The 140,728-nt window shown below is 37.8% G+C and overlaps 2 protein-coding genes and 1 long non-coding RNA gene across 10 annotated transcripts; all 3 read left to right on the forward strand.

Annotated features, from left to right (window-relative positions):
* Nucleotides 1-1,741: 1,741 nt before the first annotated feature.
* On the forward strand, nt 1,742-5,704 carry LOC145778610 (uncharacterized). 2 transcript variants are annotated; one of them, XR_014290448.1, is made up of 4 exons: nt 1,742-1,904; nt 2,615-2,786; nt 3,176-3,385; nt 3,723-5,704. It is a non-coding gene; the product is annotated as an uncharacterized LOC145778610 (long non-coding RNA). The 2 variants fall into 2 exon arrangements; XR_014290449.1 differs by having other exon boundaries at nt 2,615-2,757.
* An 11,661-nt stretch (nt 5,705-17,365) lies between these two features.
* Nucleotides 17,366-112,834, forward strand: LOC145771420 (spermatogenesis-associated protein 7-like). 3 transcript variants are annotated; one of them, XM_082583174.1, is made up of 7 exons: nt 17,366-18,690; nt 46,619-46,708; nt 62,583-62,698; nt 78,373-78,890; nt 108,491-108,595; nt 110,323-110,451; nt 110,956-112,834. In XM_082583174.1, exons 1-7 carry the CDS (start codon nt 18,627-18,629, stop codon nt 111,803-111,805), a joined length of 1,872 nt encoding a protein of 623 aa, XP_082439300.1. In that variant the 5' UTR covers nt 17,366-18,626; the 3' UTR covers nt 111,806-112,834. The 3 variants fall into 3 exon arrangements, with proteins under 3 accessions (XP_082439300.1, XP_082439301.1, XP_082439302.1); XM_082583175.1 differs by lacking the exons at nt 17,366-18,690; nt 46,619-46,708; nt 62,583-62,698; nt 78,373-78,890 and adding an exon at nt 106,152-107,099; XM_082583176.1 differs by lacking the exons at nt 17,366-18,690; nt 46,619-46,708; nt 62,583-62,698; nt 78,373-78,890 and adding an exon at nt 106,152-107,099 and having other exon boundaries at nt 108,494-108,595.
* Nucleotides 112,835-124,117: 11,283 nt separating this feature from the next.
* Nucleotides 124,118-133,533, forward strand: LOC145773932 (uncharacterized). Of its 5 annotated transcripts, none has more exons than XM_082585064.1 (9): nt 124,118-125,740; nt 125,996-126,115; nt 126,265-126,408; nt 127,334-127,432; nt 127,518-127,571; nt 128,093-128,161; nt 128,332-128,435; nt 131,659-131,762; nt 132,247-132,386. In XM_082585064.1, exons 2-8 carry the CDS (start codon nt 126,079-126,081, stop codon nt 131,671-131,673), a joined length of 522 nt encoding a protein of 173 aa, XP_082441190.1. In that variant the 5' UTR covers nt 124,118-125,740; nt 125,996-126,078; the 3' UTR covers nt 131,674-131,762; nt 132,247-132,386. The 5 variants fall into 5 exon arrangements, with proteins under 5 accessions (XP_082441190.1, XP_082441195.1, XP_082441207.1 ...); XM_082585069.1 differs by having other exon boundaries at nt 126,280-126,408; XM_082585081.1 differs by lacking the exons at nt 128,332-128,435; nt 131,659-131,762 and adding an exon at nt 133,322-133,426 and having other exon boundaries at nt 132,247-132,406.
* Nucleotides 133,534-140,728: the final 7,195 nt, after the last annotated feature.

Below are 140,728 nucleotides of genomic sequence, written 5' to 3' on the forward strand. Positions count from 1 at the left end.
CTCAAATAATGGATTATAGCGCTTTCTGGAAACACTTTTAGGATAATATTTGTATGAAATTTATTAGCAGATAAACAGCTATTAACTTATTAAAGGTAGCTCTTACACACGAACGGGCAAAATCTGCGGATCAAATTAGAGAGCACCAAAAACTCAGCTACACAAAAACATAACAGAGTAAGCCATTCTGAAATTGCTTCCACAAATTAGGCTAGTTAAAAGAAACGTAAATCGAGTAAATTTTGCGCGATTTACGATTTGCAAAATTTATTGGTGTCTTTCTGTGTGTCTAAATCTAAAACAAGTCCTTGTGGTGTTTATAGCCAGATGTCTTGGAAAACGTTATAAATTTCTACAAATTTTATTATATTTTCAACAAAGCGCTCAACTTCGGAATTCAAGCTTTGAAAATTTGGGGGGCCATGGCCCCTTTCGCCCCCCCCCTCCTGGCCACGCCTATGGTCTACACTCTACAGTATGGCTGTACGTGTACGACGTACGTCTATTCATAGTAGGCTACATTTCATACTGCATAGAACGCTGAAAATTGTTTCAAAAAATTTCGGGGGGGGCAAATGCCCCCAATGCCCCCCCCTGGTTGCGGGCTTGCGGGTACTTCCACACTAATCAGCGCAACTTAGTTCAAGTTTTACGTCACAATGTCTAGGTTTGATTTCCGAGTAATATTGATAAGGCAAGGTTGGTTACAAAATTAGATTAGCCTATACGAGTTCAGTAGGCTATTAGCCTATCAGACGAAGGCTAATGCGGGGTTCACACTGACAAGCATAAGCGCAAATCATAAAGCGTGTCAAAAAAACGATGGTTCACACTGAAAAAAAAGTGTTCACACTGAGAGCGTGAAGCGTGACCGAATCGCGCCACCGGTTTGGAGATCTCGATTTCAAGCGTGAAAACAGAAGTTGAATTATTTCAACTTTTCCCTTTCGCGCTTGACATGAGAACTCGATCTGTTCGACTTTCGAGTCGAGGTTTGGAAGAGGTCGGCTGATTGTACTCGCTTAGGCTATAGTTTGTCAGCAGTTTTGGCTCTGTAGATATTTTGTAACACATTATTATCAGCAGTCAGTTCAAATTCTAGCCAGCAGCAAGATGTAATTGATTTAACATACCGTACTGGCATTTAAAGATCAAAGCCTAGGAAAAAATACTAGGCCTATAATATTGCTGTAACATAAACCAGGGTCAGATCATCAGATCTCACTAGAATACTTAAGTGAGACTAAATAGTTGACAAATAATTCCAAATTTACAGAAAAACCAGATTGTTTTTGTTTTAAAACTAATCAAAGATACCGTAAGTTAACCTTTTTTTTCCAAACAACCTCATTGCAAAAAGATCAATAAGGCTAATACAGTTTACAACTTTATACGGTATATAATTGGCAAATAAATGAAAGCGTAGTTCAGGTTTAGATGCATTATACTGAATTAGAATATGTAGGCTACAGTATTGTACGTAGGCTATGCTGTTTTATTAGCCCTAAATCTATGAAGGCCGAGTGGCTATATTTGACTTGGCCTGCTACAATACAGGGCAGTACCGTACCGGTATAACACAATGTACCGGTATTCGATATAGGCTAGGTCTATGATTTAAAAGTAAAATTTAGTATGGTACCTACTTTAACAAACAAACCTACCGTAAGTCATGACGTAGACTAGGCTATGTCAATGGTATATGATCAAGTGGTATTAATTTTTTTATATTGCAGTTAATATTGCTTCAATTAAAAAATAAAACATACAATTAAATAAAAAACTGGTAGAACTTAAAATGTTGCTGCTCTGTAAGATGAAAAGCATAATAGGTACAAAGATAGGAACTAGGAAGTTGAAGAAAAAGCTACGGAAAGAAATGAAAAAAGATATAGGCCATCCGGGTAATTATTAATTTATATTCTGACTTAAAAAATATTAAATAATGATTGATAACAAAACAACTTACGGTAGTTAGAAAACGTTGCTGAAATAGTAAAAAAACGTTTCTGCTGTTGCTGATGTCAGTGAGCTGAAGAGAAATCTAGTTCTAGTGTGAAAACATGTATTGTTCATATTTTTGTAAACTGTAATGTTTTGGTTTTTCACTGTGTGTTTTACTGCTTTTGTGTCATCATACTAATCTCAGGTGTACGACTGTACGTAATGCTTATTTACAGGGTAGCAACGGAGCTATCTAAACAAACTTTGTGTTGCTTTATTTACGTATTTGATGATCAGGGATGTTGATGATGAATAAACACATGGGTTGAAATTAGCAATACGAAGTAAAGGCGTGGCTATATTTACAGCACTAGTGTTACCAGATAAGAAATTTTTCCATAATTTAGTAAAGTTTAAAGTAGTTGAAGACAAAAACTTGTGATTTATGAGATTTTGAAATCTTGGGCAAAACTCTTAGCTTAAACCTATCCTTGGCAACACTTTTTACAAAACAATGCTTTTTGATTGCAACCATGGTTACATATAACCACTTCGAATAAGTACTGTTACTGTAAGCTCACAGATACTACAACTATGTTGTGAGTGAGGATTTTAGTTTCTAAAATGATGATATGGGACAAAATAATTAATACCATACCTAAAATTACAGAAATTGAAAAGTTGTTTGTGTAAGTCCTGTGCAGATAAGTCTTTTAAATGGATATTTTTCACAAAACTTGCACAAGAAAGATCACAACAGCTTTGTTGGAAATGCTTTCAATTTCTTGCTTTTAATGGAAGAATCTTCACAAAGTATGAAGTAGAGATTGTGGTTATACTTAGTGAGTGACTTTATAGTATTGTTTCAACAATGTCACTGTGAAGCTGAATATATGTATTGCAATGACAATTACTCTTAAGTGTAAGCGCATGAGCTATATGAATGCAAAATCTGATTGTGGTCGAGCTGTGGGTTACCTTCAAAACAAAACTTTTCCTTTATATATATATACATGTTATGTTACCAAATATAGTTATTACTATCTAAACCCTTGACAGCCTGTTTCACCTAAAGGAGGATCATCAGAATGTCCTTATTCTCTTTCGATTGAATAGAATCTCTTCTTGTTACTAAATATATTAATTATTGTGGAGATTCATCTGCTAAAATTAAGAAATTTCATGCTTAAAATTAGTAAAAGTTAATTACAAATGCTTATTTTATGTGCAGCTGTAGAACTGAAAGACCCGGATGACAAGTTCAGTGAGACTGTGAGAGCATAAATTTGTAACGACTTTCTGTCTTAAAGCATAAATTTCTTTGAAGACTTCACTGAGGGGTAATTATTACCTAGAATCAGAAAATGCAAGGTGATGATGTGACAGTCCTGCTGGGGGTATTTAAGAAAGACCAAAAAGTTCACACAAAAATGAAATACAAGTAAGAAAAAGAAAATTTTTGTCTTGTCTGATAAGCGGATAATGCAAGTAACATCAGGACATGAAAAAGCATTGCATTGTAAGAACTATAACAGATGTCGAGCTAATTGTGTCTCTTGTCCTTGATATTAAATATCTTCAAATTAGGTATGTAAGATGTATGCTTGCTTTTCAATATATATATATTGTACAAACGTTTACATCCAAGGTCGACCAAGCATGTTATTTATATATTTTTATTTAAGTGTTGAAGGTTTTTGACATAAATCAAGGAACTTCAGTACTTTTCTGTGGTTCTTTTTTATGCGGCCTGCATCATAACTTATATTTTTTTTCAGGAATGTTTGCTCTCCATGTTAAAAGAAAACTCGTCAGCAATAGGGATAGCACTGTCTACTGCTACATACAATACAGATGAAGAAGCATTGTTTGGTCAATTGATTAACCACGCCAAACTTTGAATTAGACAAACACGCCTCTGATATGTGCATGTCACACAGTGTTTAGTATGTATGCACCATTCAACAGAAAAGCACATAAGTGTGATTTAACTTGTCTTGTCTGATTTTTTAATATTTGTGTTAATCACATAAAGTTTGCAGGTGATATTTGTTACTCTTCCCCCAGTTTACATGGTCTCAAACAAATATCTTCTAAACTACTGTGTCGGTTAATCGGTTATGCCTCCAGACATGGCATTGCTTGTAATTGTAAAAAATCTTTTGGTTGTTATTTTCTCAACATTTCAAACTTTCTTGAATCACACTCGCTTGAGCCTGAGAAATTTCTCTTTGTTGGGTCGGTTAAGTGTTTAGGTGTGTATACAATATACATGTAACTGTTTGTCTAATGAACTGGATATTTTGCGGCAAATGCTCTCACTTTGCTGCATTGCCAACAAATGAAATTCGCTATTTTATAAATGTTCAACGACTGTTAACCATACTCTGTTTTACTCATACTGTACGTCTTTTTATGCTTTGTAACTGTTGCATAAATATCGTCTTTTTTGTTTTAATCGTTTACGAGTATAGCTTATAATGATTAGTTTAGAACGCTAGATAATCTGTCACGATATGTGAGCGCACGTGAAAATCAAATTAATTGTGTTTTTCTTCTTGATCAAGTGATCACCCTGCTTGCCATCAGTTTGTTGCAAATTGCAATGTGACTGGTTTGAAAAGTGATAAAAGATTGGAGGGGAGTTTGGCACTAAAATTGTATTGTATGTATTGTAGTAATTTGAAGTAAGCCTTGGCTTAGACAATATGGTTTGCACTGACGTTATTCAGTTCATTTGAGATTATTTGAACACTGTAAAGAAGCTATTATATGCAACCCAGACAGCCACTCTATTTGGCCAAAATCGTACCCAATCTGGTAAAGATTTGGACCAGATAAAGTGGCTGTCTGGGAGGGCTGTGGAGTCTTCCGAAAAATATGCGACTCCTCGTTTTATAACTAGCCAACTCCGGCTTCAGAGTTTCCATTTTTTTTATAATTTTTATCGTTTTCCATTTTTGTAAAATTTAATTTCATCAAAGTTATGATCGAAATTGATACAGCGACTTTTACAAATTTAACAAAAACAAGCACTTCTGTTTTCGGGTGAAGTTTTAGACCCAAATACGGCGAACAAGAAATTATATTCTTTTAAAAAGAGTCTAAACAAAAATTTTGTTTTTCGTTATTTTAATTTGTATCAAGTCGGAGTGAGCCTTTTAAATTACTCCATTCCGGACACGCCAAAATTCCTCCGATTCCACAGCCCTGGTTTCATTACATACGTTGTTCTGTATATTGTTTGCAATTATTTGAATTTGTATATCTAGTTTACTTTGATATGTGTGGCTGATAAAGTGCTTATTGTCTGCAAATGTGTGGACTGTGCATTCACAATGATCTATGGACTTACATATATGCACTGTACCGTCATTTTCATGCTTATACCAGATTAGCTTATTTCTTGCTATAGTAATCGTTCGTTGTGTTACTTGGTTCAATCAGTGTTTAGACTTAGAACGTTTACTGCCACTGGTATGATTGATATCACTTATCATTAGTATGAATATTTCTAGTCGTTAGAGTAGAGTAAGTTTAAGATGATTGGTGTAGGTTCTTTTTCAAAGGATTCAATATTGCAGTGTATGTTCAGGTCTTGGTTTCATCATATGCCTCAGCCTTATGCTAGGCCTATTTGCCCATTGTAGATACGAATGTTAGCTACACCATCTGCGGCTTGATTTTTCGTTTTTTTACGTTGTAGTTATCGTCAATTTTCGTTTTCCTCAACTTCGAAGCCTTATTACAATATACTGGTACACCGTAGTTGCTTGCTTTGGTACATCCGTGCTTGGTTTGGTAGTTTTTAGAGCAAAGAATTAAGAGCCCGACGCGTGTAGCTGTAGCCTATATTGCCAGTCTTATATGACTGTTGATGTTTGCAGAGCATCTGATGTCAGCCACAGCCTGTACTTTTTGGACAGTTGTGATGCGGAGATATGTTAAGGCAAGACCGTCTTGGTTAAGGGCAAACCATAAAAGTTGTAAGAGAAGCGGGGAAGTTAACACAAGATTCCAAATGAAATTTCACAAATGGGCCACTTGAATTACAACCAATTGTATTTTCCAACATCGCTGAAATAAAAGTAACCTGCGCTTGCAATTTGTTTTTATTCTGACCATATAAGTTAATATATGGCAAACATAGCAGAGGTCCAAAAAAGGGTAGAAGCGACAAAGCGGAGCTGACACGTTTTGTCAAGAAAGCAGATCATCTAAGGTACCTACTACTACTCATTCTAAACTACGGTAACGATGGAAGCATTCCTCCATTATGTCACAAGATTTTGTTCTCCCAGGACCCAGGTCATCCCTTCTTTGAAATATGGGTGCACCAACCATCTAAATGTTTTGTGAAAAATTTATTAAAAATACCGTAGGCTACCGTCTTCAGTTTGTTTTGTTGGTTAATCAGCCAGGAAGTGAAGTAGGCCTACTTGTAAAGAACAATAAACAAACTATTTTTAAAGTAGCCTAGGTCTATGCCAGAAGAAAAACTTCATTGTTATTTGCAAGTAGTCTTGCATAGGCTACTTTTCAAAAAAAAATACCAAGTTTTCTTGTTGACGAAGCATCCGAGCGGATTAAAATGCAATGTCGGGCTTTGTTATAACTTTGAAAGTTTGTCAACGGATATATGAACAAGCTTACTCACTCATCAATGGCTTCCACACGCTTAACGTCTTATTTCTATGGAAACCAATGTGAACATGTCAGCGCAAATCATAAAGCCGAAACACGCCAGACATGAAAACACGCCCACCCGCTATATGCTAAATGCTAGACAAGCTCAGTGTGAACCCCGCATTAATTGTTGGCCAATGAGTTAAGAACCACTGGTTCACACAGTTAGCATTCGTTCTATGATTTTCGTCCTTTATTCTTTCGATCCTGATAATAAGCAATCAAGCATGTCAGTTGCTCTTAGTAAGTTGTTATCGGTGGGCCTATTTTTTTGGTGGGCCTGGGGCTGCAGCCCCATCAGCTCCCGCCTTAATCCGGCCCTGATGACAATAAGCAGGGCCTGATTAAAGCTCATGGGGGCTCGAGGCACAGCTAAGTGTAGGGGCCCCTATTGGCAATTGCTTTCGATGCAGAGCAGGAGTGCTCAACTATTACTGCAAAATCGTTACACAATTTGAAATTGTTGTTTAAAAATAACAAGTGTGCACACACTAGCAAAACAACTTTCACTACCTCCGCCTACGATAGGGGGAAAGTGCTATAAAGTGGAACGGCTGATTATTTGGACCACTGCTGTTTTTTCAATAATTGAAGTAAATAATTTCATGGTTTGTGAACAGCTTGAATTAACCTTTCCTACTGACCTAGTTTTTACCAGGGTTGCCAGGTTGGCTTGTTTGGGGCCAACTTTCAGAAATCTGGCTCTTTTTGAAGCTGTTTGGCCCCCAAATTTTTGGTTGGCCCGTTGGCTCTTTGTTGGCTCTTTTTGAGCAGGCTGAGAAATATTGCCTAGATTTTTCTGTAAAGCTTCAGCAATATGGAAATTAAAACGTATTGTTTTGGCAACTTTTGACTTTCTGATTTTTCATCCTGTTTTCTTTTCATACGCGGCTCTGACCGAGTCTGACATCAGCGTGACGTTTTTCTAGTGAGTTGAAGGATTGCCAGGTTGGCCTTTTTGGGGCCAATTTCAGAAATTTGACCTTTTGAAAGCCAGTTAGCTCTCCAATTTTGGTTTGGCTTATTGGCCCTTTTTGAAAACCAGTTAGTTCCTTAAATTTTAGTTTAGCCCTTTAGCTTTTTTTGGACCTTGTTTGGCCGTTTTCAAAGTGTTATTATTATTGTGTTTGTTGGACTTGATCCAGGAAAACTAGGATGCCAAAGAAGTAGAAAGCAGGATATGAGAGCGGTAGGAAATACAATAGTACGGTAACTGGGGAAAAACTTACCACAGACATTGTGTATGCTGTGAACTCGAATTGGAGGATGATTCAATTTATTTTTCTTTGTCGGAAAACAACAGCAATGATAAAGTTACAAATAGTGAACAGGAACAAAACCAACAAAAGGAAAAGGTGGAAAAACTACAAAAGTTTAAAACGTGCATGCAATGCAAATTTAAAGGTTACGTACACGAAAGTAAATTAAGCACGGCCACCAAACCTAACAGTTTAAAGTAGATGAATTAGTTGGAAGAACCAGTTGGCTCCACATACGTACCTAAAGCAACTGGAGGTGTGCCAGTTGATGAAACCATGCGGGGACGACTGAACTTTATAACCAATATAAAAAAGAAAAATCAACAACATGAGCATTTAAGAATAAACAATGAACATAAGGCATATTATTACATATTATTTTCATATTTATTTACATGTTTATTTAACTGAGTAGATAACTTGCTCGGTGGAATTTATAGGGATTCTCTGCATGCCTTTTTGTAAATTGTTTATTTGTTATTGTTGTGTCTCTCCAGAAGCATGATCTTGCATGCTGTACGGTATGTTACCTATGTTTCAGTGCTGCAATGTCTGTGCTACTTCTGGAAATAACGTTAAACTGGCTGATTGATTCCTATTTCAGACAATAATGTTTGTCGATTTTCCTTATTTTTGTGTACACAGTAACTGTTTACTAAGGTATTACTTTAATTATTTTGTTTACAGGTGAAATATGTGGCTATATTGCTAAGAATGTGTTGCTAATTCAGTGAAATTGCTTCTTAGTACTTGAAAATTGAGTTGGCCCTATTTTGGCCCCTTGTTTTAGAAGTTGGCTTTTTTTGGGCCCTTTTTGAATGTACAGTTGGCCCCTTGCCAAATTTACATCTGGTAACCCTGGTTTTTACTGTTTTAGATTCAAAGGATTGAGCTGGTTCTTTGTTGTTACTAGAGGTTTTGTGTTTTGGGGGTTTGCAATGTTATTTTGCTGGTCCAAACTATTGAGAATTTTTCAAATATTTCTGCAGTTACAAAAGATTATACAAAAGTAATCTGCAGGAGAGGCATTACTAATGACTATCTGCCAAAATCTTGAAGAAATGTCCACTGTTTAATTCTAAATGACACCAAGCAGCATAAGATTATGCTAACTGTAATATGGACCACCAGCCACCTAACTGTTTGGTAATATGGACCAGTGGCCTAGTTTATGGTCAATTGGTAGAAATTTGTTTCTTAGTAATGAAGACAGGCATAGAAATGAAGTTCCATGAGATATATGCATTTTTTTCAAACTTTCTAGAGTGCATCATAAAATATATTTGTAACTTGCTTTCTTATAGTGATAAAAGCTGCAACCAGTAATTTACATAATCACTTCATGATGTCATAAACAATTTGATTAAATTCTGACATGTCAAAGCATGGAAATTGGATTTAAAATGGATTTAAATTCAGTAAATGGATTTAAAAAAGCAGGAATTTACTGAATTTATTCCTCTTGTATTTGATGAAAGTGATTTTCACTCAGCTGAAGTTACTGACAAGCCTCATGAAGTAGACACATCTCCAAACAATGTATCACCGCTGATAATTGATGATCAAGATATGTCTACTCAAGATGCAATTTCTCGAAACATTTCACCTTTGTCACAAGATGTGGTAAACATTGAGAAAGTGGCAAAAAATTCTATCATGTCAACAGAATTAAATGCTGGAATTTTAGCTGATGCACCGTATGAAGCAATCTCACAAGCACCAGGACCATCGTCATTGAGTGTTAAGAACTTACAACCTTGTTCAGTTAGCATTTCATGCAGGGTATCTGTCGAGGACATAAGCCCACTTCCAAAGCAAGTTACGAAGGGAACAAAACGTAGAAAAACTACAAAGGCTACTGTGCTGACAGGTACGCCACACAAACATAAAATCAAGTTCACAGAAAAAGCTAAACCAGCAAAACAAGTGAGAAAAGTCTTAACCTTTAAGTTTTCAAAAAAGAGAGTTAGTCCAAGCAATGCTGCTTCTGCATGCACTTGTCTTGTGTGTGACGAGTCCACTGATGAGGATTGGATTCAGTGTTGTCAGTGCAAGAAATTGGCCCATGAAAGTTGTGCTGATATATCAAATGCTCATTTTTACTATTGTGACAACTGTGCCAACGATCAATGATTTGAAACTTGTTCGAGATGACTATCATGAACGTTTCAGACTATTTTTTTATTTATTGAGTGTTTGTGTTCTATTTCATGCCTTTGAAGTTTGACTTCCTTGATATATTTACTTTCACATGGCAACGGTCCATATTACAGTATGGTGGTCCATTTTATGAAACAGGGTGGTTCATTTTAGAAACTGGGTTGATAATATGGACTACTATATAAAAAAAATAATAATGTAGTTTTCTTTGTTTGTGTTATGTTTTTTTGATTGGAATTATTTTTGCAAACCAACTAGCCTCTAACTAATTAAATAAAGTTAGTTGCACCCCAATGTTGTGGATCTTTTTAAAAATATTAAGATTTTTCATTAGGTGGTCCAAATTATAGTACTTTCCCTACTAATGTAAAAAAATGGGGGCCCCCAAAACCAGGTGGCCTGTGCCTCGTGTGCCTCATGGTTAATCGGGCCCTGACAATAAGACATGACAATTCAATTAAAAAGTGTTAAAATATAGGCTCCGCCAGCAAATAATTGCCTGTTGAGCCCTTGGTTGAAAGATTTGACAATGCCTCGTGAATCTTGATGTCGAACTTGAACAAACACTTACGATTCGTTATGAACAATCTGAAAGACTCCATTGAGGGTTTATTGTTAGTAGCCTACACGATTGACAGTTTTTAATATGATCTTTAAAAGCCACTGAGACTATAGCTTTTTTGGGTGTAGAAATTAAGATAAATGGTTAAGATTAAGATATTATGATAAAATTAAGATAAATGATTAAGATAAATCGGGATTAAAACAATTGCTGCGCGGAAACAATCAGCCACCCCCACTAGTGGGGAACAAACCGACGATGGATTATGATGATGATGGTAGGCTAATGGATTTGATACTTGGGTCTGGCGTAAACCTACAAATACTAATCTTTTTCTAAATTTCAGCGCTGTTTGCCTGTCAAATTACACATCTGCTTTAATCAAGTTCCTTATTTCGCGAGCTTGAGACATTTACTCGAACAATGACTGTTTCAACCGTGATACTTAATTTGTCTGCCGGGATAGCTACTCAGATCGGACACGTTTTCCGCCGTCATCAAAATCGACTTCTGACCTATTTCTTCCCTTGAAAAGATCGAGATAAATTTTGAAATGTTTGTGGCAACTCCAATCAACCACTTTGGCTCTGTTGTATTTTTTTCTCGATCTTTTTAGTGGACGAAATCGGGGGACAAGGTGTTCAGGGGACGAAATTGGTTGCACCCCTAATATCCATCATCATCAATCAATCAAGTTTATTTTCTGCATAGCTCCACATTCATTTTCAAAGAGCACGTTTTAACGTTCGCGTTTTGTTGCTTCTACCTTTTTCTTGACCCTAGCTATGTTGACGTGTATTGTTTTGATATGATGGTCAGAAATAAAAAAACAACTGAACTGAAAGTACACATCAGGAGATATAACAAATAGCTTTTTTTATATGGAAACTACACCATAGAGGCACTGAAAAAACCATGCAGTTATCTATTTATCTAAGTCAAGGTGCCCCCACATGGGATGTTTTACTGGATACAATATATAATTGGATTAATAGTACAGAAAAAACAAACAAACACAAAGAAAAACAACAACAACAACAAAAAAGGAAAAAAAAGTTATCAACAACAGTAGCCTAAAGCAACAATATAATCACAAAATGACACTTAAATGGGTCAGTAACTAGTAGCCTAAATCAGTTTATCAATGCCAACAATGTAAATAATGCCGAAAATCAGCTTTAGTAATTTGAAATGAGTTGTTTTTATATTCCTTTTTGAAAGAAGAAAATGAAAACATTGTGATTTGCTTTGGGATATTATTCCACAAGGTTGCTCCAGCATATTTAATGCATTTTTTCCCAGAATTGGAATTTATTTGCTGAATATTATATATAGACTCTTTCTTAGCACTTCTGGTTGAATACTTGTGAATGTCTTAAGATTTTGTGAACATGCTTTCAAAATGATTTGGTAATATATTATGGTGGATTTTAAACATAAATTTTCCTAGTTCTAGTCGATGAATATCCTCTATCTTGAGTATATCAAACTCCTTATATTTGGGGGAAAGTTTTGTATAGTAGTCACAGTCTGGGTCACAGTCTAGTCCAGCCATCATCATTTATCGGTCATTGACCGACTTTTTAGCAAAATGTCCGAAAAAAATATAGTCAATTCGGTCAAAATGTCCGAAAAATATATAGTCAAATCGGGTGTTGCAAGGTTGAGTTTTGCTGATGAACGTTGAAAAGAGTTTTCTCAGATAAAACACGACAACGTTTCTCAGCGAAACTTAGTGTTGTAGCTCATAGGCACCTAACTATTTTTTTGGCCTTGGGGGCAAAAGCGTGTTTCATCAGCAGCAACGTAAATTCAGCAAAATGTCACGCAGATGGATGACATAATTATGTCGTCACACTAGGATTGCTTTTATTGCCACATTCGGAGTTATCGCTACGTTCGACCTACCGTTAATTATTATAAACAAAACTCGACCACTTCGGTTAAGCAAACACATGCCATGCGTTTGCGTAGGCTAGCGGTTGATGGACTGCGACTCTTTAAGCTAAGCACAACATAAAGTTTAGCAACGAATTAGATTTATTACCATGAAACAAGAGACGAAAAGGTTTACTAAAAAGTAAAAGGTATACTGTAAATGGAATGACAATGTCTTGAAAATGGAATGCAAATACTAACTTGATTATACGCTTGAAAATGTACCTGTTGAAAGTAAAGTCATTCACGTTTACATCAATTCAACAGCACGTCACCTTGAATAAATTTAAAAGTTGCTGACATTCGTAAACAGCCCTTGAAAAATAGTTACGGAGAGACGTTTGATTAAGTTTTCGACTTGACATAGCTCCCTTTTGACTACAATATCACGACTTATGACTGACCTGCTTTCAACTTCATGACTGACTTGTTTTCGCGTTGCAGATGAAACAAAAGATGCGCATATTCCCCGCCTTTGATCGGGTTTCTATGGCAACGGTCGTGTGTGCGCCATGCAGTTTGCGTTGATTATGTCGTGTGTGCGCAATGAGGTTTGAACCAGCCCTTGTTGCGTTGGGTGGTGGTTACATCGTGCCGAGACTTCAAGTTCATTTTCACAGCAAGCGATTCACTGCCGCGACAATTCACTGCAGAGGTTTCGACTTTCGAAAGCAACATCGAGTCTGTTTGCAAGCGCATAAAGCTAAACGCACGCTCCGTCTACGTAGCAAATTATATTGTTTTTGGGTGCATTCAACATCTGATGACATTGAATCGACACAAAATGGTAGATTTTTGCTATGTCGCAGGCAGCAAAATCAGTCATTTTTACATTGATTTAACGTCTGCAGATTCAACGTCTGCAGACGTTGAATCAATGTAAAAATGACAGATTTTGTCTGGTGTGGAATTGTAGCATCCTACTCGTTCTAGTGATTCGCGAAGCTGTTGCGGTTTGCTTTCAAAAAATGTTGTCCTGCTGCCGATCGCTAGTTCATCTATTGTTTTATGTATCAATACAGCATAAAAAGTTGGCGCCTATGTTGTAGCTAGTCAGGAAGTGCGAATTTTGATTTGTGTCAGCTACTTGAAAGGAAATATTTTCATCAGAAAAAATGACCGAAATAAATAAAAAATGACCGAATTTTTTCAAGTCATTTCGGACAAATGACCGAAAAGTGTCAGCGAAAAAAAAACCCAGGTCACAGTTGGCTATACTACATCTCAGTGCATTGTTTTGCAAGGTGTTTAGAATTTTAAGATTGGAAGAGTCAGCTGTGCCCCAGCTTGTGATGCCATATTGGAGATGAGTATATATATATATAAGAGCATAGTATAACATCATCAGTGTTTTTTCATCTACATAATGCTTAATCTTATACATAAGACCAATAGATTTTCGCAATTGTTTTGTCAGTTTTTCTATGTGATGTGTCCATTTCATTTTGTCATCAACTATAACACCTAAGTATTTTACATTGTCTGTGCGATCGATTTGGGCTCCATTGATAGATATTGCAAAGTTTTCATTTATATATATTATTTCCTCCTTTCTTGATTAGCATATACATAGTTTTACAATAATTCAAAGAAAGCTTGTTGTATCGAAGCCAATTATCAACTTGCAGAAGTTCTTTGTTAACATTACTTTGGAGATCATTCAGTGTATTTGCTGACATGGATAACAAGGTGTCATCTGCAAAGAGGGTGGTTTGAAAAGAAGAAGCCAAACCTTATTTTATTTATATATACAGTCGAAATCGTTTAAGCGCATAGTCAATTTGTCAAGCTTTTTTATGCGCTTAAACGGGGTCTGCTACTATTCGGTGAGTCCGATTCGGTGAGTCCGATTCGGTGAGTCTGATTCGGTGAGTTCCTAACTTCTAACCCCTAACCTTAACTCCTAACCCTAAAACGGCAATGATGATTAGGCTACGGTACCCGATAGTTTAAAAAAAAAAATTGAAAAAATCCCCCGTTAAGGGATCGGACTCACCGAATCGGACTAACCGAATCGGACTCACCGAATCGGACTCACCGAAACGGGCCATTCCGGCTTAAACGGTATATGCGCTTAACCGTTTACATTGTTTGACAGTATCATATACGTCAATACCGAACGTTTATCTAACGCAAAAGCGTGAAAACAGACCGCTGGACTTTTTCGATGAACGAAGGCATTGAGCCTTAATACGTAACCCGAAGTGTTAGGAGATTTACAGAATATTCTAGAATAGTACTGTACAACCGAATTCCAAATAACGGTACTACTTTGTTTGGCTGTTGGTCAGCGAAGTGTGACGCAGCAACAACTGTTCACGCGCGTTCCTCGTGGCTTTCGGGTAGCTGCCGTGATCACCCAACCGTAACGAATTCGCTTCAGCGAGCAAGAAAGAAAATTCACTAATCATGCGATTTAGATTTTCCTTAGTCTTGTGGTTCTACAGTTCGTACTGCGACGTAATAATACTTGTTTATGATGTAACAATCCATAAATGAAATGTGGTCTTGTGATTCATACAGCACTGTACTCAAATCATAGAAGAGAAGGCCTTTTTTCGTGCGGTTTTACTTTATTGTTTAAATCATGTCACAGGCGCTAACTGTCTGTCTTGAGGTGTTATCTTGAGCAACTTTGCTTTGCCAAAGGAAATATGCGGTTAAGTGATAAAAGTCTACAAATCTATCAAGAATTGCTAGTCGCTTAGCCGATTTATGCGATTAATCATTATGCGACTAACCGTTGCATTTTCTTCACAAGTGAATGGGAATGGTTTGGGATTATGCAATGCTATGCTCTAAAGCGATTTATGCTCTTAACCGATATGCGACTAGCCGATTTCGACTGTACTTAAAGTATTACTGATAAGTTAAAATCATGAAGTTGATTATCGTTTTTGTTGGTTTCTTTTCACTTCATTATATTTTCTTTATTAACTCATTTATATATCTTGTCTTTTCTTTGTTACTTTCAAGGCAGTGGCTATTTGACCGGCGCCGGTCTTTGAATCTGAAACACTATTTGACCGGTCATGACGTCACTATATAGGCACTTCTTTCTTTTTCTCTTTCAAAGCAAAAGACGAGAAGAGTGCATATTATATATTTCAGGAAAACTTTCGCAAGTGCTGTCGCCTATTATAGCACACAATCACTTATTGGTCGTTGGTTATTAATTCTTTGTAGCTGGTTTGAATCTTCATCCTCGGCTTACTCAGTCTGAGAATGGAGATTCAAACCAACAGCAGTTGTTTTTCAATCTCAGTGGCGAACCCTTTTTATTCAATGAAGTAGTGTGCCTGCCTCTGCACACTAGTGTGTATGAATGTGTAATTAGATTTACTGTGATGGGGTGGTGGCTGACTAGATGACTGCTTATGGTCTTTTGCTACCATCCTGATTGCACCATAATCTAACCAACAGTTGTACAATGCATTGCTTTGACAATTCCATTTACTCTGATTGTTTGTTAATATATGGCGCTGTTAAAACAAAATAAATTGACTTGACTATAAGTTATAAATTTGACAATTATATTCAACTGATTCGGTGGCGCGTAGGATACGTCTCGGGCTGGTCTTCCAGAGGGAATGAGTTCGATACTACGCGGAAGCGTTTTTTTTTTAAAATCAACTAAATTTTGACCCGAAGTGACTCAATCGTTGCGCTGCTACATTTTTTTGGTCAATTTTTAATTTGAGTAGCCTACAGCCCAATTTTTTTATGTCTTTTCAACTATGAGTAATAAAGTTAGAGTTTTTAATTTTCTTGAATTTGAGAATTTCTCTGGGTAATTTTCCGTTCGTCATAAGAGGATGTGACCGTGTTTGCCGAATGACGCATTACAGTTTTGCGTCGTTTGGCAAACACGGTCAGTCGGTCACGTCCTCTTATGACAAATGGAAAATTATCCAGAGAAATTCTCAAATTCAAGAAAATTGAAAAACTCTAACTTTATTTCTCATAGTTGAAAAGACATAAACAATTGGGCTGTAGGCTACTCAAATTAAAAATTGACCACAAAAATGCAGCAGCCTAATGATTGAGTCACTTCGGGTCAAAACTTAGTTAAAAACCCCCAAAAAAAACGCTTCCGCGTAGTATCAAACTCATTCCCTCGGGAACACCAACCCGAGACATATCCTTCGGGGTCTGCTACTATTCGGTGAGTCCGATTCGGTGAGTCCGATTTGGTGAGTCCGATTCGGTGAGTTCCTAACCTCTAACCCAGTGGTTCCCAAAGTGGGCGCCAGCGCCCCCCTGGGGGCGTTTGCGACCATAAAGGGGGCGCTGGTTACAAAGTGGGCGTTTGGGGGGCGCTGAGAGCAAATCGGGGTAGTTACAAGAAGAGGATTGCAAAGCATTTTTGTCATGTTTCGCTTCAAAGAAGTGCAAAAGAAGACGGTGACTATAAGAGCTCTGTGGCAGATATTGTGGCAATTATGTTGGCAACTTCGCTCCGCAGTAGCCTACCTCACAAGTTAGTTGAGGTCGTAACGTAACGCATGACAATTTGAAGCACTGCGGTTACGCAAATCCGATTTTACAATCCGACAATATTTTGGTCTAGCATTCGTCTTAATTTGTCTATGAAGACTGACATCAAAGCAGTGAATAAAATTAAAGCGCACGCTCTGAATACACGCTCATTCAAACGATTGTGCAATGAGAATGATGAAGCTTTTGAGCGCTTACTACTCCACACCGAAGTACGATCGCTTTCCAAGAGAAATTGCCTTGCACGATTTTATTCCCTGTTTGAAACTATCGTGGAATTTCTAAATAGTTGTGACCCTGGCCTTGCGAATGACGTCCTGGTTGTGAGAAATGATATCGCCTACTTGTCAGACATATTTTCCAATTTTAATGAATTGAAATTATCCTATCAGGGTAACGAAATAAGCTCGTGTTGTATCAGCGAAATTTAGCTAGACGAGAATTTTTCCAATTCTCAAGCTTGCATCAACTTGATACCAGTGACAAAGGCATATCTGATGTTGATATAGACGTACAGTAATCATCTTCAAGAAGTACACAAAGGCATGGGAGTTCGATTCCAGGATGTATTCCAGTTAGAAATCCATGACTGGATAATCGACCTCTTCTGTGATATTTCCGAACATGGAATTTTTGAGAAAGAACTGATAACATTGTAAAGCGATTTTGCACTCAAAACGAAGTTCAATATCTCGTATCAATCGTTCTGGCTACAGAACTAAATCAAAGAGAAATACCCTCACGTGTGGAATCGGGTCAAAGTTTTTATCATTGCCTTTCCCAGCTCATGTTTGGTGGAACGTGCTTTCAGTGCCGTGACAACGCTTCTGGATAACAAAAGAAACCGTCTTGATATAGTTAGATGGGGAGACTTAAGATTGTTCCCATCCTAATTGAAACCCGATCTCAAGAGGCTGATGGCATTGCACCAACCTCATCGGTCTCATTGGAGTTAGACTGTGATAAATGGAAAAAAAACTTTGGTTTTACTTTTTTTGTCGAAGGGGGCGTTTGATACTCTGTTCGTTGTCCAGGGGGGCGCTATTAAAAAAAAGTTTGGGAAACACTGCTCTAACCTCTAGCCCCTAACCCTAAAACGGCAATGATAATTAGGCTACGGTACCCAAAAATTTAAAAAAAAAATTGAAAAAATCCCCCGTTAAGGGATCGGACTCACCGAATCGGACTCACCGAATCGGACTCACCGAATCGGACTCACCGAATCGGACTCACCGAATCGGACTCACCGAATCGGACTCACCGAATCAGACTCACCGAATCGGACTCACCGAAACGGGCCATTCCGATCCTTCGCGCCACCGAATCAGTTGAACATAATTGTCGAATTTAGAACTTATATAGGCACTCTTCTCGTCTTTTGCTTTGAAAGAGAAAAAGAAAGAAGTGCCTATAATAGTGACGTCATGACCGGTCAAATAGTGTTTCAGATTCAAAGACCGGCGCCGGTCAAATAGCCACTGCCTACTTTCAACATGAAGGAATATTTGTTTCATTTTAACTTTCTAGATTATTAGTAGGCCTACATAGTATTGTAGAATATTTCTCAGCAGATTACAATCATGAAAGCAACAAAATTACATCCTGGTGAAACAATGAAAGGTCATATGGCATTAAACAGCAGTCGTAAGTATTTGTTTGTGGTTATTTTGTTGCAAGGTTGTGAGTAAACTATTTTAATAGGAGTGTAAGATGTTGCAGAATAATAACTCAAACTAACATTTAAGTCAGTTTGATAACCTATAAATACAGCTTATACGACACATTTTAATGAAGGATTGGTCCCTAAATCAATAAATCATGCTCTTTTTTGCAGTTTCTTAAATTATTTCAAGTGATAGTTAAAACTTAGCTAAGTGTTACCATAATAATAGATGAGTTCAAACTATTAAATCTGTTGCAGCGATTGAACTAAGTACACAGTACACTGCGAAAAAACAAAGTTTTTAACAAATGTTCACAGTAAGATTAGCTTTTTCCCTGTGCAAACTAAGCTGAATCATCACAAGATGTATATGGTGATAATCTGCTTTTATTTTAACGTTTTGTCAATCAGACATGACTGACATTTTCAGGGGGCTAGTACAGGTCGGAATGGCCCGTTTCGGTGAGTCCGATTCAGTGAGTCCGATTCGGCAAGTCCGATCCCTTAACATGGGATTTTTTAAAATTTTTTTTTAAATTATTGGTAGAGCTCGACCGATATATCGGTCAGCCGATATGTATCGGCCGATATCAGGTGTAGCCGATATAATGTATCGGCTATTTTTCGCCGATAAACATCGGCCAGCAAAAGCACACTCAAAACCAGCCATACATGCCTTTAGAACAGTGGTTCCCAACCTTTTTTGGTGTCGGGGCCGAATTTTAAACTTCAGAGTACGTATGGAGCCGCATGAAAACACTCAAGTAATTATAACGAAAATTTGAAAGCATGTACCAACGAATAGCAACACTAACAAGGAAAATAACACAAATCAATTTAATGTCCAACTTGGCATTGGCTTTGAGCTTTAACGAGTTTGTCAAAGCGAGGCGCAATTGCAGAAGATGCAGTATGCAGTAGCTGCTTGAGATGGTCATCGGTCAACCGATTACGCATAGGCGCCGACTTTTGAAAAAACCTTGGGGGGCGAAAAAGGTGATGACGTCATAACCATAACGCTATTTTTCTTAATTAAAATAGTCTTTTGATTAAGCTTACTGTCTTGTTTATACTAACACCTAGGTCGGAAGCGAATTTATTAGAACCACTGCTTGAAACGATTAGTTTTACGCATGCAGTAGCCTGCGCCTAGTAAAAAATTTTGATACTGTTAGCTCATAATTGGAACAGTTGGAAAACAAGCCGATTCATTTCCTTTTCGTGCGAGTGAATAACAACGATCAAGACAGTGAAGTTATTGAAATAAAACGCAAAAAATCATGATCTCAAGCGGAGTGGGAACCCGCTATCGGTTTTATTGACCTCGTTTTGCTAATTACTTACACTGGTCTACAAAAAAAGAATTTTTTTTTGCTCCATGAACTTTGAAGACTGATTTAGAGTAACTTTGGGGTGCTGAATCCGAATCTGACCTCAGATTTATCCTATCACGTCAGGTTTGTGAAATATGATAACAACAAATTGTTACTTTCGTCAAAAGTGGAAGATTTGGCGTTGCGTTTACCACCAACATATGCAGTGCTGTAACAAAAGGTTAGTGTTAGACGGGTCTGCTACTATTCGGCGAGTCCGATTCGGCGAGTCCGATTCGACTAGTCCGATTCGGCGAGTTCCCTATTCGGCGAGAGCCCTTTTCGGCGAGTGCCCTATTCGGCGAGTTTTTGAAATTTTTGAAAGGAAATTATCGGGTATCGTAGCCTAATTATAATTGCCGTTTTTACATCGTTTTAACGTCGCTAAACGTTGAAATCGTGCAGAAAGGAATAAAAATAAAATGTTTGAACTATTAAATTAAAATTCTTCATGTCAGTTCAGTTGTTTTTATTTCTGACCATCATATGAAAAACAATACACGTCAACATAGCAAAGGTAGAAGCGACAAAACGCGAACGTTTAAACGTGCTTGAATTCGTCATGTCAGTTCAGTTGTTTTTATTTCTGATCATGATATCAAAAACAGTACACGTCAACATAGCAAAGGTGTAGAAAAAGGTAGAAGCGACAAAACGCGAACGTTAAAACGTGCTTGTGACCAAAGTAAGTTATTGAGTTGAAAGAAATTTAGCACGGTTGCAACACTTTCAGAAAAATTTAAGATATGAAGGGAAAATAAAACAAAGAAAATGTTACAAAAATAAAATAGATCATGTTTATGTCTATAAGTTAGCCCGAGTTTACCACTAACCAACGTAACAAGGGCTGGTACAAACCGCACTGCCCACAGTCGCACAAGCGGCATAATCAACACAACAACGGACTCGCGCAAACTGCATGGCGCACACACGTCCGTTGCCATGGAAACCCGATCAAAGGCGGGGAATATGCGCAATTGCGCATCTTTTGTTTCATCTGCAACACGAAAACGGACGTATTACAGCGAATTGGAACTTGAAAGCTGGTCAGCCATAAGTTGCGATATTGTAGTGAAAAGGGAGCAATGTCAAGTCGAAAACTTAATCAAACGTCTCTCTGTAACTATTTTTCAAGGGCTGTTTACGGATGTCAGCAACTTTTAAATTTATTAAAGGTGACGTGCTGTTGAATTGATGTAAACATGAATGATTTTGCTTTCAACAGGTATATTTTCAAGCATATGATCTAGTTAGTATTTTCATTCCATTTACAGTATACCTTTTAGTAAACCTTTTCGTCTCTTGTTTCATGCTAATAAATCTAGTTCGTTGCTAAACTTTATGTTGTGCTTAGCTTAAAGAGTCGCAGTCCATCAACCGCTAGCCAACGCAGACGCATAGCATGTGTTTTGGTCGAGCTTTGTTTATAATAATTAACGGCAGGTCGAACGTAGCGATAACTCCGAGTGTGGCAATAAAAGCAATCCTAGTGTGACGACATAATTACGTCATCCATCTGCGTGACATTTCGCTGAATTTACGTTGCTGCTGATGAAACACGCTTTCGCCCCCACGGCCAAAAAAATAGTTAGGCGCCTATGATTTTAACTATTCAAAAGTACTAACTTATAGACATAAACATTATTTTTTTTCTAACATTTTCTTTGTTTTATTTTTCCTTCATATCTTAAATTTTTCTGAAGGTGATGCAACCTTGCCAAATTTCTTTCAACTCAATAACTTACTTCGGTCACAAGCACGTTTTAACGTTCGCGTTTTGTCGCTTCTACCTTTTTCTACACCTTTGCTATGTTGACGTGAATTGTTTTTGATATCATGATCAGAAATAAAAACAACTGAACTGACATGACGAATTCAAGCACGTTTTAACGTTCGCGTTTTGTCGCTTCTACCTTTGCTATGTTGACGTGTATTGTTTTTGATATGATGGTCAAAAATAAAAATAACTGAACTGACATGACGAATTCAAGCACGTTTTAACGTTCGCGTTTTGTCGCTTCTATCTTTGCTATGTTGACGTGTATTGTTTTTGATATGATGGTTAAAAATAACTGAACTGACATGACGAATTTTAATTTAATGGTTCAAACATTTTATTTTTATTCCTTTCTGCACGATTTCAACGTTTAGCGACGTTAAAACGATGTAAAAACGGCAATTGTAATTAGGCTACGGTACCCGATAATTTCCTTTTAAAAATTTCAAAAACTTGCCGAATAGGGCACTCGCCGAAAAAGGCTCTCGCCGAATAGGGAACTCGCCGAATCGGACTAGTCGAATCGGACTCGCCGAATCGGACTCGCCGAAACGGGCCATTTCGGTGTTAGACAGGCCAAAACAGCCTAAATATGGTTACTGAACAAGCATTGCCATAGGCCTGCTTAAATCTTTGTGGTTTCATGCAAAACATTGACGGGGGAGGGGGTCAATTACACTTATACAGGCCTCGAAATTCACGGCGGACATGTCCGCCGTCACAGCATGTGATGTCCGCGGGAAGTACCCTCTAGATCGGTCATATTTGTCCGCCGAGAAATATCGCAGAAACTGGCGATACAAATCGTCATTGCATAGCACGAACAACTGTTGCAAGAATATAATTTGCGCTGGGAATGCGAAATTATCGCATTCCAAGCGCGCATCTAGAAAAAGTTAATACTGTATCTCTTACCTTCCATTCAAGCAGAAAGACTTTCGAATTTTACGTTGCTTCAACGATTGATGACATTGAATCAGCGTAACAGAGGTGAATTCTTAGCTAAGATTTGATGGGAGTACCGGTACTTCTACACTAATCACGCGCAACTTAGTTCAAGTCTTATGTCACAATGTCTGGCTTTGATCTCCGAGTAATATTGATAATGCAAGGTTGGTTACAAAGTTAGATTATAAGAGTATAGGCTACTACAGCAAGATGTCGCAAAACTTAAGTTTTGGTATTACAGTAAGAAAGAAGAGGCCCAGGGAAATTTCTGAAAGTGAGAATGAGGGCGATGAACCTACTACTAGGAATTTTAGTGGTGATAGACGCATATATTAAAGGAACAACGAATGTAAGGATTAGCTCTGTCAAAGATCACAACACATCGTTTACCTCAAGCCATCAATTTCCGGTCATTAAGGCCATCGACAATATGAGTGACAAAAAAAAAAATCAAAATTAAGAGGTTGTTTGAAATCGCGAATTTTATCGCTAAAGAAGAGCTCGCATTTACGCTTTTCCCTCAACTAGCCGGTCTGGAGAAAAGACACGGAATAGATCTCGGTATCACGTATCTTAACGACAAGCAGTGATCTCGTGGAGATTGGCGCACGTCTTTGAAGATCGATGTTATTGAAGCTCTAATCATGCGCATATGTTTGAATGGCCTTGACTGCGCTGATTATAACTCCGAGCCTGCCGTGGTCTCGTGGAATACTGATACTATTTTGGAGAGGCGACCGCATCACGGAGAGGGGAAAAAATAATTGTGCTTTTTCTAATGTTTTGTTTATTCTTTTCGTCATTTTCGCTCACATGACACGCAAAAATAAACCTAAAGAAAAAAGCCTAGTGAAACTTTGCACATCAGAAAATAGTAGCGTTACGCGTTAGTGTAGAAGTTTTCCGACTCGTGCCCAGAGCATTGTGACGCAAGAAGCCACACGACCTCGTTCGGTGGAAGTTAATCAGTTATGCGGCGGATTATTTTTTTATTATTTATTTGCATCAGACACAATCATCATATTATCATCATCATCATATTTAGTAGCTACACGGCGTCAAGCGCACGTCGTTGGTCTGATAAAAGCCTTTCAGAGTGACTTCGCTGAAATTTTAAAAAACCTAAACCGTAGCTATGGTTCTCAAATGGCGAAGACTTATCAAGATAAAGGGATTAAGTATGACGATCGACGTTAAAACTGGTGTGTCCGCCGTAAGACTTAATTTGTCCGCCGAGATAGCTGCTCAGACCGGACACGTTTGTCCGCCGTCAACAAAAACGAATTTCGAGGCCTGCTTATAGCCTCCCTTTTAGCTTGTTATTACTGCCTTGTTAATAATGTTGCTTAGAAAACAAATTGGTATCAAAATTATAATTGGTAGGTGTATTTCAGCTGCTTATGCACCACATGGCCTGGATTTCTGGATCTTGCACAATGTGTATGTGCAATAAACACAATGTCAAATCTTCCTCTTTTGACAAAAGTAACAATATGCTGTTATTATATCTCACAAACCTGACGTGATAGCATAAATCTGAGGTCAGATTCGGATTCAGCACCCCAAAATTACTCCAACTCAGTTTTCAAAGTTTATAGAGCAAAAATCGTGTAGACCAGTGTTATCTTCAAAGCGTTAACAACGACGAAGTGTTTTCTCTTCTGTTTTTTATCGAATACCTTATATACTCGAGTATAAGTCGACATGTTCGCAAGTAATTTTCACCTCAAAATAACAGGGTCAACTTATACATGCAGGCCTCGAAATATCCGGCGGTCATGGCGGACATGACCTCCGGAATGACCTCGAATGTCTGCCGAAGCCGGCTCATTGGTCGGTCATAAATGACCGCCGCAAAATTCTTGACAAAAATAGAGCTGATGCAGCAAAAATATATTTTAAATTTGAATTGTAACAATTGTTTGTTTAACGCGAACAAATACAGAGCTGAAGCAATAATAGTAGGGATGTGCCAATTACAGAATTTTTGCCGATGCCGATTCTTAAATATTTGCCGATTCCGATTCTTTGGTTAAATGATTAAAGCTGCTTTTAGTTGGCGCTCTACAAGTGGTTGCGATTTTGATACAAGTTGCTGCCTTTGAAATGTCTAAAAGCGTTCACTTTGTCGCCTGCTCTGGACAACGTGATTTTTTACGGTAGTTCTTCGCTTCTTGCGCGCTACAAAGTGGTGATAGACACGTTTTATTTGTTGCGGAAATCAGTGAAAAGAGAAAAATCGCCATTGCTCACAGAGTGCAAAATCAACGTAGCTTAATGCAGTGTGCAAAATATTATCTTGTGCGGTTTGCAGTATTTTTCTCGCAGAATTCAAGAAGGTGCCTGAAACAAGAAGATAAAAAGACTAGAGTGTAAAAGAAAATGAACGCAGCGGTATTGAATATACAAAAACCTTTAAAAAAGTAACACACCAGCCTTGCATTCAAAGTGCATCAATAGGTGAAAAAAGAAAAACATCTTGTGAAGAAATTAGTATTGCTTTCGAACGCAGAGTTGCAGCCAATCTTGTTGCTTAGCAAACACATGAAGATTACCGGGTAGCTGGTTTGATTACGTTTGCGCAGTCACACGATCGTTTGTTGAACGCATTAAGCGTAATAGGCCAATACTTGGAAGTTACTTCTCTCTGCTTAGTAAATTAACATTAAGCAACTTTCAGTGACTACGAATTTTACAACGATTAAACAATAATTACAAAGAACATTTCCGCTTTTTAATATTCAAAATTAAAGGCACGTAAATTAAAATGCAATATCATCAACTTTTCTCCAGTTGCTGGAGTAAGTCTGTTCCGTTGAGGCGTAAAAATATTGCCACCTGTGCTAAAAATTCGTTCGCTTTCGATCGACGATGGTGGTGACGAAAGCAATTTATTTGCAGTTTTGCTCAGCTCAGGAAACATAGTATTATTTGCTTTCCACCAAATCATTTCTCTTCTTGCTGCGCTAAAAATGTCTGCATTAAGGTATATTCTACAGAACAAAGAAAACTCCCTAATTTTGACGAATGCCGACTAGAGCTGGGACAGCATTTGGCTGTAACATAGTCCGTTTTATGGGTTGAACAAACAATCAAGTGATTATTGCGCAAACGAGGTAATCTTTTTTCACGTGTTTACTAAGTGACAAGATTAATTCACTGCAATTCAGCGTCTGAAAAGATATAACTTGCAACTTCACACGTTGTTTTCCATTGACGCCCTTTGTTTTTTTTCTAAAAGCGTTTTGAATCTTTCAGACAGTTGTTCTCATTTTCTTTGCAGTTTATACCCCCTCGCTTTTTCTCTTAACTTGCTTTTAGTGCCTCGCATACTGCAAGCTAATAACTATTACGTAATAATCCATTTCTCTTTTAACTTCTAACCGTTGTGTAATCATTCAACATTTATATTTTATCTGGTCTGACTTTCTCTTTGAACGTTTTTCGTCATTTCAAAGAAAGAAAGTATTTTGATCTCGTGCCTACTAAACAAGAGTTTACAAAATGGCGGACAATCGTCATAATTTAGAGTTTTAGACTACCGCTCTCCGAATGCTAGTTGACGCTGATGCAGTTGTTCAAAGAAGCCGTTCTTTGATCGGTATTTCCACGCGCTCGCGCTACTTTTGATTAGGAAACTTTGATAAAGAATCGGAAAGAATCGGCAATTTTTTCCGATGCCGATTCTCCAAAAATTGCCGATACCGATTAATCGGCACATCCTTAAATAATAGTACAGGCAATTGCTTTAAAGATCACATTAAAGTGGCCTGGTTAACGAGCTGATGTCAAAAGTAGCCATTTTTACATCATTTCAATGCCTTGCAATGTTGCCTTGAAATAAAGTTGTCTGAACTTTTCGGCAGGATATATTGTATTATAATTTTAACAATGCGGATTATTGCGTTACATTGATCGTTTGTTAAAACAATTCATCACAGAGAAGCAAGTCTCAGCTGGGTTCCGCACGTGCTTAGGCGAATGTGGCGACCTTATTTACGCTGATTTCAATTGTGTTTATTGCGTCATTACATGACTGTCATTAACACACTGATTTATTTGCAAGCAAACTGCTCCAGTATACTTCAGGGTCGGTTAATTAAGCCATCAACCATTGCAGAGTTATTCTGTTGTAGAAAATCTTCTTCTACAAACACGACTGCTGTGGTGTGATTTTGTGCAAAATCTACATGCAAAAAATATGTCCGGTTGAGATATTAAATGTCCGCTGAAAGGGCCAGTCTGGTAGGACATGCTTGACCGCCGGAAAAAAGTACAAATTTCGAGGCCTGACATGGGACAAGCTGATGTCTCCAGCTCGGCAGTTTTCAAAATGAACGCATTTTTACTGCGGCAAAATCATTGCCGACGTAGATTGTAGAGTTTAAAATGGCGTCGGCGAAGTAAAAGTTTTGAATACGTTTATTTGCAGTGATTCAAACTTAATTTTCAAATTTAATGATTTTTTGTCAATTCTAAACTTTATGCACTTGTTGAGCAATATGCAAAGCTCACGAGACAAAACAGCGGAAGGAGCTCTTTTAAGAGATCAATTTTTTTATTTTTGCATGTAGGATATAATCGTTCTTATTACGCAACATTCCATAATCGTTGAAGTCGATGTCAAAGCTTAGCGGCCGCATAAAACAATGATTTCAGGTTAGCTAGGTCATAATAGCGGTAAGAGACGTCGTTAATGCAAGCAATATCTGCGACCAAGACCATTAAACACCTTTTCTTTTATCGGTTTTCGATTTAATTCTCACACATTGCGAACAAAACAATGCTTTCGGTTCTGTTGAATCATGATTGATTTCACAGCGGGAAGACCTTATTGAAAATAGCGCGTCTAATTTAGCTGGTTTACTTAATATTGCAGTGAGTAGTTACGTGACTATTCCAGCAGCGTAAGTTACTCTACCATCTACTTTGAAATTTCCTTACCTTATTATGAGAAAGTCATGCGATCAGCTGCTGTTTTGCGGGCAAGAGCAACGTAGGCTATTTTTCTCTTTCGGCATTCTTTAAGTCCGTTTAAATGATCTAACTCTCTTTCGCGAAGTGGTTTATCTTTGAAACACCACTTGTAATAACCATTTTTGTTGCCCCTCAACCATAAGTTTACGGGGGGCGCCGCCCCCCGGCCCCCCCGGAAGTCGGCGCGTATGCGATTACGATATTTATTTTTGATTCTGATCATTATGCTGAAAAGTGCTTCACATACGTAAGTTGATCCAAATACAGAGGCGTTTTTCTGGGCATTAGTTTTCAAGTTGGGATATTTTCCCTCTGGAACTCGACTCCAAAATTTAAGTAGGTCTTCACTTTGAAATAATTGTTTGAGCTTGATAGCTGACTGCATGTCTCGCAACTCCAATTGAAAATTATCAGGAGCAGTGGCCAGTGGCCACATTAACTGCAATAGGATTTGCAAACATGTTCATCATTGGCAAAAATAAATTCATTCCGTTAATGCGGCGGTTGAACTCATCAATCAAGTTAGTGATAAGTCTGCTGTATGCTTCATATGATCCATTGGTTCGATGGTCAGATAGCGTTGGGAAATGTGTTGTAACACCACTTGCAAGCTGCGTTTTCCAAAGTAGACAATGGGCCATTCTACAAGGTGTAAGATGTAAAACGAAAAGTTCACTGACAGTGCAACCTCTACGACACAACGACAGTGCAGTTTGTAAACAATTTTGACAAGTCAAAAAATAATCGCCCTAATTATTATAGCCTAAATAGATTTTTTATATTTTTTGTGGGATTTTCAGGGGTCAATGAGAGCCGCAAGAAGGCTAGCTCGGAGCCGCATGCGGCTCTAAGAGCCGCGGTTGGGAATCACTGCTTTAGAAGAAACACAAGTTGCTCAAACGTGCTTGCATAGCACGAACAATTGTTGCGAGAATATAATTTCCTGCCCATTCTAGTGCGCGCATTTAGAAAATGCTAATACCGTATCCCTTAGCTTCCATTCAAGCAGGAAAACTTTCGAGTTTTACGTTGCTTCAACGATTGATGACATTAAATCAGTGTAACAAACGTGAATTTTTCGCTAAGAATCGATGGGAGTACCAGTGTACTTCTACACTAACCACGCGCAACTTATTTCAAGTCTTACGTCACAATCGTTACAAAATTAGATCATACGAGTAGGCTATGACAGAAAAATGCAGCAAAATTTGTCAAGTTTTGGTATTACAGTAAGAAAGAAAAAACCCAGGAAAAGTTAACGTTCGCTCACATAACATTCAAAAATAAACCCAAAAAAAAAAGCCTAGTGAAACTTTGCACAGAAGAAAATACTAGCGTCATTGTAAAAAGTTTTCCGATTCGTGCCCAGAGCATTATGATGCAAGAAGCCACACGACCTTATCTCATGGAAGTTAATCAGTTATGCGGCATATTAAGCAGCGACACGGCTATTTATATATCGGCCGATATATATCGGTATCGGCCTAAAAATTTCATAAATATTGGTATCGACCTGAAAAAGTGATATCTCTCAGTCTCTGTATCTCTCAGTCTCACCCATACAACAAAATCTATCATTCTTATTCTTCCAGACAATTGTTCACCAAATCAAACGTCATATAAAACCGTTCCTGGTCTACTGAATCTTAGCGTATTACGTAATGGAATATTTCTAAAAAATGAGCAGATTGCACTACCGTTTGCAAGACCTGTAAAACATGGCAGCTGCAGCATAACTTTACATCATCGTTAAATCTTTAATTACGAGAACAGGTGTAAGCCAAACTTGAACAGGTATAAGCCAAACTTGAACAGGTGTTTGAATAGCTTATCATTGCTTATGGATTATTATGTCACAGTAGCTGCCTACGTGCGTTTGAAATATTGCAAGCTATTCTTGTCATTCTTAAAATTGTTGCTTGAAAGTTGGTCGCATATTTAACTGTTTTGCTTAGTGCTTGCCAGCTGGACGAAATTTCCGTCTTTATCCAAGTAATTTGCATTGTAGTGTCAAGTTTAGTGGTGTATCGTGTTGCACCCCAATTTCGACAGCCTTGGGGTTATTTCTACAGAAATACACTTTTTGAATAGACGTTTTCAAAAGAGTGTTTCTTTCGGTCATTGCATACAGACGAACGGATATGAACGGAATGATACGGCAAGGTTGGTTACTGAATTAGATCATACGAGTAGGCTATGACAGCAAAATGCAGCAAAATTTGTCAAGTTTTGGTATTACAGTAAGAAAGAAAAGGCCCAGGGAAAATTAACGTTCGCTCACATGACATGCAAAAATAAACCCAAAGAAAAACGCCTAGTGAAACTTTGCACAGAAGAAAATAGTAGCGTCATTATAGAAGTTGCAAAAATAAACCCCAAAAAAAGCCTGGTAAAACTTTGCACAGAAGAAAATAGTAGCGTCATTGTAGAAGTTTTCTGATCGTGCCCAGAGCATTGTGACGCAAGAAGCCACACAACCTTGTTCGGTGGAAGTTAATCAGTTATGCGGCGTATTGCAGCTACACGGCGCTTTGACTCTCCAAGCGCACCTTGTTGGTTTGATGAAAGCAGGGTTGTCTGTATTTTACTCGACCCAAAAAAACCCACTTAAAAAAACCCAAAAAAAAACCATAAAAAACCCAGAGCATCATATTTGTCCAGTTTTTATTAGAAAATTAAAAAAATGAACAAAAACACTACAAGGCACTTAAAACAAACTTTAAATTAGGACTTAAGGATGTGATTGTGAAGTAAATTTCCAAGAATAAACTGAAAATGCAGTGGATATTGTACAGTACACAAAATCAAATATATAATGCCACTTTGTGTATAGGCCTACTACATTAAAACTCATTTATGCAAGAAGGCCTTATAGTTAAACTGGTGAAAGTACTACTCTACTGTAGTCTGTATAGTGTGTATATGATGTGAAATGCAATTTAGGAGGCTATTTACCAATTACAGATTCTGGATTCTAACGCATGGCTGTTTCAGAGCATTTGCCTAAATAGCCATTGGCCACGCAATTGCTCATCTATTACTATATATAATATATATATAAATGATGAAAAATATTTAAACATGATGGCATAAATGCTCCTTCAAATCTAAAGCAAATGATGCAATAATGTGATTTCTACCACGGTAGCATCAACTTGGTATAGAAACCAGTGGATGATGCAACATCCAACTTGATCTTGAAATTAATGGATGATGCAACATTCAAGCAACAACAGCCCTAGTGCATTATTTTATTGAGTTATGCAAGCATGTACTGTGAGTGAAAGGCACTTCATTCGTAAAAAGTAGTTTTGAGGTGAAATAAGCATGAATCTACCTTTTTTTGCATCTTTTTTAAAAAACCCAATAAAACCCAAAATAACCCGGGCGGGTTGGGCTTTTTTAAAAAAACCCGGGTTTTTCTCAACCCTGGATGAAAGCCTTTGCTGAAATTTAAAAAAGCCTTCCAAACCGTAGCCATAGCTCTTAAATGGCGAAGAATTCAGACCGGACACGTTTGTCCGCCGTCAGCAAAAACGAATTTCGAGGCCTGGGAGGTTTCTTTTTTGTTTGGTGTTTTTTGTGATTAGTGTTAAGAATGATTTTTCCATTACAGCAACTAATGCATAAACTTTCTTGGACTGGTTTGTTGCCTAATAACTTTGTTGGTAACAAATTTTTCGTAGCTGATATATATCGGTATCGGCCTAAAATTTTTATAAATATCGGTATCGGCCTGAAAACGTGATATCGGTCGAGCTCTAGTTATTGGGTACCGTAGCCTAATTATCATTGCCGTTTTAGGGTTGGAGGTTAGGAACTCACCGAATCGGACTCACCGAATCGGACTCACCGAATAGTAGCAGACTCAGTACAGGTAGTGACTATCTGTCTAACATGGCAAAACTTAGGACCATGTTGCTGTAAACCAACTAAACATGCAAAATGAAATTCAACTTCTAAACAAAAATTATCGCATGCACATTTTAAAACTAGAAAAAGTAGTTAAAATGTCATCATTCAACAAGAAACTTGCTTAACAGCAGAGCGGAGAGAGTGTGAACCATGAGTCATGAAAAATCAAATTGTATATATACGCAACACTGCACAGTTTCAAATAAGCATGAAACCAATTTAAGACATCAGACAAAAACTTACAATATTTTTTTTTATAAATAATAGAAAAGAAATGCCATCATTACGATTCATTACATGGGGTTTTGAGTGATAAACCAACTTTCAGAAAACATGCGTGTTTGTTTATCACTTTCTACTTTTAGAATTGTTTCATGTTATTTGAGGCTCCGCATCTTTTAGGCGCAGGCAGTTAAACGCCTGTAAAATAGGTGCATTGTGGCGTCAGCATATTTAGGTTTGGCGTTGTCTTTTATGAGCTATTTGGTGTGTCAAATGTATCAGAAATGCTTGATTAATGATTATTAATGGTTTTTATGGTGTAAATTATACTGTATTATTTCAAATGAATCCAAATACCTATATATGATACAAGAGGCCATAACTTAAAATTGTATAAGCCACAAACTATGTCAAGGCTGAGAAGCAACTTTTTCACAGTACGTGTAGTAGCCTAGATGCTTGGAATAATTTACCACCAACAGTCATAAGTGCACTTAGCTTGAATGCATTCAAGGCAAGGCTTGACAAGCACTGGAGCAGTGATCCATTGAAATTTACCTTGAAATCATCTGATGTTATGTAAGTGACAGTACTATTGTGTATGTATTTTTTATGTATATTTGACCGTATGTTTTTCATTTTCTGCTCCCACTAATATGTCTTCTAAAAGTTTATATATGTTATCAGATGTTATTGATGGTTAGAGTTATTAGTTATGAAACTAGCTGTTAACGTAATTAACAGCAAATGTGTTATGTATATCAGAATGATGAAAAAGCACCTCGGTCCTTACAACATCAAATATTTATTATTATTATCAGGCCTCGAAACTGAAGGTGGCCATCGCGGCCATGGCCGCGATTAACCTACAAAAACCAACATTTTGTCCGCCGGGTCTCGCCCTTCCGTCGGCCGCATTTGTCCGCCATGAAGTTCCGAAAAAAATTTACGCAAACGGCCTTGCGAATTAAGTACTTTGCCACTTATAATCACAAAGATTAGAAAGCAACCAAAGCACCTGATAAATCACAATACACACTGTCTATGCTTGAATTATTATTATTGATTGACCCAGCAGGACGGTGATGTCTGACATAAGCAGGATGCAACTGACATCACAATATACTTTATTGATGCGATATATTCAGTCTTCGAAATTAGCGTCGGCAATGCGTGAATGGATCATTCAACGTTGTTAGATGTCAAATTAATGTAAAACAAACGTAAATTTCTTATTGGGCATTGTTGTTACGCAATATAACACGCCGAAAAATTAAATCGATTTGTGCTGACTCGAACGTTGAATCAACCTAAAATTAACTTACTTTTCTCCCCGTGATTTATTTAAGGTGAATTACTGTAACAGCGTGTGACGTGCGTATCTTGTTGCTCGCTTTATCGCTACTTTTGATATTATTACATCACAACAAATCAAACAGTGCGGTAGTGATAGACTACTTTAGTATATTTTTCGCTTCACGTTTTACATGTTTTAGTACAATTGTTTCGTAATAAACGTTTACAGCAATTGCCGAGGCAATTTCAACTTTTGTCGTTTGGCCTCGGCAACGTTTCTGCCGAAGTAAAAATGTGCTAATTTTGAAGACTGTACGTTGATGCGTGTCGAAGTTCCGATGGCCGCCATGTGCTTGTGATTGGCCGCCGAACAGCTTGCTTCAGTCGGACACGTTTGGCCGCCGGAAAAAAAAAGTTGTTTCGAGGCCTGATTATTATTATGCGACAATTTTTTCTCCTGTGTTACAAAGTGAATTTTGCTATGAAACATATCAGTGTGCACTGTGCAGTGCCTGACTATTTATGTAGCGTACAAGCTAGTGTTTAAACAGGTGCACGAGGTGTAAGGATGAAGGCTTTTATTAAGCAATAAATAAAATATGAAAATGCGCAATTAAACACTTAAATAATAAATTAAAACAATGAAAACTATTAATACTACAAAAACGGACTATCAATACTACACACGGAGAAAACGAAATCATTGAAGTGGCAAAGAGATTGCGCTTAGATGAACGCAAAGCTGTGAGGGACTTCGTGAATATGTAGCCTAACTACGAAAAAAGATCCCAGATTCTTCAAAATTTGATAAAGTCACTAAAATTCATTCCAATTTCATCAAGCGAGTGTGAGCGTGGATTTTCACTAACGAACCTCATACTGTACTGACATCTGACCGTGCTTCTCTACACACTGTTACTGTTTCAAGTTTACTCTTTATACGAATGGGAGGTCCTCCACTGAGAAAGTTTTCACCAGCAAATTGTGTTGGATCCTGGTTGCGCCAGGCAATTAAGACCCGTAGTCGCCAAAGTCTTATGGTTTCGAATACGATGAATGCCTTGAAAAATTATGGAACTTGTAATTTTTTGTGTTATTGTTTCACTAAAATACGAATATTTGCATTGAACAACGTTATATCATCTATAGACTATGATACTTGCTTTAGCAATGTTTTAAACACGTAGCCTACATCAGGTGTGTTGTTTCAAAGACTAATAAGGGCATATTTCTGAATCTCTTCTACGGTATTTAGCGCATTTGGAAAGTAAAAAATTAATGTTCCGGAAGCTAATCTTCTGGAAATCCACCACTGAATAGTGGTATAGTTATTACTATCTCAACCCTTGACAGCCTGTTTCAGTGTTTCACCTAAACGGATCATCAGAAGGTTTGGTAATTCCTGAAAAGATATTAAATAGCCTATTATAACTGTAATTTAATCTGCAAAAAAACCTTTAAATCTGTAATTCCTGAAAAGATATTAGATATTTATTGACAACCATAATCCAATTTGCAAAAAACAATCAGAATTACAATTACGCTACCTCCATCCGTTACCACAAAGCCTCAACTAAAATGTTCAGATTGAAACCAAGCAGATTGATGCCAACACTTGTGACATCACAAAGAAGCAAAATGCAATAACGATGAAGTAACCTGAACAGATTGAATGAAATTTATTTTTAAAAAACCTGTAAAAATCAAATGAAAATTATTTTTAAATTTATAACCTGTAAAAGTCAAATGAAAATTATTGTTAAGTTTATAACCTGTGAAAATCAAAAGGAATTTATCTTATTTTGAAGTACGGTACTTGAGTTTAAATTTGTTTCTATGATGACATTTACCCACCAGTTCCGAACGCTTGTTCAAAAGGTGGCTATTGGCCATCAGAATGGCCAGCTTTTCAGCCAAACAGAGGCCACAATTATTACGACCACCTCCACTATAAGGCCGAGCACAGCTATGGATGGACCATGTTATTTTAGGATCAACACTCTTGTCCTTAAGGTCCTAAACTGTCTTAGATAGTTCCATGCCGTTACGTTTAGACCTATCCATGAAGGAACATTTATGGTTGGAGAAACGTTTTTTAAAAGTAGTTTTACAACAACCAATGTAATCAAAAACCTTCGGGCCGTTATCAATGGTGGCTTTGTAAACAACAGCCTTCTGCGAGCATTGCCCATTCAAAGGACAATCCGGCTTCACCCTACAATTGCAACCAGGCTGAGATGGTTCATTATCAGCCTGCAATATTGATTTATTGTGGGTGGATATGATGCTTGCAACATTCGGAGTACAGCTGTAGCTCAGTTTAATAGTATTACGGTTGAATATTTTATGCAATCTATGATGGGGCGGAAAATGGACGGAAATGAGTCTGAAAAATTCAATACCAATGTTGCTATCAACCTGCAAGCTGAAAGGGGGATTAAACCATCAAATTTTTCGACTCGTTTTCCTAGATGTGCGCAAGTCAGGCCTCAAAACAACTTTTTTTTCGGCGGCCAAACGTGTCCGACTGAAGCAATCTGTTCAGCGGCCAATCACAAGCACATGGCGGCCATCGGAACTTCGACAGTCGACATGCATCAACATACAGTCTTCAAAATTAGCGCATTTTTACTTCGGCAGAAACGTTGCTGAGGCCAAACGACAAAAGTTGAAATTGCCTTGAGCGGCAATTGCTGTGAACTTTTATTATGAAACAATTGTACCAAAACGTGTAAGACGAGAAGCGAAAAATACACTAGAGTAGTCTATCACGACCGCACTGTTTGATTTGTTGTGATGTAATAACACCAAAAGTAACGATAAAGCAAACTACAAGATACGCATGTCGCACGCTTTTACAGTAATTCACGTTAAATAACTCATGGGGGGAAAAGTAAGTTAATTTTGGGTTGAATCAACGTTCGAGTCAGCACAAATCGATTTAATTTTTTGGCGGGTTATATTGCGTAACAACAATGCCCAAAAAGAAATTTACGTTTGTTTTACATTAATTCGACATCTAGCAACGTTGAATTATCATAAAATAATGTTAATTGGTCAACCAGGTACCGGTAACAAATTAATAGCTCCCTGCGAGAAGATTGTCTCGATTTACGTTTACACTAACATAATTTGGGCACAATTGGTTTGATGAAGAACTAGCTGTCAGATTCGGAATCATCAGATGCTGTATCGGAGCACGAAGTTGTCGAGTCATCACTGGAATCAGACACATCAAGAGGCTCATCGCTTGGCTGTAAATCTACACTGTCTTCGCCGTTTGCAATGAAGCTTCCACGTTTTGCGGCTTTCGTGCTTTGATGCCAATCCACACGCCTCTTTCTTTTCGTGGAGCTCCATCAGGGTGTTGACTAAAGAACAAATCTATTGCTGTGCCATAACGGCTGGGAGGAATGTCTAACCCTTACCTTACAAACGCTCGTGTGGCCTCGGCATTTTTATTGCCAACGCTAATGCGCCATACATGCATCTGCGCCGGCAATTGCCGACACTAATTTCGAAGACTGAATATATCGCATCAATAAAGTGTATTGTGATGTCACTTGCATCCTGCTTATGTCAGACATCAGCTGCCTGGTCAATCAATAATGTTAACAATTCAAGCATAGACTGTGTGTATTGTGATTTATCGGGTGCTTTGCTTTCTAATTCTTTGTGATTATAAGTGGCAAAGTACTTTATTCACAAGGCCGCTTGCGTAAAATTTTCTCGGAACTTCATGACGGACAAATGCGGCCGACAGAAGGGCGAGACCCGGCGGACAAAATGTCGGTTTTTGTAGGTTAATCGCGGTCATGGCCGCCTTCAGTTTCGAGGCCTGCAAGTTATTAGCAGGGTTATAGCAAACACTCTCAGTAAAACCACTTTTCAAAAGGGCATCATTATAAACAGATGCGATCTATTCTAATTCATTCTGGCCAAATGATGTGGCGGACAATCGTTTTGCAATCATAGTCGGGATTTGTCTCTTAATGTTAGGTGGGTGGTTGGACTGGGCAGGGATGTAAATTGGATCATTGTTGGGTTTTCAGTAAGGCCAGAATTTACCAGATAGTAAATTCAAAGTGACGTTAAGAAAGTCAGTTTCAATTAGGCCAGTTTCCACAGTAATACTTAAGCCATGTTGTTTAAATAATTGATTGACATTTTTTCTCAACTGATCAACTTTTGGGCCGGATAAATTACGCAAAATAGCCAGACCATCATCACGATACAACCCAAACATATTCAAGGAATTTTGACGAACTATGCCAAAGAAAGCAAATTTAAAGGTCGGTGGGAGAGCACTTCCTCTTGTCAAATTGACTTCAAATTTTCACAGTGTCATTTTTTCATGAATCCTCCTCAAATGAGAGGGTGTGCAAACAAAAATAAAAAGTTTTGATTTTTTTTGGCCTCCCTATTGTACTCCGAATGTTGCAAGCATCATATCCACTAGGGCAGTGGTTTCCAACCTTTTTGTTGTCACGGACCCCTTTAGACAAATTATTATTTCTGCGGACCCCTACCTAAATTTTGCCTGAAACTTAAGTAACATACTATTGACAATTGGAATAATTACCGTATGCTACTCAACTACTGTACTGTGTCATATTGCATTGCCGCTATGACTCCTGCGGCAAATATCAGGTTCAACAGTGTTACTCAAATAAGAAAATTAATGAATTGTTCAAGAAATGTCAGCAGTATTTGAATATTAAGATGACCCAAAGTGCCATGCCGAAACTTTTTCAACGTAAGCAAATTTCTTGAGAGGGCTGTTGTTACCTTTCCTGAGCTAAACGACTGAACTGTGGCTGGGGTTTTGACCATGCAACACGAATGTCATCTTCAACGTCCAGGCGATTTCGATGTTAAGTTTTTATTGTACCAACAGCTAAGAATCCTACCTCGCAATGGTAAGTGGTTATGAATGGTAACAAAACAATAATCGCTTGCTCAACCAAGAATGGGAAGGTTTGCAGTTGTGAGCACTAAAATTTTTCCACAGTTTTTGAATGAAATTCAATGCGTAATAACTCTTTTGATCTCAAATCAATTACAGTAGGTCATCTTTACTGAGATCGTCATCGTTAATGTTGTTCAAGTCAAAAAGAAAAGGATTTTGAATACGTGTTTCAACTTTGTGCGGCAGGATCTTCTAAATTAAAATAACGTTGAAATGCGATTTGCAGGGTTTCCAAGTGTGCGCAAAATTTTTCTCTTATAGAGATCAAAAGAGTACATTCTCTTTGAGTTTCATTCATCAAGATAGAAGATCTTCTAACATTGGAAAGTTAGCGTAATTACGTGCTTTCAATCTGCGTTTCAAACCGGCAACTTGGCTAAACACGCTTTCAGTTTTTCAGCTCCATCAATTATTGTCACACCTGGTCCTTGAATGCCACGATTAACATTGTTAATATGACCGAAAATATTGGCTAAGTAGGCTATGCCGTATAGAAAACTTTTACTCTCAAACAATTTTGAGAGGGAACTTCCTTTCGCTTATGAAAGAGTTGATACCTCATTTTTTAGCTGCTGCAGTCATTTTAAAACTTCTCCTCTAGATCACCAACGTACCTCAGAATGATACAAAAGTACTTCGTAATCTGACCCTATTTCTTGACAGAGCACTTTAAAAGTACAGTTGTTTACAGCTCTGCTTTTGATGAAATTAACGACTTTCACGCAATTTGTCAGAATTTCTTTGAGACTTGCTGGTAAAGTTTTTGCTGCTAAGGCATACCTGTGCAAGAAGCAATGGGTAACAATAACGCGAGGAGCTTCGTTTTTTACTAAAGCAGCAAATCCGGATTTGTTCCCGAGCATAGCTGGTGCTCCATCCGTGCATATACAACAAAGTTTCTTTTTCCAATCAAAATTTTGTTTGACAAAAATTCTTTCATCTTTCCAAATATATCACTTGCCGTGGTAGTTTCCAAAAGAGGCTCACAAAACAAAAACTTGTTTTTAATTCTTTCACCATAAACATAACGCAAAAAAACCAAATTTTTACAAAATTTATCAAGGTAATCACGGACCCCCAAATGCTTTCTCACGGACCCCCAAGGGGTCCACGAACCCCAGGTTGGGAACCACTGCACTAGGGTGTGCCATTTTGCAAAAAGTTTTTAGAAATTAGTGCGGCTATGTATTACGGGTTTTCACTTTTGTTAAAAAGTCTTTTGGTGGAGTTTCAGGATTTTCCCGCCAAAACTGTGGTTCTGCCACCATTTTGAAAAAATGGCGGCCAGATAAGATATCATGAAAATCTACAGCCTTAAACTGACACAATGTGATCATGTAATATGTCGATTTCGCGATGTTTGGAGTCACAGAACACGAATCTGAAGTCAAAAACGCTCTACGACAACAATTTTGCAAAGTGAAATTTTACCACTTGAAATTTATGATGAAATTTTATAGACATGGACACAACCTGACCAAAAATACCTCACCCCAGAATAAATAATCCTGAACTATTGTCAAACTTTTGAAATAACAACACGATTTATTTACAAACAAATTGAGTTGATCACTCTCAGACATGATCCATCCCTGTTTCCTCTGCATGCTATTCCTTATGCTTCAGTCCTGATTGATTTCAATTCCCAGTATTTCATCAACACAATGTGTTCTTAAACACCAACATGGGCCTGGAGCTGTAGACATTATTTTGTGTTTGTTTTTCGCAAATTTTTATGGCGTTTTTTCGTGTTTTCTAGCGAATTTTCATGGCGTTTCTTTCAATAAAATCACATTTTGCAGTGTGGTGAATAGTTGTGATATTCGAAATCGAAATTCGGAAATCGAAAATAAATTGAATTTCGAATTTCAAATATTCAAATAATCGAAATTGAACACCCCTAACCAGAGTGCATGAGAATTGACTGCGAGGTAGTCTTACATATATATTCAGAGGATCCTTGAACTTTTCTTCCATATCATGCAAACGTTTTTTAAATGAATCACTATTATTCCTCTCACGCCTGGAATCGAGTTCTAGTTGACACCAAGTTTCATACAAATTCCTCAGCTGCCGGTCTATATCTGCATTTTTAACAATAACCTTACATGATTCCTTCTTTGTTCCAGATTGTTTCTCGTTCTTCTTACCAAATACCAAGCCCACGCCAAAATGATGTATCCATACCTGGCAAATTTCCTCACTTGCTATCACGATGAATTGGTTGATCGTTCTGGTACTTTCGTCTCTGAGGAACAACAGCCTAGCTAGAGAACCTACCTAAGAACGTCAGAGCTTTAAGGAAGTTTAGAAACACCTAGTCTTTGCTAGTGTTCCCAATGAGGAAGTACTTTCTTTTTTGTCTTTGTGCCAATGACGTGTGTGCTTCACTGGCTGTCTCATTCAGTGGCATAACTGATCTGAATCTTGTAACTTGGGTAGGATCACTATTCACTAGCTACTCTTCGAGTCACTGTAGCTAATGATGATCTTCGTCGTGTAGAAGTAAGGCATTTACCCACTTGAGAGAGTTTTTTTCTGTTTTTCGAACCTTTTGGTCTGCCGTGGGGTACTCTGTGGCTGCCCATTAGTTTGTAATTACATTAGTTGGTATAGGTTAGTGACTAAGTACAGGCATGGCCACCTGGAGATGCAGCCTGATTTGTCACATTTGGTTGATTTTGATAACATCTACTGCCAGTGTTTGACTGACATTTTCTGAGATTTTTTACTTTTTGCTGTCTCTTGATAATATAAAAGCTTTTTGTTGCCTTGGGGAAGCAGTAGAAAATGAGAAAAAGTAAGTTGAAAAACGCTCAATCAGACTGTTATTGAAAAATTAACAGTCTGACTAAAATCTTTGAAATCAAATTTTCTTTGTTTTTCAACATGTGAAAATGCTAAAACCTATTGTGTCATCTGGGGAAAACAGTACAGAAAGCGTAAAAATATAATTTTTAGAAAAATTTATTTAATCTGGAAATTTCTGCAAAATGTGACAAATCAGGCCGTATCTTTAGGTAGCCATGGTACATTGGTACAGGCTGCTGTAGGTTGGTTAGTAGGTTTTCATCGGATCTGAAGTACACGAGAAAGTACATGTTCATTTTTTTCCTCATACTGATTGATATAATCACACCGACTAGAAAAGTTTATGCATACAATACATGCATTTCAAAGCTAAAATGACAATAAGATGCTCTTTTCATGTAAATCTGCACTCCAAAACAGTGTGGTCACATCTACATGACAAAATTCACTTTACAAACTTGCTGCCGTAGAGCATTTTTGATTCTAAATTTGTGTTCTGCGACGCCAAAAACCCCATAATCGACATATTGCATGAACACATTACGTCAGTTTAAGGCTGTAGATTTTCAGAATATTTTATCTGGCCGCCAATTTTTCAAAATGGTGGCAGAACCACAGTTTTGGCGAAAAAATTCTGAAACTCCACCAAAATAATTTTTAACAAAAGTGGAAACCCGTAATACATAGCCGCACTAATTTCCAAAAATTTTTTGCAAAATGGTACCGTACACCCTAATATCCACCCACAATAAATCAATACTGCAGGCTGATAATGAACCATCTCAGCCTGGTTGCAATTGTAGGGTGAAGCCGAATTGTCCTTTGAATGGGCAATGCTTGCAGAAAGCTGTTGTTTACAAAGCCACCATTGATAACGGCCCGAAGGTTCTTAATTACATTGGTTGTTGTGAAACTACTTTTAAAAAACGTTTCTCCAACCATAAATGTTCCTTCATGGATAGGTCTAAACGTAACGGCATGGAACTATCTTTAAGGCAGTTTGGGACCTTAAGGACAGGGGTGTTGATCCTAAAATAACATGGTCCATCCATAGCTGTGCTCGGCCTTATAGTGGAGGTGGTCGTAATAATTGTGGCCTCTGTTTGGCTGAAAAGCTGGCCATTCTGAAGGCCAATAGCCACCTTCTGAACAAGCGTTCGGAACTGGTGGGTAAATGTCGTCATAGAAACAAATTTAAACTCAAGTACCGTACTTCAAAATAAAATAAATTCCTTTTGATTTTCACAGGTTATAAATTTAAAAATAAATTTGATTTGAATTTTACAGGTTATAAATTTAAAAATAATTTTTATTTGATTTTTACAGATTTTAAAAATAAATTTCATTTAATCTGTTCAGGTTACTTCATCGTTATTGCATTTTGCTTCTTTGTGATGTCACAGGTGTTGGCATCAATCTGCTTGGTTTCAATCTGAACATTTTAGTTGAGGCTTTGTGGTAACAGATGGAGGTAGTGTAATTGTAATTCTGAGGTTTTTTTGCAGATTGGACTATGGTTATAATATTTAATATCTTTTCAGGAATTACAGATTTAAAGGTTTTTTTTTTGCAGATTGGATTATGGTTATATATAATATTTAATATCTTTTCAGGAATTACAGATTCAAAGTTTTTTTTTGCAGAATAAATTTCAATAGCCTTATAAAAAATATGTGACGATCAGTGTTCCTTGAACTTATGACTCTTAAAATCTGTCCAAATCTTGATTTCACAATCTTTTTTTTGACCACGAAACCGTCCACAGAATTTCGTTTTTTTTTTTTCAATTTTTGCACTTTAGAGGGAACAAACACTAGTGACGATATTCACTTCAAAATGTAATTCTGGTAAGTACTGCGAGAAGCGATATTATCCGACAATATTTTACATATTGCTTTGCGTATCGTGAAAGGATGCCTGCGACCTACACCATCGGACAATCTCCCTATCCTTGCAAGCATCTAACCAGCTGAGCTACGTCGCGAAGAAGCCATCTTGTTTCTTTCACGCCACACTATGAACCCCAACCACTTGCTCAACTCAAGCCTCTAGGAGTCTGTGAGCGAGCATCCTTGGCGATTGAAATCGAGACACCCATTTGTACGTGCCGCACAACTCCTGATGAAAACTGCTGAAGACTAATCTATCAGCGCAGCTACCTGGGCGGACCACCAATGGAGCTCGGAGTGGAAGAAGAACTCCTCAAGACTCCAGAGTTTTATCTCTGACACCAGTCCCCACCCAGTGATGTATGCGCATACAAAAAATATTGACGCCGTCAGCGTTAACGCAAACGTTCGAAAAACCATACGCCGCATGCGTCAACGCAACTTGTAAAAAAAGTTGGCGGCGTCAGCGCATACACTAGCCTAAACTAATTTTGTTTGCTAGGTGCCAAACATTCACACGGTATAAACCACTCGAAACAAACAAGTTTTATTTTGAATTTCCACGAAGATACACAAGCATCCGAAAGTGTTCATCTGACATTTTGCTGTGTTTTGGATCCAACATGTCTTTGCCCATTGAAAACATTCTTTCAACTGCAGCGCTGGAAGGTATTGGCGTGTTGTAGCGAAAAAAAGATATTAAAAAGTATGCGTTGACGCTATGCACTAAAAAAACGCGAAAACTTTACGGCGTAGCCTTAAGCGCAAACTATCCAAAAAAATGTGGTCGCAAGCGTTAGCGTAAACAAAAAGTCTACGCCGCAAGTTTATGGCGTAAAATTTGCGGTGTATACCGAAATGTATTTGCCAGGGCAGGCCTGGGTGCGGCTCAACCGCCTGCGTATTGGGCTAGCGTCGGACTATTCCGATCCAACATGCAAAATTGGGGGATGGCTCCATTCGCAATCTGTGAGCGTGACAAGGAGGAACAAACCGCAGACCACACCATCTGTAACTGCGCCAAATGGTGTGCGTGGTCTGCGTGAACTGGATGACGAATCAATTCAATGGCTGCTCAACACCTGCCCAAGCATCTAAACCGTGTCGACGTGTCGTCACCACTGCCTAACTGGTTTCTTCCAGCAAACACTACTTCTTCTGTCCAGCCTTTAGAAGTTAAGACAATATCATCAAGATGTATCTATTGCTGGGATAGGCCTACTACATGATTCTTTAGCATTTATTTTAATAAGTATTTTCTTATAGGCTTGAAAAAGGCTGTATGACTAGCCGAAAACGTTCGCTTTTTTGTTTTATAATGATAAATGTAGTGTTGTTGCTGAGTTATGTCTGCTTATGTTGAGCCTCTTGATGCCTCTTGATGTGTCTGATTCCAGTGATGACGAGACAACCTCATCCTCCGATGCAGCATCTGATGATTCCGATTCTGACTAGTTCTTTATCAAACAGTATTTGTGTTGCTCGCAGTATTCCAATTGTGCCGAAATTATGTTAGTGTAAACGTAAATCGAGGCAATCTTCTTGCAGGGACCTATTAATTTGTTACCGGTACCTGGTTGAGCAATTAACGCTATTTTATGCTAATTCAACGTCGCCAGATGTCGAATTAATGTAAAACAAATATAAATTTCATATTGGGCATTGTTGTTACGCAATGCAACCGATCGGGAAAATTAAATCGATTTGTACTGACTCGAACGTTGAATCAACCCAAAATTAACATACTTCCCCCCCCGTGAGCTATTTAACATGAATTATCGTAACAGCGTGCGTATCGCGTTGCTCGCTTTATCGCTACTTTTGGTATTACAGACGAAACCGGTTAATCGAATCACCTATTTGCCAGACGTTTTGATACGATTATCCGATTGATTCGTTTAACCAATTTACTAAAAAAAAAGGTTTATTGTGAATGGGCGTAATTGTTGAGATGTCTGTGCTGACTAGGTTGCAACGCACATTACAACTGATACTTCCTACAACTGTTTACGATTCTGGTTAAACTTTAAAGAGTTTATTAGTTCTGTGTTACATAACACTATGCTGTGTTTTCCAGCCAGCAAAACTGGTCCTTTTTGCATTGATTTATCATCTGCAGACGTTGAAACAATGTAAAAAAGACCAGCTTTCCTGACTGGGAGAGCATTTATGATCAAAGCATTTTTCTGCAAACGGCAGCAATCGGACTTCTTTTAATCTCACCGATATCTGTGATGTCACAACGCGAACTTTGACGTTGATGTTTTGATTCAAGCGTGCTATTTTTAGCTCCGCACCAGCTGTGTAATTTTGAGTATGGAACATGGCCTACGAAAATTTTAAAGAGTTTACTACTTCTGTGTTACATAACACTGTGCTGTATGTTCCAGCCAGCAAAACTGGTCCTTTTTCCATGATTTATCATCTGCAGACGTTGAAACAATGTAAAAAAGACCAGCTTTGCTGACTGGGAGACCATTTACGATCAAAGCATTTTTCTGCAAACTGTAGCAATCGGCCTTCTTTTAATCTAACCGATCTTTGTGACGTCACAACGCGAACTTTGACGTTGACGTTTTTAATTTAACCGTGCTATTTTTAGCTCCGCACCAGCTGTGTAGTTGTGAGTATGGAACTTGGCCTACGAAAATAGTGGTATGGTAGAAAAACACGGCTCACACTCATTGTTTGTTTTGAAATCGCAAAGTTTTTTTTTCAAGTCTTTTGCGCTGTTTGTGTTTTGTTTGTTTTGAAATCGCAAAGTTTTTTTTTTTCAAGTCTTTTGCGCTGTCTGGTAAAATAATTAATTTGCAATGTTCTTCAACTGAACGAAAGTGCACAAATGAAATTATGAACTGCATTTCACAACAGTAGGCTACTTTTTTTCAGCAATTTAAAAAAAAATTCTCCAAAGTTTTCTGGTTTAAACTTTTGGACATGCTTTCCAACACTTCCCTCTCAAGCCGAAATAATTTGTCCGTGTCCATTCCTTGGAAGGCCAGTCGCCGACGGATGACATCAAAAGTATTTAAACTTCTTTATTGGGAAGTGTGATTATTCCTTTTGTCTGCTTTTCTGTTTTAATGAAGCCCAGCTGTGCGAAAATCGGTTCTTTGTAGTGCGATGTCTAGCACATAAGATTATGGCCTGGGATTACAGACACTTGTCTTTGTTTTGATCGCATGCGTATGTCTCACCTCTGCTTCATTTCGCCTTTGAACATTGCAAACAATTATGTGAAGCAAAAAAGAGACATTCTCTTTTCGCTAACAGGCACAATTATACGATTAAATGAATGAAGTATGCAAACTAGAAGCAAATTCTGATGCTTTTATCCGACTTATTCTTTTAAGCGGTATTCGTTTAACCGATGTTTTTACTTAACATTAGATTGGATTTGGTTTGGGATTTCAGGTTTTGATTCAAATAAATGATTGATACGTTTAAGCAGTATACTATTAACCGATTTCGTCTGTATTACATCACAACAAATCAAACAAAGCGGTCTTGATTGACTACTCTATTATATTTTTTGCTTCCGTTTTGCATGTTGTGATAGCCTACAATTTTTTTGTAATTAACGTTCACAGCAATTGCCCAGGCAATTTCTACTTTTGCCGTTTGGCCTCGGCAACGTTTTTGCCGAAGTAAAAATATGCTAATTTCGATGACTGGTTATTGTGGTGGCAAGTAGGCCAGTTTGACACACACTTTGATATTTTATATTTGCAGCATTCAAGCCGAGCATCAACAAGCTGTCATCACAATTTTTAGTTCAAGATCAGATGATGAGTCACTACTACAATCTTGCAACCATGAAATGTAATTACTAAGCTAAATGTTATTCTGTGTTTTATTAAACCTGAGGTTCTTAACTGTGCATCGCAATGCCCTGGTGTGCCATCATGACCGTACTAGTAGAGTTGACTGGCTATGTCACATTTTGAAGCCTTAAAATACCGGGCCGACTGTTTCGTAGCAGTTCGACAGACAAAACACATTACTTTTGCCTTAAGAGTTTGTGGACGTTGACTCAATGTAAAGAAAGTTTGTAAATTGAGAGCTGAAATATTGCGCAGCTGGACATTTTGCTTGATGGGAATGAACCATGAAGTAAACTCATACGCAGTTAGTCACAGCATAGGCAAGTCTAGCAGCTAGAGTGAAAAGGAAAACAATATAGTCGCACAATATGTGCACTTGTGCAGTTAGTTTTCATGTGATATTTAGTCTCAAGCAACATAGCACAGAGAAGCAATGCACGGTACCGAAATCATGCAGCTGATTACTGAGCAAATCAAGCTTCTGATATGCAATGGCTACAGACCTAGTTGTATCTTCACTTCAGCATACTTTTTAATTGCTACTGTAGCCTACTTTAACTTTGTAGTCAGTTGACGAAAGGAAAGCAGGTTAACTTCATGTTTGCAAAACTAAACTAGATAAACCAATCGTTTTCTGTCAGCAAAATATTGTAACTCTTTGACCAATGTATGAATCGTAATGCAAATCTTGGCATGTAGGATAGCTTATACAATTACACATGACCGCAAATCGGTCATGATCTGTAGTTCACATAATGTTCAAGTAGATGATGGACTTGTTGTTTCATTGCATTTTATAAGAATTAAGTGACAAAATGCCTAACAAATGCGTTGCGTTTGGTTGCAAATCAGGCCACTTTACTTCTGCTGCCAATATTTCTAAGTTTGCTTTTCCTTTGGATATAGTTATAGTGTTGCTGCCGCAATGGATAAAATTTGTTAACCGATCTAACTGGGAGCCCACAAAAAAGTCTGTTTTGCGTATGAAACATTTTGAAGAGAAAGTTAAAAGTTATGGTAAAAGAAATAACCTCAAGTGCCATTTAAATCCAGTTCCGACAGTTCACTCAATTCAAGCATCAAAACGCTCATCAGCTTTACCAACTCCAGCAGCACCTCCACGAAAAGCACCCAAAATTCGTATAAAACAACTTGATGAACTGGTAGACTTCTCGCAGAAAAACAGAATATCTTATTTTCAGTGACATAACTGCTAGGCACACTGCCCAGATGGTTTCCAGTTCATCAAGTTCAAATAAAACTTTTTGATTTTTTACAACATTATTTCTGACAAGTTGTCTGGCTTTCCCAAGGTTGCTGAAGCTGTTAGTAGATCGAAATTTGCATGTGCAAAAAGATTTGTTGAAAGGTATATTCATTTTTGGAAATCTGAGGATCTAGCTGCAAGTGATCCATGCATTTCAAGCTTTGAAAAGTTTCAGGAAGATGTGGATGAAGTTGCCATTAAAGTGTTTGACGTAACATTATCTTCTAGTAATGCAGAAGTTGGCTTTACAATTGCCGGTTATATTGCAAAAAACTTGTTTAAACGCTTCAAATGTGCAATGTGCAAAAGTTTGCTTACAGCTGATTCTGCAGCTAAAGCTCCTTTGTACTTTCAACTTTTGTCAAGGAGGGCTTCAATGTGCCTTCTCAGCCACTTGCTGAATGCTGATTTTGTTTGTAGTGCTTTTGCTGTTTTAGATGTTGTTGAAGAAAAGGTATGCAAATGTGGATTGCCTTGTCGAAAAGCTATGCAGTAGCCTATGCTTTCAAAAATTATCTTTTTTCCGGTGTAAAGTTTACATGTGACACACTTGTGGACTGGGGCAACCACTTTGCATCGAAAATTGTTGTTAATATTTATTACAGTATAATCATTACCAAAAGATTATAAATGAGTCAAAAAGAAAAAATGACATTGTAGCATTTAAGCAAAGGCAAAAGTAGTTTAAAATTCTATTGTAGTTATGGGATGTCTTTTTTCCGTCACCATGATCACTATCGTCTTTCTAGTTCCCCCCCCACTTCATTAAATAAAACATAAGTTATATCATTATTAGTCTGTGCTGTTTGTTATTGTTTATTTTGAGATGTCTGTTCACTTACAATTTATTAATTTGCACCATTCATTATAATTATAGTTTGGTAATACAATATGTCTAAATGTAAGGTCAGGCACCTGTTAAATGCATTAATGACGCCTAACAAGTCTGAAAAATATCTGGTTTGTTGTACCCCATGCCAGTAAGAGCGGTTTCTTTGTTAGTCAAAATTTCAAGTATTTTTCTATCGGCCCGTTGTAAAAAGGCCTTTATATGTGACATAGCTGGCCATATTCTACTAGGTGGCCATGGCGCCATTTAAATTTTTCAAAAATGTCACACAGTAATTCCGTTTCATATCTAAACTCAATTGTAGTAATAACATGGTTAAGGTGTTGAAGGTGGGATCAGGACATTCTGTTCCAACGCGGCCTTACTTGCAAGCTGCTTCGCCTGCTTCCTGACCGACATACGGTTCATATGATTACGGAACTTGTCAGGAATCGCAGCTTCACCCTCACCGCCGGCAACTCACGGCTAAGCAGACTGAGACTTCTGAAAAACGGCGTCCCACAGGGATCGGTCCTGGCTCCACTTCTTTTCAACATCTACACCCAAGACCTGCCAACCACGGTCTTCGCAAAATACGCTTATGCGGACGACCTGGCAATTCTCCACTCCACAAAGTCGTGGGAAAATGTGGAAGACACCTTGAGCCAGGACATGAAAACTCTCTCAGCTTATCTCCAGAACTGGCGACTGAAACTCAGCGAAACCAAAACTGTGGCAGCAGCTTTCCACCTACACAATCTGGAAGCTAATCGTGAGTTACACGGAAGAACAATGGAAAACCTCTATCCTTCTGCTCCGAACCAAGGTATCTTGGGGTGACACTGGACAGATCGCTCACATATCGCCACTATTTGGTGTCGCTGCGCAAGAAATTGACATCCTGCGCTGCGCTACTCAAGCACCTGGCAGGCTTCAGCTGGGGGGTGAGGGCTGACACTTTGCGTATAGCAGCCTTAGTCCTTGTCTACTCTTCACTCTTCAGCTCTTCATTGGCATGTGTAAAACTTTGATGAGACACTGGGGGTATTCCATGGGGAGCACAAGTTGCAAATGCGGACAGGAACAAACGATGCAACATCTTCTCGAATGCCCTGTCCTAAAAGCAAGGTGCTCTGCACAGGATTTGGCCGAGTTCAACGATAGAGCAAGAGCTTGCGTGATGCTCTGGGCTACGGCTGTGTGACACATGATGAAGAAGAAGAATCTGATAATTAAAGTGTATCGAAATGTCTGACAAATAGGTGATACGTTTAACCGATTTCATCTGTATACTGACGAAGTCATTGTTATGTGGCAAAAGCTGTGCAATACCTTTGAATCTGTGATGGTACCGGTAGTATACTCTCTATTTTCTTAATACAGCATAATATCTGTATTTTTGATATGCTTTTGTTTATGCATGTTGTCATCATCATCATAATCCATCGTCGGTTTGTTCCCCACTAGTGGGGGTGGCCGATTGTTTCCGCGCAGCAATTGTTTTAATCCCTTTTCTCCATTTCACCCTGTCCCTTGCATCTTCCTCCTTCAGTCCGACTTTTTTAAATTCATCCTTCACTTGTTGTTTCCACGTTCTTCTTGGACGACCGCGTTTCCTCTTCCCATCCACCTTTACATCTAGTGCCTTTTTAAGAAAACTTCCTTCCTCCCTTCTTATCACATGTCCATACCATCTTACTCCATTTGCCCTTGCCAGTTGGTCTATGGTCTCTCTCATCTTTAGCATATCCAACAATTCTTCAGTCCTTTTTTCCCTTCTCGTTTTCACCCCACACATTGCTCTCACCATTGACCTTTTCGTTTTTCTTAGGATTGCCAGTTCACTCTCTCTCAATACCCATGTCTCGCTACCATATAGCATTGCAGGCTGCACACAGCTCCGATATACTTTTCCTTTCATCCTTAGTGAAAATTTTCTGCCATGCAACATTTCCCCACATTCCCTGAACTTTGCCCAGCCCAATTTTGCCCTTGTTGTCACCGCTGCTTCACATCCACCATTTCCATTTATCCGATCACCCAGATAACAGAAGTCTGTCACTGTTTCGATGCCATGGCAGAACTCATTATCATGGCCTTCCACTTCATTCCTTCCTTTACTGCATTTCCCAAAAACAAAACACTTCGCCAATCTTGTTGTGGCTCTCTTGACATTAGCACATCTTGCATGTGGGTCTGCTACTATTCGGCGAGTCCGATTCGACTAGTCCGATTCGGCGAGTTCCTTATTCGGCGAGAGCCCTTTTCGGCGAGTGCCCTATTCGGCGAGTTTTTGAATATTTTGAAAGGAAATTATCGGGTACCGTAGCCTAATTATAATTGCCGTTTTTACATCGTTTTAACGTCGCTAAACGTTGAAATCGTGCAGAAAGGAATGAAAAGAAAATGTTTGAACTATTAAATTAAAATTCTTCATGTCAGTTTAGTTGTTTTTATTTCTGACCATCATATGAAAAACAATACACGTCAACATAGCAAAGGTAGAAGCAACAAAACGCGAACGTTAAAACGTGCTTGTGACCGAAGTAAGTTATTGAGTTGAAAGAAATTTGGCACGGTCGCAACACTTTCAGAAAAATTTAAGATATGAAGGGAAAATAAAACAAAGAAAATGTTACAAAAATAAAAAAAAAATATTATGTTTATGTGATGTCTATAAGTTAGTACTTTTGAATAGTTAAAATGATTAGTTTGGACCAACAAATGTGTGGCCTACAGCTTGGATTGAACGGAAGTTATCGGGTACCGTAGCCTAGTTATCCCGACCAGCAAAAATTTGTTCCAAGAACACAGTTCATTTTTACATTGTAGTAACAGAATGAAAAGGCTAAACAAATGTGTGGCCTATCGTGTTAACGTCGCTAAACGTTGAAATCGTGTAGAAAAGGGAGCTTTTGCTGACTAGGATACTTTGAAACTGAGAAACATTCACAGAAGCCCTACGATTTGTTCCAAGAACCCATTTAGCATAACATTTCATTTGTACATTGATTCAACGTCTGAATACATTATCTTAAAAATGCAACGTATCGTAGGGCTTCTGTGAATGTTTCTCAGTTTCAACGTATCCTAAGCACCCTTTTCTACACGATTTCAACGTTTAGCGACGTTAAAACGATAGGCCACACACTTGGTTAGCCTTTTCATTCTGTTACTACAATGTAAAAATGAACTGTTAGGCTAACTGGGTTCTTGGAACAAATTTTTGCTGGTCGGGATAACTAGGCTACGGTAGCCTAACCGATAATTTCCTTTCAATCTAAGCTGTAGGAGTGTAGGTCACACATTTGTTGATCCAAACTAATCATTTTAACCATAGGCGCCTAAGCCGTGGGGACCAGGCCCCCACGCATATTTCCGCGTGGGAGCAACTTTTTATGCGGCATTGATACATAAAACAATAGATGAACTAGCGATCGGCAGCAGGAAAACATTTTTAAATGCAAACCGCAACAGCTTCGCAGTAAATAATCACTAGAACGAGTAGCGATGCTACAATCCCACCCCAGACAAAAAATGACTGATTTTGCTGCCTGTGACATGGCAAAAATCTACCATTTTGCGTCGATTCAATGTCATCAGATGTTGAATGCACTCAAAAACAACATAATTTGCTACGTTGACGCAGCGTGCGTTTAATTTAATGCGCTTGCAAACAGCCTCGCTGTCGCTTTCGAAAGTCGAAACCTCTGCAGAGAATTGTCGCGGCAGTGAATCGCTTGCTGTGAAAATGAATTTGAAGTCTCGGCCCGAGGTTACCGCTAACCATCGTAACAAGGGCTGGTACAAACCGCACTGCCTGCAGTCGCACAAGCGGCATAATCAACACAACAACGGACTCGCGCAAACTGCATGGCGCACACACGTCCGTTGCCATGGAAACCCGATCAAAGGCGGGGAATATGCGCATCTTTTGTTTCATCTGCAACACGAAAACGGGCGTATTACAGCGATTTGGAACTTGAAAGCTAGTCAGCCATAAGTTGCGATATTGCAGTGAAAAGGGAGCAATGTCAAGTCGAAAACTTAATCAAACGTCTCTCTGTAACTATTTTTCAAGGACTGTTTACGGATGTCAGCAACTTTTAAATTTATTAAAGGTGACGTGCTGTTGAATTGATGTAAACATGAATGATTTTGCTTTCAACAGGTATATTTTCAAGCATAATTATGATCAAGTTAGTATTTTCATTCCATTTACAGTATACCTTTTAGTAAACCTTTTCGTCTCTTGTTTCATGCTAATAAATCTAGTTCGTTGCTAAACTTTATGTTGTGCCTAGCTTAAAGAGTCGCAGTCCATCAACCGCTAGCCAACGCAGACGCATAGCATGTGTTTTGGTCGAGCTTTGTTTATAATAATTAACGGCAGGTCGAACGTAGCGATAACTCTGAGTGTGGCAATAAATGCAATCCTAGTGTGACGACATAATGACGTCATCCATCTGCGTGACATTTCGCTGAATTTACGTTGCTGCTGATGAAACACGCTTTCGCCCCCACGGCCAAAAAAATAGTTAGGCGCCTATGATTTTAACTATTCAAAAGTACTAACTTATAGACATAAACATTATTTTTTTTGTAACATTTTCTTTGTTTTATTTTTCCTTCATATCTTAAATTTTTCTGAAGGTGATGCCACCTTGCCAAATTTCTTTCAACTCAATAACTTACTTCGGTCACAAGCACGTTTTAACGTTCGCGTTTTGTCGCTTCTACCTTTTTCTACACCTTTGCTATGTTGACGTGAATTGTTTTTGATATCATGATCAGAAATAAAAACAACTGAACTGACATGACGAATTCAAGCACGTTTTAACGTTCGCGTTTTGTCGCTTCTACCTTTGCTATGTTGACGTGTATTGTTTTTGATATGATGGTCAAAAATAAAAATAACTGAACTGACATGACGAATTTTAATTTAATAGTTCAAACATTTTATTTTTATTCCTTTCTGCACGATTTCAACGTTTAGCGACGTTAAAACGATGTAAAAACGGCAATTGTAATTAGGCTACGGTACCCGATAATTTCCTTTCAAAAATTTCAAAAACTCGCCGATTAGGGCACTCGCCGAAAAAGGCTCTCGCCGAATAGGGAACTCGCCGAATCGGACTAGTCGAATCGGACTCGCCGAATCGGGCTCGCCGAAACGGGCCATTCCGCTTGCATGTACCCACTTTCCACATTCCTTGCATTGCATTGAATTTCTCATCACTCTCTTGCCACATATTCCACAGGGATCTACTTTGTTCTCAACAGCTGTTCCTTCTACTCCACTCACCATCACTTTTGTTTTTTCAAGATTCACCTTCATACCCTTGGTTTCAAATGCTTCTTTCCATTTCTCAAACTTTCTCTCCAGTCCCTCCATACTATTACTTGTCAAGACCAGGTCGTCTGCATACAAAATTTCACTCAATAAGCCCTCCCTCACTCCTTCAGTTACAACGTCAACCACAATAGCAAATATTAGAGGTGACAAAACTGATTCTTGGTGTACACTAACCTTCACAAAAAACTCGTTTGAATAATTTGATCCAACTCTCACTTTTGTTCTTGCATCCTCATACATAGACATCACAGCTCTCATTAATACCTTCGGTATACCTCTTTTCCTCATTGCCCACTCCATCACTTTCCTTGGTACTCTGTCAAATGCCTTTTCTAAGTCGACGAAACACATATATAGTTTTCTCTGCTTCTCGCGGTATTCCTCCTGCATTCTTCTCAATATAAACAGAGCATCCACTGTATCTTTTCCTGGCATAAATCCAAACTGCATATCATTTAATTTCACCAATGTTCTCAACCTCTTTTCTAGTATTCGCTCCACAATTTTCATTCCATGCTCTAGTAGTTTTACACCTCTATATGCACTGCAACTTCTCACATCCCCTTTTCTCTTGAACAGTGGAACAACAGTACTATGCTTCCACTCCTCCGGCATTCCCTCTCCATCTAATACCCTTTGGCTAAGTTGTAGCATTACTTCAATTCTCAACTCTCCACTTGCTTTTATGATTTCTACGCTCACTTCTGATGGACCGGTTGCTTTATGCAATTTCATTTGCCCCATTGCTTCCACCACTTCATCACGAGTAACCTTTCCCACGGGACCCTCCACCAGATCAACCTCTGTCATATGATCCCATACATTCTCCTTATTCATAACATTTTCCATATGTTCCTTCCACACTTCTCCTCTGCTTTCCCGGCTGAAATGCAACTTCCCATCTCCACTCCTTATACATCTTCCCCCCTACAATATCTTTCCCATCCTTTTTCATTTGCTTTATGAGTCTGAATACTTTGTTTTGGCTTTCCTCCATTTTATTAAGTTCTCCCTCAGCACCATTCTTCATAGCTCTTGCAACAACCCTCTTTGCCTTCTTTTTCATACTCTTATACTTCTTTTTATTCTCTTCTGACCCATTTTTGCGCTACTGCTTGTATGCATCTCTTTTCTGTGAAATCGCATGCTTCACCTCTTCATCCCACCACCATGTGTCTCCACGATCCCTCCTCACTTTCTTTTTCCCACATACTTCATCACATGCTACTATGTGAAATGAAGCCCACAAGTCCTGCGCACTCATGTTTACCAGCTCTTTTGCTCTTTTCACAAACTTAATTCTCGTTTTTTTTTTCCTCCAGTTTCCACACATTTCTCACAAAAACTCGTTCTTTCTTCACAATTTTCTTCACTTTTTTCGTATTTAAGTCTCCTACTACTAGTCTATGCTGCAACTCGCACGGAATTACTTTCACATTCTTCAAGTACTTTTTCTGTTTCTGCCCAACCACAATAAAATCAATTTCTGACTCATGTCCTCCTGACCTGTAAGTCACCTTCCTTTTCTCTTTCTTTTTAAACCATGTGTAGGCAATACAAAGTTTCCTTTCATCACAAAATTCAAGTAGCATTCTTCCTTCCATGTTTCTCTCCCCAAAACCATACCCTCCATGAATGCCCTCGAACCCATTTGCTTGTTTTCCAATATGTCCATTAAAATCTCCTAATCCAAACACCAACTCTTTTGAACTTTGTAAATCCCATTCCTCTGCCAAAACATCATAAAAACTTTCCTTTTCTAAGTAATCCCTACCACTTTGAGGTGCATATGCACAGATTAGCCTCAGTTGTCATGCTTACAAATCTAAATGACTACTTTATCGTGTTTTATGATGAAATCAAGACCAAAAAAATGTTTACGGCTTTCGTGCAAGATTCTTAATATGTTTTAGTACTGTAAAAAACAATATTTGAACTTTAAATGCCATAAACAAAAAACGATGTCCAAGTCATCTTGAAAAGTAATTTGCAAGGTACGGTAAGGTGGTAGGGGAATTGGACAAAAGTTTCAAAATAATTACCAGAGTTTTTAAGATAAATGTACTATTGTATCCTAAAATCAAGGCTGAAGTTAAAGTTGACCTCCTTCCCTAGTTTAAGATTTGAATTTGTTATTTTGTTTTTTCATTATGAACTACAGTTTAGGACTGTAATTCATTAATTCATTAATTTTTTATAAATCATAGATTCCATTTTATTTCAAACTAAATTGTCTGCTAAAAAACACTGTCTAAAAGTAAACTTGACATTGATGAAACCATTTTTTTAACGAAGTATTGTATATAACTTTTTACTGCCACCAAACTAACTTGTTGAGAGCAAAAATGTAATGCGTCGTTCGGCAAACACGGTCACATCCTCTTATGATGAACGGAAAATTACCCAGAGAAATTCTCAAATTCCAGCAAATTATAAATACTCTAACTTTATTACTCATATTTGAAAAGACATAAAAAATTGGGAAGGTACGGTAAGGTGGTAGGGGAATTGGACAAAAGTTTCAAAATTATTACCAGAGTTTTTAAGATAAATGTACTATTGTATCCTAAAATCAAGGCTGAAGTTAAAGTTGACCTCCTTCCCTAGTTTAAGATTTGAATTTGTTATTTTGTTTTTTCATTATGAACTACAGTTTAGGACTGTAGTTCATTAATTCATTAATTTTTTACGCTTCCGGGTAGTATCGAACTCATTCCCTCTGGAACACCAGCCAAGAAGTATCGTACGCGCCACTGACCCAGTTGAATAAAGCTATTGAATTTAGAACTTATATAGGCACTTTTTTCTTCTCTTCTCGTCTTTTGCTTTGAATGAGAAAAAGAAAAAAGTGCCTATAATAGTGACGTCATGACCGGTCAAATAGTGTTTCAGATTAAAAGACCGGAGCTAGTCAAATAGCCACTGCTGTTTCTTAACCTTGTTTTGCTCCTTTTGCTACTTAGTTACCTTCAAATATATACGTACATCAATACAGTCACCCACTTGTAATAGCCTATTTTTGTTGCCCCTCAACCATTAATTTACGGGAGGCGCTGCCCCCAGCCCCCCTGGAAGTCGGCGCGTATGAACTAATTTGTAATTTTATTCAGCAGCCTTCATTTTAATTTTTTTTCGCAATTTTTTATTATGATCAAAAAGAACAGTCTTTACTTAAAAAAATGTATGAAACATTTGAAAATAATTTTAAAATGAAGAAAAACTGCATAAATAACACAAAAAGAAACGATTAAAAAAGAACATTCACTAAACTAGGTTTTTTAACACCCTAATTCCTCACCTTGGTGCATTATTTTGGAATTATTCTGTCAGTTTTAAATTTTATTAGATTGACACATTCTTGAGCAAGAAAGTCATGCAATAAAGGTTCCACCTCATTACCTCAGTGGGTAAGCACCGGACTCAAGATCTTGCAGCGCTGATTTGGCTCTCGGAGTGTGCACTTGAGCTACACATTTCGAGATTGCTCTCCATACATCGTCAGTTTGTCACCCAGTAAATGGAATTGCCCGGCAACAACTCAAAAACTAGTTCGGTGTCAAAAGCCACCACTACAAGTATGCGAAAGTACCAGGAATAACTTATCAAAGGCTTTGTCAGTCTAATGCTAGAGGTTCAAAACCAACCATCCATTTGTTGCACTGTGCGGAATTTACTTGGTCTTACACTGTTCTGGTGAAAATTGAAATTCAGGGAGTGTTGAGAGTTGTGATGTGGTAGAAGATTTCCGTTAAATGAGAGGAAGAGTTTATGGTGCAACCTATTTCGTCCACTGAACAATTCATACCCCCATTACGATGAACTTGCTGGGGTTGAATGAGAATGTTGATAAGTTGGCGAAAACAAATGGAGTAAGGTGGTATGGGCATGTTTTGAGAAAGGATGAAGATGATGTTTTAAGAGGTGCGCTGGAGTTGCAAGTGGAGGGTCTTAGAAAACAAGGAAGACCCAAGAAAACGTGGAAAAGGCAAGTTGAGGAGAAAAGCAGCAAGGTGGGCTCGACAAGAGAGGACGTGTAAGACGGGTCTGCTACTATTCGGCTAGTCTGATTCGGCTAGTCCAATTCGGCTAGTCTGATTCGGCTAGTTCCCTATTCGGCTACAGTTTAATTCGGCTAGACTGATTCGGCCAGTCCGATTCGGCCAGTCCGATTCGGCTAGTTCCCTATTCGGCTACAGTTTTGAATTGTATTTTGTATTTTATTCCACAATATCGTTTCTTTTGCATTCCGACAAAGAAAAATAAATTGAAGTGAAAGTTAGCGCAAAATGTTTGAACTATTACATTGAAATGTTTGCTCACATAAAATCGACATAATTTCCTATGTCACCGTCTGTATGCAAACTTAGAATGTATTAGAATCCTCAACTACTACAAAATTCCAAATCCAACGACGCCTTCTGTTTATTTAGAGAATGTTGTATTTTATTCCACAATATCGTTTCTTTTATAGGTGAAATTATCGAAGCTTTAGATGAGTGGGGTTTAGGTCTAACCACTGAGATCTTAAATCATATTTATGACACCGAAAACATCCCTAGTGATATGGTACGTTCCATATTCATAACTTTACCAAAGAAAACCGGAGCAACAGAATGCTCACTCCACAGAACAATTAGCCTTGTGAATCATCTAACAAAGATCTTACTCCGCATGATGATGATGAGATTGAGACCAAAACTAAAATTCCATGTCATTTTAGGTTTTAACTTTATCTTTTATGTCAAACGCTATTTGGCAACTGTCTTTTTTTTGTTGACACATTTTCGCTGAGACTTTATCTCATTAACCTCTATTGTTAATCAGGAAAAATGTTGTTTTGATGTAAAACACTTATTTCAAACGAACCCAGACAACAAATTCGTCATTTTTACATTGATTCAACGTCTGCAGACGTTGAATCAATGTAAAAATGATAGATTTTGCCGTCTGGGAAGGCACTCAAAGGTAAACACTGGATAAAATGCAAAAAGACAAAAGAAACGATATTGTGGAATAAAATGCAAAATTCTCTATAAACAGAAGAATCGGACATACATCTCTCCGTTATCATTTTTAATGTAAAAATTCGAACTGTGCTGTTGAAATTTCCGATTTTAGTTTTGGTTTGCATACAGACGGTGATGTAGGATACATGTCGATTTTATGTGAGCAAACATTTCAATTTAATAGTTCAAACATTTTGCGCTAAATTTCATTTCAATTTATTTTTCTTTGTCAGAATGCAAAAGAAACGATATTGTGGAATAAAATAAAAAATACAATTCAAAACTGTAGCCGAATAGGGAACTAGCCGAATAGGGAACTAGCCGAATCGGACCGGCCGAATCAGTCTAGCCGAATTGCACTGTAGCCGAATAGGGAACTAGCCGAATCAGACTAGCCGAATTGGACTAGCCAAAACGGGCCATTCCGGCGTAAGACAGATCGATGTGGAGGCAGGGTGTGAAGGCGATTGCGGCACTTGGAGGTGAATCCGGCCACCCTCGGTAATGGGGACATCACTAGATTAAAACCTGGACCACTACTACTTTTCTATTAAAATCGATTTGGTGCTTTCTTGTAAATTCAGCAACAGCTGTATTTATTTTCCGCTGAGACTTCGGTCATTTGTCCAAAAAAGGCTGTCTCCAAATTAGGATATCTCCAAAACCAGCCATTCCGATATTTACCATGGCACATTTACTGTGGCCGACACCGGTTTCGATTTGATTTACTGACTATTTTTCACTTTGCTCAAGAGAATTTTGCTGAGACTTGATGATGGTGAATCATTTATTTCAGTGTAGGCATTTTCATTATTTTCTGTATTGTTCAGGTGGGTCTGCTACTATTCGGCTAGTCCGATTCAGCTATTACCCTATTCGGCTACAGCCCGATTCGGCTAGTCCGATTTGGCTAGTTCGATTGGGCTCGTTCTCTATTTCGCCACAGTCTTTATCAGTTAGTTCCCTATTCGGCAATTTTTTGAAAATCCAACGATAATCCTTCTGTAATCCAACAAAATCCTTCTGTAAATCCAACGACGCCTTCTGTTTATTTAGAGAATTTTGTATTTTATTCCACAATAGGCTATCGTTTCTTTTGCATTCTTGCATTTTATCCAGTGTTCACCTTTTAGTGCCTTCCCAGACGGCAAAATCCGTCATTTTTACATTGATTCAACGTCTGCATACGTTAAATCAATGTAAAAATGGCGGATTTTACTGTCTGGGTGAGCCTTGTGACAAATTAAAGCCTTCGGTTGCGTCATAATGAATTGCGTAATTACCACCCCTTGACGGAGGAGCAAGACTACGCGCGCCGGTATTTAAAAGAGAATAGCAGAGAAAAAAGTGGGAAGTGAGGTAAAGTTGTTTACCATAGAAATGCTTGTCACAATCACAAAGCAATAACGAAATTCTGGAAAACCTTTGTTTTAGAGCATCAAATTCATGCTATCTTCGTAATTAATAACTCGTATGTAAGTTTTTACATGTATTTTGAACATAGGCGCTTAAGCCGTGGGGGCCTGGCCCCCACGCATATTTCTGCGTGGGGGCAACTTTTTATGCTGTATTTATACATAAAACAATAGATGAACTAGCGATCGGCAGCAGGAAAACATTTTTTGAATGCAAACCGCAACAGCTTCGCAATAAATAATCACTAGAACGAGTAGTGATGCTACAATCCCACACCAGACAACAAAATCTGTCATTTTTACATTGATTTAATGTCTGCAGACGTTGAATCAATGTAAATATGATTGATTTTGCTGCCTGGGACATAGCAAAAATCTACCATTTTTTGTCGATTCAATGTCATCAGATGTTGAATGCACACAAAAAAAGCATAATTTGCTACGTAGACGGAGCGTGCGTTTAGCTTTATGAGCTTGCAAACAGACTTGATGTCGCTTTCGAAAGTCGAAACCTCTGCACTGCAGTGAATTGTGCGGTGCCCAGTGAATCGCTCGCTGTGAAAATGAACCTGAAGTCTCGGCCCGAGGTAACCACTAACCAACGCAACAAGGGCTGGTACAAACCGCATTGCGCACACGCCGCATAATCAACGCAGTAACAGACTCATGCAAACTGCACGACTGTTGTCATAGAAACCCGATCAAAAGCGGAATATGCGCATCATTTGTTTCATCTGCAACGCGAAAACGGGCGTTTTACAGCGGTCAGTCATAAGTTGCTATATTTTAGTGAAAAGGGAGCAATGTCTAGTCGAAAACTTAATCAAACGTCTCTCAGTAACTATTTTTCAAGGGCTGCCATTTACAGTGTACCTTTTAGTAAACCTTTTTGCCTCTTGTTTCGTGCTAATAAATCTAGTTTGTTGCTAAACTTTATGTTGTGCTTAGCTTAAAGAGTCGCAGTCCATCAACCGCTAGCTAATGCAGACGCATGTCATGTGTTTGCTTAACCGAAGTGGTCGAGTTTTGTTTATAATAATTGACATTTGCTGAATTTACGTTGCTGCTGATGAAACACGCTTTCACCCCCCACGGCCAAAAAAATAGTTAGGCGCCTATGATTTTGAACAATAATGCACTCTAACAACTAACAAAACACTTCTGTTTATCTCATGATTAACCTCTATTGTTAATTATTAAAAATGTTGTTTTGATGTAAAACACATATATTTTGAACAAACCCAGACAATAAAAATGACGGATTTTGCCGTCTGGGTAAACTTTGCTCAAAGGTAAACACTGGATAAAATGCAAGAATGCAAAAGAAACGATAGCCTGTTGTGGAATAAAATACAAAATTCTCTAAATAAACAGAAGGCGTTGTTGGATTTACAGAAGGATTTTGTTGGATTACAGAAGGATTATCATTGGATTTTCAAAAAATTGCCAAATAGGGAACTAACTGATAAAGACTGTAGCCAAATAGGGAACTAGCCCAATCGGACTAGCCGAATCGGGCTGTAGCCGAATCGGGCTGTAGCCGAATTGGCCTAGCCGAAACGGGCCATTCCGGTTCAGGCAGGCTTTGTTTTTTCGTTCTACTGTAATCATAAAAGCTAAGCATGTGTTAGGAAGCTTTTTCTTTACTTAATTTAAAGTCATATTTTCATCAGTTTGTCCATAAAGCATGCATATGCATTTTACAGTTACACTGTTTTACAGTTACACTGTTTTACAGTTACACTGTTTTACAGTTAAATGTGTATTGTTTTACAGTTCACTTGTTCTGTTTGGCTGACAATATCTCATATGATCGTCTGATACATGATACATTGCAAAATTTGTTTTAAATAAATAAGATTTTTCATGCATGCATTCATTTTCATTTTTTAAGTACTGTATTTTGAAACTGTGTAATTATGTTTGTCTTTCGTTTTTTCGATGATCCAGGCCATGTATCAAAATATGTTTCATGTTGGTGCTGATGATTTTTTTTCAGCTGCAATAGATTCTGCTTCTCCTAAATCAACAAGTTTAAGCATAAAAAAGCGAGATCAAATGAAACGTGATGCCTTGCTTAAAAAGATTTATGGTGAAACATCCTCAAGACATAAGGTAAGTTTTGACTTTTGAAAGAATTAAAATTGGCTGTTATGAATTCGAACCATGCATTTGATTGCCATTGTCAATGTTCAGACAGCCTTAAATTCGTTTTTGTTGAGGGCGGACAAACGTGTCCGACTGTCCGGTAGAGTGTTGCCGGCGCCCCATGAAATTTAAATCTTGGATTCACCATGCTTACCTTTTTTGTGGTACTGTGTTTAGATCAGTAGACCACAAATATGAAGTTTCATAAATTTTCTTCGACGTTTACTTCCACCGCCGAGGCCATTTTAAGGCACACTTTTGAATTTTTAATGTTTTTTCCACTAGAGGGCAGTGTATAAGTTTTGCAATATTGGGGGTATATATAAAAGATGCACTATGATGTTCTGAATTGTTAAAAAAAAAATTGGAGAAATGGGATAAGTATATCCAAAAATATTCAAGTTTTGTTACTAATTTTTTTGCACAATACTGCCTCTACTGGTGAAAAGAAAAATTGAAACATCTTAAAAACTACTCATGATGTTATGGAACTTGCATGCACCTCCCCATTTCCGTTGGTAAGGAATTTGATTTTAGCAATATTTTTGCAAAATATTACCATTAGAGGGCATTAATTCTAATTTTGAACTATTTTTCTGTAAAAAGGCGATATTGTTGCATTTCTTGAGCTATGCTATCTGAAGAATACAATTTCATGGCTTATGCACAACAAAATTTATTCAATTGTAAAGAAACTGCATGCATGCATGTACTATATCAATACATCCAAACAGGCAATGTGAGTCTTAGTTAACACTGTCCGGACTGAGCAGCTATCTCGGCGGATAAATTAAGTCTCACGGCGGACACACCAGTTTTAATGTCGAATATCATGTATAATCACTTTTTTTTTGATAGTTTTTCACCATTTGAGAACTATAGCTACGGTTTGGAAGGCTTTTTAAAATTTCAGCAAAGTCACTCTGAAAGTCTTTCATCAGGCCAACGATGTGCGCTTGAAGAGTCAAAGCGCCCTGTAGCTGCTTAATACGCCGCATAATTGATTAACTTTCACCGAACAAGGTCGTGTGGCTTCTTGCGTCACAATGTTCTGGACACGAGTCGGAAAACTCCCACACTAACGCTACTATTTTCTGCTGTGCAAAGTTTCACTAGGCTTCTTTCTTTAGGTTTATTTTTGCGTGTCATGTGAGCGAAAGTGTCAAAGAGTGAGTAGGTTTTTTTCTTACAGCAATACCAAAAGTTAACAAATTTTTTTGCATCTTGCTGTAATAGCCTACTCGACACTCGTGTAATCTAATTTTATAACCAACCTTGCCATCAATATTACTCGATCAAAGCCAGACATTGTGACATAAGACTTGAACTAAGTTGCGCGTGATTAATGTAAAAGTACGGTACTCCCATCGATTCTTAGCGAAGAATTCACCTTTGTTATGTTGATTCAATGTCATCCATCGTTGAAGCAACGTAAAAATCGAAAGTTTTCCTGCTTGAACGGAAGCTAAGGGATACAATATTAACATTTTCTAGATGCGCGCTACCGCGATAGAATGGGCGGGAAATTATATTCTCACAATAATTGTTCGTGCTATGCAATGACGATTTGTATCGCTAGTTCCTGTGTTATTTTTCGGCGGACAAATATGACCGATCTAGATGGTACTTCCCGCGGACATCACATGCTTTGACGGCGGACATGTCTGCGGTGTCCGCCGTGAATTTCGAGGCCTGTTCACTGTTCAGAGTTTATTGCCTGTCACAATCAATGTGCGAGGTCTTACGACGGGCTGCTTGTATCTCGATCGAGCGTGCTGTTTTGATTGTAAAATTCTTATGCTATAGGTTATCATCGGTCATTATCCTGAAGTAACCTCTGATTACGAAATCTGTATTATGTAACGTGTATTCTAGGTCATTCGATTGCTATGTGCAGTTCTAGAGTCTTCTTTAAACTTGCTTGTTTATGCCGAACGATGAGTTCGTGTGATGCAACATTACGTAACCTTCTCGAAGTTACTAGACCGAACAAACTTTTTATAAATAGTGGTGTAATTTGCGTAATGATTTATTATGATAATTATTATGAGTTGATTATGAGAGTTGTGTTATGAGTTGCGGATTGGTAGTTGGTGCAGAAATTATTGTTGATTGAGAGTTGAAGTAATCGAATACAAGTAGATGAGAATTGGTGCTGATATAAATTGTGTTCGAAATTAGAGTTATTTGAGAAGCCGTTCGTTAAAGTCCTTCAAGAAGTTAGATTATCATCTCACTAGTAGAACCATTCGACATTTAATTGACTGCTTTTCGGTTTGACCCATTAAACTACGTCATTGAACCTTTCCAAGTCTTTTTCCTGGTAGAAGATAGAAAGAAATCGTGACATTGCCAAATGATCTTATATTCTTTCATCAGAACCTTTTTTCTTCACTAGTCTAAAGGCTGAGAGGTGCTCTGCCGTTTTAAGCCCACCACCTTTGAACACTAAGCACGTGAGCAGTGGCAGAGACTCTAGTTAGATGCTATGGCAGGTGTCGAGCAGTTATTGTATTGATTGGTCATTCAGTTCACTCTGATCATGCGCATCATTTATCAGGCGATGGGTGGTACAGTTGATGGTTTGTTCCTCCATAGTACATACCACACTCACAGGTCGCAGATGGTGCCATCCCTTATTTGTGCACCTTGAAACAAAATAATGTGACCCTATTAGGCTACATAGGCAATTGAGCCGTTCACTGGCTTGGGTGTATCAAACACCTCCCCCTCATAAAAAATTTCTCATGGCAGTAAATTGAAGTTGTACTACCGGTACCCTTATAAAGATCAATTGTGTAAAATATTATTAAATTTGGATGAACTCTGGCGGGTCCACATCGAGCTTGAAAATAAGAAAAATAAGTTTATTGCACATGAAAACAGCCAATTTATAAAAATATCTCGAATACGATACTTCTCAGATTTTGCTGAAATATCATACTATGCCTTTGGCTACCAAACAAAAGAATCCTAAGTTTAAGATCAATATCTCAAAGGGTTTGTCCATGGCGGCCATTTGAATTTTGAGTAGCCTATCACCCTCGTTTTTGACTTGTGGAGGTAGCGTAGAGCAATTTTACCATTTTCAGGGCCCCATAACTTCTATTGTAAATGTAATGGAAAACTAAAATTTGCTATGCTAGCTCATTACAAACTATTCCCTTATTACTAACCCGTGAAGGTGTTTTCTCAATTTTTGAATTCTTCCGACATCCAAGTCAATCAATTCGTCTAAAACATGATTATTTGTAATACTTGAGTTTCTGTCAAAGCAAGTTTGAGATGTTGTGCCATTAACAGGTCCTATTTTTCGTCTTTTCAAGCTTCATGAGTTCATCCAAATTTGGTAATATTTTACACAATTGTTTTTTTCAAGGATAGTACAACTTCAATATACTGCCATGAGAAAATTTTTTCATGAGGGGGTTTGATACTTCCCAACCCAGGCCTTTTTTGACAAAAGAAACGTCGGCAGCTGCGTAGCCGAGTGGCGGGAACGTCTGCGCGACTTTTAAAAGGACGTGGTTCGACCTCTCTGGAGCATGCGGCTGTGTCTCGGCAAAAGCCAAACTAAGGGGAGCAGCTGACTCGAAGACTATAATATATGTCACTTCGCTGCTTCTTGTCGTCTGTTGTATCGCATCTGTGATTGCAGTGTTCTGTATATTATCGCAATGGGCGTAAATAAAATGAAAGCATGATTATTATTGTTTAAAGCATTCCGGTTGGATGATAGAAACTTGGGTCAAAGATGAAGTCTTGTAGTGTTTTTGTTCCGCTCCATGCTTCATTGGTGTAAGTTGTTTCCACTCCATGCCCTGTTAAATGTTAACTGTATTAATGCATTTTAATTAGTCTTGTCAGCAGCTTTCATCAGGAGTTTTTCATCATTTTATTCACTGTGGTTGCTTGCAAACTCATTCAATTTGCTGGTTCGACAAGAGACCATAGTTTTACTTTTTTTGCAACAAAGTTCAGTTAGATGCCTGTGAAGACCAGTGAAATTGTTTCATGGTGAGGTCGCGGGCATCCAGTCACAATATGTAAGGCTTCATTTATCGTGACAGTTATTTTAGTGGCAGTGAACACTGAACACTCTGACTCCAGAGCGGTGCACAGTGTTTTGTTATGGCGCATACTAGCGCAATAGTGGCAGTTGTGTAAGGTGTCAACTCCTCATCTTTGTCAGAAGCAACTAGTTGCTTTTACAAAACTGTGTGAGGTGAGATTGTTTGTGTAGTGATTTCAAACTTTGGTGGTAAGTGATCAACCTGACAAGAACTGCCCCAAAAATATTAAGGGTTATGTCAGCACTTGCTCACACTCGCTTCCCAGTTGTTTAAATAGACATTGTTCAACTGAAGTCGTTTTTTTGTTTTGCTGAACTTCAATCTATATTTTTAAAAGTGTGAACATGTCCTGGTTTTGGATCTCTCTAACTTTATACCTCCTCATGTACTGTTGCTTAGTCATGCATGTTCTTCGGCATTTTCGTGTACCTTTTAAAGATGATTTAATTTCGGGAGAGAGTTCTCTCTTTTGCACCATAGACAAGCAAGACATAACAATACAACAGGATTGAACGTAATAATGTATATATGTCTCACATATTTACAAATAATTTTAACACTGAAACGTTAAAGATGAACTTCAACATAACACATTAGTAAGCTAGTAAGAATTGACATAAAAATAGCCAGACTCGGACATTTTTGATAACAACCATTATTCTTCATAAGAAGATGGGTTACTTGTTTGACACCCCAAATCTAAAATTCAGCAAAATTCGGACATGTGGAAAGGCCTTTTTAAGGGGGGCAATTAATTATTGATCAGTGCGCCATCTAGCGGAAAAAAAACATATGTATTTTCCGTCGTGTTAATTCCCGAATTTTTAGTGAAACAAGGATCATTAACATAGTGTCTAGAATTACCCTTCAGCAGAATTTCCTATTTAATGTTGATTCAACGTCTAATAACATAATTGTTTGCTAAGTGCCTCATGTAACAGCAATTAGGCTCCAATGATGGCTTGTAAAAAGGTGGTCTCATACTTCATCCAATTGTTGGGTATGAGAAGATAAGGTTCTCATTGTACTAAGCCTTCGGCACTTAGAGTAGGGTGGCCAGTTCGTTTCTTTCAGCTACCTTTCCTGCAGCACTTATGCCTACCCAATTTATTACACTTTAGGTAGAGGTGAGCGGTGTTTTCAACAACCAACTGAAGACGGGAGTCGAACCAGGTTTGCATAATTGGAAAGCCAACGTTTCACACATTGAGCCATCCCACAGTGTAGTGGTTGTAAAATTCTACAAAATGCTAATTAACTAAGATTGATTTCGAAAAATGTAATTTCGTCTGTTACAACGTATCTGGCAAAAATGAAAATTACGGGCACATAAAATTTGGTGATGTATACCTTGAACTTTCACATAGAAAAGATTTCAGAAAAAGCTTAATTAAGGAGTTGGATAACAACTATAATATAACATCAGACCAGCCAAGTCATTAAATCGTTTACATCGTCGCCAAAGCTGCACAAACATACTTACCTGAAGGAATAGGTCGTTACATAGGTAGCCATTCTTACGTCAATGCAATGTCGCCAAAATTTTTTTGTCAAATAGGCATTTTTATACATCAGGTCACAAGATCGAGTATTCTCTTGGATGTACTACCATCCCTTGGTCTTTGTGCAAGTTATGGTCAAGTAATAGCGTTTCAACGATCAGCTTCACTGTAAACCAAGCGAATAGTGATAATACGCATGAGGTAATGGACTCTACCGTCTACGTCAGTGATTCCCAACCGCGGCTCTCATTGACCCCTAAAAATCCCACAAAAAAGATATTTATGTATATAATTAGGACGATTATTTTTTGACTTGTCAAAATTGTTTACAAAGTCAAAATTGTTTACAAACTGCATTGTCGTTGTGTCGTAGAGGCTGCACTGTCAGTGCACTTTTCACTTTACATCTTACACGTTGTAGCCTACTTTATACTGTTGTGAATGGCCCATTGTCTACGTATTGTGAATCATAAACCATTAAGTGAAATAGTTAGGTTTATGTGGTGTGATCCTCAATACACCTCAAAACGTGTAATATTTCTGGTAGGTCCTATAAAACAGACTGAGAAAAGCAGTAAGTTATTGCCGCTATAAAACTGTGATAGAATAATCGGCCATTCGCTTAAGTTTTAGTACAGTATATTCAGCCAAAAATTATGTCAGATCAGCCTTAAAAAAAACACGTAGGCCAGGGGCGCGGGAAGTAGGGGTGCCCAAGGGGCTACAGCCACCCCTAAAGCTAATCCAGCCCCCCCTGGAATTTTTGATAATTGCTCTAACCCCCCCCCTAGAAAATTCTGACAATTTAAGGTACATAACGTTGTAAAGGAGGTGAGGCTTATTGCCGATGCCTTAAACTTCGTTCAAAGTGTTGCAGTTGTAATTCGTGAATCGTCTAAACGTAAATCTTTATTCATGTCGCTTTTTGGTTCCGATGAAGTTGCCTGCAATTTGCTGGGTTTGTGTCCTACTCGTTGGTGCGTTCGTGCTTCTGCCCTCGCTCGTTTTGTTAAGTGCTACCCTACCCTGTTGCAATGTCTGACCGACATGACAGAAGATAGGGCAATGAGAGGAGACGCACGTGCAAACATATTCGGCTTGGTAAAACAAGAACGCACTATGCGGCTTTATTTTGCACTTACCTGCAGCGGTGAAGTTTTTCAGCCTGCAGAAGCCGTCGCAAGATAACTCCAAAACAAGAAGACCTCCACTTCTACAGCTTTAGAATCCATCACCATTCTCCACAAACGGATCAAAAATATAAGAAAAAATGAACCCGTTTGCAAGCGTATAGAAACAGCGAACGTCTTTGCGTCTGCCTATAACCTACTAGAGATGCCAAAGAATCCCCGAGTGAGCAAAACTCCAACAAGATTTCGAAACACAGAGGAAGCGGATGCTTTGTCGTCTGCGGAAGAAGGAGCGTGGAAACGGCAATACACCGAGTCCTTGATTTGGTTCAAGCTGAGCTTGATCGAAGATTCGACCAGGCGGATCTGCTTATAGCAGCCAACAGAGAAAAGGCCCTTCTGAACTGTGCAAACGGTGAGGAAAGATCTGATACTGAGATCAGCTTACCCGATGCCATCAGAAAGATCGCCTTAAAACGGAACTTACCTTGCTCAGCGATGTTGTAAGACTAGTGGAAAAACCGCAAACTCTGTTCAAAAGGTTGATGAGATACTATCGCAACTAAACCCTCAAACACTAGATCTTTTCAAAGAAACGCGAAAATTCGTAGTTACCGTTCTTCATTTGTTACAGTTTACAATGTGTGTGTTTTGGCGTCGTTTTTTACACAGGAGGGGACCGAAAGCTTACTACCAGTTATTAATGTTCTCCCACACAAAGCTGACAACACGATAGCTTCAGCCCCCCCTAGAGAAAAATAGTTTCCGCGCCACTGACGTAGGCTACTCTTCAGCAGGAGAATCGGGTCTTTCAAAGCGCTTGGGAAGAAACGTATTTTCAAATTGAGCTAGACAACAAAGCGCATTGCCTTCTATGTCCTGTGGTGGTAAGTAGTGTAAAATCTTTTAACATTGAGAGGCACTACAAAACTCATTCTACAAAATATGATTGCTACCAAGGAGAATCAAGGAAAAGAAAGTTGGAATCTCTTAAGTCAGCACGGAATAAGCAAACCAAAGGTTAGTAATGAATCTGAAGATATTACCAAAACATCATACAAGGTGAGCTATTTACTTGCTCGCAATATGAAACCATGTTCGGATAGTGAAACTATGAAGCAGGCGATAGTTACGTTTGCAACAGAATGCTGTTCAAGTGCCATACAACAAAAGGCAAAAAAGTTGCAGCTGAGTAATACTACAGTAACTCGGCGCATGGAATGTATATCAAACGACCAACACGATCAACTTCTTGAGAAATCAAAAAAAAATTGTATAGTACTCTTATGCACTTGACAGCTCAAAAGATTTCACTGACACAGTGGCGTAGCAGCCACTTGTCGGTTCTGGCTCTGCGCCAGGGGCGGCAGGCTGCAAGGGAGCAGCAAAATGAGGCTGCACAGCATAGGCGCCGAGTTTTCAAAATAGCTGGGCGGGCGAACACATACTGTCACGTCATAAAGGTTATTTTGTGCGTTTTTCAAAAGGGCGATTTTGCTAGGTTGTTGGGCTAGTCTAGTTTTACATTTAAGTCTATGTCTCCTCTAACACGATTTGGAAACAAGTCATAAATATAATTGGTACGCAACAACGTCTGGTCCTGGTAATTCAGTTCCACATATTTATTGTGATTGGTATGTGCGGATTGCGGGACGAAAACTGCAATACTGTACTATAGTTCCATAATTACATTACTATTGCTAATACAACACGATAACACACACACAATACATCGGTGGGTTCATACAATAAGTCGCTCTTAGCAGGCGCACAGATAAGATACAAGATGCTGTAATGCAACGCAGAAGCAATTTTACGGCAATTCAGCTCCCGAGAAGCCATCTAGCGATAAATTGCGCTATTGAACCGAGCTTACATTGAATCTGCAATTCATCATCATCATCATAATCCATCGTCGGTTTGTTCCCCACGAGTGGGGGTGGCCGCTTGTTTCCGCGCAGCAATTGTCTTAATCCCTTTTCTCCATTTCACCCTGTCCCTTGCATCTTCCTCCTTCAGTCCGACTTTTTTAAACTCATCCTTCACTTGTTGTTTCCACGTTCTTCTTGGACGACCGCGTTTCCTCTTCCCATCCACCTTTAGATCTAGTGCCTTTCTAAGAAAACTTCCTTCCTCCCTCCTTATCACATGTCCATACCATCTTACTCCATTTGCCCTTGCCAGTTGGTCTATGGTCTCTCTCATCTCTAGCATATCCAACAATTTTTCAGTCCTTTTTTCTCTTCTCGTTTTCACCCCACACATTGCTCTCAACATTGACCTTTCCGTTCTTTTCAGGATTGCCAGTTCACTCTCTCTCAGTACCTCAGTACAATTAGAGCAGTTATATAACGAAGGAGCTGAATTGCAACTAATGACAACCAACGGTTTCATCCGACCAAACCAACAGGTGTGCACAGTTAATATCAGTGACTAACAGACGCAATTGTGATGGATTGAGACGACAAAATAGAGTATTTTGGCAGCAGATTAATTGATAACGTCGTTTGAGAGAAAATTACTCCTTTGAAGAACAATGCTACAGTTTTTACACCGATTTAACATCTGGTGATGTTGAAACGATGTAAAAGCAGTGGAAATTGCAGTCAAACTTTTGCCGCAAATGAAGTTCCTCACAGGTTTGCGCAATTTACTTGATTTATAGCCAGGGTTGCCATCGACATGGACCCAAAAATAAGGGCAACCGAAAAATTAGATTAGCATTTAAAAAACGTTTTTGGACATAAGCTTACTTTGTATTTATATGAGCCGTGTCATATCATATTCTGCACTTTTTGCCAGAAACAGTGTGCTCCAGCAACTCCTTGTTATTAGAAATTGACAAATTGCTTCATGGATCTCACGGCAGCTCAGGTATATATAGGTTTATCTTTACTTGTAGCTGGGATTTGACGGTCATTTCACTAAGTCTGTTCCTTTCCTTGGTCCACTGCGCCGAAACTAGAGAGAACACTCTTTCCACAAACGCATTGCTGACCGGAAAGGAGAAAATGATGCTAACCAGCATGTAGAGCAGCGGAAAAGAGTTGTTTCCGGTAAAAATCTTCATCCACTTGACCTCAGGTTCATCCTTGCTAAAATCATCTGGAATCTTCTTGAGCAGAGCGTTAATAGTCGAGATCTCATCGAACAGCTCATCCTTCATTGTCATTAGTGGATCAACTTGCTTCGCCAACCCCTTGACTTCCTCGTACTCGATTGCTTGATCCTTCAGCAGGGTCCAGTTGATGTGCGTTGGATGCTTCTCAAATCGATACCACTTGTTGATATATTCCAAAATAATGGTGTATAACTCCTGGAAGCTCGCTTTGAGAACCTTAGCATGCTCTTCATCGACTGTTTTTAATAGTTCGTCTGTTGTTGCTCCGAAAAACCCAGAACACTAGCGTTGCAATATTTTGATCTTGAAAAATTCAATTATCTCTGCCAGTTCTGGAAACAATGCAGTTGACTTTTGCAGGAGTAACAGTGGTTTATTGAAGAGCAATAAAGCGCTGTGGAGGAATGATACGATGATCAGTGACTCTTCTGATGTAAAGAAATCCTCCAATATTCTTGGTGGATGTTTCAGCGAAAGAAAATGCGCGTTGAGTGATTCCCAGAGATCGATCATTCGCTCGAGTATAGCATCAAATTTGGTCTATCGAGTCGGCGTGTGTCTACCAGTTTGGCTTTTGAAGGGGCTACTAATCTTCAGCACGATTGTTTCTATATCAAGTGTAAGGTGCTCTGATCCCTTCTCTGCTGCTTTATGCAATATATGAGCAGGGCACCCTACTGGGATCAGATGCAATTTTTGCTCTTTGAGACGAGAAAAGACATTGTTTTTTCCACTATGCTGTGATTCTCAAAAATTCACTGGTGCATTATCGGCACAAAAGGATCACAGCTGTTTCATGTCTAGGTCATTCTCTTGAATAGAGGAGAGAATAAAGTTTGTGATCTGTGCCGAGGTCTCGCCTGGCATTGATCGCAAGCCAAGAAGATTCACTCGCCCTTTGGCGTTGAAGAATCTGATGACTAGAGGAAACTAATTAGACTACTTTTAGAATGTTATGCAACACCTGATACCAGAGGAAAACGATCGAAGTTCTGTAATTGTTGAAAATAAGACACAATAAGGACGCAAGTCGAAAATGAGGACATGTCTTAGAAATAAGGACAATTAAGTTTTCTAAGACCTGGCTCTTCAGAATAAGGACAAATCTTAGAAATAAGGACGGTATGGCAACCTTGTTTATAGCACTGGGCTACGAGTGGCAGAGTGGAGACAAACGGCGCGGCTGGACAGTTTTGCTCGTTTAACGGCGAATCAACGTTGTTTAACATTGCATGAATGTAATAATGGCAATAATTGACGAAAACTAATCGCTTAATTAGTACCGTACTACCGTAGGGCCTATCATATGGCGACAAAAAACAAGAGAATGATTTACAAAGAGACAGCTAGCACACCACAAAGCTCAAAATGGTAAAGTCGTATTTAAGTTCTACCATGAATGATGATTGGCTATCAGCTCTATCAATTCTTTCTATAGAAAGAGACTACTTTCAAAAACTTGATTTTGAAGATATTATCGCTGATTTTGCTTCGGCGAAAGCTCGAAAAGTTCAATTTTGAGGCGGCTATTGATCTTTTATTTGCCTAATACATTTGTTGTCCATTTTTTGTCTTTTATTTTTGGCCTTAACCCTGAAACAGTGAGGCTTCTTTCTCAAGCAACATAGAACTGCTGAGACTCGGCACATTATTTGTAATTATTTTTATTGAAAAGATTGCTTGAACATGAAACTATTTTAAAATTTGCTGCAGTCTACTTAGGGCGGCATTTTCAACGAAAGCCAGGGGCGGCAGTATATGCTTCTACACCACTGCACTGACACAAAGCAATTAGCCATGTTTATTAGGGGAGTCTTGCCGGATTTTACGATTTATGAAGAATATCTCACTTTGCGTTCTCTCCATGGCTCAACTAAAGGAACAGATCTTTTTCGTGAATTTCATGCAACTCTTGAAGAAGCACATTTGGACTCATCAAAGTTGTTTGGAGTGGCAACGGATAGCTGCCCTTCCATGCTTGGAGCAAATCTCGCACTTCAAGGGCTCATCAATAAATGGCAAGACGAAGATCATTTTGCTACTGTGACATGGCATCATTGTATTTTACACAAGAAAGTCTTGTTGCTAAGTCACTCAACATGTCTAATGTGATGGATGTGGTAACAACAACCGTAAACTGGATTAGAGCTAACGCACTTAACCATCGGAAGTTCAAAAACTTTCTAGCAGATACTGACGCAGGGTATGGTGACCTAGTCATGTTCACAGCTGTGCGATGGCTAAGCTGCGCTACACGTGTCAAAAGATTCTGACCTTCTTCCATAGATTAAAACGTTTTCTGAAGGATATCCCTCAGCTTGGCGATGAAGTTTGGATTACTGATTTGGCGTGTTTTGTTGATATCACTACACCCCTTTCTACTCTAAATCGAACTCTACAAGGCAATAGCAAGTTTTGTCACAATTTGTACAGCACAGCAATTGCTTTTGTTAACAAGCTTTGTCTTTGGAAAACGCAGCTTGCAGGTGGTGTTACAACACATTTCCCAACGCTATCGAACCAATGGATCATTTGAAGCATACAGCAGACTTATCAGTAACTTGATTGATGAGTTCAACCGCCGCATTAACGGAATGAATTTATTTTTGCCAATGATGAACATGTTTGCAAATCCTATTGCAGTTAATGTGGCCACTGGCCACTGCTCCTGATAATTTTCAATTGGAGTTGCGAGACATGCAGTCAGCTATCAAGCTCAAACAATTATTTCAAAGTGAAGACCTACTTAAATTTTGGAGTCGAGTTCCAGAGGGAAAATATCCCAACTTGAAAACTAATGCCCAGAAAAACGCCTCTGAATTTGGATCAACTTACGTATGTGAAGCACTTTTCAGCAGAATGATCAGAATCAAAAATAAATATCGCAATCGGTTGACCGATGACTACCTCAAGCAGCTACTGCATACTACATCCTCTGCAATTGCGCCTCGCTTTGACAAACTTGTTAAAGCTCAAAGCCAATGCCAAGTTGGACATTAAATTGATTTGTGTTATTTTTCTTGTTAGTATTGCTATTCGTTGGTAGGCTACATGCTTTCATGCTTTAAAATTTTTGTTATAATTACTTGAGTGTTTTCATGCGGCTCCATACGTACTCTGAAGTTTGAAATTCGGCCCCAACACCAAAAAAGGTTGGGAACCCAGGCCTCGAAATTCGTTTTTGTTGATGGCGGACAAACGTGTCCGTTCTGAGCAGCAATCTCAGTGGACAAATTAAGCCTCACGGCGGACACACCAGCTTTAGCGTCGATCGTCAAGCTTGATCACTTTATCTTGATAATTCTTTACCATTTAAGAACTATAGCTAAGGTTTAGAAGGCTTTTTTAAATTTCAGTGAAGTCACTCTGAAAGGCTGTCATCAGATCAACAACGTGTGCTTGAAGAGTCAAAGCGTCGTGGAGCTGCTTAATACACCGCATAACTGAACTTGCACCGAACGGGGTCATGTGGCTTCTTATGTCACAATGCTCTGAGCACGAGTCGGAAAACTTCTACAGTAACGCTACTATTTTCTGCTGTGCAAAGTTTCACTGGGCTTTTTTCTTTAGGTTCATTTTTGCGTGTCATGTGAGCGAAAGCGAATTTTCACTGGGCCTTTTCTTTTTTACCGTAATACCAAAGCTTAACAAATTTAATAACCAACCTTGCCTTATCAATATTACTCGGAGATCAAAGCTAGACGTTGTGAGGTAAGACTTGAACTAAGTTGCGCGTGATCAGTGTAGAAGTAGGCTACTGGACTGGTACTCCCATCGATTCTTGGCGAAGAATTCACCTTTGCTACGCTGATTCAATGTCATCAATCGTTGAAGCAACGTAAAAATCGGAAGTTTTCCTGCTTGAATGGAATTTAAGAGATACGATACAGTATTCACATTTTGTAGATGCGCGCTAGAATGCGCGGGAAATTATATTCTCGAAACAATTGTTCGTGCTATGCAATGACGATTTGTATCGCTAGTTCCAGTGTTATTTCTTGGCGGACAAATATGACCGATCTAAATGGTACTTCCCGCGGACATCACATGCTGCGATGGCGGACATGACCGCCGTGTCCACCATGAATTTCGAGGCCTGGAACCACTGGTCTACGTCATCCCGGCTCTTTCTGTCAGTGGGGACTGGGGAGCAGATAACTTCGATTTTAACGAAGATACTCTGACAGGTCATGAACTCATGATACAACGCATGTGATGGGCATTATAAATTGTCAAACACCAAAAATGGCAACTCGACCACTAGATATTGAAAAACGACACGTCAGTGCAGCTGGACTACTGGAATTATGTAATTTAGGCTTTAGTCAAGTCGTATATTGCTGCAAAGACGGGTACTTGGAAAGACGAACGAATTAAGCAGCTGAAATGCCTCTCATGTGTTATTTACACACCATAAATTGCTTGACACTTTTCAATTCTATGAATGTAGTTCCTAGAACGGGACCTGAAATTGTTACTGTGGTAGTTTTGCAAGTAAAATATTTTTTGCAATGAATGATTTGTAAATGAAAGTGAACGCATTATTAAATACACGGCGTTACACGCTGCCTTTTCTGTTAAAGCGAAGCAATAGTACTGAATAAACGACATTAAATTGTCTCCAGATAAACATTAATCGCTCACGTCGCTGATGTTTATCTTTCTATTATACGTTGATTCTACATCTGCAAACGTTGTATCACCACTTGTTTCAGTTGTTAATGTTGTTTAAGTGTCATATAGCCGACATTGAATTTCACTTTAACGTAGGCAATTATAATTGCGTGAAACTAATTGAACTGTAATAATTGACCAAGTACATCACAAACATGGGCGTCGGCAGAAAAAAATGCAAGAGTGGGGGAGAAGCGGGGGTTTGGGGGGCACAATTTTTGAAGCCAAATTCATCTTGTAAGTTGTAAGCTGCAACATAGGTAAGAAAAGTTCTAAATTTAATGTAACATTTGAGTGGTGAGATGCGAAAATTGTGAAAAAAATTACCATTAACTTCTGATGTTTACAAGTGGTTGTTGCGCCTACAGCACAAAAATATTTTGAAAAATCAAACAACTGAACTTACTGAAGTAGAGTTGGTTGAAAACCTGATGAGAAAGTGTTTGTGTGGAAGGCGAATCCAATTTTTGGAAATTGCACTCTCGTGAGCAAATTACATGTAAAATCATAATCCAGGGGGATGGGGGATAAGTGCCCCTTCCCTGCCAACCATCATGATCACAACCTTTTTAAAAAGTTTTAATACACTTATCTTCTAGTGAGTGTTAATTACGTGTCCTTGCTTCCTAAGTTGCATTTTACTTAGACCAAATATTTACAATCGCTAGATGGCGCGCTATGCAAATTTAAAACGCGGTTTTGTTGCAGTTCCCCAGGTCCAATATTTTCCGAATTTTGGAATCGTCAGTTTGACTACCAGACAAGCCTCCTTCAACCAAAAATTGGTTGTTATCAAAAATGTCTGGGTCCAATGTCACTTACTCGCTTATAGAGGCTTTTTCTTGTGTTAATAAGTTTATTTTTATTGACATTATCAATACACATGCAAGACAGCATCGCCCATTCTTACACTTATATGAGACAGTAACATTGTGCTAACATGTCATTACTGTGGCGCATATTTTTTTGTCAAAAATGTAGCTCTCCACTTTTTTTAGTTTTGGTTTGCCTACGCTTTTTATGAGCATATTTTACGTCTTGTCTGTCTCATCTTTATCAACTTCACCTTATCGTACATTCTGACTAATATTCACCTTCGGTTTTATCATTTATTTTGACGACAGTTGTTAATATTTTGCAGACCCCCAAACAGCCCAAAAAAGCTGCAAGTAACATCAGTGGATTTGATGCCACCTTAGATGCAACCAGTCGTGACTATCGTTTCAGTGACAGCAGACCAACATCTGCTCGATCCTGGGCTCCAGAACGCAAAGAAAATTTCGATAAATATTTGAGAATCTCTAGACCAGCCACGAGCAGTGGATTTTCTTTGTACAAAAGAAATGCAAATACCACCAAAAAGTTAAGCCCAAGGGAGACTCAGAACTCTGCAAAAATGAATGTTTTAGAATTGACATACAGTGGTGATTATCTTGATAAACACGAAGAACGTTTTCACAATGCCAACAACGCTCCCTTTATGCCAAAAACAAAAAAACGACCTGGAAAATCGTTTTTATCTCAATCAAAGCATTATGCTCCACCACCACAATCATCAAGGTCACAAAGGTCTGAAAAGAAAAAAGTGGCTTCTAGCAGATATAATGGAGTTACCAAAGAAAACGTTAAGAATCTAGATATGGACGCAGAATCTGACAGGTATGATAACTACCAGGGCTGTGTTAGCTGCCCCCTGTACCTCCCAGCCTGGAGAGAGCCCACAACTGATTAGGGGCCCACTCATTTTAGTCTGTCTAATGTTTTTTGACTGTTTAAAAAATAAAAAAGTACTACAGATGTTTGATAATCAACAGCTAATTAAATCATGCAAAGCCGTATGTAAGCTACTGCTTTCCATACCCCTGACTGGGGGCCTACCTCTAACTGAGGGCCCACTCATATTTAGTTCATGCACCCTTTTCCACTTGTAATTTTACAGTTTTTTTTTCCATTTTTGTAAATATGTTTTCCTCACTTTGCTTGCTCAACCACATTTTGTTTATCTCTGAGATATTGGGCAAGCATAGTTGGGGATTAAGGGAGTGAACATTTTTTTGTGTCTAAAAATAAACTAAGAAAATGATACAATATTTCAAAGTAAACACTGCTCACTGAATTAGCCTAGTTAATTAATATACAGACGAAATCGGTTAATAGTATACTGCTTCAACGTATCAATCGTTTATTTGAATCAAAACCTGAAATCCCAAACCAAATCCAATCTGATGTTAAGTAAAAACATCGGTTAAGCGCATACCGCTTAAAAGAATAAGTCGGATAAAAGCATCAGGATTTGCTTCTAGTTTGCATACTTCATTCATTTAATCGTATAATTATACCCGTTAGCGAAAAGAGAATGTCTCTTTTTTGCTTCGCATTATTGTCTGCAATGTTCAAAGGCGAAATGAAGCAAAGGTGAGACAGACGCATGCGATCAAAACAAAGACAAGTGTCTAATCCCAGGCCATAATCTTATGTGCTAGACATCGCACTACAAAGAACCAATTTTCGCACAGCTGGGCTTCATTAAAACAGAAGAGCACACAAAAGGAATAATCACACTAAAGAAGTTTAAATGCTTTTGATGTCATCCGTTTGCGACTGGCCTTCCAAGGAATGGACATAGACAAATTATTTCGGCTTAAGAGGGAAGTGTTGGAAAGCATGTCCAAAAGTTTTTACCAGAAAACTTAGGAGAATTTTTTTTAAATTGCTGTAAAAAAGTAGCCTACTGTTGTGAAATGCAGTGCATAATTTCATTGCAAATTAATTATTTTACCAGACAGCGCAAAAGACTTGAAAAAAAAACTTTGCGATTTCAAAACAATGAGTGTGAATAAAAAAATAGCAGTTAACCTCTCAAGTACATGTAGCTCCACACAGAGTGAAATTTACATGCCTTTTGACTCTTTTTTTATTTCTTTAAAAGTATTATTGACTCAAAAAGAATGTCTAAAAAGACATTACGAAAAGTAACTACGGACAAAGGCCAGTGTTTCGATCTTCCGATCTCTTCAGCGTAGTAAAGTGAAAGTAGAAAGTTGTCTTGAAGCGTTGGTTGAGATGATGATTTGAAACTTGAGTGATTGTTGTAAGACAATGAGACTGGATTTAAGTTTTAACTTTGGACCTCAGCGAAACGTAGTTTTACAGCCTATTAGAAGGTGTGATTTTTTTAAGAGAATTTGTGCTAAGAAATGGCAGGAATTTGTTAAAAATAAAAACTAGAAAAAAGACAAGAATTTGCAACTGAGCTAGGACAAAACAATCATCTGAGATGGATCTAAAATACAAGAAATTAGATTCTAGCGGCACATATAAGTATTAAAATTCAAAGAAAATGAAGGGGTGTACCAGCAAACATCTATAGGATTGGCCCATGATACAAGAGAAGGATCCCCAGAGGATACAAACTGATATGAATGAATCAACAAGTGAATAAAAAAATAACAGTTAACCTCTCAAGTACATGTAGCTCCACACAGAGTGAAATTTACATGCCTTTTGACTCTTTTTTATTTCTTTAAAAGTATTATTGACTCAAAAAGAATGTCTAAAAAGACATTACGAAAAGTAACTACGGACAAAGGCCAGTGTTTCGATCTTCCGATCTCTTCAGCGTAGTAAAGTGAAAGTAGAAATGAGTGTGAGCTGTGTTTTTCTACCATACCACTATTTTCGTAGGCCACGTTCCATACTCAAAACTACACAGCTGGTACGAGCTAAAAATAATAGCACGCTTGAATCAAAAACGTCAACGTCAAAGTTCGCGTTGTGACGTCACAGAGATCGGTGAGATTAAAAGAAGTCCGATTGCTGCAGTTTGCAGAAAAATGCTTTGATTATACCTGCTCAGCCAAGTCAGCAAAGCTGGTCCTTTTTACATTGTTTCAACGTTTGCAGATGATAAATCAATGTAAAAAGGACCAGTTTTGCTGGCTGGAACATACAGCATAGTGTTAATGTAACACAGAACTAGTAAACACTTTAAAGTTTAACCAGAATTGTAAACAGTTGTCATCATCATCATCCGTTCAGTCGTTTACGACTCTCGGTCACTCTATACGTTATCTTTCTCCACATCTCTCGATCCCACGTAGCTTCCTTCAATTCATGCACTCCCATGCCACTGTCATTTACAATCGTGTCAAGCCATCTTGTTTTCGGGCGCCCCGCCGCCCCCTTCCTCTTCCTCCGCTCACCAAACCAAGCATGATGTCTTTTTCCATTGATTTGCTTCTCATTGTGTGGCCAAAATATGAAAGTTTCTGCCTGACGATTCTAGCTTCTAGGGATATGTCCGGTTTAATTTGTTCAAGAATTTTCTCGTTTGTTATTTTGGCTGTCCAAGGAACACGCAGTAACCTTCTCCAACACCACAATTCAAATGCGTCAATCTTTCTTCTGTCTGTTTTGTTCATTGTCCATGTTTCGTATCCGTAAGTTGCAATTGGGAATATTATAGTTTTGATCAGCTTCTTTTTTGTTTCTAATTTTATATCCTTGCTCTTCCAAATGCTATTCATTCCAACAAATGCATTTCTTCCCAGTGCTATTCTTCTCCTTATCTCTGGTGAGTTATTAGAATCCCAGCTTATTTTTGAGCCTAAAAATATGAATTCATTCACTGTTTCAATTTCTTGATTTTCGATCTTGATGTTTATGTTATCTGCTTTACCAGTTGTTATAATTTTTGTTTTTTTGATGTTGAGTTTCAATCCAGCCCTTTCACTTTCCTTTTTCACTTTGATGATTAAGTCTTCAAGATCTTGTGCGTTCTCGGCCAAAAGGGTAGTGTCATCTGCATATCTCAAGTTGTTTATAATTCTGCCACCGATTTTCACTCCTATATTGGAATTACTCAACCCTGCTCTCCTCATGACCATTTCTGTGTACATATTAAATAGAGAAGGAGATAAAATGCACCCTTGGCGTGTTCTTTTTTCAATTTTAAATCAAGCTGTATTTCCGTATGCTGTTCGAACTGTAGCTTTTTGATTTTCATACAATGACCTTATGAGTTCCAGCAGGTGCATTGGCGTTCCCATGTCTCTCAGACTACTCCAAAGAATGTTATGTTGGATAACATCAAAAGCTTTCGAATAATCAATAAAACACATGTACAGATCTTTTTTGTACTCCCTGCTGGTTTGCATAATCCATCTGAGATTTGCAATTTGGTCACGGGTACCTTTGCCTTTTCTAAAACCAGCCTGCTCATCTGGCATTTCTCTTTCAATAATTGAGCCCAGTCGTTTTTGGATGATTTTCAAAAGAATTTTGCTTGCATGAGGTATTAAGGCTATGGTTCGATAGTTTGAACATGTCCGTATGTCTCCTTTCTTTGGAATTGGAATAAATATTGATCTTTTCCAATCTTTTGGCCATTTTTGTGATTTCCAAATACATTGGCATAAGGCCTAAACAGTTGTAAGAAGTATAAAATTATATCAGTTGTAATGTGCGTTGCAGCCTAGTCAGCACAGACATCTTCCCAACAATTACGCCCATTCACAATAAACCTTTTTTTATAGTAAACTGGTTAAACGAATCAATTGTATAATCGTATCAAAACGTCTGGCAAATAGGTGATTCGATTAACCGATTTGGTCTGTAATAGATAATTTGATAAATTTTAGTGTGAATTGAGATAGGTTATGAAGTGAAAATGTTATCTGTGATGGTGGCAACACCTCAGATCAATTTTTTTACGTTTTGGCCTGCTGAAATGCTACAACACACCAGGCTATACAAATTTTCAAGAAATGAATTATTGAAATCCTTCCGTAGTTGTAAATTAAAAGTGTTTGAAATGGTAGGCTACCGTAACTTAAATTTTAAACAAAACTTCTACCCCAATCCAATTTCTACCCCAGTCTTAAATCCAATCCTACTCCAATCCAATTTTAATTTGATAAATTTGGTTACATACAAAGTGTACATTTTGATAAAAAAATATTGCTCCTAAACATGCCTAAAAAGTAACCAAAACAAGATTATATTTGTCAAAATTTCTGAGAGGCAAGCCCCCCCACACCCCATTTCCGTTTCATTTATTTGGACATTAAGTTTTGCATTGCATTGTTCATTTATAAATGTTATAAATTTTACTTTGTTAAAACTCTGGTTCTTTCCCAACCTTTTTCTAGATCCTCTTCTGCATTGTCGGCATCTCCTATTGACTACTTTTTTGTATAAAATCCTAAAAGTTGTTTAGTCTTTGCTGAAATGATGAATGTAATTTTTTTCCCCACATTGAAAGAGTTTGCCGCCCTAAATGCTTTCTGGTCCTATTTTTAAGAGCAATCACTAAACATAGGAACCCATTAGTCGATTTTGGGGGTCTAAGGTGGTGCTCTTACGGCCCTGATAACCACTGTATGATTTGTTTATCTTGTTAATAATTATTTATTTAACCCTTACTGTATTACTGCATATATACATTTTGTAAACAGCATGACGTGATTATCTGATGCTTTGTTGCGTTATTAATGGAAACAATACAACTTATAAAAGAAGTAAGATTAGGCAATGCCTATTCTGTTTATTCTTACAGTTGTTTTCCTGTTGATTTAGCCTGAAAATACTCTCAAATTGCGCATTTAAGGCATTAATTTTTCAAAATGTTCTTAGAGAGGTCCCCTAGTCTCAGATCTCCCTCCAGATGCAGTGCTTTGGACAGCACACCTGACGCTCATTGAAACTCATTTCATTATTAGTATTTCAATTCAATTCAATTCAATTTATTTTTCTTTGTCAGAATGCAAAAGAAATGATATTGAGAAAAAGAAATACAGTAACAAAACTAACAAAAGGAAAAGGTGGCAAAACCTTAATGGTTTAAGACGTGCGTGAAAGGATCTAATATTGCGGTATATGCATCAATAAATATAGTCAAGCACGGCCACCAAACCTGATACTTTAAACTAAGTTGATGAATTAGTTAAGAATCAGTCGCCTTCTCGTTCCTGGAACAACTGGAGCGCCAATTCTTAAAGCAACGAGAACACGACTGAACCCAACATCACAAAAACAAACTAATATACACAGTTACACACACATATTGAAATTACATAACGGACTATCAAAACAAGGACTATTTACAGATTTCATACAGAAATAAAGTGTTCGCAGCAACGATATTAAGTAGCCTATATATTGTAGAACAAATACATAATATGGCAGCTCATTATCAAGATAAAATAGTTAAAAAAGCGTTGTTTTTTAAATTAATTTCCTGCGCATGTAAGAGCATAACAAGCATGATGATATAGCAGCGTGTTTTTGGTATTTCTAATAAGAGTTGAATCATCTTTGATAGCGTCAGTGAGGGATGGAGTGTTTTTGGTATCGCTAATGAGAGGTGGAGACTCTTTGGTAGCGCCGATGAAGGATGTAGTGTCTGAATTGTTTCATGCATCTTTTCCAAACCAACCTAAATAATAATCTTACGAAAAGTCAAGCGATCCTCTGAACGAACATAATAGCTTATAATAATCAGGGGAGTAGTTAGATGCAAGCTGGTAGTAACTTAGTGATATATTCTTATCTGGCAAATATTAAATTATGCAATACGATATAGTAGCTTATTCATGGAAGAGTAAAGATAGTAATCATCATCCTTATCCGGTCGGGTGTAATATATAAGATATACGTATAGTAAGATATGTTAATGTATAATATAGTAATATATGATAATGTAGGATAAATTTACAAAAGTGGCATTTGGAAAGGCATGCTATACCAGGATATGGTGCAACAATCAATAATACAGTCAGATAATTAAAGAGTTACAGCATAGGTTGTTAGAGGTTAATTTTCAAAACGCAAGTGCTTTTTCAGGTTATTGCAAAATATTGAAAAGGTTTCAATTTCAGTGATGGTTTTCGGGAGATGGTTCCACACTTTAACTCCACTAAACTGAATGGATTGTTGAGTCAAGCTTTTGGAGAAGTAGGGGAGGAAAAAGTGATTGTTGCTTCTGGTTGATATTGAGTGCAAATTGTTATTAAGTTCAAATTGTTATTAATTTCCCTATTGAAATTTTGTACTGAACTGCATAAGCCAGTGATTTTCAACTGGTGTTTCGTGGAGCACTGGTATTCCGTGAACACTGGTCGAAAATTAAAATCACAAGAGCCTTGCATTTGTCTTCTAAAATTTCTGCCCGAATATCAACTTTGTGGACATCTAAACAGACCAAGATATCGCACTGACAACACTAAAAGTGAATGAATTGTTGTTGTGTTGTTTATTTTATTGCATCATTGTAAAATTTTGTTTGGTGTTCCGCAAGATTGTTTTAATGCATAAGTGTTCCGTGACTCAAAAACGGTTGAAAAACACTGGCATAACCAACAGAAAAGGAAATTAAAAATTTTTGTCACAATTATTTTTATTGCCAGGAAAGATATCTTAGTAGTGTTTGATTAGGCTTATAAATTACCCAGACTAGCCTACCCCTATTACTGCATGCACATACACTAATACAGTAGCCATTGTACTGCTCCAGTGCTCCCTATAAAACTTATAATACTCGTTAGTTTACACCTAGTCGTGACACAAAATCTAGGGTCTGCTACTACTCGGTGAGTCTGATTCGGTGAGTTCCTAACCTCTAACCCCTAACCCTAAAACGGCAATGATAATTAGGCCACAGTACCCAATAATTTAAAAAAGAAAATTGAAAAAATCCCCCGTTAGGGAGCGTTCAAATATTACGTAACGCTGTTTTTCCGAATTTTTGACCCCCCCCTTCCCCATGTGACGCCAACGTAACGTTTTTGTCAACCCCCCCCTCCCCCATGTGACGCTTTTCCAAATTACAAAGCCCGTTTTGCCAGTTTATATCAAAATTATGACGTGGAAACACGTGCTGATAAAATATCTTGGTTTGTATGCACCAAAGCTTACGTTTGAGACATGAAATTTTAGCTATATTCTTTTTTTGGAATTAAAACGTTATGTAGCCTACCTACTAGGCTGTACCAAATTTTGTATCAAATTTCTTAGGAACTTTGCCAAAAGTTGTGGTTATTCCACCGCATCAAAATGTAACAAAAAAATTTTTTTTTTGTTATGGTCTTACGCCTCCTAAATCTCGTTTCCATGACGACGAGGCTAAAATCGGATAAAACGTCATAACTCCTCAACCATTAGAGCTAGATGAAAAATTGTTTCCCAAAAGATGCAGAATACCCAAGTTCCTATATGTTGTCAATACATTATATATGTCTAACTGCTCAAGTTTTTGTGTAAAAGCCAAAAAATGATTTTTTGTATACTTTAGCTAATATTGCAACAATAACACATGTATCGGCATGTAATTTTACTTGTATATTTTGTAATTTTCCACTTAGACTAATGTCATAATAGCTTATTGTTGTATATTTGAATTTCAGGTGAGCTTAGTCATTGAGCATTGCATTAAATTAAAAGATTGTTAATAACAATATTTTAATTCAATTTGTTTAATAATAATTTATTATAGCCTATTTAGCACAATTAACAAAATGTCCTGGTTTCAGATGTGGTAATTACTGTATAGCCTATATATCTGATATTATAAAATGAGTGGTTCTAATCTTAGTACCGGTATTAAGTTAAGAAGCAAACTATGGTTACTGGATGAATATGTACCTTTGAAGAATGATTCAGATAAAATAGTATTTGTGGTGCAAGCCCTCCTTCAGTTCAAGATGTCTTCATGAATTTTAAAGGACAGCATGCTAAACTTCAAGATGAAACCAGGAGGCAGTCTAAAGTTAGGGATGCTGCTAAGAAAACTGTTTTTGAAGTTCAAGATTGGTGGAAAAGAACAGGTATAGAACTAAAATCTGAAAAAGGATTACTCAAAATGATTTTGACTTTACATAAAAGATATCAGGATTTGCAAAAGAACAAAAAAAATCTTCCAACTGGGTTTTTTTTTCGGTCATTTATCGGTCATTGACCGATTTTTTAGCAAAATGTCCGAAAAAAATATAGTCAATTCGGTCAAAATGTCCGAAAAAATATGTACGCGCGCAAATCGATTCCAGTGATTGCAAAGAAGCTCCTTGCGCCACTCTACGATTTTTGTCAATCGGAAATACAAGGCGTAGACCTGGTGTTTGAACGTTGATCCAATGTCTTATTATATGGGATAACGCAAATACAGAAGTAACATTTCCCAAACGTGACTGATGGATGCTTTCAAGTGTGATCGTAATGTTGGGTTGCTTTGGAAAGGTCAAACCGTTTGGTAGAGATTGATCGGTCCGTTCTATCAATCGGGACATTTTCTCAGCGCATTGCATATATTATCAATTTTTGAGCTGGTGGCCAACCCTTTCGAAATGTTATTGACCAGACCTTGATAAACAACGAAGTATCCGTTTGTACGTTGATCCAATGTCTCATTGCTTGTGATAAACGCAATTTACAGGCCTCGAAACAACTTTTTTTTCCGGCGGCCAAACGTGTCCGACTGAAGCAAGCTGTTCGGCGGCCAATCACAAGCACATGGCGGCCATCGGAACTTCGATATGCATCAACATACAGTCTTCAAAATTAGCACATTTTTACTTCGGCAGAAGCGAAAAATATGCTAGAGTAGTCTATCACGACCGCACTGTTTGATTTGTTGTGATGTAATAATGCCAAAAGTAGCGATAAAGCGAGCTACAAGATACGCACGTCGCACGCTGTTACAGTAATTCATGTTAAATAACTCACGGGGAGAAAAGTAAGTTAATTTTTGGTTGATTCAACGTTCGAGTCAGCACAAATCGATTTAATTTTTCCGGCGGGTTATATTGCGTAACAACAATGCCCAATAAGAAAGTTACGTTTGTTTTACATTAATTCGACATCTAGCGACGTTGTATTATCATAAAATAACGTCAATTGGTCAACCACGTACCGGTAACAAATTAATAGCTCCCTGCGAGAAGATTGCCTCGATTTACGTATACACTAGCATATTTTCGGCACAATTGGGATACTGCAAACAACACAAAGTCTGTTTGATCAAGAACTAGCTGTCAGAATCGGAAGCATCAGATGCTGTATCGGAGCACGAGGTTGTCGAGTCATCACTGGAATCAGACACATCAAGAGGCTCATCGCTTGGCTGTAAATGTACACCGTCTTTGCCCCTCGCAATAAAGCGTCCACGTTTTGCAGCTTTCGGGCTTTGATACCAATCCACACGCCTCTTTCTTTTTCATAGAGATCCATCAAGGTGTTGACTAAGGAACAAATCTATGACTGTGCCATAACGACTGGCAGGAATGTCTAACCCTAACCTTAAAAGCGCTCGTGTGGCCTCAGCATTTTTATTGCCGACGCTAATGTGCCATTTGCCGACTCTAATTTCGAAGACTGAATAATAAATATTATACCGCATCAATAAAGTGTATTGTGATGTCACTTGCATCCTGCGGATGTCAGACATCAGCTGCTTGGTCAATCAATAATGTTAACAATTCAAGCATAGACAGTGTGTATTGTGATTTATTGGGTGCTTTGACTGCTTTCTAATCATTTGTGATTATAAGTGGCAAAGTACTTTATTCAAAAGGCCGCTTGCGTAAAATTTTCTCGGAGCTTCATGGCGGTCAAATGCGGCCGACGGAAGAGCTAGAGCTGGCGGACAAAATGTCGGTTTTTTTAGGTTAGGCCGCAATGGCCGCCTTCAGTTTCGAGGCCTGGGCAAACATGAAAGAAACACACTCAAAGACTTCAACTTTCTAGAAATGCCACTGTGTTTTCAAATCTTTCCTTCGAGTTGTGGAAAAAATTGATCTGTCAGTCGGGAAATTATCCCAGCATGTTGCATAATGTTGTTAAATTTTGAGCTTGGTGATCATGATCAAATGTTTGACTCCACATTGAACAAGAAATCACTTGCGTTGTTCAACTGCAGATAAACTTATGCGTTTGAGGTTAAATGCTGCATCATACAAAACATTCAATTATGACGCAGCATACGTGCACTGGCACAGTAACACGAAGCTACAACGTGAGGGGTGAAATTGTTGAAGAGTTAAATCACTTTGTAATTGCAAACCATTAGAGCGTAACGTGTTTTTTTATTTGGTCATTCTTGTTTTTATTCCTTTCCGTTTTTGTTTTGCGTTATTTTTGAACGTGTGTTAGTGCGCAATAAAAGATGTTTGCGGCCGAGTGTTGCAATGTTGAGTTTCGCTGATGAACGTTGAAGAAACGTTTGTCTGTTCTAACTTTTCTCAGATAAAACACGACAACGTTTCTCAGCGAAACTTAATGTTAATTTGTAGCTAGTCAGGAAGTGCAAATTTTGGTTTGTATCAGCTACTTGAAAACAAATATTTTCATCATAAAAAATGACCAAAATAAATAAAAAATGACCGAATTTTTTCAAGTCATTTCGAACAAATGACCGAAAAGTGTCAGCGAAAAAAAAAACTCAGCTTCCAAGCAGCAAGTAGAAGCTAGAAATAAATTTTTGCAAGGTTGCAACCAAATTTTTTGGGCTGTATCTGCAGAATTTGAATGGAAAGCCAGCACTTCAACCAATCCTGTTTTAATTGAAGATTTCCAATGGTTGCAAGGAATGCAAGCACTGAAAGACCCCACGAAACATGTTGTAATTGGATCCAAAGATATGAAGACAATTCAAAAATTAAAAAGAAAGGTAAATATTGAAAATATTTTGGCAAAAAGAAAAAGAAAAGAACATTTAATCAAAACCACTACTCGGTTAGAAACTGACAGTGAAGAAAGTGAAATTGAAATATGCCAAGATTACGAAAACTTTGAACCTCCTTGCACACACAAAAAGTACTCAAAAAGAGTAAATCTAATCAATCCGGAAGTATGTAAAGTAGCTGACAAACACCAAATCAGTCACAGAGCTTTAACTGAAATTGTGTTTGCTGATAAGGTGACAACACATGAAACATCAAGTGGTCAGGTTACTCTTTCAGTCATGACCTGTAAACGTCAAAGAGATGCTGCAAGATCTGTTGCTGGCTCAAAAATACAGAAAAATATTGAGCAATCAATTGAAGCTCCTGATGCTTTATTTATATTACAATGGGATGGGAAAATGCTTGAACGTCTGCATCATGTAGACAAAAGTGTGGAGCATGTTGCTATTATCCTTCATTCACTTACAAATCCAAAAGATGACATGCTATTGTTCGTAACAGGATTGCACAACATCGCAAGCATTGCAAAAAATGAAGCCTTAATTATTCAAGATGAGCTGCAGAAGTATCCAGAAGTTAAAAATAAAATTGTTGGGTTTTGCTTTGATACTACAGCAGTCAACACTGGAGTGCAAAATGGTATTATTGTCAAGCTGCAGGAATATTTAGAGAAGAAACTGCTTTTGCTGGCTTGTAGGCATCATATTTTTGAATTGTGTTGTGGTGCAGTTTGCAGAATCGTGTTTGGTAACACAGAATCCTCTTTTGAAAAAGTATTTGATGTTTTGAGGATGAATTGGGATAAAATCGACATCTGCCAGTTTGACCTTTTTGACACCAGCTGCCACGTAATCTGCAATGTCGTTGCAGGCAAGTATTGAAGTTTTGTCAAGCATTCCTTGCAAATGACCAACATTTGAGCCTAGTGAGAAAAGACTACAAGGAATTCATTTGTTTGGGTGTAATCTACTTGGGAGGATCCTTACATTCAAGTATTTCATTCTCCATCAATCCGCCAGATGCCATCTCACATGCAAGAGGGATGTCCAAAGTTATATACACGCTGAAACTTGCATTGTTTTCTTCTTCCCTACTGACCCAGAATTTGCTTGATGAACAAACTTTTGAACGGATTACATATATAGCTTTATTTTTGGTTCTGTATCATTTGAAAGCTTGGTTCACCTCTACAGATCCAACCCTTGCCCCATTTGCTGACTTAACATTGTACCAAATGCTCAAAGATGACCTGGCAGTGCTGGAGAAAGGGTCTTCCAAGAAACACGTTACTGCACAGTTAGTACCTATGCTTCAAGTTTATTTACAAAAATTTGACTGCCATTTGTGGTATTTGTCTGAGAGACTTGTTGTGCTTGCTTTATTCAGCGATATTGTGTCCGACAATGACAAGAAATCAATGGCAAGGACTCTAGTTAAATGCAAAAAGAATAGCAGCAACAAGATTTCTTTGCAAAAAATGCCAGCACTTTCAAATAGAGCAACCTTGGCCAATTTGATAGGCCCTGATTCCTGGACAATCTTTAATTTGTTGGATATTGAAAGCTCCTTTCTGAAGATGGATCCAAGTGGTTGGAGCCAGAATACATCCTACAAGAAGGCCCAAACATTCGTACAATCACTTGATGTTGTCAATGATGCAGCAGAACGTTCTTTAGGCTTGCTGACTGCCTTTAATACTGGCAGGGTCACGTTGGACCCTGCGCAACGGCAAATCCTCCTAAAAATGGTCTCGGACTTGAGGCATGCCCAGCTGAGTGTTGCCACATCTAGTGAAAGAGTAACCAAGAAAGGGTTATTTAAGCTGAAGTAATAGTTTTTGTTCTTTTATGTGCATTTCATTCTCTATTTTTCCTGTTCAGTGCTTTTTTGCAAAATTTGATTGGTAAACTATATTTTATTTTTTTCTGGCATAACTATTTTGTGAACTATAGTAACCTATAACACTGGGCAACATCAAATTTATTCCTCAAATGAAAATATATGACTTATACTAACTGTGGGATGCTGATTCCAAATCTGGCCTCAGATTTATCCTATCACGTCAGGTTTGTGAGAAACGATAACAGCAAATTGTTACTTTTGCCAAAAGTGTAAGGTTTGACGTTACGTTTATTACACATTCATATTGTGCTACATCCAGAAATCCAGGCCATGGAGTGCATAAATAGCTGAAATACATCTACAAACTACAATTTTGATACTAATTTGTTTTGGAAACAACATTATTAACAAAACAATAATATCAAGCTAAAAGTGACGCTAAAAGTATAATTGACCCCCCCCCCCCTCCCTGTCAATGTTTTGCATGAAATAACAAAGATTTAAGAAGGCTTATGGCAATGCTTGTCCAGTAACCTTATTTAAGCTATTTTGGCCTGTCTAACACTAACCTTTCACTATGGCACTGCATAGGTTGGTGGTAAACGGTACGCCAAATCTTCCACTTTTGGCAAAAATAAGGTATTTTTATTATCATATCTCAAAAACGTGATGTGTTAGAAAAAATCTAACACCAGATTTGGATTCAGCATGGCCACATTAGTCTAAGTAAACTTGAAACGAGCAAGGCATAAAAAATAAGTTGGAAAATGTTGCCCAGTGTAACCAAGTAAATAATAATTAATATTCTCTAATACTGCTTGTGATTGCAATTCTCTTATGTATCACAATTTGCTTGTGTATAACATCACAACTTGTATAACTGTCACATTAAAACCAAATGCTATTAAAACATATTGAAAGCTCCTTTCTGAAGATGGCATTTGCATTTGGAAGAGCAAGGATATAAAATTAGAAACAAAAAAGAAGCTGATCAAAACTATAATATTCCCAATTGCAACTTACGGATGTGAAACATGGACAATGAACAAATCAGACAGAAGAAAGATTGACGCATTTGAATTGTGGTGTTGGAGAAGGTTACTGCGTGTTCCTTGGACAGCCAAAATAACAAACGAGAAAATTCTTGAACAAATTAAACCGGACATATCCCTAGAAGCTAGAATCGTCAGGCAGAAACTTTCATATTTTGGCCACATAATGAGAAGCAAATCAATGGAAAAAGACATCATGCTTGGTTTGGTGAGCGGAGGAAGAGGAAGGGGGCGCCCGAAAACAAGATGGCTTGACACGATTGTAAATGACAGTGGCATGGGAGTGCATGAATTGAAGGAAGCTGCGTGGGATCGAGAGATGTGGAGAAAGATGACGTATAGAGTGACCGAGAGTCGTAAACGACTGAACGGATGATGAATGATGATGCTATTAAAACCTTTTTGCATTTTAGTACTGTAGCTAAAAGTAGGCAGTGTGATTTTAGCGAGTTATTTGCAGTGCAGTTTCATCAGTTGAAAAGCATGCATTTTACTGTGTTCTGATGATGGCTAAATACTCTAGCCGAAAACGTTTAACATTATGATTATAGTTTAAGAAAAATGCATAGATTAATACTGTTGTTAGGAATTTGCTGCTATGGTTTAAAAAAGGAACCTCTCTACCAAATCTATAATTTTTGTTTTGTTACAGGTATTGCAAAAATATGTAAAAATAGAAATTTTTGATTTTATTTGAAAAATTGTACAGTTAGACATATATAATGTATTGACAACATATAGGAACTTGGATATTCTGCATCTTTAAAAAAAAAGATTTTGATCTAGCTCAAGCGGTTGAGGAGTTATCACGTTTTATCCGATTTTAGCCGCGTTGTCATGGAAACGACATTTAGGAGGCGTAAGACCATAACAAAACAAAAAATGTTTTGTTGCATTTTGATGCGGTTGTACAACCACAACTTTTGGCAAAGTTCCTAAGAAATCTGAAAAAGTCACCAAAATTTGGTACAGCCTACTACCTACTGAAAACGTTTAGTAGCCCACCCGGTTCAACTCAATAGAACCACCCTGTCCACAGCTAACACATTCTCTACGTCTCTACTTAGTATTTAAAACGGATATAGTTCAGGCTTTAAGTCAGTGGTTTTCAACCAGGGTTCCGTCAGTAAGTCTAGGGGTTCCGCAAGTTTACATTCAAATCCGAGAGTCTATTATATTATTATATGCATATTGTTTAAATATAATCAAATATTGATTAGGTTTGCCACTATTAATAAATTTTCTACACTTTAACACGTTTGCTGCGATCTCGAATTTTTGTTGTTTTCGTGTGGTGCGATAACCTTTAACTTTTTGCTTTCCCGCCAAATTTTGTCGACATGTTTTCTTCGCTTCAAGGAGCTCTTTCAGACAGTTCGTTTGTACACCGGTGGGTCAAATTGCCGTGAACGTGTTAGAGATCATTTTGTTTTGCCAGTAGGCTATTAGGTTTTTTACAGTTTTTATTTTTATTATACATACATAAATAAATCTGAACATGAGTATTTTAATTTAATTTTATTAATCAAATGATGTTTTTTGCATAAGGTAATTAAATTATTGAACAGGGGTTCCTCGAGCTTTTGGAATGTTTCATTGGGTTCCGTTCCACCAAAAAGGTTGAAAACCACTGTTTTTTAAAGTGATGATAAGTGATACTTTTATTTGCAATTTACTTAAAATAATACTTTCTAAACCGGTCAAAATTCGCAGCCATAAAAAGGGCCAAATAAGGCCAGATTTTCTGGCCTTATTTGCATCAATTTTTTTAAGCCAACAGCAATTTAAAAATGCCAGATTTTCGGAATTTGGCCTAAAAAAATGCCATCTGGCAACCCTAATGTTGTTCACTCACATCAAAGCAAGCTTTGTGATGTAAGAATGCTGCCTTGCAATTTCGCAATGCGAGCTTTTGAGCACTTAGAACCTGTATGGAATTACAGTAGGCTACCGCAGTTGATACTTGATAGAGATTTTGTTGGTGCTGAATAGGTGCTGTGCTGTTGGATATGATTTCAGCTTAATTTAGTATCCAAACGACGATACCAGCCAGCACAAATAAACTACCGTACTTGTAAGCGTTACGTAACGTTTTGCTTGAACCCCCTTCCCCCCGATGTGACGCTAACGTAACGCTTTTCATAACCCCCCCTCGATAGCATTACGTAATATTTGAACGCTCCCTTAAGGGATCGGGCTCACCGAATCGGACTCACTGAAACTGGCCATTCCGCAAAATCTAATGCCTGTGTAGTGTGTATGCACTATGCAGTGTATTCCAATTTTGGCCCTAGCCCTATTTTTAACCTTAACAGTTCATCCTGGGTAGTTATATTATAACTACCCAGGATGAACTGGGTATGTTATAATAGGGGGGTATGTTAAAATACCTTGCATCGACTTATGTACACTTGCTCGACCGAAAGTTCTGCTACCGAATTCCATTTTCTAGGTTCGGTCCCAGGAAAAATTGGTCATGGTCATACAGCTGAGGACCGAAGCTTGCAAATTACTACACTTGTGTATGGTACCTGATTTCCTTAAAAATTAAGGCTGCCATATATTTTGAATTGTTGGTGCGAGTTAATTGTACATATCATTGAAGTTTAGCTTTCTTTTTTGTTATTCTTCGTTTTGCAAATTTGAAAAAACTAACCTTGCAAATGATGTCTACTGATGTGTAGTTGACGGATTTTAATATTTTTTGTAGTTTTGAAGCCGTACAACAAAACTGTTTCCAAAATGGTTGGACACTGATGTTTTTGACACTACCACCAAAAAAATGTGTTGTATCCTCTACCTCTACTAAATTGCTTTGTAAAGTAAATCTTCTTGTCTCGCTTACATGGCAGTACTTTGGAACAAAGATAGCAGTTTAAAAATCACGTCATTATGATGCCCTTTAGCTGCGGTATGCTAACTGGGTTTAGTGGAGACATGCTTTGTTTGGGCCACCTGTTCTAAGTTTTTCTTTGAGTAGAGCAAGCAGTGCTTCCCTAGAGAGGGCTGCCTGATCATTCAGGGTGTTGCAGCTGTAGCTGTTGCTATTGTCTCCTAGTTGCTATCAGACGACCCTTACTTCTGAACCGCCTGCATGCAGGATTGAGACTGCAGCTTCCAGTGTGACATCTTACACCTGCCTACTTCATCCCTTTCCAATCACTACAGGACTTTCGGAATTAAGGCTAAGACGTGAAGTGAACTTGAAATTAATGAGCCTGTGCTGTGGAGTTTAAAGGTGAAGTACAGTGTGCGCAATCCTGGCCTCACCCTTTAAACACAAGGTTTGTCTACCCTGACTCAGCATGCTGACTGCTGAGACGAGGACAGTGAGGTCCCTGAGTTATAGGTCTTATATCCGATTTTCCTTGTCTTAGCTTCTGGTTTAAGGACCTTATCCGGAAGCACGATAGCATTTTTAACACAGTGCTGGGGGTTAGTTTGAGTGTGTTATGGCCAGGAATATCTATAACTACGGGATTGGAAACTCTATCCAGTGCTATACATCAGTAGGGTCATCACATTACTACGACTACAGAAAAATTATCAAAATACAATACCGACTAAAAGATATACAAAATTCGATTTTACAATAATAATAAAAAATGTACACTCACATTAAAACTTAACTTATGTATAAAAGTACATTTACGCTGCTAGAAAAAAAATAATAAATACAAAAAATGAATGAATGCAATGAGTCCAAAAACCGCCTACTGTTGTTCTTTAGCATTTTGCGTACTGAAAATCGGATCAGAAGTAAATGAGGAGTGTTCAGCAATCAGTGAAATGTGCTGTTGTATCATCAACTTGTTTACAGACCAATCCAGTACGAAACCAATACGTTTACGATGTTATCAGAATTAAAACGAATAGTCATTCTGGAAATTTTTTAAGCAGCTAACGAAATACAACATGACTGCACTAATGGAATACAAAGAAACCAGGCAAGCGTAGTCCTTACAATTTACAGTAGGTGAATTGATTGTTACACTTTTGGTTGTTCGTTTACCCTACCACTTGCTGCCCTTTAAGGTCAATTTATGTGATTATTTATCACAGCAGCGCACAAAGAAAAGTGACCCTACTGGTGTATAAATTGGTTTTCAGTTCCACAGAGTTTCCAATCCCGTAGTTATAGATATCCCTAGTTATGGCGTGTACATTGCAGTAGCCTGCGCCTACTGGGCTGTACCGATTTCGGGCACGTGTCTCCGATTTTTACATAAATTGGTTAAAAGTTGTAGTGTAGGCCTGTAAAAGCATTTCCGTGGAAACGACCCAACAAATGGAAAAATGCTGTATTTTAAAAACCGATAGAGCTATAACAAATCTTTTTTATTTGAATCAAAACTACAATATTACGGGAGCAAGTCTTTTAGGCGCAGACAGTTAGGCGCCGGTCAAATAGGCGCGCACACTATGGCATCAGGATATTTAGGTGCGGAGCACTGTTGCGCCTGTTTATTTAGGTGCTATTCCTAGTAAAGTCTGCAGAGTGTATCCGCTTGGCAGGTAGGCCAATGCTTTTCACACAAAATGTTATATTGAACAAAAAAATATGTTGTTTTGTTAATGTGCATTGCGTGTGCATTTATTTGTTGTTAGTCATGGCTTCAGTGAGTGAAGCTGCTTTATTTGGCAATGCTTTTCACACTAAATGTTGTATTGAACAGAAAAATATGTCATGGCTTCCATGAGTGAAGCTGCATAAACCGGCAATGCTTTTCACATAAAATGTTATATTGAACAAAAAAATAGATTGTTTTTTAATGCGCGTGTTCTGCATTTATTTGTTGTTAGTCCAGGTTTGCGTCGGTGAAAGCTTTATCAATAAATTATTCAAGTTTCCGAACATGAATGAGTTCACTTTTAGTTAAGTCAAATAATAACTACACTAAACATTAAGTACAAATATACCGTAGCCTATATTCAAGCAGGTGGTAGGCTTGAGTGAAGAGTAACTTAGTTTTCCGTCAAAACCCCGACTACAGTAGGTTTTACCAAAGCTGAGCTGATACAATCTGCAGACTTTATTAGGAATAGATTCTAAATGAGCAGGCGCCACAGTGCTCTACACTTAAATATCACAGTGTGCATGCCTGTTTGACCTGCGCCTAAAAGACGTGGACGTGGACCCAATATTCCTGTGTGCATTGGATACATTTTACTTGCTTATTTTTATGTACTTTTTTGTGATAATTAAAAAAGTTTGAATTTTGATGGTTTCTCATTTTTGATAGTTTGTTATTTCATCAAAATTTTTAAAGGAAATTCAGATATAGTACTTGTTTGGTGCTTAACTAAAGAATCTGTACAAAAATCATCTTTTCAGACATCGTTATCCCCAGATTAGTGACCAGGCAGTAGCTTAACTTATTTAAATAGCTTGAATCAATGGGCCACAAACACAACAGTCAAAACGAACGATTTTATACGAATGGCAAATGACAGAGAAGTTTGGAAGACCATGTTCGCCAACGTCTGTATCAGATCAGGCACATAATCATCATGTTAGGCAATGGAGTGAAGGCAATTTGCTACAAATAAAAAATCAGCCACCCCCGCTAGTGGGGACAAAACCGAATTGGGATGACAATGTTATTGTGGCCAAGACTTTGGATCTGCCTTCAAAAAGCCTTGGTTTGCACTCAGGAAAAGTGTCCAGGAATCTTCCAACAAAGTCAGCAAGTGAAACACCTTGAGTCAGAACAGACATCTGCTGCAGAACAATTTTATTGCTTTGTCTGGGGTGACACAAGAGTGCCTTTGCCATAGCTTGCTTTTCACGCAGGGGCACAGAGCCACTAAAAATGATGGAGACTAAGCCTTCTGACAAGAACCAAAGGTGATTGTGAAGTTTCTTGAGATATGCAGTAATTGCTGCTTTCTAAAGCATGGCAATCTGAATTGCAACATAATTTTACATTGCATAGAGATCTGTTTGAGCATGTTTATACAGTTTGGTGCATTTGCTAGGTCTGTACAGGTAAACCACTAAGAAAAGTACCCGTAGTTGAATGTTCTCCAATGTATCAGGGCTTAAAAAATTTTGTTGTTGAAGTAAGATGAAAAAAAACAATCCTGATGGTGTAAATAACCTTTGCCATCCACTTTGCACTAGTTGTTGCACCTGGAGCTATACATGGTCATCAATTAATTAATGTTACAAGAGATCCAATTCAAAAACTGGCAAAGGAGGCAAATGTGGCCTATGGAACCATGTTCACAGTTCTCAAGAAGGATTGGAAGATGAGCCCGTTCAAAGACATGAAGAAACAGTTGTTAATGCCAATACCATTGAGAAACGTCTTTCTGGAGTAGTGGTTCTTAACCTTTACTAACCTGCCGAACAATTACGCTAATCTGCAAGCTTTCGTTGAACCACAAATTTTTGCTGACTCACAAAAACAAAAGTCTACCACATTTAATAGTACCGTAATACATTACTGTATCAATGAGACTTCTGTTGTTGTTTTTTCGTTTGTTCAGGAAAGTAGTTTTGAAATGAATTTTGCAACTTCTGCAAATGCTCAGTAAATACTGGCTTAAGCCTCTGAACTTCTGCAACTTCGCCATTAATTGGTGTATCGGAACTACTTACTACCTTTTCCAGACGTGGAAAGTTACCGCAGTTGTTATTTTCCAATCGCTGCCACCACAACTGCAATTTCCTCTGAAAGTGAAAAGAACTTATTTACTCTTCAGCTTCTGTTACATTTTACTACCTCCTTGCATTTGGTAATTCAGCCGATTGAGAGCACCAAGGATGTAAGCCAAATAAGCCATAGTAAGGATAAAACTTGCCCTCAAAGTGTTTTGAATGCCGATGGTTGTGACTTTTCAAGAACTCCAATAATTCTGTATGCAAAGCAAAAACGCGATTCATCACTTTCCCCCTCGATAACCATTGTATTTCAGTGTGGTTCAAAAATATCTACTGATACACAGTACCATTCATAATTGTAGACCGTGTGTGAATGTTTCAGAGGACGTTTGCACCGAACCTCTGAAACAGCTTCGTCGAACCCCAGGGGTTCGATCAAACCCTGGTTAAGAACCACTGCTCTAGAGCCAGAATCTGCTCTCACGCATTGAAGGAGGAGGCACGCTGCCAAGCCTTGTGTTCAATGATGTGAAGAAATTTGATTTCTAGCATCATTTTAACAGTCGGAATGATCGTGTTTGGTCAAGAGATGCTGAAGAATGGCCTCCTTCATCCCCAGACTTGAACCCCCTAGACTAGACGTTGGCATCTGGTCTTACCTGGAGAGCAAGGTTTCGACTAAACACCACCAAAGTTTGGAAGCGCTGAAGGCTAATTTGAAAAAAGAATGGACCAAAATACCTCAGAGAGTTATTCATGACTCTTGCAGATCCTTTTCGAAGCTTCTCTGACTTGTTATCGACGCAAATGACGGACACATTGAGTAAAACTTGTTTTTTCTAAATATTTATGTGACAATAATATGATATGTTTATTACTCAAAAATTGTCTACCATTTGTTAACTGCAGTTGTTTGAAGTTGTAACGTTAATTATTTGACCCTGTATGTGCAAATTGTGCATAGTGAATGTTGATTGCAAAGCTCCACCAAGAAAAAATCACTGCTAAACATATGAACTCCTTGTAATCTTTTCACAAATGCAGGGAGTTGGTGTTTGCACTAATGCACTAAGAAAGCTCGGAATGGCCTGTTTCGGTGAGTCCGATTCGGTGAGTTCCCTATTCGGTGAGAGCCTTTTTCGGTGAGAGCCTTTTTCGGTGAGAGCCCTATTCGGTGATTTTTTTTAAAATTATCGGGTACCGTAGCCTAATTATCATTGCCGTGTTAGGGTTAAGGGGTTAAGGTCTTATTTCAACGTTTAGCGACGTTAAAACGATGTAAAAGCGGCAATGATAATTAGACTACAGTACCTGATAATTTTCAAAAAAAATTTCAAAAAATCATCGAATAGGGAACTCTCCGAAAAGGCTCTCACCGAATCGGACTCACCGAATAGTAGCAGACCCAAGAAAGCCTAAACAAAAATTTAACACAACCAGTCAAAAATCATGATAATGTACTCGCATTACATATATTGAAATCATCTTTCTGATTGTACTTCCAGTGTGTCTGAAGCATATCAAAAATCTTCTCATCAGGTAATACTGTATCTCCATTTTCCATATAGCCTATAGACTGGTATACAGATCAGCAACACAGTTCAAAAATGTGGTGCCGACAAATAAAGAGAAGTACATTTTGTCCCAGATACTGTTGGAGTTGTGCCACAATTCCATTTTGAAGTCCAATGTTAACAGCAGTTATATAAAGCGAAATGCTATGATTTTCTTAGATAGACTGTTAAATTTTACCGTTTCAGAAATGATAGAGGCTGAATAGGCTATAGTAGTTCAGGCCCTTAGGGGAATCTTTAGGCTAAACGTGTTACACGTTGTTTTTTTGCATATTTTTGCTATTGATCAACCCAACTTTGATTTTAGTGGGTGCCGCAACTTTTTGGGTCACGTGATCACCCCCAAATCGGGGATTTTCCCAGAAATCACGTTTCAGCTCTTTTTACGTCATTTTTGTGCAATTACATTTGATTTTTGCACATTTTAACTTAAAAAGCACATACAAATAAGTGAGACAAAATAAACACAAAATAATTTGATTGATGACGTCATTGTGACGTCATCACATATATTTTTTTGCTTTTTTAACGTATTTGGTCGTTTGCTGTTGGTTTTAGTTGGAGTACCGGTTACTAAAACCATTTCACAATTCCTAAAAGTAGTTTCGTCATGATTGCATTTTTTATGACGTCATCATTACATTATTAAAACTAGACAACTTCAAATTCAGGAACCAAAGGTAAGTTTATTCCGAAAAAAGCGATCAAATACTTTCATTATAAGTTTTGCAAATGCTTAAAATTTTACAATTGCAAGCAATAACAATAATTCCAATACAGTATGACGCAATAACGACGTCATCAAGGGAATAACCAGAAGAGCAGCTACCAGGGGTGAATTTCCCTTTTGGTCATGCCACTTTAAAATTTAAAATAATATGTAGGCCTAATTATGATCTACAAATCAAATTAATACACGACCCCAGATGATGCAATGTCAGAGTCTTAACACTGTTAATTCAAGATGAAAAAACTAGCGGTTTTCGATGTTAAATTCCTACCATACGTAATTTGATGTTAAAAAAATTCGTGTACGACAAGTTTTTTCAAGTTACAAGATAGAGTTTAGAAAGTCAAAAGCATTTCTTGAATGATAAGTGTGGATTGGAGATGAAACGTCAATGTGGATTGAAGATGAAACATCAGAGAGGATTGGATATTTTGTGGTTGAATTGCATGTTTCGTACTCGCATGAACAAAGACTTGTACATTTTATGGATTTTTTCTTACAGGAACATCGAGAGCCACAAGTAGACTGACAAAACGGAACAAGCTGATTTGCATCATTATGTTTCCAACCCCAAACTAAAGGAGAGGGTAGTTGCTGAACATTTACGAGGCTTGATTTCCGTATTTCAGCTTGATGTATCGCTCTGCGTGTATGTTGCATCAGAGCAGCTGACGTTGGTGGCAGCTTTTCAATAGTGCAACCATTGGTAAACATCATATAACGGCATTCGTCCACATCCGTGATAGTAGAACCATTGCCATAAAGAGCTATGACATACTTTTGTATGTCATTTATAGAACTACTGTAGGTGAGCTTGAGAAATTCAGAGAGTTAAATAAGCCACACATTGCGGTAAGATTAAACATCCAACAATCCCAAGCCTTTTTTTCCAAAGACGAAACAGTATCACAGATTGTGATAGCATAAAACAAAGGTAAAGAAGCGCAAATCATCGGAGATTGAGGTGAAGATGAAACAATATCATGGATTGGAATGAAGCGAGTTTTTTCTCCAACTCCAAATTCAACCCATAGTTCACAGATTTCTAACTTGTCAAAACACGAAATTGCAATAATTACCACATCAGTATCTACTGTTTTGACTATGGCATCGGATTTTCCATGTTTCACATGGAGAAACATACGGGTGTCTGCCTCTTCGTGATCACATGGGGAAACCTCAGACATGTCCAATGTTTGATTGTTAAGAGCTGTATCTAACGATGTTACAACAATCGTAAACAAGTTTGGATCGACTGAAGTTGTCACAGCTTGTTGAACCAGTTGATATAACGCAGTTTTGTTGCTGTCATTTCCCAAAAACTCAGACCAGTTGAGAGAAAGACGAGTATTACTTGTGACAGCCACGTAACATCCAGACCCTGTTTCTTGCAGAAGATAAGCCTCAAATAGCTACTGCCATCACAGAACATGCCAGCAGTGTGATGTCAGCCGATTATGAAGTAGTGAAAGAATCTGCCTCGAAAACCGATCACTACGTCCTTGATGGAGGGTTCTTGTTGCATCGAGTGCCATGGAAACTGGAGACAGTTATGGGCCTATTGCACAGTCGTATGCAGATTTTACCATTCGTCATTATCGCTTAGCAACGGTGGTCTTTGATGGATATGGTGGTCCGTCTATCAAAGACAATACCCATCAAAGACGCGGCATGAACGTCCACCCGGTTGTTCACTTTACTGTAGACACCCAGTCATTGGAAAGAAGGAGCAGTTCTTGCCTCGAGCTTCCAACAAGGAAGGATTAATTTCTGCTCAACTGAGAAATAGAAGCTGCAATGTGATGAACGCTCCAGGTGATGCAGATGTTGACATCGTCAAGACGGCAGATGGACAGCCCTCATCGACATAGTACAACTTTAATTGGTGAAGACACGGAGCTTTTAATATTGATACTACGCTATGCTGACACTGACCCAGACATTAAAGACCTCTACTTCCGCTACGAAAAGGCTTACGCAACCAAGATACACGATATCAACAAACTTAAAGCAATCATCGGACCAGACATAATTATGCTTACAGCTCCTCTTCATTCACCGGTTGTGATTCAACGTCAAGGATATTTGGTATCGGGAAGAAGACGCTTTCAAGAAACTATAGTGAAAAGTCAACCAATAATCAAAGAATGTGCAAATTGCTTTATTCTCCCAAATCAGACAGACCACATCATTAAGGATCTTGGAAACAAAGCTATGACCGTTATGTTTGGCAACGATGGCAGTAGTAACCTAGAAACACAGCGATACAATACATTAGTCAAGAAAATTAAAACAGCCAAATCCTTTGTTCACCCTGAACGTTTGCCACCTACATCATCCTTTACCAAATTCCACTGCCTCAGAGTTTACTACCAGATTATGGTTAGGATGGGTAGGCTACTGACGATGGTATGGATGCTCTAGACTGGGGATGGAAAGTAGACAATAATCAGATGGTTCCAATCATGACGGACATGAAAGCTGCCCCGGACAACCTACTGAAAATGATCACTGCAATTGCGAATCGTGTTCACCTCACTGTAGTTGCCGGAGATATGTGCTACCATACCATGCTGGATGTGGACCATGCCAAACTGGTTCATGTGTCCATACAGCAATCACATAATTACAGACGATGACATCGAGAGTGACAGCGATGAGCATTAGTAATACTTGATCCATTTGCTTTCTTTACGCTGATTATGTCAAGAGTCTACATGACCACATCGTATGAGCTCTTTATGCCTGCTCAGTTAACCCAAATATACATAGAAATTTACCGGGTTTATTAATAAACAATACATTGTTATTGTACATTTTTAATTGTTTTGGCAGCCATCTTGGATTGCCATATTGAATTTATAGGCTATCAGATAATTTAACAATTCTGAGAATGGCTCATTGACTTCACAAGGTATAAAAACCTAGATATAGACACCAAAACTACACGTTTTGGTCATATGATAACCTAGTTATGGTCAATTTACTGTTATTTTAATAGTTTGGCGGCCATCTTGGTTTGCCATATTGAACTTATAGGCTATCAGATAATTCAACAATTCTGAGAATAGTCTCATTGACTTCACAGGGTATAAAAACCTACATATAGACACCAAAACTACATGTTTTGGTCATATGATGACCTAGTTATGGTCAATTTACTATGTTATTTTAATGGTTTAGCGGCCATCTTGGATTGCCATAATAAATTTATAGGCTATCAGATGAATTAACAATTCTGAGAATGGTTTCATTGACTTTACAGGGTATAAAAACCTAGATATAGACACCAAAACTACATGTTTTGGTCATAGGATGACCGAGTTATGGTGAATTTACTATGTTATTTTAATGGTTTGGCGGCCATCTTGGATGGCCATATTGAATTTATAGGCTATCAGATAATTCAACAATTCTGAAAATAGTCTCATTGACTTCACAGGGTATAAAAACCTAGATATAGACACCAAAACTACATGTTTTGGTCATATGATGACCGAGTTATGGTCAATTTACTGTTTTGTTCAATGGTTTGGCGGCCATCTTGGAAGCTATCTTGAAAATAACCACTTTCCGGAAGTTGGATTCCTTAAGATTTTGACTATGTTAGTACTGACACTCAATACTAATCAAATCAGTTGCAAAACCATTGGTAACTTATTGTAACCAAAAAAGTAACACCAACAACAAACAAGCGACTACAATAAGAAAAAAACAAGCAAAAAATTAATACATGACGTCACAATGACGTCATTAATAACATAATTTTGTGCGATTTTTATCTCGTGTATTTTGTAGTGGCAGTCAGTCCAAATGTAAAAAAATAACGTATCTAATTGCATAAAAATGCCGTGAAAAGAGCTCAAAATTGACTTGGGGGGAATTCCCGATTTGGGGGTGATCACGTGACCCAAAAAGTTGCGGCACCCACTAAAATTGAAATTAGATTCATCAACTACAAAAAAATGCAAAAAAACAACGTGTAACGCGTTTAGCCTAAAGATGCTCATTTTTGCCCCTAAGGGCCTGAACTATAGGCTAAGTTGGCAATAGAAATCCTGAATTTCTAACCTAACTATCCTAAATTACGACAATTTTGTTGCAAATTCTCTTAGTTCCTTCATGGCCACCTAAAGATACGGTCTGATTTGTCACATTTTGCAGAAATTTCCAGGTTTTTCTAACTTTGGGCGGAAGTTCAAATAAATTGTTTTAAAAATTAGATTTTTACGCTTTCTTTATTCTTTTCCCCAGATGATACAATAGGTTCTAACATCCTTACATGTTGAAAAACAAAGAAAATTTGATTTCGAAGATTTTAGTCAGACTGTTAATTTTCAATAACAGTCTGATTTTGCGTTTTTTAACTTACTTTTTCTCATTTGCTACTGCTTCCCCAAGGCAACAAAAAAGTTTTATGTCATTAGGAAACCGTAAAAAGTAAAAACATCTCAGAAAATGTCAGTCAATCACTAGCAGTAGCTGTAATCAAAATCTGCAAAATGTGACAAATCAGGCCGCAACTCCAGGTGGCCATGGTTCCTTCTGGTTTCTTCAATTTTGACCATTTCCTTCTGATTTCCTCACTTTTGTTCATTTCTCTATAAATTTCTTCTCATCCATTTTGAAATCAGATTTTATCAAATGAGGAAATTTTCTCACAAGTGGAAGTCCTGCATTTATGTCAGTGTTACCATGACTACAGTCTGTTGTGACCTAATAATCGATTGCTATTGATTGGTTTGCATAAGCTTTGTGTGTTGTGCAATCTTCTGATGTCTACATTGTATGGAAATATTTGGTGTAATTTAGGACTTATTTCTTGATTAAACTCATCGTTATAGTTCACCCAAAGTGTTGTAGCTTTATTTAAAAAAGGAATCATAATGCAAAGGAAAAATATTGTTAAAGCAGAAGAAATTCTTGTTGAAGATTCTGAAAAGCAAGTTTCAGTTATTCAAAGTCTTTTGCATGGTGTGCGAAGTGCAATACTTTTACAGGTCAAGTACACTTTGTTTTCTGAACTGGTTTCTTCACATCTAAAAGAAGACACTGTGCCTCCTTGTCTGCAAATTGACATCAAACCTCCCGCATTCACTCAGGAAAATAACCCACGGCTTTGGGCAGAATGGCAGCACCAATTGAAAGATTGCTCACAGAAGCTTCTAGAAATTCTTCGGATCCACTACACTGATGAAGCGAAGGTTAACAATTGGCTGCAGAGCTCTCTGAAGAGTCAATGTATTAACGCTTTAAAGATTCATAAAAGCTGGAGTAAAAGGACAGCAAGATGTTATGTGCAACAATGGATTGAAAGGCCAATTCAAAATGCAATTACAGATGTCAATAATGTGTTCTACTGTGAAACATTTTGTAATCAAAGGAGCAGGTCGGGTACCGTATAATTAGTTGAACAAAAGTTTTGAATAAAATATTCATTAAACAGTAGTATCCTATTTACTTTCTTAAATTTTTATAACCTATCTATGTGAAAGTAATCTCTTGTGTGCTAATTCACAAACATGCATGTGATTTATGTTCAACCCGCTGACCCATGCTGTCTATTTAAAAGGTTTCTGCGGACCTGTTGGTAGCATTCAGTCTTGGGTTTTACGTGAAAAGAAACAATGATTATTTTAATTTTGTCACCAAAATTAGGATTCCCCAAACTATTACAGTGATACAGCAGAGTGTTAGTGCAATGTCTATCAAGCTGACAAGTGAACGCATTTATGGTAACTTTGTAGTTTGAGAGTGAATTGCAACGAAAAACTGTAGAAATGAAGACCAGGATTCTTTGAAGCAAAATGGAGAGAGAGATGAATCTCCATGTTGCTGCATTTTACACCTAACACCTAGTGTAACTTACACTACGAGCAAAAGCATGTTGAAGATACCATATTGAATTTTAATTGCTTAGTTTTGATGTCAGCCTCAGTTATTCATAGCTGGTTTAATTATCCGATAATATGTATTTCAAAGGTTACTTGTACAGCAAATTTTGGTGTAAATGTAAGTCTGCTCATATTTCACTTTTTGGCATAAATTAAACCTTTTTTGGATGGTGATTGGTGAACATATAAAGTGAAGTTAACTTTCAAAACTGAAATATTTTTTGTAGAAAAGCTTCCTTACCTAACATAAATGCAATGTAATTCGATACATCAGCTTAACTTTTTAACAATGCAAATTTATACACAAATTTAATTAACTTTAACCACTAGATCAGTACTTTTTAACCTTTTTTTCCTGAGAGCGCACTTGCAGACCTCTGAAAATGTGATGGCGCACCAAGTAAGCGCAGCGTGCGTGAAAAATTTTTGAGTGGAGGCTACCAGTATTTCTCTTGATTTGCTTGCAAGTTTTTAATACGTAAGTCTCATAGTTGTATTATCTTTAAAGTACTGGATGCTCAATGAAATGCTGTATGACAAAAAATAAAGCAAAAAATTGTATAAGAAATGAAGCCTTTTTATTGTAATAATTTCAAATTATGAAAACAAACAGCACAACCTTTGGTTGAAAAAAAAACTGGTTCTGACCAAAAAAATATCACACAATTTAAACAACTGAATTACCCATTTCATTGTCTCAGATTCAAAGAACATATACTTTTCTATTCCTAATTCAATAAATAATAAGTTAGAGATTTTCTTGAATATTTTTTCAATTTACCTGCAACGCACCGGTTAACTACCGCTGCACTAGACATTGAGGCAAATGTATTGAATATACAGTATTTGCACCATATAAAGAAACGTATTACGTCTTCTGTTCTAGCAGAAGCAGCGATCATCAGCGGTGGATTGAAGAACAGTCGGAATTTGTTCAACGACTCTCTCTGATTGAGGAGGAGGAGAGGGAGCGCGCCACCAAGCGAGCCAGGTTAGTTATGACGTCACAAGCAATTTACGTTGCAAAATCTGTTGAAATATTTCTATTACATCAATACATCAGATATAGTTACTATTCTCTAAAGCAGTGTTTCCCAAACTTTTTTTTAATAGTGCCCCCCCTGGACAACGTACAGAGTATCAAGAGCCCCCTTTGACAAAAAATTACTGGTACCGTAAAGCCAAAAATTAAAGAAAACCTAATTATGACGTCAACAAAGTTAGAATGGAATTCGCATTCCTGAAACAGTGGGTAAACTCAAAACTTTCTCGATCAAAATACTCTCGGATTGTAAGATCGGATATGCGTAATCGCAGTGCTTCAAAGTAAGTCATGCGTTACGACCTCAACAAACTTGTAAGGCACTGCGAAGCGACGCTGTTTGCCACAGAGCTCGTCTAGTCACCGTCTTTTTTTGTATTTCTTTGAAGCAAAACATGACAAAAAATGCTTTACAATCATCTTTTTGTAACTGCCCCGATTTAATCTAAACGCCCCCCAATCGCCCACTTTATTGCTTTATTTAAAGGGGGATCATCAGAAGGTCCTTATTCAAATAGAATTATAATCTATTGCATCAATAATATTTTGGCATCTGGGGTCGCATACTATACTCTTCGTACGAACACGAATATTCTTTAGCCTTTTGTCTTTGAATGTTTTTTTGGAAAGCTTTGTGCGACTATTTTGAAACACAAAGATTTAAATTTGTCAAAATTTCTCTAATATAATTGCACAATTAAAAAAAAAATGATTCCAGTGTTTTTGACATAAAAAAATGTTGTTCGTCTTCGTAGGTTTTGTTCGTGTATTTGGAACGCAAGGGTTTGCTTACGAATAAAAAACGTCATCTACTAACCAGTAATTATGACAATACATTTAAAACAATGATTACTATTAGTTATAAATAACTTAAGAACAAGCATGCTGCTTATTTCTCGTATTTCTACATCGTAATATCTTTCACCAAAAAAAACAGAGTATCAATCAATTCAATTTATTTTTCTTTGCTGGCGCGAACATGTAGAGAACTTCAAAGTGAACACACGAATTTGGCACTAACAAAAGAGGAAGATGGCGAAATGAAAGGGTTTAAAATATGCATAAAACAGCGCTTGGAAATGACTATCTTTGATTTGCACAGCCATCCAACCTAGAAAAGAGATAGAAACAATTTTCTTTGTGAAAACAAACCTACTATTACAATTAAAAGTTTCAAGTATAACACGGGCGATTTAAACTTTACTACACACAAAAGCAATTCAAAAAGTGACAAGTTTCCTGAAGTCAAGCAAGTATGAAAAGAAAGGTTACAATTACATCTTCTTTAAAATGTTATTGCAAATATGTTAATAAATCTTTCTTATTTATCTTTTTTAATCTACCTTTCTTAATAAGTCTAATACGGTACCTTAAAAACGGCAATGAAGTTAAGCATTAGGATGGGTCGGAATTTGGACTTTTTCTCCGATTTCATAAACATAAACATCGTGCTGGTACTTGATGACGTTACCTACATTATTAAATTACATTTCAATATGATGGCTTCTGGAAAATATTGCGTGTTTGAAACAAGAAACAAAAACTGAAAAACAAGCAGACATAATTAAATGCTCTTCATAGCGCCCGCCTGACCATCTCACTGCTCCACCCCATTCTTTGACTGGTTGTTGCGTGGTATCGGTTGTTGCAAATGAATGGTGGTGTTTTGGTTTCAGCTCTTGCTCATCCAGTGTCAAATCCAGCACTCGACGCAGAATCGAGGAAGAAGAAGATGAGTTGAAATACCTCGAGTTTGTTAACGAAGTTACCAACGATATCCTGTCTCGTGGAATATACTCAGATAGGTGAGAATGATGCTGTACATTATTGTTAGCATATTGTGGGTGCTTACGGACTACATATCTTGTCGTGCATAGGCGCTGATCTTGAATTTTTAGAGTACAAAAATCCGTAACGTCACAAATATGACGTCAATTCCTCTAAAATCGTAATATTGTAATTTCTTGACAAAAACGTTGAAAGTACTCTGTAAAAACGAATATTATTATTGTAAACGCTTAGTTTTAAAAAATAAACGTTGTGTCAAAATGGCTAAGCATCCTAACGTGATAAATGGCCGTGTAACATTTCCCATCAAACTTACTTAGCTCTCTTATAGTTAAGTGGTAAAGGTGATTTTCCAGTAACAAAAGTTTTCCTTTAGCTTTTGTAATGCAGATGTATTTGTTTAAATGGGTAGAATGTACTCACGGATCAGCGCTTTGTTTTAAGTATCATTACTACCTTGAAGTTGCATGAAAATATTGTTCCTGTAGTTGCGTTTTTTCAAGTTTTTATGAAATGTTTAGTGTTTTGAATCAAGTGATGGAACGCCATGTGGAGAGGAGGAGACATGATCTCGAAGTCTCAAAGATGTGGAGAATGTTAAAGAAGTTGGAAGTTGATCTTGGGATGACAAATCGTGATAAATACAAATTCCACGTTACCGATAAAAACAACCAAAGCAATGATGACTTGGAAGAGCAAAGCATCACCAGGGCCACTGGCCGACTTAATGCATCAAGTTTCCAGAGTTCCACAAGGAATCACTCACTATTGAGTGATTGTACTAAGCCTAAACTCGTGGATTATGATGATAAAGATAACCTTATAGTGAAGATCCATTCGGAAAAAGCTTCTTCCACAGTCGGTAGCCACCATTCTGACGTAGGCTTGACAGAGGTAGACAACGTCATGAATGCATCATCAGTGGTCAGTGTAAGCTCCGTCGGTTCTGCAGAGAACAAAAACGAAATTGACAAGACAACTCAACATTCCGCAAATTTTGCAAAGGAAGGTGAAGTGAAACGTTTGAAGCCGATTCTCAAGTCTTCATCGAAAGAAGGCTTCACAGCAAAACCATCACATGACGAGATCAAGCCACCTAGTCTTAACCTGGAGAACACCACGGAAGAAGAATCCGATTACGAGTCAGTCGTCGCACTCTCTACTGTTCTCAAGCCACCCGATAATGACGTTGAGGAAGCTCGGCCAAGCACGCCTCTGCTCAGTGAATCTCATACTGTTGTCAGTGATCAAAGCGATTCAAGCCGGTTTTTAACACGTGATCTGAAAGAAAGTTTGATAGCCGATGAGGAAGATAAGGTCGGGAATTACAGCGATGATTTCAATGAAGATAGTGATGATGATAACTTTTAGGCTTTCCAAATTTTGCAACGATATAAAAACTGACGAAAATTCAGCTTGTAAAATAACTATAAAATTTTATAAAGATAATTTTTGAAACATGTTGATCCATTTTATCACATTGGTGTTAGTTTTTTGTTTTTGTCTGCACAATATTGCTACTTCTTATATGCAGTAGCAGACGAAGGTTAAAATAGTGTTAGACATTTTAAGTTAAGTGATAGTATATCGAAATTAATATTTGCAGCTTAATCTGTTCGTAGCATATCATGATATGTAGTCTAAACTCTAAACAGTTCTTATTAGGAACATCGCGTAAATCAAAATAATATTACCCACAGATTTTTTAAAGTATAGATAAAATCTTTCCTCCATATAGCTCTGCAGATTTGGCTTGCACTGCTTTATTAGACGACATGGCAGTTACGTATTATTTTGTTATATCACAAAAATTAATTCCGTCAATACGCTTCTACTGTAATTGATCATTGGTGCGTTGTAGGTATAGCTCACTTTGCAGAATGGGTCACACAGAAAAAAGTTTTAAAAGCACTGTTTTAATAGTTGATGCGTTTTATTGATGTTGAAGTTGAGGGAAAAGTTTAATTTTGAACAATGTTAAGCATTTGATAATTTTGTAAGCTTTTTAATTGAAACAGATGTGTTGGCGTTTGCCTGAGTTTGTCTTACTAGAAAATAGCTGGAAATGGTTGTTATTAGCTAAACAATCTTAAACTATCTCCCCTTGTTCCAATGTTTCGTTTTTGAAATTGATATTGAGGTCATAGTTTGACTACTTGTCATAATTAGACCAGCCTATGCTTTCTCCTAAGTAATCAATTCTTGTTGAAAATATTGACTTGAAATAATTGCACTGTGTGGCCTATTAGCTTTAGCTTACGATTTTACGTTTGTGGGATATTTGCAAGATCTGTTTTTTGAAAATTGCAATGAACTGACGTAACGTAGGTATTATTATATATTTATTGAAATTGTGTACTTAATGTTTTCAACTCTATAATACAAGTATGTGTGTGTGGATATATGTACAGATTCTATTTGAATAAGGACCTTCTGATAATCCTCCTTTGGGTGAAACAGGCTGTCAAGGGTTTAGATAGTAATAACTATATTTGATTTATGTACAGTATATGTGACTGTATACAGTACAGTTTATGGTCAAATGATCTTGATCCTGTAATTTTGGATCAAGAATAGACGCCTGGGCAGACATTGGCATTTTAACTTATATCGTTATCGTCTGCAGGCCTCGAAATTCACGGCGGTCATGTCCGCCGTCATAGCATGTGATGTCCGCGGGAAGTACCATCTAGATCGGTCATATTTGTCCGCCGAGAAATAACACAGGAACTAGCGATACAAATCGTCATTGCATAGTACTAACAATTGTTGCGAGAATATAATTTCCGCGCATTCTAGCGCGCATCTATAAAATGTGAATACTGTATCTCTCACCCAGACAACAAAATCTATCATTCTTATATTAATTCAATGTAGACGCAGACGTTGAATCAATGTAAAAATGATAATTTTGTTGCCTGGGTAGCTTCCATTCAAGCAGGAAAACGTTCGATTTTTACGTTGCTTCAACAATTGATGACATTGAATCAGGGTAACATAGGTGAATTCTTCGCTACGAATCTATGAGAGTACGGTACTTCTACACTAATCACGCGCAACTTCGTTCAAGTCTTACGTCACAATGTCTGCCTTTGATCTCCGAGTAATATTGATAAGGCAAGGTTAGTTACAAAATTAGATTATACGAGTTCAGTAGGCTATTACAGCAAAATTTGTTAAGTTTTGGTATTACTGTAAGAAAAGGCCCAGGGAAAATTCACTTTCGCTCACATGACACGCAAAAATAAACTTAAAGAAAAAAGCCTAGTGAAACTTAGCACAGCAGAAAATAGTAGCGTTAGTGTAGAAGTTTTTCCGACTAGTGCCCAGAGCATTGTGACGCAAGAAGCCACACGACCTCGTTCGGTAGAAGTTAATTAGTTATGTGGCGTTTTGAGCAGCTACAAGGCGCTTTGACTCTTCAAGCGCACGTCTTTCAGAGTGACTTCACTGAAATTTTAAATTGCATTCTAAACCGTAGCTATAGCTCTGAAATGGCGAAGAATTTTCAAGATAAAGTGATTAAGCATGACGATCGACGCAAAAACTGGTGTGTCCGCCGTGAGACTTAATTTGTCCGCCGAGATGGCTGCTCAGATCGGACACGTTTGTCCGCCGTCAACAAAAACGAATTTCGAGGCCTGCGTCTGTTGTTTTTCCAATGGCCGACAAAAAAACAATTTAGAACTGAATGATGTATTTGTACAATTATACAGTAAATTCTGGTGCAGCCACCTTTTTCTGCTGTAACCACCCTGGTATTATCTGGTTAATAGATGGGGTGAGATGCATCACCTCGTTTTTTTCTCAACAAAGTTTGCTGGAAGGATGATGTTAAACTGCTTCGCTTTAGGACCTCATAAGCATAAGAATTTAAAAACTGTCTGATTTTCCATAGCCTACTTCCTGGCTAAAGAACCAGCGTCCCCATTACTCCCGCTTCCTCGACAATGTGCTTATCAGCTCAAGTAAAGAATATTTTTCACAGTAGTCTTGGGTGTTTCGCTAGTTAGGACATACTAAAATACATTTAAAATAGTTCCATATACTAAATATACATTTAAAATAGTTCTATATACTAAATATACATTTTAAATAGTTCCATATTTGTTTTGGTAGCCTATTACCTATGTGAATTTAGAGAGTTGGAGCATCTAGAATAGATGAACTAAAAGAGATGAAAGGTCGACCTGCAGCCGCATAGATTGGGCTGATCGATGAAGATGGCAAAGTAATTCAAACTGGATAAATAATAACCAAACTCAAACTGGATATATAAAAATGTTACCGGCGAAAAATGAAACTACAAAAATCATAGATGATGAAATTAGAGATGTCATAGCAAGCCTTCCAGATGGAGAATCAAGTGGGGTAGATGAAATTCCTGCAAAAGTTCTGAAACAATTGAGAGAAAGGGGATTGCAAAACACGACGAAGCTAATAAACAAGATCTACAACAGTGGTGAAATTCGCGATGGCTTCACTCAGAGTACCATATCAGAGTAGCCCTATCCTAACCCCAATACCAAAAGTAACGAAACAATGAGATGTGAAGAACACAGAACTACAAGTCTAATATCACGCCAGCAAAATTCTGCTACACATTATCAAAAGAAGAATAATCCTAATAAGATATAAAAAAGGATCCGGAACAAGAAATAGAATCTTCCTTCTACGAACAATTGGCAAAAGGAAAATGTACAGAATTATTGCATATATCGATTAGTAACGCATTTGACAGGATAAAACACACCAAATTACTGCAATTGCTTGAAAATTATAAAAGATGCACCAATGATGTACAAAAACATCGGTCAAGCAGAGTGCGTTTTGGAAATGTAAGGAATTTTGGGGAGATGATGTAAAACAGTGGACTGACTTGTCAAGCATCGTAGAAGTAAAAAGAGTAGCGGAAGAACGTGACGTATGGAAGAAATTGACAGCCAACCTTCATCTCGGGAGACAGCACATGACGGTGACAATAATAGCTTAAAATAGCCCTATTCGTCTATGTTTATCTTTTATCTATCTTGCAAAGTAGGATTCTCCATGCTGCTGTATGGTATTGCAAACACATCCTGCATTGCGTCGATTGTTCGCACTTATCGAAGTGCTTTCACTATTTGCTGTATAAAAGAATGAGGATTATTTCCCGGATAGCCAGTTTAACTCGTGCAGATATACACCAGGTCAGGATAAATTTGCACATGGGCTGATGAATGTCTGCATCAAAGTTTTTGTCGGTTGCACTTTGTGTAGTCTTATGCGAATATGAAATATTTTACCTTTATCCTCGGACTTGCAAAGTCTCTGATAGGTAGGGCTACCATATGTCCTCTTTTAGGAGGATTTGTCCTCTTTGTTGATGAAAAATCAATTGTCCTCCGAGGACACTTGAAAATTCTCAAATGTCCTCTTTTTTGCATTGCTATTATTAGGGCCGTTGACAGGATTTCTTGGGCCCGGTACCAATTTATTTTTGGGCCCCTTTCATCGACAATGTTATGAATATAAAGGTTGTGAACAAAGTTTTATTGATGTCGTTTAAGCATGGTCATTTAACAAATCCTGCGCAATCTTAAAATTTCTTGAACTGCAAAACTTACTATGTCTATCTAGCGGTTGCTTTTTTGAACTTTTATTTGTCACATGGCGGTAGAGTATTACTTCCCGATTCCATTGATGTTTCACTGATCATTCTAGGCTCACCAGAAGAGAATTTTTTACAGCACTGCAGACAGTCAGAAAGTGCAGAAATAGGGATAGCAATCTTCTTACCTGTGGCATTTCAGTTTTGAGTTTGAACAAATATTAGCCTGTTTATTTTGAAATTCGTGTTTCATTGGCATTGTGGGATGTAACAGCAAAGAAAAACTGTACAATCCTTAAAATTTCTGAGTGGCATGTGATGTTCGTAGACTGATCGAAATATTTGCACCATTTCTTATGCGTTGGCAATTTAGTGTGCACAGTACGATTGCAGATGCAGTAAAATGAGCTCGCTGCGCGAATTTTCTAGGACACTCCTAATTTACAGGATTATTCCCGCAACTTTAATTCCCCCAAAACGCCCATCATAAAATTCCGGACATTTGAGCATTTTTTTTAAATTCCTCCCGGACGCAAAATTTAACCCTAAATTCAGGACATGTCCGGAATTTTCCGGACGGTATGGCAACCCTAAGCTAGATCATCTCCAGTTAATATTTAAATAGAAAAAAAGGAAATATGAAAAGTATGTTTTCTGTGAGCTGTTGCAGAAGTACGCTCTCCTTGTTTAAGAAAATTGTTTAAATTGACTTTGAAGTTGACAATACGTTGCTTGCTGTCATTTCTGTAGCAAATGAAGGCAGTGTTACTCGATGACCATGTCAGATGTATTTCTATTGTTCGACTCTTGCGTTGCTTATTTGGATGAATAGACCACTAATTTCATTTTCCGAGTTCACATCCTTTGATTAGATGCTTATTCTGTCTTACACCAAAGAATAGGATAACGCTTTTCAACGGTGTGTTGCAGTATCTGTCAGAGAAAAATGTCGGCATTGATGATGCTAAACTGTTAGATCTGTAAGCTCTACACCAAAGCTAGTGCAAAGGCGTCTTAAACCTGACTCATGTTTTCTGTGATGAAAATTAAATGGACGGCAAAATGTTCATCGACTGATCTGACAAATAAATCTTGTTTTTTAGTTGTCACTTTTTCTACATAGGCCTGTAATCATCTAAGAAGATTTAAAAATTGTTTAAACGTAAAAATCCACTGCATTGTACTTGCTTACTAAACATGTTCTCTTTTTGGGTGATGAAAATATGGTAGGCCTACTAGTCCAGTCGTTGAAGGGTTTTACCTTGACTTAATTGGTGTAAAGCTGAAATTTTGCACATTGGTTCTGTTCATTGTGTACAATGACCAAAAAAAAATCCCCGTGAAAATTTTTTGGTGAAAAAAAGTTATCCGCTATTTTCGAAATTCCGCCATTTTTTCAAAATGACGGATGTACAAATACTGAATTATTCAATTTTTATGAAATTATTGTTAGTGTTGGTGCTCATTTAAAAGTAAATTTCATACTGCAATTATTTCACATTGGCAAAGTTTTGGTCCACCGTGATTGCCGGAGGAAGTTTACGGATACACGGAAAAGGGTTCAGGGAAAATGCCTGCAAAGAAATTACAATCTGTGACAAGGAATTTCAAGCTTCTGAAGCCTCCAGTATACTGTGTCAAAAGGGTGCTGATGGGATTAATGCTGCCAGTACTAATAGAGGGGACAACACTATTGCGACAGCTGGTCGATAAGTACACATAGACTGTCGTAGGCCTAAACGTTACACTAACCCAATCGATATACAGCTTAAGAACAGAGAGGAAAGTGGGTCCTGCGTCACGAGCAAACGAAGTGTTCGAATTCTGGATGGCAATTTCCACAGTAAGACTCATTGTTTGTTTTGTTGCCATGTGGGACTCGAGTTCTCACGGACAGACCTGGCTTTAGTTTTGTTAAAACAGATGTTTTTGCAAGGACTATATTAGAGTGTTGTGAGAGACGTTCTGTCGATTGGTCATTCGCCATGAAAGGTCGTATTGAATATTACGGTGGCGATTCGCATGCTGCACTGTGTTTATACCATCATTCTTGTAGTGTTAATTTTATATATGGATTTAACGTAACCTTGTAATGCGGCAGAGTATTGAGGCAAAGCGTCGAAAATCTGGGCGACCGACATTTTTGAAAAACAATTCCAATTTGGTGCGCTCTGAGAGCATTTCCAAAACAAATCAAAAATAAAAATCTGTCAAATTGTGCTTCGCCTATGTCGTGATCATACATCCATTTAATGTTTAGAAGTCATGAACAATCTTAATTTTAACGTTGCAGGACCAAAATCCTGTGTTAGACATGGAATAATAGTTGTCTAAATGTTTAATTCGTCATGAATGTTCATTCTCAGATATTCAGTTAAGCCTACACTACAAAAACTAACACTTAGGCTTAAACATTACAACCGCAAGCAATTTGTACAAAAAGCTGGATAAGTTTGCCTCCTGCGTATAGAAGCTTAACAAACTAAATATTGCATCCGCACCTGAACGTTCATTGGCGAAGTAACGTTATATCAACGCTGTAAAAAGGGCAAAGGCATGACTATGAAAGCTAGTACAGTGGCTAAAGTACATGGCGAGGAGACATCAAAAAACAGCAACAAGCTTATTGGCATTATGATGCTGTGCGTGTACCGTGACGAGATACCATTCTGACGAGTTAGTCTAGTCGCTCTAGCGAATGTACGCATTGACGTCACTGGGAAAGCACAACTAACCTACCATAACACATCTGATTGGCTAAGCAGCTGGTGACGTTTTGCAAAACGGGTGAGGATTGATTTAAACGAAGGCGTTTTTTTACATTTTTGAATCTGGGAAAGCAAGTTTGATACTTGCTTACCTGGAGCCTCAATGATTGTTTCTGACAGAAGCGTTTGCGTCAATTGGCATTTCTAGGCAAGACATGCGGTTTGGCGAGGACTTAGACTACTCACAAGCGTTACGAGTAATTCTAGTCACGAATACAGTAATTTTCAAGTTAAAATAGACGTGATAAAAATAATAAGTTAAACCTAGAATTCAGTCATTATATTTTGCATAGTTTTTGCTAAGGTAAGCACTGCTTTCCCTCACCGATCGTCACTGCTGATAGGTCATTCCTGGCAATTTCGCATACTTGTAGACTGTAGTGTAGAGGCTTTGAACCACTAACGCAGGCCCGGTTACCGAAGTTAGCAGAGTGAAGTTTCTGATTAACGAAGACTCTAAGCATTGTTGTCTATGAATCATTCTATCCACTATGCGCTCAGGGGCGCCGGAAGCGGGGGGGCGGATGCCCCCCCTGCCCACAACTTTTCTGAAGATGGGGGGCAATGGTGCCCTTTTAAAGTCATGTAAGCTACTGCACGTTTTGCAATATAACAATTTCTGCTATTTGCTTTTAGCCTAGTTATAATCTTTTATTTTTGCCTCAAAATAATATTTACGGCACAAAACTTTGCAACACAGTAGGCTACAGAGGCCTTAAAACTCGTTTTTTTTTCGGCAGCCGTCGTGGCCTACAGGGAGCTCCTTCTCGGCGGCCAAATCTGCGTGCTTGGAGGCCAAAATACAAAATAAAATTAACAATAGCACAAGAAAATAGAATTAAACTTGAAACAATGCTAAAATGATCACTTATAGCGTTGTTGAAGTCTGGGCCTGGGCGAAATCCTACAATAGAATCGTTGCACCACGCAATAACTGCTTTATCGGGATTGTAATCTAGTACTGCGGGACCATCTAACGATACTCGCACGAGTGTCTCCAATGTGGCTAATTTTAAAGAAGTTCGCCACTCACCTAGAATTCTGTTTAGCAACGAAAAACAACGTTCGACATGTGTTGACGATGACGGCAAGGTAACAAAATAAGTATTTCAATGATGAGAAGGACATTACTAAAAGAATCATAATTTTTGCAAAATGCAGTAGAACTCGGTTAATCCGGATTCGATTTGACCGGCGATTCCATCCGGATTAGGCGAAGATCCGGATTAACCGATGACGGCTCTATCAAGCCTGACGTTACCTAGATAGAAGGGTATCGGTAAAAATTACCGAAATTGAACGCATTAGTGTGGTCATCTGCCAATTCCGAGACGCACGATCACCACATTAGCGACCCAGTGATAGAGTTCTTTTGAAATGCATGTAAAATGAATGTATTTGTAGACTCTGCGTCTAACGCAAGAATTGTGTTAACACACTGGCAAAAGTTACATCTTCAGACATGCGTGTCGGAATAATCTGTAGTCACTCAAAACTTTTGAAAACAGTTACCGAAGACCAGTTTCTATGGAAAACTTACAAAAAATCACGGTCAAACAAAGTCTTCGATTGGAAAAACGTCACCGACATTACGACCGAAAATTCCACCGATTGCAGCATTTAAGACGAATGTGCGGCTGTGAAGTAACAATCGAAGTTAAGAATTTATTGCGTCACATTCGTCGTCGTCGTGTGAGCCTCTGGGGCCGAGTGTCTATCCTTTTTACCACCCCAGATTTACGATTTTCCCGGACTACACTGGAAGGCTGATAGAGAGCAGCCAGTCTTTGGTTTCATCATTCACATTAACGGAACAATAGATAAGAAATTTCTCGCAATAACCTAAGCCACGTTACGTTTTAGTATAAAATGGCAAAACTGTCGGGTAAATCCGGATTAAGCGATAGAGAAAGCACAACTTTTGTCCGGAATAGGCGAAGATCCGGATTAAATAATCCGGATAATCCAAACCCAGCTAGAAAGCTACGTATATTACACGTTGATTTTTGGGTGATTTTAGGTAGTATGGTATCTTAGGTAGAATTCAGGTGTTATTAAGGAGTTTGTGTACACCAACAAAAATTCACTTGTTCAAAAAACATTTTTTTAGAGACATATTTTAGCTATCATTTAGTATGACTAATGTGTAAATATGATTCTAGAAGTTTTATCAGGGATTATTTTGTGAATGTAACTCTTGCAAAAATAACACGTGTTTTCCACGTATATTACACGTGTTCAAAATCCTATGATTATTTGACTAATTTTTAAGGTATATAAGGTAAAATCACACCAAGAAGAGGGCATACAAAAGAGAAAAAATGTTCACCCGAGCAGAAGGATGTTTTACCGGAATTTTTTGGTATGTTGATTATATGTTGTTTCCACGTGTATTGCACGTTTCCATCTGTTGAAAAGTAACACGTGTTTTCCACGTATATTAAACGTGTTGAAGCTCTTTCGTTCATTTGGGCAATTTTTAATCTATGTTAGGTAAAACTACCTCCCAAGGACGGTATAAACAAAAAGAATTCTCCACTCAAGTGGATTGGTATCAACCACGCTCCTCCGCATTGTTTAGGATATAAGTTAGATTATGTGTTTTTGTAGGTGTCTTTACACGTTTTTATTACGTTATGTGAAAAAGGAAACTTCATGACATTTTATACTCGCAAATTAATGTGATGTTTTAACGATAGTTCTTACTGTAAATTTAAGTGGTCTCGCTTACTGATATTAAACAATTACGATCAAACAGTAAAAATAGCATAAAATAAAGTTCCTGACAATATACAGTAACTTGTTGAGGATTACTTGTATTTGTAGAAGTTATAAATTAAACCATAAAAATGCAAAAATCTAATCTGGGTCTGTGCAACTCATTGGGATATGGTACAACAGCACAGCATAGAAATCTTGAGAATTGTAACATGCCCCCTGACTCCCCTCCAAAATAATGTCTTTCACTACAGCCAGTTTACCAGATATAAGGTTTGAATAAAAATAAAGTTGAAAGGTTGCCATGTTGAAAATTTATCGCCAAAATCTAAAAATCTTGCGATTTTTGAAGACGTTTGGCTTCAAATTTATGGTTCGGCAATGTGGCTCTTTTTTGGCAAATTTTGAAAACTGATTGGGCTTTAAGTTCTTTTGGCGATTAGTCAATATGTTAAAATGTGCTTAAATGTCCGGGGAAAATTGACAGTAGAACTGCCTAGCCACCAGGCTAGATTAAAAGTATGACGTTGACTCATCTGCTGACCCTTTTTTTAGTCACCCTTGTCACCCAGTGATTGACTAGACCTGATTTTTCCGCAAAATTTTTGTAGTTTTCTATCAAGTCGCGAATTTTTTTTTCATCTGATGACGGACTGAGTTAAACATTTAACCAAAAGACTTGAAATCCTTGTAATGTCTAAAGTTGGCGAGTTTTCACTGCGTTCGGCGATTTTGCGACAACAGTTTTGCTACAGAATTATTGTGGGTCTGGCAACCCAATTTGTTGATTTAACTAATCAACTTGCTTCAGTATTACTGGTCTGCTCTGCCGTATGATTATATAAACCGTATGATGAGGCCATGCCTGCAAGAGGCAGGCATGGGAGTCGATAGTGAAAAAGTAAAGAATATTCCGATATTCAATAGTGCCAAAAAAAGTAAAGAATTAACCGATTTCAATACTAGAAAAAAAAGTAAAGAGTAAAGAATGTAGTAATCAATATTTCAGTCAGTAATTCACATTCAGTAATCACATCACATTCAGTACATTCAGTAATCAACTGAGAACTGATTACTGAATCAGTAATCAGTTCTCAGTTGCTTACTTGCTTGTACAGATTGCGTTGCTGCCCTGCGGGTTGCAGCACTGGTAGGTGGTACGGTACCGTGCTGAAAGGTAAGAATGTTTGGTATAAATCTTGATTGAAATAAGGATTATTATCGTAGATTCAAAAATCTTTCTGGTTTACAGCGCGTGGTTAGTAATGTAATTCACTTTATCAGTACGGTATGTACTGTAAAGCTCCATCTTAACTAAAATGTCGAATCTACATCGCCAGTGATTTGGAGTTGTACTTTAGCCTACCGTAGATATTTCCGAGTAATAATATGTTTTATGTAAATTGACAGTTCAAAGTGGTGCTTGGCTAGTGTCTGCTCCGGTTGTACAGGTACTAAAATGTGTAGGCAGGGCATGACAGGACATACCGTAGGACATGTCATGGTAGGGCATAACAAGGAATGGTGTGCACTGCCTGCACATTTTAGTACAATTGGTCTGCTCTGCCGTATGATTATATAAACCGTATGATGAGGCCATGCCTGCAAGAGGCAGGCATGGGAGTCGATAGTGAAAAAGTAAAGAATATTCCGATATTCAATAGTGCCAAAAAAAGTAAAGAATTAACCGATTTCAATATGATACTAGAAAAAAAAGTAAAGAGTAAAGAATGTAGTAATCAATATTAAATAAAAAATTATTCCACCACTCTTTCTGAATGCTCAAGGCAAATTGTAATAAATTGAAAAAAATTCAAAGAAGTGAATCGGCATGCTTTAACAATTACGACCCTTTCTAACAAACTGCATGAGCGCCTGGACCTAGCCTAAAAAAAAGAATGCAGGGTTCGAGTTGAATGCAATCAACCAGGGTTTCCCCGCAAATCGCTCCTCTCAATAGAATTTCAAAGTCTGCCTAACAAAATTGTGGAATTCGGTTAATATTTTACATTGTTTATTTGTAAACTTTACAGAAAAGTACCGAATATCGGATTCAACGCACAAAAAAGTAAGGCAGTGGCTATTCGACCGGCGCCGGTCTTTGAATCTGAAACACTATTTGACCGTCGTTACGTCATTATACAGTCACTTTTTTCTTTTTCTCTTTCAAAGCAAAAGACGAGAAGCGCGTAGCCTATATATAAGTTCTAATCCAACCATTTTATCCAACTCGATTTGTGGCGCGTGGGATACGTCGTCGGCTCCTATTCTAGAGGAACTGAGTTCGATACTACCCGGAAGCGTTCTTTTTTTAACTAAATTTTGACTCGAAGTGCATTTTTGTAGTCAATTTTTAATTTGAGTTGCATTACATTTACATACCATTACCATTTTTTTAAAAGAAGCATTGTATATAACTAACTTGTTGTTTACTAACTTTGTTGAGAGCAAAAATGTAATGATTCGTTTGGCAAACACGGTCACAGCAATCATTTTATTTTTCGTCATTAACGCGTCCGGAACGAAAAAGATACTAACTACAAAAATCGATATAGACCTACCAGCATGTTAATGAACGGGAAAAGATGGCAAAACCTTGAAAGGTAACATGCCTGAATGAAAAATTATGTAGTAGGCTAATTAAGTCTGCAGATTGTATCAGCTTGGCAAGTAGCGCAATGCTTTTCACATTAAATGTTATATTGAACAGAAAAATATGTTGTTTTGTTAATGTGTGTGCATTTATTTGTTGTTAGTCCAGGTTTGTGTCGGCGAATACTGTATCAATAAATTATTCAAGTTTCCGAACATGACTGAGTTCACTTTTAGCTAAGTCCTACACTACACATCAGTAAAAAATATATCGTAGCCTATATTCAAGCGGGTGGTAGGCTTGAGTGAAGAGTAATTTGGTTTTCCATCACAACCTCGAAAAAATAAAAAATAAAAAAATGTATCAAAAAAAAAAATGTAAAAAAATGAAAAAATAAAAAAATGAAGAAGTAAAAAATGTATCGTAGCCTATATTCAAGCGGGTGGTAGGCTTGAGTGAAGAGTAATTTGGTTTTCCATCACAACCTCGACTAGGTTTTGCCAAAGTTGAGCTGATACAATCTGCAGACTTTATTAGGAATAGCACCTAAATGAACAGGCGCCACAGTGCTCTGCACCTAAATATCTTGATGCAACAGTGTGCGTGCCTTAATTTGACCGGTGCCTAACTGCCTGCACCTAAAAGACGTGGACCCCAGTGTGAAGTATGACTCAAATTATCAGCTTAGTACTGTCTGTGTCATGCGTTTGCCTTGTATTATAAATATTATAAAAGAATTGACCAAAGTGCTTGCATAAAAATATGTTACTATGCTTCGTATATTTTTCGTATATATATAAGTTTAAGGCGGTTTTTTTTTGTAACGTAAAAACTCAAAATAGTGACTTTGAATTTGGGAAAAAGTAACCAAAATGTAACTTTACTCAACATAAACAAGAAAGCGAAAGAAATGGCAGCAATTCAACATAAAAAAGCATGTAAATTTATTTCAATTTGTACTAAAATCATAATTATATATAATACAAATTCAAATTATACATATTATATGTAATGTTTTACTTTCTCTGGCAGAAAGTTTCTGTCAATCAAGTTAACACAATTTGTTTCACCCCAAAAAATTACTTCACATTTACGAGTTTTTGGGAATACAGTACTAGCAATACGAACATGCATGGGCTCGTGCAAACCTAAACTCCGTATCATAGTAGAAGATATATTAAAAGTCTTGGCATTACATAGAATGTATTATAAATTCATCTCTCCAGTAGCAATGCAAGATAAATAAAAAGGGGAATTAGGCAAAAAAGTATGCAAAATAAAGTGACTAAACAAATAAAAAGTAACCTAAAAACACAAAAGTTAACTTTTGGTAACTTTATAACTTACCCCACAACCATGAAATTTTGGTTCTACATTTCTTTTGTTAATTGGTACAACTAAAAAAAGTACCTTTAGTGACAAAAAATCGCCCTAAATGACACAAATGTCGTACCATGCCTGTAAAACTTGAGAGAAGGGTAAGCTCTTGCCTTCCTAATAATTGTCAATCTGTTTTGAATTTTCATTTCAGGAAAGTAATCACTTAGTGTCAAGAAATGGCAAAATATACAATTGTTGAGTTTACAGGGGAAAATGCTGTTCAGGTTGTACCAAGTCCATGGACAGTTATAAATGAGGTGAGCACCATTATTAAGTTGATGGACGACATTGGCTTAGTGGTTAATTTAGCTGCAAAGCAAACATTGGTAAATTGTTTGAAAATTTATTTTATCCAGTTTTGTGTCTTTGTTCAACAACATAGTAAAACCAATTCCACTTTTTGACAGGTGTTGATCTTGTGTATTTTTAAGCTAGTACAGTATACCAAATTCACTTAACTGGTTTATAAATGGCGTACTGACTGCTGGTATTAATTGCTATTTACTTTGCAGACTACCAATTTAGGTCATTGTTATTGGCCACCATTTAGAGCAAGCTACCACGTTAAAAAATGCTCAATTGTGGATAAGGAGAAATGGACATTGTATGCAATAAGAGTCCTGGGTGTAATGGTAAGAAATAATATATTTTTATATTGCTACAAATTTTGTGTTTATGGCAAGAAGAACGTTTTGTAGTCAATTTCTTTATGACAAGTATTGATAACTTTTGCATGAAGTAAATTATTGATAACCTGATAACTATATTTAGTTTAGTCTAGCTGTTTATTTTTCAGATGACTATAAAATTGCTTTGGCGATGTCAGAGCAAGCAGAATACACTTCGAACTTGGAAGAAGAAGATCTGACCATCAGAAAGCGTAGGAAGAGAAGAGTAGAAGTCCTAAGTTCTTCTGACTCTGAAGGTTGATGATAAACAATTGATAAAATAGTTAAGAAAAATTTATTGAATGTAGTTCTATATTTAATTTCAAATTTAATGTAGTTGTATATTTATGGATTTACAGTCACTAAACAAAGATATCAACACTCAACAGTCTGTTCCCCCTACAAGAGTTCGTCAGTAAGTACCTCCCGACGAACCCTCATAGAGGGAAACAGACTCTTGCGATCTTACTTTAGTGATTGTACATGTATAAATATGGCGCAAAGCTGTTTTGTGTTATTTCCCGAAAACTTTAAGCTACACAGTTCCATATATACAGAGAGTGGTCAACCTACTTAGCACAGTAAGTTGATACTGGCTGAGGGAGAGACGCTGAAAACAATTCCGTGACAGTACATGTACAATCTTACAGTACACCCTTTGTTTGACCATATACCTGTGCTTAAACAAGTAGATATTATTAATGGAAGAGGGTAATTGGTTTTAGCGGCCCTCCCTCAGTCAGTCTTAACTGTGCTACCTAGTACCTACGTTGATTACTGAAATATCATAGACTGGCACAGTGGCACTGCTGTCTTATCTATATAGAACACTGCGTTGCAGTCAGTGTTGGATCTGTTTCTGCCCAGATTGCTTTTTTTTGCTGAGACTTATTTTATTAACCTCTGTTGTTAATCATGAAACGTCATTTGACAACTGTTTTTTTTTGTTTCTGGCTGAGACTTTTTGGTAAATAACCTCTATTATAAACTAATTCCTTTCAATATACATATGCCGCTGTGGGATTTTAGAAATCTTCAAAAATGGCTGTCGATTTCACCGAGTCGAATTCTCCGAAATAGATTGTCCCAATAGTGGCAGACGGATTTTTTAATGCTAGGTACTACACAGAAAACATGTTCGTTGTAATTTGAAGTTTACGATAAACTTCATTTTTTGTTTAGATAGCGATGATGATGAAGGACATCAGACAAAGAGGCTTACATTGAACTCTTCATTTTCTTTACCGATACCGCCACAATATGAAGACTGTACTCCATCAAGTACAGTAATTTTTCATAATTTCCTACCAATCTCTGCAAAGTTGAAACATGTCAATTAAATAAGTTTTTTTCTTATTTACACCAGGCAAGCCAGGATCGAGTACTGGAAAGAAACGTCACGCTCCATCTGAATTGCCATGTATGTATTTGCATGTATGTGTATTGCGGTTGAGATGACAATATTTTCTACATGGTTATAGCCAAGCCTATTCTAATCTGTATAGCAGTATGGTATTAACATGAGCTGACAACTTTGGTGTAGCGTTAACGTGCTGGCTTTGGAATCGAGAGGTGTCGAGTTCAAAACCTTCCAACACCAGATTGTTTCCTTGGGCAACGAACTTTACAACGATAACCTCTACCCAGTAATCCATCAGGAGTGATGGGTAGCATTAAATTCCAGTCACATTATTTATAAATCCATTTGGAAACAGTTATACAGTCGACTCCATGGTGGGTGCAGACTGCAGAAGTTGTTCTACGCAGTGTCCTCTATTATTAGTGTGCAAGACGCTTTCCCACTTAGAAGGATAAAATGCAATCAATCATATCTGGGAATGTTGCAAGAGATTTGTAACATAATTTTTATTCAAAATATTGAAGAATTAATTAGCAACTGTAGCCGGTTACACCACTGTATTCTACTAATAACTTTTTTAGTGCGAAGTCTTGTGTCGTCACATAATAGACGGAATTTGATCACCGACGAACCATCTCTTGCACTAACTGGTGAGTGGTATGCTATTCTTGAGCGTGATTAGAATACAGTGCTACTTGATACCTTTTTCTTGTACAATGTACCCAGCACAGTTGTAGGCTACTCAATACAAGTACTTGATTGTAATTGATTTCAAACTGTTAAAGTTTTGACCGCATAGCTCATCGCAAAAATTTTACAGCATTTGAAACCACAACGACGAGAAGGCTTGACAAAATTGAAATGGACCTAAAATTTTTAAGTGCAAAGCTGATCAACATATTGGAGAACCAGCAAACGCAGATGGTATATTTGCACAAGCTGAGTACTAGACCTCCCCAATCCCCGGACTTTCTTTTGTTTTCATCTATATTGTGACTTTTCTGCATGGGTTTTCAGTGCTGATTTCAAAAATATGCATAAAAATTTTTTTCGATCAACATCTGGGAAGTTATTCGCTGTTTCTTGGCAACAACTTTTCATAAAAAGTACAAAAATCCCCTTTAAAACCCCTTTACTTTTAACCTAGTATACTGATATCTAGATTATCTGAAAGCATTTCTTCTCCTGAAGGATTAAAAAAAAAAATTATTAAAATTGAACAATTGGTACCAGAGTTATGATCGTTTAAGTACCCAGATTACGCAGTCACGCATGACTGATTTTTGTTAATTTATTGCCAAATGATACTAGAAAAATGGTAAAAGTTGCTGTCAAGGGGTTTTTGGGGGTAAGGAGTTCAAAAAATATATTAAAAAGTGTCTCAGAGCAACAGAAAAAAAGTTATTAATAAATTGATACGAACAGTCACGCATGAATGATTTTGTCGCAGTCGCTTCATTTCTACAACGAGATGTATTCCTTAGGCACCACAAACGTTAAATGCCTTGAGTCATAAACAGTATAACGTGGAACCGATCATCTCAATGTAGCTAACATCTGGGTACCCATTGCACTAGATGTTAGAGTACACGCTTCATTGCTCGAAAAGAGCTCTGATCAAGTGTAAGATGGTCACAGTCCGCCACAATTTCAATAGCATCTCTCACCCAGCATAATGTAGTCTATGTATCTAAATCATGTGGTAAAAAAATAGATTAAGTCAGCTGAACTTAACGATAACCTTCTGTAATGAATTTTAGGTTTCACTATTGATCAGTTAGCATTTACTACTTGTATCTTGTATGATTATATAACGTATTGTATACACTTCTGTCTAATATTCCATGTGTATTCATTTATCCATCATGGAGCTAAGGAAGAGTAAAATGAACAATGATGGTTTGCTTGGTAATTTGCAGCCTTTAAAACATTTGAAGGAAGGACAATTTAGACCAACTACTGGAGATGTTCTTTAGAAATACATATATCATCTTCAATTAAATCCTCGCAACCACCAGAGTGGGAAACTCGCAGCTTGGGATACAGCAGTATGTCTAGCAAAAGTATGGCAGCCTGCTTGCATTCCACTGATGACAAAACAAAATATCCAAAACAAAATTATTCATTTGGTTGATGAATACAAGAAATACAAACATGCCAAAAAGGAATCTGCTGCCTTAATTAAATTTCGAGAAACACTGACAACACTATTTATGATATCTGCTAAGAATGCCGAAAATCTTATTAACAAAAACAAAACATAGCTACCAGAAGATAAGGCAGAAGGTATACAGTTTCTTAAATTACTTGAAACAAACCAACCAGCATCTCTTGGACCTCTTGATAAAAAGAGGTTGAAATGCTTCAAGAATTATGCATTGAAGAATCGAATAAAGGTAATAACTTATGATGTATGTTTGTTCCTCAGTGCAGATTCGACTTAATTTATTGGGAAGATGACGAGGAGAGTAAATTAAGTCCTGAGGTAGATGGCTGAGAATCTGCATTTATCTGTAAAAAACGTCTTGTTTATTCATCCGTATCAAAAATTAATAGATATGTTACTTTAAAAATCATTGGGCTGTTAAGCATACTGGGAACAAACATACATCATACTTTATTACCTTTAAGTCGAATCTGCACTGAGGAACAAACATACATCATAAGTTATTACCTTTATTCGATTCTTCAATGCATAATTCTTGAAGCATTTCAACCTCTTTCTATCAAGGGGTCCAAGAGATGCTGGTTGGTTTGTTTCAAGTAATTTAAGAAACTGTATACCTTCTGCCTTATCTTCTGGTAGCTATGTTTTGTTTTTGTTAGTAAGATTTTCGGCATTCTTAGCAGATATCATAAATAGTGTTGTCAGTGTTTCTCGAAATTTAATTAAGGCAGCAGATTCCTTTTTGGCATGTTTGTATTTCTTGTATTCATCAACCAAACGAATAATTTTGTTTTGAATATTTTGTTTTGTCATCAGTGGAATGCAAGCAGGCTGCCATACTTTTGCTACACATACTGCTGTATCCCAAGCTGTGAGTTTCCCACTCTGGTGGTTACGAGGATTTAATTGAAGATGATATATGTATTTCTGAAGAACATCTCCAGTAGTTGGTCTAAATTGTCCTTCCTTAAAATGTTTTAAAGGCTGCAAATTACCAAGCAAACCACCATTGTTCATTTTACTCTTCCTCAGCTCCATGATGGATACATGAATGCACACGGAATATTAGACAGTAGAACTGTATACAATACGTTATATAATCATACAAGATACAAGTAGAAATGCTAACTGATCAACAGTGAAACCTAAAATACATTACAGAAGGTTATCGTTAAGTTCAGCTGACTTAATCTATTTTTTTACCACATGATTTAGATACATAGACTACATTATGCTGGGTGAGAGATGCTATTGAAATTGTGGCGGACTGTGGCCATCTTGCACTTGATCAGAGCTCTTTTCGAGCAATGAAGCGTGTATTCTAACATCAAGTGCAATGGGTACCCAGATGTTAGCTACATTGAGATGATCGGTTCCACGTTATACTGTTTATGACTCCAGGCATTTAACGTTTGTGGTGCCTAAGGAATACATCTCGTTGTAGGAATGAAGCGACTGCGACAAAATCATTCATGCGTGACTGTTCGTATCAATTTATTAATAACTTTTTTTCTGTTGCTCTGAGACACTTTTTAATAAACTTTTTGAACTCCTTACCCCCAAAAACCCCTTGACAGCAACTTTCACCATTTTTCTAGTATCATTTGGCAATAAATTAACAAAAATCAGTCATGCGTGACTGCGTAATCTGGGTACTTAAACGATCATAACTCTGGTACCAATTGTCCAATTTTAATAATTTTTTTTTTTAATTCTTCAGCAGAAGAAATGCTTTCAGATAATCTAGATATCAGCATACTAGGTTAAAAGTAAAGGGGTTTTAAAGGGGATTTTTGTACTTTTTATGAAAAGTTATTGTTAAGTAACAGCGAATAACTTCCCAGATGTTGATCGAAAAAAAATTTTATGCATATTTTTGAAATCAGCATTGAAAACCCATGCAGAAAAGTCACAATATAGATAAAAACAAAAGAAAGTCCGGGGATTGGGGAGGTCTACTGAGTACTTCGGCTGTTGCAGACCCTGAACCTGTAGATGTAAACCTGGCGCCATTTCGTGATGTCCTAAACTTTGAAGAGTTTTGTGGCAAGTTGGACAATAGTCAAGATTTCAAAAAGAACTTGGTATGCAGACATTATATTTTGAAGTACTTTACTTCGGCTATGTTTTTTCTTCGACATCATCTGCTTTAATTATCACTAATTTTTATTTAAACCATAGAGAAATAAAACAGAGTAGCCTTAGCGGGTTTAACGTAATGTATTACACACAAAAATATAACATAATTAAAATAAACTCTAACGTTTTCGACACGTACGTGTGTCCTCACCAGACAGTAGACCATGTCGTCCATGACTGCCCAATCCATCAACCACCACGTGGAACGCTTGGCCTGAAGACCCTGGATGACGAGACTGTCGAATGGCTGATGACATTATGCCCAAACATATAGTCCGGAAAAGGACAGCTCATACGACGAAGAAGATCAGAACATTGCAGATTTTAGTAATTCCTGATGAGGACACACGTACGTGTCGAAAACGTTTGAGTTTATTTTAATTATGTTATTTTAATTAATTACCAAAGCTTTATAACTTTTATTTGTAGACTACTTTTCTCTGTGCGCTCGGAGGAAGAAATCCAGCAAGTTGTCTACGCTTGATGTTGAGGAAGATTGGGACAAGCGAACTTTGGTCCCAATATAGTTTGAAGGGGAAGAAAGGGAAAAAAGCCCTACAACCCCTTTCTATTTACTCCGTTATCACAAGTAAGCCATCACGTTAGCAATTTCGTTACCTTTTCCTGTTATGGGAGTGTTCACAATTGACATCAACCACATTATTTTCCCAACAATTTCAATTCTGTAGAGCAGGGTTACTCAACTAATGTTAACAATGTTCCAGGTTGACAAGTTGAACATTTTTAGCAGTCCGGTAAATAAGTTCTTTTCCACGCAACCACGAAAGTTAAATTATCTGTACCAAACCACTTTTTGAGGTAAAATGTAACTCGCATTGGATTTCTGAGAAAGTGTTGGGGAGTCTGGATGTCGCAGCCCCTCAGCAACTAGGATAATCTCAGTAAAAATTGCTTCCTCCCAGTAGAAATCTGTTTAAAAAAGCCCTGAAACTTGGCAATGAGGTTATTCTTCCAAAAGCTTAAGGTTCACCATCAACACCCAGAAGGTCCGAATTCGGACCGCGATCCGCCAGTAGAGTAGCCCTGCTGTAAAGTGTCAACCATTAGCTGTTGACAATAATTGTGAGCGCTCCTTAATTATTTTATATTATATTGTTTGATTGAAATACAACTTCTAAATAACTAAAGAGATATACTGTGATATACTAAAGTATGTCAAATTCATTCATTTTTTTATTTTTACGGCGCGGTACGTCATAAACATACTTTACCTAATGGTTTTAAAGATAAAAAGAAAGATTAATGAATACCTTTTCTTTTTCAGAATGTTGGCTTACACTAAACAAAAATGGAAAACTACACCAACTTGATGGTGCAATCACGGATTTTTTAACAAATGCTCCAAAGGGTCTACAGGTAAATATAAGAACGTTTATCAGCGATTAAGGAATTTTCATTTAAGCCTAAGTTTTTATTTATTTGCCTAACGCATTTTTATCCTCCCGAGTACGCTGCTAGTGTTTACACTGTTCTTGTTTTTCAGAAACACAAGGAAAATGAAAACAAGATCATGTTGGAACAGGACCAACTCTGCGAGCCGGACGGGGAAGCGAGCCAATTTGAATGCTGACCTGACATTCCAACCTCGTGTAGGCTGGCTCGTCTACACCGAACATTACCATCACGGCCTCACGTACAAACACTAATACAACCGTTGAGTTTTTCGCATTTTAAATACATGTTCTTTGATGTGTAGTTTTTGAAGTTGAATACATAGATAGCTGCAGTTAACAAGGACGATTTATACTGCAATTGATAAAAGTAATGGCACACAATACGCATAAGTTTTGTAGATTACAAATACAAATGTATTAAATTGTTGATTTCAGATACGCGGAAATTAAGTAGAGTGTGGGTGTAAAACCACGTAAAATCCACCACCAAATCTACGTGTAATACACGTGAAATAGTGTCGACACTTATACGTGTATTATACGTGAAAATTAACCTAAAATACACGATCCAAGGAACGTAGAATCTACGTGTCAGATACGAGGAAATTAGGTGTAATGCGAGTGTAAAACACGTAAGATCCACCACCAAATATACGTGGAAAACACGTGTATTAGTGTTGTCAGATACGCGGAAATTAAGTAGAATGCGGGTGTAAAACACGTAAAATCCACCACCAAATATACGTGGAAAACACGTGTATTAGTGTTGTCAGATACGAGGAAATTAGGTGGAATGCGGGTGTAAAACACGTGAAATCCACCACCAAATATACGAGTAATACACGTGAAATAGTGTCGACACATATGCGTGTATTATACGTGAAAATTAACGTATAATACACGACCCAAGATACGTAGAATCTACGTGTAATACACGTGAAATTTCTAGCTGGGAAGCTGTTTCTTAAGAAAAAGATTACAAATCATTTGTACTTTCAGTTTTATCCGGATTAGGCGAAGATCCGGATTAACCGAATCCGGATTAACCGAGTTCTACTTATAATCAAAAAATGTTTTCCCCTGGGATGTCAACTAACCTAGTTCTCCTTTTTAATAAAGATTCAATGTCCGACAACATCGAATCGACATAAAAACGACAATATTGCCAGCCGATGTAAATTAGCACTTCGGATTAAGACTTTGTGAAAATAAACGTCGGGAATTACAAACAAGACTTACAGCGCTGGTGATCGCAGATGGATATATTCCATCAATATCGTAACAAATATTTCCGCACAATACAACAGTGGTGATTACGAAGCGCCGACCTAATTTTGCATCACTCTTTGATACTACATATTTTCGACAGTTAATCCACGATCATTCTATTGAGAAATTTAACAATTGGCTAGAAGAGACCGGCGGCCAAACTTGGCCGATTGAGTAGGTAGCACCGGCGGTCATTCAAGCACTATCCCAGGTAGCAATAGTCGGCGTGCAGCTGGCGTCATCAGGGCGGCGAGCGCTCACATTGGCGACATCGAAAATCGTTAGCTGTAGGACAGCGCCTCACTGGCGAATATCGTCATGATTTTTTTTCTGTAAAGTCATGACGATATTCGCCAGTGAGGCGCTGTCCTACAGCTAACGATTTTCGATGTCGCCAATGTGAGCGTTTTCTGCTAGCTTCGCGCCGTCGACTTTCGAGCGAGAGACGCGCTTTCGATTTTCACTCGCTTTCCGCTGGCAACGCGCCGTCGAGTTTCGTCAGATGGTGTTGGTTTCGTACGAAAGGCCGAGCTTCGCGCTTGATTATACCGTTTAGTTGCGCTTGATTGAAGTCACGTGCCATTTCAAACACGCGGTTGAGCTGATTTGAAGAGCCTGTTTGTCTGATCAATTGTCTTTTGCGCTTGCTCACTTATTTGGTAGACTGCTGTACAGTAAAGCTTACTTTGCACTTATTTTGGTGTACCCGGTTACGCCTACAGCATGTAAGAAAGTGTCGAAAGAAGGAACTGTGTCCTAGTCTATTGTGTTTTAACCTTAATTACATGAAGATTTAAGAAAGCTAACAAACGCTCTCTTTTTGATCTGGAAGAAAAGTTAGAAGAAGATGCGGATGTTTTGGCAGCTATTGTAAGTCACTGTACTCATTTGTTATAACTTACACTTTTATGCCACAAGCTACATGTGCGGTAGGCCATGTCGGAATAGGTACATGCAATCCTATTCCGACATGGCTACACCAGCCTTATGTCATGCAACAACCGATCAGTTAAATTCTAACATGACGTGTTGACAAAATATTTGTTATTGCACCTATAAAGTAACTGTTGTCATATTAGTTACATGTTTGTTTTCGCTTTGCAGGTGGTAACTACAGTAAATCATACTCAAAAAAGATTAGAACCTCCCAGACAGCAAAATCCGTCATTTTTACATTGATGTGACGTCTGCGGACATTGAACCAATGTAAAAATGACAGATTTTGCTGTCTGGGCTTTTAATTATTCAACTGCTCAGTTTCAATTTTTAAAACTTGTTTGTTTTGCTCTAAATGCTTCCACATACATTTTGTGTGCAGAAATAACTTAGTTTGTAAAATAGAATCATGTTTATTAGACCAATTTATGATGATTTTTAAAGAATAACCTAACGATTAACCAATATATAGAACGTGTGGTTGTTTGGTTTGAGTTCACGATCTAGACTTCGCTTGTTACCTTGTTCAGTTTTAAACTGACTATTGAGTAACGTGTGGATGTTCATTTAACAGCGATGGAAAATAACAACGGTTGGAAGAAATGATTGCACGGAAACTGTGTGGAGAGTTATGCGACTTTTAATGAATGACGATCTGGCCGTTCAGTTTAATTGGAGTGGAAAAAACGAAAAAACTACCTTTCTTGATCTGAAAATAAAAAAGTGTTATTTGGTAAGTTTGTATTTATATAATTGTATATTTAAGACTTAAATTTTAAGTTTAAGTAGTTTTACGATTTTAAAATAATCTTATCCTTAAATTTCAAAATCATTTTACGATTTTGAAATTTAAGTAAGTTTTACAAACTTACTTAAATTTTAAGTAGTTTTATGAGCTACCGTCAGTAATAAGTGCTGCAATGCTATTGCTAACACCATGCATACTACAATACGATGGTGGAAAATGCCAGGCTTCTTTGTTTTTATGAATGGAAGTTAAATATAAATCAAATCAACTGAGGATTGAGAAATTGGAAGATTTATCAAGGAATGGAATATTTTTCTGTAATATAAACGTTAAAATGTGACAACGTCCTGTAATATATCAGTTTCTACTATTTAGCCATGCCTTCCCAATATCACATGCGTGGTTGTTGTTGCAGGATAAAACACGGGTTTCAACAGCATCTTATCACAAACGATGTTTCAATAATGCTGAGTATTATCACTGATGAATTATATTAAACCCCTTCCCCCACCGATGTGACGCTAACATAACGCTTTACATACCCCCCCCCCCCCCCCCCGTCGAAGGCGTTACGTAATATTTGAACGTTTCCTAATTACAATTTTTTTTATATTACTACCCGTCTTGCTACGTCATAGGGGGGCTTATACAGTACATTTAATTGTAATGAACCCTCTCATGTCCTCGTGCAGGTTAAGGATACTTGCCATCGGTTCGATCCCTAATAATGAGTTAGTAGTGTAATTAAGTTGTTGTTGTGAGCGAAATTGTTTTCACAGAGAGCTCATATTGTATTATTACAGATGTGATTCGAAGGCAAGCCAAGGCGACGGACAAAGTTATCAAATCCGCAGTGAAGCGGTATTTGAAGGCGGCTGGTGACGTAAATGAAAAAAAAAGAACCGGGCAAACAAAATTTCCGGCGCAGATAAAAATTCGGACGCTACATGAACGCTATCTGTTTTTTGATTGTTTGTTGACCTTTTAGTGTTCTCTTTTAACATCTTGCTGCGAATTATTATTTTTGCGTGCCTCTTAATTCGGTTTGCTTCCTTCGTACAGTAGTTGCATTTGGGGACAATTTTATCCCGACAAGCTATTGCCAAACACTGTTGTGCCGTCTATTTACTAATATTAATTCTTGTAGTGAAGTCGAGTTTAATGTTATGAATCATTTAATTAATATGTTTAATGTTGTTATTCAAACGTGTTTTCGGAGGGGTGTTTTGCCGCCAGTCCTAATCCCTAACATTAACCCGAACCAAAGCTCTTTGGCGTCAAAACGACCTGTTCCCATTTTTTTTTATATTTACCTAATGGATGTCGGAACGCAATAATCACTCATGATTGTTGGTATACTGCATGTATCCTACGTGGATTTACATTTTTTTTCATGCAATGGTATGTTATGAGGGTTTGAATTTTGTGCTATCTGGCTTTGAAGGTTGCCAGCATGACAGCCACAACAGATGTGCAAACGAATATGCGTTATGGTCGTCGTTCAGGCGCCCTTCCCTATAATTGTGGTTGCCGTGCTGGCAACCCTCAAAGCCAGACAGCACAAAAAACTCATTAATTTGAATTTCCATGCTGGCTACGTATTAATCTTTATTACATCATAGAGTACAGTGGAATCAATAGTAGTGTTCTTGATGTTGCTGTGTATTTTCTTCCAGTGCTGTGATTTTGACGTATTGCAATACCTATCATATACTGTATGCTTATATAATTATGATACTGTCGTATGTAGTACACAATTGGTTTCTAACCGGGAGTAAATTTTACTTACCCCTTACCCTAGGCCTAAGGTAAATGTTGCAAGCAAACATGTTAATCAAACTCATTATAGTTTGGAAAACCAAGAAAGTTTTTTTTAATATAATTTTTTGCTTGAAAATTATTGTTTTGCGAAAACTGTCAAAATTCACTTTAACAGCTGCTGGGCTTGTACAAATAATCTCATGTTTATAGTCTTTAGCTTTGCTCTCACATGGCTTGGATTTGTAAATTGTTCTGTTATTTGTATTACAAATGATCAGAAAAACCGCCATTCATTATTACTGAAACATTTTTTAGCATAGTATTACGAAAATGGAGCTGTGGTAAAACAGTGTATTAAAAATCTTCATTGTTTTCGTTGTTTTACATTCTTGAATTGCGTCTCGCTTTAACCACAAAAAGACAATTAATACACGAAATGCTTCAAAAAGTTTTAGTGTTTTGTTTTGATAATTTCGCAAACAACAGCTGCTGCTGGTGGCCGAAAAAAAAGGGCTTCAGCAGGGCGACATTCGTCAGTCCAGCGACAGCGCGCGCAGCCGCAAAAACGTGCCAGTAAGTTTAGCGAAATTCGTTGGCGTACAGACAGCGCACCGTTAACTAACTTGAGCGACTTTCGCGATCGAGGCGCTTACGCACAGCCGACTTTATTGTCGAATTTCGCCAGCGTTACGCCGGCTATGCGATGAGCAGATCGGTGGCGGCTGGCTGGCGCGTCGCCAATAACTTCGCTAGCGTGGAGCTGGCTAGACGCCAATCTTTGCTACTTGGGATACCTAGCGGCCATGGCCGCAGGCTGCTTTAAGGCTTGACAGTAGGTTACATTATTATAACATAGCATGATGCCCTTTTTTGTATACCGGACACCAAGCCTGCAACCAGGGGGGGCATTTGCCCCCCCCGAAATTTTTTGAAAAAATTTTAAGTGATGAAAGTCCAGCAAGTGCGATTGATGCGGTGCCAACAATAGAATTCCAAAAAGAGTTTTATCCAAACATTTACAAATTCTTGATAATTTTGGCTACACTTCCAGTCACAACTGCTTCTGCAAAAAAAACATTTACCTGTCTACGACGCTTGAAAAGTTACCTTAGAAGCACTATGGGGCAGGACAGGCTTTCTGGACTAGCTCTCATGCAAATCCATCGTAGGCTACTCAAATTCCAAGCGCGGAATTGGCGTTAAACGAACTTGCCAAATCAAGTAGAAAGTTAGACATTATGCTCTAAATTAAAATGTCATTTTGCATTTGCAAAGTCAACTTCTTTGGGACTACAAACATAAAAACTTGTTGAGCCAACAAATGTTTCAAGATTGTAATTTGTAATTACCGTGTTGAGTTTATTCATATGTAGCCTATCTGTTCGTTTATGTTGATGTAAATATATGTTATTGATTAATTTATGACTCCAGTCGTGCCAATGCAGTTCGTAGTCTACAGATGTTGTATTTTATTTGTAATCACCTGAACACATTACTGTATTATCGTAATTTTCTTCCTTGGGTAGTCATAGCTAAATGAGAAAAGGTTACAAAGGCTAGTTTCCTTGAATGCTGTACGGTACTAAACAAAAACGTGATTGACATAAGTTATGACCACTGAACCGTAACATGGTAGTGCCACACACTCTATCAATGGGCGTGGACATTAACATAAAAATGTCACAATGCATCATTTTAATGTTTGTTCTTTGATAAAAATTAAATGCCCCCCCCCCCCCCCGAAAATATTTGCTGGTTGCGGGCCAGCCGGACACTTGTAGGCTATCATTACTCAATACATAGTGAGCTGATAGATTAGCATTGTCGCTATATCTTATCTTAAAACTTGAAAAAAATTGGTCTTTTAGTAAACAAAAGTGCCATTTTTTCGTAATCTTGCCCCCCCCCCCAGTCAAAAGTCGTTCCGGCGCCCATGTATGCGCCTCTGAATGAAGAGCAGTCCTGAAATGCGTTGCTTAAGCGCACACCCCGAGAGCCGAGCCAGGCCGCTTGATCTTGAGGTTTCTTCGTGGGCAAAGTCGAAAGCTGAACCTATGAGTTAACGGAGCTGTCGTGTGTTATCCATTTAGTGCAAGTATTGATGTTGGTGACGTTACTGACAAAATCAAACCACTTTTCGATTTGAAAAGTTCTAGGTGTAGGGGAGATTTGAGCCCATATTTCCGATTGCATGATTGCTGGTCCAAATGTTGTGTGCTCATGTTGAAGTGGAACCAATTGGCTTCCAATCACTCTGATTAAATGTTATAGTGAATATCAAACGTATTTTCAGAATTTAACTTTAAAAAAATTTGCCAAATGGCTCAACTCTCCTGCACCTACCGGAGAGTTCATCATAACTTAGTGTCAAAGATAGTTGAACCGGATAAGGAGAGTTGATCCTAGTAGGATAGAAGTTCAAAGTTAGAGTAGCGTAGGCTAGGTCTAGGCATATTCTGCGATAGCCTCATACACCTTGTGAGTCATAATTTTTGCTTTCGACAAACAATCAGCGCAGTTATGAGTGACTTCTTCTGTTGAAAAGTAAGCTATCCGTAAGCCTAAAGTATTTTTGAATATCTATCCAGTGGCGCGGAACTATTTTTCTCTAGGGGGGGCTGAAGCTGCCATAGTGTTGTCAGCTTCTGGAGGGCTTCGCCAGAGTTCCACGAACTTTCGCGTTTTTTTGAAAATATCTAGTGTTTGAGGGTTTTGTTGTCTCAGCTCAGCAAACTTTTGAACAGAGTTCGCGGTTTTCCACTTACATCATCGCTGAGCAAAG

The sequence above is a fragment of the Aplidium turbinatum genome, chromosome 1, assembly GCF_918807975.1.
Source record: "Aplidium turbinatum chromosome 1, kaAplTurb1.1, whole genome shotgun sequence".
NCBI lineage: Eukaryota > Metazoa > Chordata > Ascidiacea > Aplousobranchia > Polyclinidae > Aplidium > Aplidium turbinatum.

Coding starts and splice junctions, on each gene's coding strand:
- LOC145771420 (XM_082583174.1), top strand. CDS start 18,627: ATGAAAGCAACAAAATTACATCCTGGTGAAACAATGAAAGGTCATATG. Junction 62,699..78,372: donor AAACATCCTCAAGACATAAG/GTAAGTTTTGAC, acceptor AATATTTTGCAG/ACCCCCAAACAGCCCAAAAA. Junction 108,596..110,322: donor CGCGCCACCAAGCGAGCCAG/GTTAGTTATGAC, acceptor TTTTGGTTTCAG/CTCTTGCTCATCCAGTGTCA.
- LOC145773932 (XM_082585059.1), top strand. CDS start 131,577: ATGCAGAAAAGTCACAATATAGATAAAAACAAAAGAAAGTCCGGGGAT. Junction 131,763..132,246: donor AAGATTTCAAAAAGAACTTG/GTATGCAGACAT, acceptor TTTTATTTGTAG/ACTACTTTTCTCTGTGCGCT. Junction 133,195..133,321: donor ATGCTCCAAAGGGTCTACAG/GTAAATATAAGA, acceptor CTTGTTTTTCAG/AAACACAAGGAAAATGAAAA.